This window comes from Sorex araneus, chromosome 11 (genome assembly GCF_027595985.1).
Source record: "Sorex araneus isolate mSorAra2 chromosome 11, mSorAra2.pri, whole genome shotgun sequence".
Classification (NCBI taxonomy): domain Eukaryota; kingdom Metazoa; phylum Chordata; class Mammalia; order Eulipotyphla; family Soricidae; genus Sorex; species Sorex araneus.
In genome coordinates this window covers 40,913,720-41,057,898 of record NC_073312.1, presented here as the reverse complement: position 1 = coordinate 41,057,898, position 144,179 = coordinate 40,913,720, and the positions used below count along the sequence as shown (strand labels likewise).

The following is a 144,179-nucleotide window of genomic DNA, read 5'->3' as shown; positions in this document are numbered from 1 at the left end:
GCGGCCAGACCCACCCAACATTCCACCTGTCCATCACTAGTGGCTGGCGTTGATTCGTTGATTTGGTGCTTGACTGGTCTCGGAGGCCTATTAGCATCACCCAGGAAGCTCTGAAAGAATACCAGGATCGTCCCTCATCCCTCACTAGGTTTGGGACGGCAGCTCTCTGCAGGGAAGCCCAGCACTGACACTTGCAGGGGTCCCTGGGTGAGAGGGCTCGGTCACTGTGCTTCCATAAACCTAGCTCCAGCTCTGGCCAAGTCGGCTCCTGGTGGACAACAAGTCAACAGGCAATGAGTGGCTACCGCATATATGCCCTATGTATGCAGCAGTCCTTCCCACTGCCAAAGTTATCAAGATGGAGACCAGTGCCAAGATGTGATCCCATGTGTGCGGCCTCGCCGCAGCTGCACAAGCGTGACTCCAGAAGCCAGCTAAATTTTTCGGCATGGGCAGCTCCTCGCAGAATGTCGCCAGACTGAGAACTAAGCCGCGGCCCCATGCCCCCCAGGAGGGGAAAGGTATTTCTCTCTCTTGCCTCTTCCTTGCCGGAGGTGAAGTGCGTGGTGACCGCCATATTATGACGACCACAGATGGGGTTTACAAGCTTGCAATGATCCAATATCTGGAAGAAATCCCCTTGGACTTAGTTGCTAAGGTACAGAAATCCAAAACCTCATATCTCTTCACAACAGGTCTGACACTAGTGGGGTACTCCTAACAATAATAGTGAAGTTTGTGTTGAAATATTGAACGTAATCAAAGTAAATAGAAAGTAAAGTGAAATTTATCAGTTACAAGGTGGGGGGGGCGGGGGGGGCGGGATGGGAGGTGTACTGTGTTTTTTTTTTGTGGTGGGATATGGGCACTGGTGAAGAGATGGTTGTTTCAGCATTGTATAACTGAGACTTAAGCTTGAAAGCATTGTAATTTTATATATGGTTATTCAATAAAATAAAATTCTTTAAAAAAAAAAAAAAAAGATGGAGATGGAGACCAGTATTCCCATTTTACAGATGAGAAACAGGCTCAGAACTAGGAGAAATGCAGGCCCTCTGCCTGCACCCCACAGTCAAACAAGGAAAAGACAGGATTCGAATCCAGTCAGGTATTGTGCTCTGCCAGAAGGCAGCCAAGACCTTCACACTACCCCATTCTATCTTTGCCAACCACAAGTGGCGAAGGGCAACATGGACCCCCACACTGGGCCAAAGGCTGGGGAGAAATAAGGACAAACAAGAATCAACTGCCATGCTTCTCGATACAAAGCGGAGAGCAGGGGCCAGCCAACCTTTTTGGAAAGCCAGTCATCAGAGCAGGACGTGCATCCCAGACCTGAGAACGTCTTGTACGGATGCTTGGATTTGCATCGTTCCGCCGTTCTATTGAGTCTGGTAGAGTTGCTGATTTCTTAGCTGGCCCACATCACAGCCTCCCAATCACCTCTAAGCTTGTTGCTATAGTGACCAGCTGCACGCAGGTGTGATGGAACAACACTGCTGAGCACTGCACCCCCGCCCCAGCTGGCATCACATACTAAACCCACTGCAGACAGCCAGCTGCTGTGCCAGCCCAGATGTGCTATGGTGGGAGCACCCTCACGATGGAGCACGGAGGGATGGGCTTGGTGGCCAAGTGGCCTCTCCTTACACTTAGAGATAATCTACATGGCTTCTTGAAGACCCCCGGAGACGGGCTCCAGATGTACAGCAGTGGCCAGCTCGGATCGGCTTTCCTTCCTTTTCTCTTTCATGCAGGCTCTTTATCCCTTTAGAGCATGTCCGTATCCACCCTTGCCTCGGGCTCTGGTGTGGGTTTAGGCAATGAGCCTCAGGCTTAGGGATCCTGTGCAAAGCCATTGGCAGAGTAAGTCATCAGAAGAGTCCAGGAATAGGCCAACTGGGCTGGTGAGATAGTACAGGGCTTAAGGCGTCTGCATTGCATGTAGTCAAACCTGGTTCAATCCCTGGCATTGCATAATGTACCCAGAGCACTGCCAGGAATACTCCCTGCAGAGCCAGAGTAAACCCTGTGCATTGCTGGGAGTGGCTGAAAAATCCTCCACAAACAAAGAGAAAAGAAAAGAATGGCTCAACAGGGGGACGACACGAGAGCTAGGGTCCTGACACCCACTGACAGGAATAGGGGCTCCGTGACCTGCTCCCCCGACACAATCCAGTGCAGGCACGAGCAGTATCCCCAGGGAAGCCTGGGAGCCCACCATTCCTCGCCCCTCGCCATGGGCAGCAGGAGCCGAGGACAGGAGGGACCATGTCCTGAAACCCTGCAAGAAGAGTTCACCCAGCACCCAGCACCCTCAAGGACAAGCCTGCCACTGAGTGCAGAGGCCTGCGGGGGCCAGCGGGGCTGGAGGGGCTGCCTCTTGAGTGCCCCTGTCCCCTAGGTCTCTCCGTGGCCTCGAGGGGGTAGACCATATAGTCAAATGCACCACCTGCCTGACCCCTTGCTCTGTCCTGAGAATCCAGGCACTTTTTTTTTTTTAACAAATTTTTAATTGAATCAAGGTGAGGTACACAGTTACAAAGTTGTTCTTGGTCGGGTTTCAGTCATACAATGTTCCAACATACAATGTTCCGATACCCTCCCTCCACCAGTGCACGTTCCCCACCACCAATGTCCTCAGTTTCCCTCCCACCACCTGCCTCTACAGCAGACACTTTTCTTCTCTCTCATCTCTCCCTTTCTCCCTCCCTTCCTTCTCCCCTCTCCCCCGCCCTTCTCTCCCTCCCTCTCCCCCCGCGCACTTCGGACAGGACCACTGAGACAGATGCTAGGACCCCTGCACTCCTTATCAACACTCCCCTTTCCAGCACCTCAGGCAGCTCCCGGGCCCTGTCACTCAGATCTCTGGGCCTTTGCTCAAATTCCTGTACCACCCGGGGTGCCAGAGTCAGTCAGTCAGTCAGTGACTCTCTCTCTCTCTCTCTCTCTCTCTCTCTCTCTCTCTCTCTCTCTCTCTCTCTCTCTCTCCACACACACACACACACACACACACACACACACCCCTTCCTGGCTCATCCCCACCCCCCACCCCCCCAGTAAAGATTTAGCACAAGAGTGACTTCTGCCAGGCAGCCTCCCCTGGCTGCTCCCAAGCCCGGGCTAGGCTAGACGCTACCTCTAGACTCCCAGACTCTATGGGTTTTGTTTTCTTGTAACATGAATCACACTCCCAGCCCCCTGGCCTGTGTCCCTGGAACACCTTTGTCTGGGGCCACAGGATGGAGGGTCAATCCTCTGCAGCTGGACACAGCCTCACGAGGCTCACCCCAAGAGTGGTCTTGGTCGGGCTGGAAGCCACCCTTTCAGTCCCAGCAGCCTCCTGCCCCCTAAGGAAACCCCCCTTTCTTGCCCAAACCCCACCACCTGTCTTCTCCAGCTGAAGTTAATAACTTTAAGGTAATTAAGTCCAGCAAACCATAACCGATTAAGAAAGGGTGGTGCTGGCCGCTGGGAGAGCTGCGTGCCTCGCTTCCGGCCGGCCTCTCTGGGAGGGCAGCTGGGCGGGGCACATCCCAGGTCCAGCCTCAGGGGAGGCCGGCGCCCCTGGCAGAGATAAACCTCTCCAAGCAGCCAGCCGCCTAATGAGACTGTCAGGGGGCTTCTTAATGAGATTAGGCAGGGCTGGGCTCTGCCTCACTGTACGTGGCCGACTGCTATTCAATTAGTTGTTCAGTTGTTCTGGCCAGACGCTGCCCAGAAGGCTCGGGGAGCTGATGCCTATAAAACTGCCCTCCTGGCACCCCGCATCCTGCCCGCAGCATCCAGCACAGCCTGAGCCCGTCCCCACAGGGCCAGCCTGCACGTGAGGTGATGCCAGACCTCTGGGTGCCAGCCCAGGACTCCTCCCAGTGCCCTGGAACCTAGGGGAGCTCTCAGAGGTGACACAAATGGGCCATCTGAAGGGTGTACACACACACACACACACACACACACACACACACACACACTCAGAAGAGGCACCCCGAGACAGGTGTGCAGACCAGGTGTGCAAGATCAGACCCAAGGCCCTGCCTGTAGGGTACCCTACACATTTGGGGGATGGACTTCAGTCACCCCAGAACTTCAGGATCCAGGCAGCGAGGGTTTCCTCCAAAGGGAGGCTTAAGTCACCCACGGGGACCCCCACAGCCAGTGGGAGGAATTAGGCTCAAAGGAGCCCCTCTGCTCCTCCCACGCTCCAGCCCCACCAGCTGCGCCCCATCTCTTTTCTCATCCCCCCCTCACCGCCCCACCCACCACAACTCAGCTCAATCTGCATGCTTGCCTCAACTGCCTGGCCCCCACCTGTCCACCCTCCTCGCCCCTCCTAACCGCTCCTGCCTCGCAAAGAAATGTGAAAAGGGCCTGGTCTGGGGCCCGCTGCAGCCCGGCGTGCAGAGCACCCCAGGGGCTGGTGGGCCGTGAAGCCCGCACTGAGGGCAGCCGAGTGAATGCTGTGTGGGCCGCTGAATCTGCCCTCTCCTCATGGAGGACCACTTGGTCGGCTCTGCCCCTCACCCCCAAGGTGGCCAAGAGAACGGCCACCCCCAAGGCACATGGCATGATTCTAGGAAGCCTCTGTCTCCAGTTCCAGTCCCGGGACCCTTTGGGGCACTTGTGAGAGCCGCCCTCAGCCCACAGAGAGAGGTCAATCAGGCACCAGTCTGCCACACAGTCAGGGCACCCTAAGATGATGGGGGTCCATTCAGGGAAGAAGAGGGACAGGGGCAGAATCCTGGGGCCACCCCCTGAACGCCTGGATCCAGACACGCCTGGACTCCACGATCCCCGGCCTTTCCCAGGACGTGTCCTAGTAAATATCCTTAGATGTTTCTTGGCCTAGTCCGGCATGAGGGTTCCTGACACCCACACGATTTGCTAACGCAAACCAGGGAGCACTGCAGACCCTCAGCAGGTCTCCCTGAGCTGAGCAAGAGGGCGGCACTCTCCAGTGGCCCGGCTCAGCACTCCCACCACTGCACACGGGCAACGACTGTCTCCCGGGCCCGGAGAGGCAGACTCGCTCCACGCCCCAGGGCGCTGTAGCTCACCACCTTCCGGAAACCCCAGCAGACCCTCCAGACCAGCCCCTGAGAGAGGGGCGATTTGGGGAAAAGACCCCCTGGCCCATCCAACACGGGGGTCACAGCTCGTGTGTGACCTTGCCAGGACACACAGACAGAGGCCCCGTGTGTGTTCGCTAAGACCCACAGGATACAGTCAGACAGCCACTCAACAAACACCAGTGAAGCCCGGGTTGCCCAAGCCCCTGCCGGAAGCTGTGCTCACAGATCTACAACTCGAGGGAGACAGGCATGACAGCCCGGCTACGAACAGAGGGCCTGGCAGGGCCTGGCTAACGGGAGCAGAGAGGCCAGAAACGGCCTTCTGGAGAGCAAGACTGAGGCATCAGGAGTCATCCGGCTGAGCGGGTGGGTGGCTGTCACTGCGCTGTTCTGGTTTGGGTTTTCTTGCCCTTTAGCCACCCTGCTGGCCAGCCAGGATGCCAGGGCGCTCGATAGAACCAGCGCTGGTCAGCCGGCCATGCGCCAAGCCTGAGGAGGCCAGTGCCGGCCACTGACAGCCTTCTACAGGCAGAGCCCAGGGCCCTGGCTGCACCAGGCTGTCTGTCTGTCTGTCTGTCTGTCTGTCTGTAAGAGGCCTTGGTGGGCGCTGAGGGGCCAGGCTCACACACCCTCCATGCCTGCACCCACATGGTGTCCCAGAGACGTGTCCAGCTCGAGGCTGGCCACACCCCAACATCCCAGGGGTCCCCTGGAGCTCTCGGCGGCACTGGCCCGCACGTGCCGATACCCATCACAGACCTGCTGTCCTGCCTTTAATGAAGTTAATTTTCCTGGCGGGAGCTAAGTCGTCTGACACAGCCACGCCGCCAAGCTGCGCTCAAGGGGTTTCTCCTGATGGAATTTTGATCATTAACACAACAGAGCTTCAAAGCACCTCCAGTCCCTGCTCACCAGGAAGGTTCTGGCAACTGCTTCGCAGGGATCAATGTGCAGGGGGGAGCAGCCTCATCCTTGTGCAGGTACCGCTGATCAGGTACCGGGAGTACCACTGGGGTCCCAAGCCTGGAGCTCCCCCCAGCCACTCATCCTCTGCCCTCGCTGGGAGAGGCCAGCGTGGTACCAACACACTCCACGAGACTGGGGGCTGAGGCTTGCCCCCAAGCCTGGCAGAGGATGCCCAGGTGGAAATCCAGGGGCGAAGCTAACGGGGGCCTCCATGGGCTGGACCCAGATTCACCCCGACACCACGAGAGCTGATCCCCCAAGCACAAAGTCCCCTGCTGGGCCTGGTCCCAAAACCAAAAGAAATAAAACATGGACATTCAGATCTTGGCTCACCCTGTACCCAGACAACGGGGGTGAGCTGCCGCTGCCCCCTGGAGAGCCCCCACTTCTGCCAATACTCCCCGCGAGTCACACTATGGGCCTCAGAGGGAGTGGGCATCATCCAGGTGGCCCCAAGCCCCTGACAGAGGAACCATCAAGAGAATCCCATCCTGAAGCTGGGGGGGTCTCTAAGGCTGCTTCCCAGCTCTTCCCTGCCACCAAGGCTCTGCTCTTTGAGAGCCCTTGGAATAACACACACACACACACACACACACACACACACACACACACGAAGTGCCACTGAGCAGGAGTCTCTGCAGGAGAAAGACAGAACCCAGAACTAGAGGGGAGGGAAGGCCCAGTACAAGGGGCCCCAGAGGGCGGGCGGGGCTGCTGGATATGCTAGGAGCCTCTAATCCCCCACGCCACAGGACCAAAGTCTGCAGGTGGGGTGCTGAGCTTTCGAAGGGTGTCTCAGAGAGCAGAAACCATGGGGGTCCATCTATCCTGTCATCAGTTGGGGACTTGGACTCAGTGGCCATGAGGAGGTGCGTGCCAGGCTTCGGTTCTGGAAGCTCAGGCAGACCAGCACGCACAGGCCACTGCCCTCCGCGACCTGAGGTTCCTCACAAACAGCCTTAACACAACTGCATGCAGAGAAGCGAGCGGGAAGCCGGGATAGAGAATGAGCAGGGCGCCATGTGGGGCCCAGGCAGGGCCTGCAGGAGGCGAGCTGTGAGGCAGAGCACAGTGGGAGGAGGAGAGGGAGGAGGAAAGGGAGGGAAGAGGAGAGAGGGAGAGAGGGAGGGAGGGGACAGGGAGAGAGGGAAGAGCAGAAAGGGAGAGAGGGAGGGAGAGGACAAGGAAAGAGGGAGGGAGAGGACAAGGAGAGAGGGAGAGAGGGAAGGGAGAGAGGGAGGGCAGGCAGGCAGGCAGGCAGGCTGGCCCAGGGGCAAGACCATGAGAGACAAAGCCGGGAAGCAAAGCATCATGCGGGCTGCAGCACCCTGCGGACGGTCAGCCCCGCTCAGAGTCCCTGCAGCCATGCAGGCTCTGACCAGGACTGGCTTGTATCGGTCCAGACACTGAAAGGTTCCAGCAGGAAACTAGATGGATTTTTTTCAGGTAACTCTGGCTGCCGCATGCATGATGGCGGGAAGGAGGCAAGGAGCAGTTAGCAAGTGCCCCAGGGGACAGCATGGCTGGGGGGGGATAGCAGTGGAGGTGGAGAGGAAAAAAAATAGGGCCTGGGGAGATAGCTTCCAGGGCTGGAGCACACGCTGTGCATGCAGGCGGCCCGGCCTGGACCCCTGGTACCACAGGTCCACGGGATGCCACCAGGTGAGGCCCCCGAACCACAAAGGACTGAAAACAGAACCGTGGGATCCAGCAATTTCTCTCCTTAAATCCCCAAATACCCAAGAACATAATCGGAAAGGATCTCTGCAAGTCCAGGGCAGCAGTGTTTACAATCGCCAAGATCCGGACACACAGCGGAGGAGTAGGGAAAAGGGCAGAGCAGCCGCGCGAGGGACGCCACTCGGACAGAAGAAAAGGACGCTGGCCTTTTGCTACAACATGGACAGAACTACGGGAGCTCGTGCTAAGTGACACCAGGCGGAGGGGGAGACAGATCCCAGGTAATCGCACTCGAGACTGTTCTACAGAGAAACCAGACAAGACTGTGGTGGCCGCAAACAAACCCTGAGACTCGGACAACAGAACAGAGCTCCCCAAGGCTGAGAGGGGAGGACAAGAAAGGACGTTGGGACAGCCGTGGGGACATGGGCACCTGGTGGTGGGTGTGCTGCCGTCACCCTCTCCCCCTGAAGCATAAATATAAATGTTGTAGATCATGTTATTTCAATGCTGTAGCACTGCAGCACTGTCGTCCCATTGTTCATCGATTTGCTCGAGCGGGCACCAGTAATGGCTCCATGTGAGACTTGTTGTTACTGTTTTTGGCATATCGAATACGCCACGGGGAGCTTGCCAGGTTCTGCTGTGCAGGCGGGATACTCTCGGTAGCTGGCTGGGCTGTCCAAGAAGGACGAGAGAGGGACGGAGGAATCGAACCCAGGATGGGTCGCATGCAAGGCAACCACCCTACCCACTGTGCTATTGCTCCAGTTCATTTCAATGCTAATCAAAGGAAAAAATGTAAAGACCAGCGACAATGTGGGGAGCTTGTGCGTGGGGGGTGGCTGGAGGGAGCAGCAGGAACTGGCAGGGAGTGTGGCTCCCACTGCTGCTACTATCCTTCATGTTTGTTCCCAAGTAAGTCCTGCTCCCCTTGAGCCCGCCTGACCCTGAGGATCCCCAGCACACTAGGTCTGGCACTAACCCAGCAGGACCACATCTGGGCCAAGTGTCTCTGGGCCCCAGCAAGGGAGGAGGAGTGGGGGAGGAGGAGGAGGAGGAGATGGAGAGGAAGAGGAGGAAAAGGGGGAAGATGAGGAGGAGGAGGAAGAGAAGGGCAGGAGGAGGAAAGGGAGGAGGGGGAGAAGGAGAAAGAGGGGAGGAAGAGAAAGAGAGAGGAGGAAGAGGAGGAAGAGGAGCAGAGGAGGAAGGGAAGGAGATGGAAGGGGAGGAGGAAGAGGAGGAGCAGAGGAGAAAGGGGAGGAGGAAGGGGAGGAGGTGGAAGGGGAGGAGGAAGAGGATTGGAGGAGGACGGGGAGGAGGAAAGGGAGGAGGAAGAGGAGAAGGTGCTGTAGGGGGAGGAAGAAGAGGAGCAGATGAGGAACGGGAAGAGGAAGGGGAGAAGGTGGAGGGGGGGGAGGAGGAGGAGGAGAAGCAGCGAGACTACCATGGGTAGGGCCTCTGCCTTGTATGCTGCCAACTCCATTTCAGCCTGGCACCCCATATGGTTCCCTGAGCACCCCCAGGAGTAACCCCTGAGCACAGAGCCAGTAATAAGACCTGGGCATCACTGAATGTGGCCCAAAACACAAAACCAAACTAACAAGGAATGTACTGAGGTAAAACCTGGGTGACAGATCTGCACAGTGGCACAAACTTCTAGTCTGGCTATTCAAACCTCAGATTCCAGAGGAATTTCCTTTGCACAGACGGCCCGCAGGCATAGGAAAGTCTCACGGGAGAGCAAGGTGCATCCTGGGGTGTTATCTCGAGAATGGGCCTAGTCAGATGCCCCAAGACGCTCAAGCAGATCTGGCTCTGACATGGGGTTGCCAGTAGTAACCGAGAGGACATTGGCCACACCTAGAAAAGGAAGGGGGCACTACTCCCAGGGCATAACAAGTGTGCCAGTGGGCGAACAGAGGAACAGCAGGAACTGCCTGCGGAGACACCCTAATCCCCAGAACCATGGCGATGCTGGGCTCCAGGGCAGAGAGAGCAGTAAGGCTGCAGATGGAATTAAGGTTGCTAATCAGCTAACTTGAAGATAGGAGGATTATCCAGGATTATCCAGGAGGGTCCTGAAGAATCACAGGAGTCCTGGGAAGGGGGAGAGAGAAGAGACAAAGGCAGGGAAGGCGACGTTAAGGAGAGAAGCAAGGTCACAACTGCATACAGGGAGAGGGTCCCACCCGGCATTGCTGGATTTGAAGAGGGAGAAGGGGCAGAAATTGATTCTCGACAGAGCCTCCAGAGACGCTGTTGCTTCGGACACCTGCTTCGAACCTGTGGGGTTTCTGGTCCCCGCACAACTGTACAATCATAAAATCATGTGTGTCTAATAACCAACTGTGTGGGAGCATTTGCTTCAGCACCAAGAGACAGCAAATCCAGCCACAAGGATAGGGCTGACTGCAGTGAGCTCCCTAGAGCCTTGGGGGAGTCTGTCACTAAAAACACACTTAAGAGACACTGATTACGGGACTATGGGGCGAGAGTCATAGCGCAGCAGGTAGAGCATCTGCCTTGCATGCAGCTGACTCCAGTTCGATCCCTGGCCACCCCTATGGTCCCCTGAGCCCACCAGGAGTGATCTCAGATTGCAGAGCCAGAAGTAGGCTTGGAATACAGTCAGGTGTGGTCCAAAAGAAGGAGAGAGAAAGTGTGTGTCCCTGACTTGTCTCCAGAGCAAGTGCCACTTCAGCTGCTCCCAGAGAGAATGGTGGGCATTCCCATGGGGGCTGCAAGACTGCAGCCTCATGTGACCTGTAATTCCAGAAGGAAGTCAAGGAAGGTGACAAGGCTTCACAGGTGAAAGAGGAAAACCAGCCAGTGGAATTCACAGATACCACCATGCGTGATGAGGGCGGGGTCACGGCCCAGGGGAGCCAGGAAATGAAAACACCCTCCCGGTGGGCATCACCAGGCTCACCTTTCACTTTATTCCACTGTTTCATCATCACATTCTGTGGACATCAAGCTGTCACTGTCACTATCATCCCGTTGCTCATCGATTTGCTCGAGCGGGCACCAGTAACATTTCCATGTGAGACTTGTTGTTACTGTTGTTGGCATATCGAATACGCCATGGGTAGCTTGCCAGGTTCTGCCGTGCAGGCGAGATACTCTCGGTAGCTTGCCGGGCTCTCCAAGAGGGGCGGAGGAATCGAACCCAGGTTGGCCGTGTGCAAGGGGAATGCCCTACCCCCTGTGCTATCACTCCAGCTCAACATCAAGCTACATTTGGGAAATTCTTAGCTTGTCTTCTGAAGACACTTTTGTGCTTCCTGTAACTAAAAGGAATATTGTCTCACAGATATCCCTTTTTTCATCCTCTCCCAAGTTGTTATCTTTCCACTCTATGACAGATCGTCTGCAGCACAGCCAATAACTCAAGCCTTTGACTTACCGTAAAAGGGAGCGCTGAGAATGGAAGAAACCTGTATTCACCCATTCTCTCCTGCATGTGCGCATTTATGTCATGTACTCAAGCAGGCACTTTAAAACAACATGAAATTCTTTATTTAACAAATCAGTAGCTCTTCAAGTATCTAGCAGACAGATTTTCACACTTACTTTAATATATATTTTGCCAACTAAACATTAGATACAACATTTCAGAAATCGAACTATTCCCATATGATTATTTGCTCCATTCAAATCCTCATCAGATGCCTCTGTCACTGAAAGTGAGCCATTCTCTCACATAAAGTACCGACTGCCTAAAAAGGTAGTTTGTAAGAAGCAGGTACGAATGAGTCGAAGACACGGTAGTTAAAAATCTTCGGGCTTGAGGCTGGAGCAATAGCACAGCAGGTAGAGAATTTGCTTTGCATGCGGCCGACCCAGGTTCGATTCCCAGCATCCCATCTGGTCCCCTGAGCACTGCCAGGAGTAATTCCTGAGTGCAGAGCCAGGAGTAACCCCTGTGCATTGCCAGGTGTGACTCAAAAAAGAAAAATAAATCTTTGGGCCTACAAACCAGACTGTCTCCTTATCTTCCGTAATCCTTCTGCATATCTCAGCATAAACACTTCCATATTTTAAGTTGTTTTGAATAATTTGAAAAGAATATATGCAGTCACTAAAAGTAATGTTTACAAATAGTTTGTAGTTATTTCCAAAAAAGCCAATATGTCAAGTGAAAACAGTGGAGTACCCAACAGAACAGAACGGCAGCTCTTGGTACTTCCAAACAGAGTGGGGGCGAGAGGAGGAGCCCCGCCTGGGCCCCGCAAGGATCTCTTCCTGTCTCGTGCTGCGTTCCCACACCTTCTGCATCTTCGCTAATGAGCACGGGTACCCTTCTTCTCTTGCACATTTCTAAATCGAAACATGCGCATTGTGGTCACGCACTTCTGTGATAATGGGCAACGGGAATTAAGTAAAACACTGCAAATACAGAGGTCAGCCTGGGCTCCTACTCAAGGAATAAAACCACTTATGAAAGAAGGCAGCTGAAAATACCAGCAGCTTCAAAAGAAGCTGAGACAGCTTCACAGCAGAAACAATGAACCGAGAAGGCCCTCCTGTTGGTAAGCACCAACCAAAGGCCTTCTACAAACCATTCCCGTGCGTCCCATCACATGTAATCCTCCGGTAACCCCGTAGGTAACACTCTGACTATCCCCTTTCAACAGCTATGAAAACAGCAACTCTGTGCAGGGCCGAGAACACTCATCCAGGCACCCAGCTGCCCAGAGGCACAGGACAAGTGGGGCACATCAAATCTGAACTCCGTCTCTTAGGTTCCCACTCAAGCCAGCTCCTATCCAACCCAGCTCCTATCAGGCCAAAATGGGGGCAGCGCAACTCAATCCAAACCCATTTGGGATCATTAGGAGTTTTTCCAGCCCATGATGAGGGACCACTGAAATCTGCCCCTCACCCTTGGCCACCACCACCCCCCCTCCCACCCAACTGTATCTACCGCCTATGTCCTGCTACAATGACACCCTGGCCAGGACAGAAATAAGGTATCTGATGGGGCCCGAGAGATAGTACAGTGGGTAGGGCACCTGCCTTCCCACCCAGGTTCAATCCCTGGCATCACATACGGTTCCCCCAGGCACTGTCAGGAGTGATCCTGAGTACAGAGCCAGGAGTAAGCCCTGAGAGCCAGGTGTGGCTCATAAACTAGAAGGAAGGAGATAGCAAGAAGGAAGGGACAGAAGGAGAGAGGATGGATGGAGGGAGGAGGGAGGGCAGGACTCCACTGAGCACAGCCACGGAACAGATAGCACCCAGAGATGCAGCCTTGAAGTGGATCACCTGCCCAACAGAGCCTGATGCTAGGAAGAAGGAGCCTCTGAGAACCTTAAGGAGTTGGTTCCTCCCCGCGCTTAAGGACACCCCAGGGATGTCCATCAACAAGACCATGGGATAGTGATGTGCATTTCCCCACATGGGGTGTGAACCTGAAAGCACTGACCAGCTTTAACCAGCACATCCTTAGCTGCAACACCTATTCCTCCACCTGGACAAGTGGAATCTGAGGGCCAGAGGCCTGAGTCTTCCTCCCACCTTCTGCGTAAGCACACAGCCTGCAACGGTCAGCCAGGCAACTGACAAGCCAGAAACGCTTCTCCAGTTACACAGAGAAAGCGAAAAGCCAAGGAGCCCTGTGTCTCCAGAACAAAGCTGCAAGGGAGTTGAAAACTGAGTGTCCCAGGGCTACCTTTTATGTGGCTTGTACTGTGTTAAGTTGCTTGATTTAAAAAAAAAAAAAAAAAATACAGGGTCAGAGAGATGGTAAAGTGGGGAAGGTGCTTATCTAGCATACAGACAACCTAGGTTTGATCCCTAACTCCACATGTGGTCCACTGAGCCCCACCAGGAGTAATCACTGAGCACAGAGCCAGGAGTAAGCCCTGAGCACCACTGGGTGTGGACAAATACCAAAAACAAAAACAAAAAGCAGATTTTACATTAAAGTCCAGATTTTAAGGGTCCTCTTTTAACAAAAAGTCAGCCCATCTCCACCCCTAAGCATTTCATGCCCAAACGGTGGTGTTGGCTACACTCTACTACATATGTTCCTCCAACAGATGGAATCTCTGGACACAACTCACCCTCATGTCACCTCCCTGAGATTTTCACCCTGGGCAAAAAGGCATTGTCCTTAGTCCCAGAGCCCCTGCCATGGGGTCCACAGCATCATTCAGGGAACAAAACGACCAGCAAGGGGGCATTCCCTGCTGCGGGGGAGCATCACAGAAGCACGGTTACATCACTGGGGAGAGCACAGCGGTGTGGAGGAGGCAGGGTCCCCTCGACACACCATGAGCTGTGGGTCCAGAAGACATATACCTCTGGACGTGTTCCTGGGCACCAAGAAGAGACGGCCACAGAGACACAGGTGTGAAGGCCACGTCAAGAGAATGGAGACACTGGGGAAACCGACATGTGACTGGGAAACCTGGGTCCCTACATTCCCACACCACTGAGGGTCGAAGGAGGCCCCTCCCCTGACCAGAACCAAGCGCCAGGAAGGAGTCGGGATGAGGGCGCAGAGGAAAGCAGTCCAGTCCCAGGCAGAGTCGGGGACTGTGACGGGACATGGCCGGAGAGCCAAGACAAACGAAAACGCCTCCTCCCCTTATGCCTCGAGCACCTGCAGGCTGCTGTCTCCTGACAGACAACGCCAGCCTCACCCCCACTCACCACCCCCCCCAAAAACACACTCGGTCTCCAGGTCTGGAACTCTACCTTGTACCTTCAGCCTCTGAACCTACTCTCTTCTCTGCTGCAAACCACAACCACACACACACACACACACACATGAACTCACACAGACACACAGGTGCATGCACACACAAAGTGCTCCTGAGCACCAGCACGGCGCGAAAGTCCACCTCCTCCCTACCCTGTTGTCCTTACTATGCACCAGCTGTGCCCCTTTCACCCCCAGCACTCCATCCCCCAGACTTCAGAGTGCAACCTGAAGTCGGGTGGGGGGGCGGGCGGCGCGGGCAGGTAGTAGAGGCAGGGAAAGAAGAGTAAGGCTGGGCAGGTGTCAGGGGGAGAGGGGGAGAGAGACTCAGTCCTGGGCTGGAGGCAGTAGATTGCAGACGGGAAGAAGCCCTTTTTTCCAGGACTGAGCTTGGAAACAGGTGGAAGAGAAGGGGATGCAAGAGCAGGGGGAGCAGAGCCCCTGCCCTTCACTGCTGCTAACGCCCCCAGTCATGCACCTGTTGCCTTTGCAGTTATGCCTCTGGAGGGCACGGGCTGCGTTTTCCCCCCTCCCCGCCTCTGGGCCTGGCCCAACTCCGCTCCTTTCCTGGTCAAACAGCGCCCACCTCTGGCCCAGACGGCAGCGGCGCCCGCGCCGGGGACAGCCAGAGAGAAACCGGCTCCTCCAAACCCGGAGGAGGAAACGCGGCAGAGAAACGCCCCAGCCAGCGGACCCGAGCACTTGGGGGCGGGGGGTGCCGGAGCAGAGGTGCGGGGGGGGGGGGGGTGCTGCGGGGAGCGAGAGGCGGCGGCCAGAAGCCAGTGGTGCTCGGGAGAGCAGAGGAAGCGGGCTCCCACGCCACGCGCTCCTCCGTTCGCCGCGAGAAAGAGACTGCAGCCCATCGAGGTCAGGGGAGGTGCAGCCAACCACAGGTACCCGGCACCCAGACACGCCCACCGCAAACACTCGGGAAACAAAGACGGGCCCGAACCACACACGCCTGCGCAACCTGCTCGGGGAGCACCCACGCGCCCACCCAGCTCGAGAGGCGCGGCGCGCAGCCCCGCGACACACCCCGCACGGAGCCCAGCCCGCCGCGTCCACGAGCTCTCCGCTCCAGCCGCGCCGCGCGGGACACTCCACCGCTCGCCGGTGACCTCGGGGTCAGGGGGCACGCGAACAGTGCGAGGCACCCGGGCTCCGCACACTGCCGCCAAGCCCATCGCAGCCACCCCGCCGCGGGGGTGGCGGAGAAGGGGGGTGGGGGTTGCGGTTCTCCAAGGCTGCTGGATCCAACCTGGGCGCTGCGGCCACTCACCTTCCTGAACCGCCTGGAACGGATTGTTAGCCTCGATGACCTTGATGGAGTAGGTGATCTTCTCGCTCTGCAGGATGTCATCATTGAGGCTCAGGTCGGAAACGGCCAGTTGGAACACCCTGTCGTCCTTGGCTGCGTTCTCCTCGAAGATGGCACCTGGAGAAGAGGTGCCTCGGTCAACACCCGGAGTGGAAAGGGGACGCTCCCTCCCCACCCTCACCTCCGGCCTCCCTCGTATGGGGGCCCCTGATGATGGCCAAGCAGGGGAAATTCTGGGCAAAGGTTCCAACGTGACAGCCAACCAACAGGCACAGAGCACATGTGCACATGGTTGACATGAGTCACACATGCTGCTGCCTGATCGTGCATGTGTCTCACCAAGCCACCCCTCTGCCAGGCCATGTTTCCTCCCATGCAAGAGACTGAGCCACCATGGAATGACCTCAGGCAGCACCCAGATGCACAGAGGGAGGTAACCCCCAAGTCCCATCCCAAGCACCAGAAAGTTCCCCAGGACTTCTCCAAGGGCAGCGACCCCTCAACTCCAGTCCCAGATGAAATGGTGACTTGCTCCTGACCTTCGCATCCCCCCAAGCAGGTCCAGGGTGGGTTTCCTGCTCCAAAAGCTTCGTGGATGACCAAGAGCTCAGCCTCCCGCCCTCCATCCCTGCCTGACCCCAGCACGATTGGCATGCTCAGAAAAAGTCACTCAGAAGGGCCTGCCAGAGCCGGGCGGACAGCTCCTCCACCCTTTGCAGGCCCTTTGCGCTCTGCACAGCCGGGCCGAGTCTGCACTTCCAGGCGAGACCTGTCCAACGCCTGGCCATGCAGCCGGGGACACCAGGGAGTCCTCCCGCACAGACCAGGCCCCAGGGTCCACACATTCCAGGGCTGCTCCCATTGATCCCCCAGAACAGACAACCAGATGGGGAGAGGAGGGAGGCCCAGTCTACATACACTCAGAGCCGCAATGCTGACCGAGAGATCCAAGCGCCATCGTGGGAAGCGGGTTGGGCCCCGGGGTCCCTGAGGAGGGGGAGTGTTGCAGCTCACCACGCCCAGGTCTCGCCTCACGCCCCCATCCTCCGCTCCAGCGCCCGCCTGCGCGGGTCCCACCTTCCCAGTCTTCTCACACCTCCCAACCCCCCAGTTTCTCGGTGTTTTCTGGTCTTGCCCAACTTGCGGAAAAGCCACCGCAGAGGGTCTTCGAGGGCTACCGCTGACAGTCCCCCAGTCTAGCCCAACTTCCCGGGATTCCTCGCATGCCGCTTCCAACTCCCACACACTCCCCCTCGGTCCGCCCCCTGCTCTTCGGCTCTATTCGTCTTCTCTCGCGGTTCTGTGCTTTCATCCATCGCTTCCCGCCCAGCGCTCGCACTCTCCACCCCACCACCACCACCGGTGCCCACGCTTCTTCTCCACAGTCCCTTTCCCGCCCCAGACCGGGACCCCGGGAAACTCTGGGGCTGCCCCTCTCCAGGATCGGGTTGCCGTCGCAGAGACGCGCTCCCGCGCGCACGCGGAGACCCGTTGTCACACACCGGGAAACGGGCCGACAGTGTCCACTCTCCCAGGCCGACCGTCGTGCACGCAGTGACACAGGCTCACATGGCCCCACACACCCCAACGCCCTCTCGCAGAGACACCAACACGGTGCCAGGCGCGCGCACAGCGACACACGCTGACAACACCCACCCACATCCACAGAGGCTCCTACCGGGCCTCTCTGATCTTGCCCTGCCAACTTGGCGAGACTCGGGGCCATGCCCGCCCCCTGCCCACCCCGCCTGTCCCCCACCCCACCCCACCCCCAAGCTGCGCCGAATAGCCGGTCGCAAGCAGCCGACGGTCCTGCAGCGAGCGCAGCTCCAGACGCGCGAGTCCAGCCCCGGGGTCCACTGTCGGCAGAGGCCGCGGGGCCCCGAGCGGGGACCGGAGCCCGAGGAGCCGCGAGGAAAGCCGCGGGAGCGCGGCGCGGCCCGTGCATCGCTCCTCCGCGGGGAGGCGCGGCGCGGCCCTTCGGGGAAGCTCCGCACGCTGAGCCCCTCGGCCCCGGGAGCCGCCAAGTTTGGACGCCGCGCACCCTTCGTGCCGCGGGGGCCCCCCGCCCCCGCCCCGCCTCGGCCCGGCCGCCCGCCGCGCTCACCGATGTGGATGATGGAGTCGGCCCGCACCGACACGCACTGGCATATCCAGGGGAGAAGCCACAGCGTCAGCGTTTCCATGTCCCCCGGGCGCGCGGCTCATCCGCCCGGGCCCGGGGCGAGGCCGAGGGCAGCGCGGAGCGGGGAGGCGCCGGTCCCGGTGCAGTCCCGGGCCGCTCCCCGGGAGAGCCGAGCCCGCCCGTGCGTCTTCCCCCGCGCGCCCGCCCCTGCGCCCTGCGCCCGCTCCAGCCCAGCCCCAGCCCGCGCTCTCCGGCTCCCGCTCCGGCTCCGCTGGCGGCTGCGGCGGCCGCTGCTGGCAGCCCCGACCCAGGCCGGCGCGGCGGGGGCGGCCCGCGGCGGTGCTGCCCGAGGCGCGGGCGGCGGGGCGGGGGGGGGCGGTGGCGGGGGGCGGCCCAGGCGGTGGCGACGGCGGCCGGGCCGGCGCGGCGGCTCCGGGCTCGCGGTGTGTCTGCGCCCCGGCGAGGAGCGAACTGCGGAGGACGCCCCCTCCCCTCCCCCTCCCCCTCGCGCTCCCCCTCCCCGCCCGCCCGCTCCCCTCCGCCTCCCCGCGCCCACGTGACTGCGGAGCCTCAGCCTCGCCGCGCGGCGCTCGCCGGCTCGCGGCTCGGAGAGGGGGCGCCGGGGGTGCCGGCTGCTCCGGGCCCGGGGCGGGGACGCACAGGGACCCGCACGGCGCGGCGGGGACCGACCCGGGCTCCCGCACGGTGGCCCCCGGACCTGGGGTCTCGCATTCTCCGCGGGGGGAGGGGGGCTGGTTGGCAGGAGAGTAGGGGGGAGGGACGGCCACGCACTGCCCTCGGGGGTGTCCCCGTGCGCCCCGGCGCCGGCCGATCTGAGACGCCCGCAGACAGCCCCGGGCCAAGCTAGACTAGGGTTCGCCCCGATGGAGACGGGGCGGGGAGCGGAGCACTGGGATGCAAAAGGGACGCCTACAGGGACCGCCGCGGCGAAGCGCAGACGGGCAGAAGGCGGGCGGCGGGCTCGAACCCCGGGCCGGCAGTGCGGATCTCGGCGGGCGCCCCTCCCCCGCCCCCGTGGGCGGCGCTCTCCGCCCCGTGCGGCCGGGCGAGGCTGTAGGCTCGGGACTCTGAAGCCCAATTCATGGCCGGAAACCAACGCAGCCGTGACCGCGGCGCCTGGACGTGAGGAGCCTTCCAAGCGGCCGCCGGCTCCGTCTCACCCGGCACGGAGCCCCGGAGCGCGAGCCCGGGCGCAGAGCCCGTGCCGCCCGGCCAGCGCGGCGCGGGGTTCCCTCCGGCCCGCCACCAGCGGGTGTCGGGGCTCGCGCGGAGCCTCGCGCCCTTGCAGGCTGGAGCCTGGACTCCTTGTGCTCCTGGACGCACAAGCAGGCACCCACCACCCGCAAAGTCCTAACCCGACTGGGCACACCCAAGACGTAGGGGAGACCGTGGAGCCTTCCCGGAGCCGGATTCCACCAACACTGGGCGCTCCTGGCAGAGCCTGGTGTTTAGGGCCCAGCAGCTGCCTGCGGGGTAGCGTCCCTGCGCAAGGGGAGAGGCAGACACCTAAGCAGAGCGAGAGGGTGGCGGCGAGGACCATGAATGAACTTTGGAGGCCCATATGGGTGTCCTGAGCTCTGTCTCAGCCTGTGAGGAAAAGTCAGCCTGGGGTGGCTTCCTGGAGGAGGGGGCAGTTTCAAAGTTCGGAGGAGCTTTTCAAGGCAAGGAAGCTTCCAGGCACTGGATGCTGGTTCTATGGAGCCAGAAAGAAAAAGAAGTGAAGTGTGTGTGTGTGTGTGTGTGTGTGTGTGTGTGTGTGTGTGTGTGTGCGCGTGCATGTCCCAGGCTGCCATCGGTAGGCAGAGTCATTGGCAAAATTTTACTATTTCACTAGGAAAGGTGGTGAGGAGAGGCTGTGCAGGCCTGAGAACAGGAAGGGGGTCCCTGCCATGGTGATGGGGCTTACAGACCAGGGCCCAGAGAAAGGAGGTTGCAAGAAATAATAGCAGGAAATCACAGAAGCAGAGGGAACTAAATTCCAGGAGAGGGGCAGCTGGCAAGGTGAGAGGGATGAAACATTGTCTGGCTAAAACCCGATCATGAACAGCTTTGGAACTGTGTATCTCACGGCAACTCAATTGGGAAAAAATATATATATATATATGTATGTATATATATATATAAGCCAAATGACGGTGCCTGCAGGGGGCTGTGTAAACAAAAGAAACCCATCTTGGGGTCAAGAATTGCAAAGCGCACCCCATTCCTCCTTTACAAATACCCCATGATTCCATTGTCATTGTCACAGAACCTGCCATTGGTGGGCTGAAACCTAAGGAGAGGGATGACAGGTCCTAATGAATGACAAATTTGTTTCCTGAGAGATGGGTTTTTATCCTAGAACAATGTGGTTCCTTGGTGGGGACTGTCTCCACCTTGAAGAGCGGGTGGATGTGATCACTGCTTAAAACTTCAAACCTGAGCCCTGGAGAGCTAGTACAGCAGGTAGGGCACTTACCTTGCTCTTAGCAGACCCTGGTTTGATACCCAGCATCCTATATTGTCCGTCAGGCACTGCCAAAAATGATCCCTGAGCACAGAACCAGGAGTCAGCCCCGAGCACCGCCATTGATGGCCAAAGAAATAAAAATTTTTAAAAAGTTAAACCCTGAGGTGTGAGAGCTATCGGGTTAGGGATCCTAGAGAGGTCGGGACCCTGCAGAGGGTCCGTAGTAAAGGAGGCATGGAGGCATGTAAGTCTTGGACCCAGTTGGGAGTTTTTTCCCTAGTGTATGTTTTGCTAGGCAGAGATATCATGAAGGCAGGGAGACAAACCTTATGAACTGCCCCCTAGATATTCAGGAGACACACACACACACACACACACACACACACACACACACAAAACCCTTTAAGCCCTGATAACCTCTGGGACCTCGGAGGAAACTTCTAATTGCATCACAGTCCCTCTGGTTTGGACACTCAGGTTGAATCCCCCAACTGTTGGGTAGTGATCTCTCCTTTTCCTGGGTACTCCCTACCCCTTCAACTTTCAAAGTTCAGGGTGCTTCACCTCCCTCGAGTGCACATCTTCCCACAAGCCAGCTTCCCCTGCTAGAGCAGAATGTCCTGCACCTGACCTGACCACAAGGAGGGAACTACACAGGCCCCCATTCTCCAAGTGCTAACAGCCAACCCCATGGTAGTCAGAGCTGGGCAGCAACTTCTTCTAGACCAGACTTCACCAATCCTCTCAAAGACCTGAAACTGAGGTTGCCTGGCTCGCCAGACACTGAGGACAACTGGGGACTTTGCTGTGTTCATCAAGCCCTTAATTACTTATTGATCCTAAACAGCCCAACCCTTTAAGCCCTGATAACCTCTGGGACAGCAGAAGCTGTCTTCCCCAAATGAGTCTCTAGCAAAAACTCTACCTGAAGATCAAGTTTGTCCCACCTGTAATAAATCTCACTGGAAGCATAGATCAGCCATGTCAGGATGATACAATCCATACATATGGCTCTCTAGTGGGAAAACCGAAGCTCCAGGAAAGAGTGACCCCAGGCACTGGTTGAGTTCCTAGCCAAGCCAGGAGGTCATTCCCTTGGTGAAGGCACTACCCAAAGGTGTGTTCACAGGAGTGGAAACTGAGTCAATCCATTCTTTTACAGAATGGAGCTGACATGCATGATGGCTTTTGCTTTTGCTTTTTGGGTCACACCTGGCGATGCACAGGGGTTACTCCTGGCTCTGCACTCAGGAATCACTCCTGGTGATGCTCAGGGAGCCGTATGGGATGCTGGGAATCGAACCCGGGTCAGCCACATACAAGGCAAATGCCCTACCCGCTGTGCTATTGCTCCAGCTCCTGTGACGGCTTTTTCTACTGCAATTTTCCAACAGACGATCCTAATGACATTTGGTTAGCACTAACCACAGGACTTACCACTGTGCTCAGCACCCTACATCTCATGCATGAGACCCAGGCTCTATGAAGGAAACTGGAGATGAAACCTGGAGTGGCCCCACACGAACGAATGGCTCCTCCGCTCCTGAACGGCCATGATCCCAGAGGCCCACTAACTAATTTCGGAACCCAGCGGCTTCTTGCAGAAATGGCCCTAGACTGTGAACTAAGCTATGGCCCCTTGCCGCCCCAGAAGGGGAAAGATTTTTGTCCCTCAACCTTTCCTTTTGCGGCGGTGGCAGCGGTGTGGCAACCGCCATCTTTTAGAGTCCACTAAACAGAGGTACGAGCTTGCAGTGACGTGACTTCTGGCAGAAATTTCCCTGGACTTAATTACTAAAATACCAGAGGGGAGAGGGGCTGGAGTGATAGCACAGCGGGTAGGGCGTTTGCCTTGGAAGCGGCCAACCCGGGTTCAATTCCCAGCATCCCGTATGGTCCCCTGAGCACCGCCAGGGGTAATTCCTGGGTGCAGAGCCAGGAGTAACCCCTGTGCATCGCCAGGTGTGATCCAAAAAGCAAAAAAAATAAAAATAAAATAAAATAAAATACCAGAAACCCATGAAGGAAACTGCAGGAGGATGCAGAGAAGACAGGCTGGGGTGGTCCATCACAAGTCTCAGTTGGAATACAACTGGAAGCCACCGAACTGAAGAGGAGAACACACTATCAAGGGTGGGGGGAACAACAGGGGGTCCACTTTACTGTAACTTAAGACTTTGTCATTCCAGAAACACAGGCTAGGCCTCTCTCTGGCATCTTCTTTCTCACCCTACCCCTCAAACTGGACCAAGGAAACACCAGCTGAGCCCCAAGCTCCCAGGCCACACTGCCACGCCCTGAGCTGCTGCCTGTTCCAGGTAGAACCATCACTACCCAACCCCTGCAGGGCATCCTCCCTCCCCCAGCCACCCTCCTCCCGGAGGCACAGCACTGGGCTGTGAGAGATTCACTTTCTAGGGTACCCCTTCTTGCTAGGCCCCCTGCCTGGTTAGAACTTCCTCGGTTTCTTTTCCTTTTCCTTTGGGCGCGGGGCCCAGGGGACAGCATGAAGTTTCTAAGACAGTTCAGCCCCTGTCCTGTGTGAAAGTTGCTATGGGCCAGACTGCACGGGAATAAGTCTTAGGCACTGGAGATCAGCTCTCAGGAGTATACAAGGAGGTCAACTCAAGTCCTGGGGTCCAGCTAGAGGTCGGTCAGCATCTTAAAAGGAGTGAAGAAGAGAACTGGGAAGCCTAAATTCCAGCTCACCCCTGCCCATGCACCAAGCTGTGCCAGTCTGTGGCATTTGTGCCCATCCCATGCCACCTGTGTTACTCCATGCCAGCATAGCCACCAGTGCCAACGGGTGCCACTTGGTACCCAACTGTATCCATCTATGCCAAGCCCAGGCGTGGACACTCTGCTCTGACCGTGCTGCGGAGAGGGTAACTGTAAAAGGTGCAAAGGCTGGGTGTGGGCTGGGGCTATGCGAACATCAGTGAGTCTGGTCTGGCCACCCTGGCAAGGAAAGTGTAGTAAGGGTAACTTCAGGCTCACTCCTTCCACCCACATTCAGAAAATGCCACAGCTAGGAGACTCCTGTAAGAGTGTGAATGAGGCAAAAGCTTGCTGGCCTGGGAAACCAGGGGAAGAAAAAAAACCCCATGAGGCTAAGTAAAAAAGAGTAAAAAAAATTAATGCAGTAATATAAAAGATCAAATGTAATAAATATGAGCTAAGGAAAGTAAAAATGAGATGAAAGAGGCTGGCAAGAAAGGGTAAGGAAGACAATGTAGAGATGGGCAATTAACAAGCAACGGGAGAGCCAAGGGCAGCTGCTGAGGGAAAGGATGAAAAAAAGCAAAAGATGGGATGGTTTCTGTTCTCCAAAAGCAAACCCCGGGGCTGGGGGAGGGAGAGCAGTGAGGCTCTCTGAGTGCAGATCTTCACACAGCGGTTCCTGGAGCCCAGGGGCCGGGGAGGGCTGGGATTTAGGCTTCTCTTCTTTTTGGCTTCTTATTTTGGGGGGAATGGGAGTTGTGAACACCACACCTGGTGGTACTCAGGGCTTACTCTCTCTGAACTCAGGGACCACTCTTAGCAGATAGGGCTCAGGGGGCCGTATGGGGTACTGGGGCTCAGTCTGGGGTCAGCTCTATACAAGGCAAGTACCCTACACACTGCACTATCCCTCCAGTCCCTCTTCTTGGATCCTTCCAAGATGCTGACTGACCCCCTAGCTGGGCTATTGACCCAGGACTTAAGTTCACCTCAGAACAGGGCACTTGGGGCCAGAGCAATAGTACAGTAGGTAGAGTGCCTGCCTTGCATACGGCCAACCCAGATTTAATCCCCGGCATCCCATATGGTCCAAGCACCACCAGGAGTGATCCCTGTGCACAGAGCCAGGAGGAACCCCCTGAACACTGTCGTCTGTGACCCAAAAAGCCAAAAAGAAAGAGAGAAGATGAGCAGGGCACTTTGCCTGTTAAGATCACAGGAGTGCCCCAAGGGACCTCACAACCACAGAAGCCCCAGGCTGGCCTCTCTGCAGGGGACCAGACGTGCAAGAGCGAAGGAGGTAGAGACAGGGACGTGGGTCTGCAGGTCTCTGGCCCTCCAGGTACACGCTTCCCAGATCCTCTTTAACTGTCCCCAGGAGAAACAATAAGGCAGCCAGGGTGGAAAGCCAAGCAGGTCCAGCATGGCTCCCAGGGCCTGCGCACGGAGACCAGCTCCAGGTCACTTGAGAAACATGGTCCAGGAAGCCCGGCCCAGAGCAGCCCCAGCTGCAGCCCTGCAGACCAGCGAAGGGGGAGGGGAGAGAGCAAGGGCAGGGCAGGAGGCCGCCAATTATTGGAAGCATCCAGGGACACGCTTGTGCGATGACCTCACGCACTGTGCCCCGCTCCTAAGGAGAGCGGGGGGGAAGGGGGGGCACAAAAAAATACAAGCAAGTCAGGGACCCCCGAGGAGTCAGAGGCTCCAGGTGTGACGGGATCTACCTGCAGCTGCCGGCACTGTTCTTCTGCCTCCGACTGAACAATCCGCCCTCCCCTCCCCGTGGCTAAGACATGAAAAGCCCGTGGTATCTTCTACCATAGCCTGATGTCTGGTTTGGTTTGGGAAATGTGGAGGGAAGATGACTATTACTCAAGGTGCCTCCTCCATGCTTTTTCCAACCTTCCTTCATCTGGAGTGCCTGGGTGGACCTTTGTGACTAAACATTGAAGCGCCACCCAGAATGATAAAAAGGCAATGGAGACAGGAGAGACGGTCCACCAAGTGTCTGCATGTGTGCATCAGTTCAGGCTCAATCCCTAGCACTGCCTCATTCGGCCCCTGAGCACCATGGAGAGCGACCACCAGCACCAGCAGATGTGGCCAAAAGACAAAATAGAAAGGCAGGGACCAAAGAGAGAGTACAGTGGTTAAGGATCTTGCCTTGTATGCGGCTAACCCTGGTTCCATCCCCGGCACCCCATATGGTCCGAGTAATCCCTGAGATCACTAGCAGTGAACCTAAAACAAAACAAAAATAGAAAGGCAGTTCCTCAGAGGAGAAAAATTTTACTCTTCCTCCTTCCCCTTGCTTTCACTGCACCCAAAAGCTGTTTCTGTAAAACTGATTTGCATCTCCACGAATAATTCATAAAAGTGCTTCTTTCTCCTACCTCCAGTAACACTAAGCATTACTAATTTCTAATGGTTTCCCTTTTCACTTTGTTTTTTTTTTTAATGAATCACCGTAAGGTACAGTTACAGACTTACAAACTTTGTGCTTACGTTTCAGTCTTACAATGATCAAATACCCATCCCCCCATCAGTGCCCATTCTTCACCACTAATGTTCCCAATATCCCTCACCCCACCCCCACCCCAGCCCCATCCCCGCCTCTGTGGCAGGCACGTTCCCTTTCACTCTCTCTCCTTTAGGGTGTTGTGGTTTGCAAAGCAGGTATTTAAGTGGCCATCATGTTCCATCTATAGTCTACTTTCAGCACGCATCTCCCATCCCTTTTCACTTTGATAGGTGGAATGTTGTATCTTAAAGTTGTTCTGGTGTGTGATTCTTTTTTTTTTTCTTTTTGGGTCACACCTGGCGATACACAGGAGTCACTCCTGGCTCTGCACTCAGGAATTATCCCTGGTGGTGCTCAGGGGACCATATGGGATGCTGGGAATCGAACCTGGGTCGGGCCGCATGCAAGGCAAACGCCCTACCCGCTGTGCTATCTCTCCAGCCCCTGGTGTGTGATTCTTGACCTCAGCATGTTCTTTTCATAGTTTGTGACTCTCGGGCACATCCTTTTCTGCCCCAGGCTCCTAAAGGGAGTGTCCTGTGCTCCATCATCTGCTGGAGGGGTGTTACCGTGGAGAGTGAAGCGGAGAACCCCCCAGGCCAGCATTTGAATCTCTGGGTCCCTGGAGTGCATGATATTCTCGAACTAAGATCAAGGAGCTAGAACCTTCCTTTACATGAACTCTATTGATTTAAGAAAGAGCCCCCAGCACTGAGAATTATTGGAGCCTCCCCGGAGAAGGTGATAGAACACCCCATCTCAAGAGAAGCCCCGGCCTATTACAAACCTTAGTCTCCTTGCTCCTGTGTCCACCTAGTACTCCCGGAGGGGAACCCCGCTGGAGTCTGGACCAGGGAAGACTCCAGCCAGGAGCTGTTCCCACGCAGGACCTACTGAGCTTCCCCCGGGCAGTCTGCGTTGCAATGCTGCCCCCTGCCGGCAATTTTGGGACAAGTCCGTGAGCGCCGAGGTCCAGCCGGCCAGATTCAGGGATGCAGGCTGAGCTAGGGAGAAAGCCAGCGCAGATAGATGTACATCCACATCTCGCCTGCTTTGTTGCGTACACTTCCCGACGCTCTTCTCAATAGTGAGACAAATGTGTTTCCCTGAGCTTCTCCAAGCCCTTGCTTCAGGAGCAGACAGCGAGGTGCTGTCAAGTGTAAAGAAAAAATTCTCAGGCTCTGCAGATCACACAGAGGTTACCTGCTCTCCAAACCTGTGAACAAGCAAATCCTTTACATCCTAGATAAGGTTCAAGCAGAACAAAAAGGATAATGAGATGATTTTTTTAAGTTGTCTAAGAACCGTTTGAAAACAGGCATGCCTCAGTTCCTGCTTTGGTGCCTTTGACCAAAAGAAGTGAAATTAACCTCCGAGACAGCTGGCTGGTTCCGAAGCAAATTTGGGGACATGTTTTAAATTGCTCTTGAGAGGAAAGGTAACATTTCAAGGAGCACATTGATCAATCCGTGTAATTTTCAGATTTGAACATACTTCAGGTGAAAGTATTTATATAATCTTTCATTTTTTTTTTCCGTTTTGGGGCCACACCCCTTGGTGCTCAAGGATTGCTCCTGGTTCTGCACTCGGGAATCGCTCCTGGCAGGTTGGGGAGACCGTATGGGATGCTGGGGATCGAACCAGGGTTGACCGAGTGCAAGGCAAATGCCCTACCTACTATACTATCTCTCCAGCCCTTCTTATAATCTTAAAGCCTGTCCTTTCAGAAAAGCATGGATTCCTCTGGACAATCTCTGGTTACCTAATGGATGTGGAGATTTATGGGTCATTCCCTATTTACTTGCTCAGAGCCTGGCCAAGCTCATGGCAAGCTGTCACCATTTCTGCATCTTGTAGAATAATGTTGGCCGGTAGCAAAATTCAATTTCTTTTCTCCTTTTCTTCCACTTGAAATGCAATTGAAATGGAGACCCGAGAGTCAAAGTCGCAATATTAAACTTACCTTTCCAATGATCTTTTCTCAGGCAGGGGAGAAAGCTCAAAGGGCTGCAGCACATGACTTGCATGCAGCTGACCCTGGTTCAATCCCTGGCACCCACATATTGGTCCCCCGAGCACCACCAGGAGTGATTCCTGAGCACAGAGGCAAGAGCACTAAGCACTGTCTAATAAGACCCATCTTCACCCCTCCACACACACACAGATAGAATAAGCCTTCCTCAAACTAGGAACATATGCAGAGTTACCTGAAATAAATATGATCTTGGGGCTATTTTCTGTTGCTCAGTGATAAGTGAAGCAAGTATATCCATTATAGAAAGTCTCCAGTTTCTAGGACTGGGTGATAGCTCAAAGCTGGAGCAAGCACCACCTGCTCCCTGCACTACTAAGTCAAGAGTTATTTGTATGTTCTCACATGAGGCTGACACCCAAGGACAGTAGATACAAAGGCCAGGAAGATTGGCCCATAGCTGGAAGCCTGCTTCATGAGCAGAGGGGAGAAGGCAGATGGAATAGAGAAGGGATCACTAAGAAAGTGATGGCTGGAGGAATCAGTCGGGATGAGAGATGTGTGCTGAAAGTAGATAACGGACCAAACATGATGACCTCTCAGTGTCTGTGTTGCAAGCCATAATGCCCAAAAGTAGAGAGAGAATATGGGTAATATTGTCTGCCAAGGAGGCAGGGGGAGGGTGGGAAAGGGGGGGGGGGGGGTAATACCAGAGATATTGGTGGTGGGGAATGTGCACTGGTAGAGGGATGGGTGTTTGATCATTGTGTGATTGTAACCCAAATATGAAAGCTTGTCAATATCTCATGGTGATTCAATAAAATAAAAATATTTTTAAAAGAGTTATTTGTATGTTTATCATCCTGTATATAAAGAAGTGTCTACTTAAGACTTTTGCCCATTTTATATTTTGAGTTGTACTATTAGAGCCCCAGCACTGACTGGCGTGGCCCCAAAACCAGAACAACATGAAAACTAAAAGAGTCTCAAGTTTTAAGAAATTGAAATATCTTCAAGATTTTTCTCCAGATCACCTATTTTTGGTTGTAGATAACTTTAATAAAGATTTATTTTTGTTTTTGTAAGACACATTTTCAGCTCAGAGGGCTAGAGTACGTGTTTTGTGTGAAGTACTTACCCCACAGACTGCATAATCCAGGGTGCTCCCACCCCTCCCAAAAATAGAGCATCATTTTCTAAGCAATCCCTTAAAACAAACATTTAGAAATACAGTTCTAGTGGGTCTTTCTTTGTGGGCCCCTCAGAGTGCACCATTACCAGAGAAGCATTGTGTACCCCCCACCTATGGGTTGTAAGCAGAAAGGGGGCTATGAAGTGGTGGGGAAAACCATTTTTGGAATTATAAATTGCAAATAACAGTTTACTGTTTTGTGCTCTTGTAGTGTTTCAGGAAAATGAAAAATCAGATTACTCTTCAGCATAAAAAAGCCTTACTTTATTCAAGCAAAAATAATATAAATCAAAACAATAAAAATGGGCAAAGGGCTTAAATATACATTTCTTTATATACAAGATGATATCCATACAAATAACAGTCAATATGACAACAAAGACAGGAAAATAACAATGGTCACAGATTTTAAAAATGCAGTCTTAAAACCACAACACACCACTCACACTCATTAGGGGTAATATTATTTTACAAATTAATAGTGTTGGCATGGTTGTGGGAAAACTTGAACCTTGTATACAAAGGTGTAGTCCCACTGGAAAATAGCATGGCAGTTTCTAAAAAAATTAAAAATAGAATGCCATATGACCCAGCAATTCCACTGTTAAATGTACACTGGAAAGAATTGAAAGCAGGTTGTCAAAGATATTTATATACACATGTTCATAGAATTCAGAATTGCTTAACAGTGGATAGAACCCAAGTGTCTATCAACAAATGATTAGATAAACACAATGTGATATGTCTGTATCTATACCAGGGGGTATTATTCAGGCTTAAAAAAAGAAAGAAATTCTGACACGTTGGTACAATATGAATGAATCCAGAGGACATAATGCTGGGCGAATAAGCTAGTCACAAAAAAAGACACTGCATGAGGTCCGGAGTGGTAGTATAGCAGGCAAGGCACTTGCCTCAGATGCAGCTAAACCAGGATCGATTCCTGGAACTGCTTATGACTACCTGAGCATCCTTAGGAGTGATCACTGAGCACAGAGCAAGGGGTAAGTTCTGGGCACTGCTGGATTTGGCCCCCAAATCCTCACTGCATCACTGTATCACTGTTATCCCGTTGATCATCGATTTGCTCAAGCGGGCACCAGTAACATCTCCGTTTGTCCTGGTCCTGAGATTTTAGCAGCCTCTCTTTACTCGTTCTTCCTAGTGGTGCCGGTGCCACATTGGAGGCTCTTTCAGGGTCAGTGGAATGAGACCCATCATTGTTACTGTATTTGGCATATCGAATGTGCCACGGAGAGCTTGCTAGGCTCTGCCAAAGTGGGCAGGATGCTCTCGGAAACCTTGCCAGGTTCTCTGAGAGGGAGAAGTAGGCTATAAAAGGTCAGCCTCGCACTTCCGGGAGCATTGTTTTATAGTCTCTGGATCTTGACCATTGATGGGATTACACAGCAGCGGGGGCAGTTTGTGGGTGTGGCTGCCAAGCTACTGGAAAATGGGGAGTCTGGGTGGAGGAGGCCCCATCCTGATCCGAGGAGGCTTGAAGATCTCAGCCCCACGTCCCGCACATTTGGGTTCCTCTGCTGGTTCCTTCATGTGTGAGGCTCTTCCGAATGTGTGCAGAGGGCTGTGGCTGGGTTCCAGAGGTCTTCTGATGCCCTGCTCCACTTGGGATGGGGAGGGAAACTCAACCCGCCCCTCTCCGAGGGGCCCCAAAGAAGACAACCAGGCGTGAGAGCAAGAGACACTGCCCTCAAAATCCTCATAACAAATAAATGAATAAAATAATTTTAAGGAACTGGAGTGATGGTACAGGTGTAAGGCGCTTGCACTGCATGCAGCCAATCTGGATCCAATCCCTGGGCATCTCATATGGTCCCCTGATCCCCATCAAGAGTGATCCCTGAGGGGCTGGAGCAATAGCACAGCGGGAAGGGCATTTGCCTTGCACGCGGCCGATCCGGGTTCGATTCCCAGCATCCCATATGGTCCCCTGAGCAGTGCCAGGGGTAATTCCTGAGTGCAGAGCCAGGAGTAACCCCTGTGCATTGCCGGGTGTGACCTAAAAAGCAAAAAAAAAAAAAGAGTGATCCCTGAGCACAAAGCCAGAAGTAATTTGAGCACTGCCAGATGTGGCCAAAAAAAAATGGAAAATAAAAAGATCTTTAAAAAAAAAAAGACACTGCATGATTCTACTCACATGAAGTTCCTAGAAGCTTCGAATGCATGAGGATAGAAAGTAGGATGGGGGTTGGTAGGGCTGGGGGGGGGGGACAGGGAGAATGGGGGGGTTGAGGGAGTTACTGTTTCTGGGTTACTGAAAAAATATTTCAAATACTTTAGGTAAATAGCCAATTCAGCACTCCTGTGATGTTTGTTTTACTCAAAATTTATTTGAAAATTAATTTTGTGGGTTTTATATTTGATGACAGAAAATGCTGTATAATGCGTGCAAATATGAAACCTATAATGTAATTATCTAAGGAGTATTTCAGTCTAGTGTACCCAGGCAATGTGGACGCTATGAATCATGCTGAAATAAGTCACGTCCTTCACCGTGAACAAGTACAGCAGCATGAAAGACACAGACCCGGAAATGTTGATAGTGGAACAACGGTGCAGGGTACTTCTGCCACGGGCTTAATGGTCCACTAAAAAACTTGTTAAAATGGTGAGTACTGTCAAGTGTTATTTTATCATCAAGATAAAGCTTTATTTTCAATTTGACTTTTTGGGGGAAACAGTCACATCGGGAGGGGCTCAGCACTTACTCCTGACTCTGCACTCAGCGATCACCCTGGCAGGGTTCAAGGACTGTTATGAGATGCTGGGGATAGAACTCAGGTCAGCCGCATGCATGGAAAGTGTCTTACCCACTGTACATTTTCCCCAGCCTTTTAATTTGACTTTTATTTAAAAAAAAAAAAAAAAAAAAAAAACACCTTCCCCAGCCTCTCTTCTGGCAGAGCAATGGTGCACAATTAATAGTGAAGAGAAAGAGCGCCCAGGACCTTCTCCTGGGGAACTGGACCTAGAAGGGTTATCAAATTTTTACAAGACCTCACCCAGCTTCCTGGTGCAAACTAGGCGAATCAGCTCCAAAGCCCAGGGCGTTAGCAGGAAACAAAGATCAACAGTCTTGGTGCGGAGTCAGGTAAAATAGGTTCTCAGGGAAGTGGGCCAGAGGGAGGCAGAGAAGCAGAGATAAGAGGGGGGGAGTAGGGTGTTTCCTGCCATTCTCAAGCTGCCTTGATTTTTTTCCCACTCACTAGCAATCAAAGCCTAATGCCGGGAAACAGCATCCCTGCAGAGGGCGATCAACGCGAAACAATTAGTAACACTAATTGTTACTAACTGTTTAATAGAAGTCTCGTTTCCTGCCTCCCAGCTCCAACGCCAGCTGCTCCCTCTGCTCTGGATGTCTTCTCAGCCTTCACGACATGGTCATGTTCACCCGCCAAGTCTTTGTGACCCACCAAATCCCAACTCCTTACAAAGCTCATCATCCTCCTTGAACTGTCTCTGGCTGTTGCACCCTCCCCTCTTCACACTCATGTCTGCATCCCAATTCACGGGAAGCCTTAAACACCTTAAAAGGCTTCTGTTTGTGTGCCCCCTACCCGGCTCAGGGTCTGGAACCTGAGGGTGCTAAATAAATGATTACTGATGAATACATATAGTTAACAAAAAAAAATTTTTTTATCAACTCCCTTTGATAGGACCATTCACCGAGGCTCAAAGATGTGAAAGCTTGAGGATAGTTGCCTACAGACACTACACATCTCCTATTAGATCCTAACTCCTAAAATTCATTCTCTGCCCTGGGAATTCTGGGGCAAATTTACATAAGAAATCAACAAATCTACATAAGAAATCACCATCTATATGCAGCATAGCCAAACATCAGAAAGCCAAAAACACAGAAAAATCTTAGAAGCAAACTGATTCCTTAGACTGACAGTTGATCACTCAATAGTGTTCACGGGCATGAGCACACACACACACACACACACACACACAGAAAAATAGTGGAAACACACACAGACACGCACATGCACATGCACACGTACAGAGAAAATAGTGGAAAGATAATTTCGATGAGCTGAAATTATTTATTATTATATTTTGTTTCGTCTTATTTATTGTTTGTTTGGGGGCCACACCCTGCCATGCTCAGGGATTACTCTTGGCTCTGCATCCTGGAATCACTTCTGATCAGGGGACCTTGTGGGGTGCCAGGGACCTAACCAAGGTTGGCTTCATGAAAGACAAGCGCCTTACCTGCTGTACCGTCACCCTGGCCCTAAAAGAATATTTATCACCTAGATTACCAGACTGAAGGAAAGGTAGCTTAGAGTGGCAATAAAATAAAAATTTTTTCAGACAAACACTTAGAGTTCATTTAGAAGCAGATATTCACTAATAGAAACACTAAAAGAGGTATTTCAGCCAGAAGGAAAATGATGGCAGGTGGAAGGACTATACAGAAGGAAGAGTGAAAAGCAAGGAGCATTTTCATGTGCAGGTAAATAGAAATGGATACTACTTTAATCATAGCGATGGGATTTTTTAAGTCTATTTTTTAATTTAGATTTTTTTAATCTAAAATACATGTGTTGTGTAGAAATATGGTAAAAAATATTAAGTAAATGCAGACTTTGGTAAGGTAAGAATGCTGAATTTCAGAAGACAGAAATGATCATTTCTGGGGCAAATATAATGATAAAATATCAAAACCCAATAAAATATCAAAACAATGAAAACCCAAGAAAGGAGAAAAGAAAAGAAATATAAACAAGATAACAAAAGCACAAATAAAATCGTGTTTTAAAACACAGTTGAATTAAATGTATGATAATTAAATATGTAGTTAAAAAATTAATGGTAGCAAACTAAGCTTTGTAGCATCACCATATAGTATTAACCAAAAAAAATCACATCTGAAATATAAAAGATACAGAAAGATTGAAGGCAAAAGGAATAATAATAGTGCACTATGTGAACACTAAATGAAGGAGCTAATGTGGCTATGCTAGTATCAGAAAAAAAAAAGATTTTAAAGCAAAAAAAGAATTATTAGGATAAAGAGGTTTACCGAGTACACATAAACATAAACTTTTTTTTTTTTTTTTGGTTTTTGGCTGTGCTATTGCTCCAGCCCTGGACATATAAACATTTTATTTTTATTTTTATTTGCTTTTTGGGTCACACCTGGCGATGCACAGGGGTTACTCCTGGCTCTGCACTCAGGAATTATTCCTGGCGGTTCTTAGGGGACCATATGGAATGCTGGGAATTGAACCTGGGTCGGCCGTGTGCAAGGCAAACGCCCTACCTGCTGTGCTATCGCTCCAGCCCCCACATAAACATTTTAAACTTGCATGTTCTTTGGGCTGGAGCAATAGTACAGCCGTCAGGGTACATGTCTTACATGCAGCTGATTCATGGTTCAATCCCCAGCAACCTATATGGTCCCCTGAACCAGCCAGGAGTGATCCCTAAGCATAGAGCCATGAGTAAACCCTGAGTACTGCCAAGGGTAGCCCAATAAAAAGAGAAAAAAAATGTATGCACTGATAGCATTCTCAAAATCCATAAGCGCCAGAGAGATAGTCCAAGGGTTAATGCTCGCCTTGCAACCCACCAACCCTGGTCTGACTCCTCAGCACCACGTAAAGTCCATTGCTGAGCATCCAGGTGTGGCCCCAAAACAAAACAAACAAAAACCCATAAACAAAAATAAAAATCAAAGCATGTAAGACCCAAAATTACATATCACTAAAAGAAACAGACAAATCCAAAATAGCAAGTGCTCGAGAACTGAATACAGGTCCCTTAGTAATGAAAAATACAGCTAAGATTCAGTCAGGATTCTTGTGTACATATAAATATAATACATATAAATAATAATAAATATTGCTCTTGTAAAGCAATATAGGTATTCACATATCTAACCCAGTGGGCACAGATAGAACGCTGCACCCCATGAGGGAGGATTATACTTTCTTTTCAGACCCAGATGAAACACTTCTGAGAGGATCATGCCCAGTTGAAACAGCATGAAATATGATTTCCAAAAACATAATTCAGTGACTGACAGTAATTCCTGCAGATAAAATGTTCCATTGTATATACAGCAAAGTGCAGGTGTATGTGATAAAAACAATTTTAATGCAGGAGTGAAATTTATAATTAACTGTACCACTGTAGTAGCACTGTCATCCCGTTCAACGATTTGCTCGAGTGGGCACCAGTAAGATCTCCATTGTGAGACTTGTTGTTACTGTTTTTGGCATATCGAATACGCCACAGGTAGCTTGCCAGGCTCTGCTGTGTGGGCGGGATACTCTCGGTAGCTTGCCGGGCTCTCTGAGAGGGACGGAGGAATCAAACCTTGGTTAGCCGCATGTAAGGCAAACGCCCTACCCACTGTACAATTGCTCCAATCCACATAATTATAATCAACTAAGGGGAAATATTGATATCATCTCTAGCCAAACTGAAGATACACATTCCCCTTGGCCCAGCGATATTCCACCATGGAAAAGTTCTTTACAAGACCATCTGTGGTAGCCAACACTTGCAGTCAATAAATTTTTCTATTCTTTATTTATTACCTATTCCTACAGTGAAATACTATGCAGTTATGAAAATGAAACAAGCTAAGACTACAGACAGCATAAATGGTGCTCACAAGCAAAATATGTTACCAAATAAATCAAACCAAAAAAAATGACTATAGACATTAGGGTTCAATTCAAATGCTAGACTAAGAAAGATAAATGCTACATAGTACTGCATATGTATGGAATCTCGAAAAGCAAAGTTAAAATTAAGATGTCTGTGGGGCTAGCGAGATAGTAGGGGCTGAAAGGGTGCTTGACTAGCACACGGCCCATCTGGATTCCATCCCCAAACCTCATATGGTCCTCCAAGCCCCACCAAGAGTGATTGCTGAGCACAGAGCCCAGGGACCACCCAAAATTTTGTGGCCCCAAATTTTGTTTTGCCTCTTTACTTAAACTCCGTGGTTTTCAAAGTGGTTCACTGTGATTTGTTACAGGCATTCAATATTCCAATACCAATCCCGCCACCACTGTCACCTTCCCTCCACCACTGACTCCCTTTCCTCAACCATCCCTCAAGCCTGACCACAGTAATTTAGTTTATATTGCTTGTGACCACTCAATGGTTAATGGAATGATTAAAAAAAAAATACTTCAGTAAGAGAAAATTTGTGAACATTGTTGTAACTCATCATGGGACCATTAAACCCATGTCTGAGGTTTGCTGAGCCGCTGTTGCTCCATAAGCCTTCTGGGTTAAGAGTTTTGTTAGTGGAGACTGGTTGGCTCCCGTGCCACACTCCCATACACCATGTGGTGTGCTTCTCCTGGGAGGTTAGTATAGTAGACTTTGGAGATGTCAAGCACTCCAGAAAATCCAGACATTTTAAAAATTTTTTTATTTAATTTTTTAATTGAATCACAGTGAGATGAACAGTTAGAAAGTCATTCATGATTGGGTTTCAGTCATATAATGTTCCAATATCTATCCTTTCACCAGTGTACCTTTCCCACCACCAAAGCCCCAGTTTCCCTCCCTCCCCCACCCCCTCTATCCCTCCTTCTCTCTCTCTCTCTCTCTCTCTCTCTCTCTCTCTCTCTCTCTCTCTTTGTGTACTGGGCAGTCTGGCCAGAGGCATGGTGTGGATGCAGTTGTTGGGACTTTGGTAGGGCAGGAACTTGTCCCACCCGCCTCCTGAAGCCTCCCCAGAGGACTCAGCCAGAACTAGGTATCTGAGAAATTTTTGCTGCTAGTTGATCTCTTTTGATACTTAATTATGAGTCTCTGGGATGGAGCCAATAGGTGGGCTTACAGGGTGGCAGTGAGACGTGGGTGTGGCTGCTGTGGCTGTGGCCTACATTTTTTTTTAATTAAGATAGCTTGGGGGGGTGTAAAATTCTGTGTGGGTAGCGGGGAGGAGGAGGGATACTGGAGATTGGTGGTGAAAAATGTACACCAGTGGAGGGATGGGTGTTCAATCATTGTATGACTGAAACTCAGACATGAAATTTTTGTAAATGTAGCTCATGGTGATTCGATTAAAAAAAAAACACAGCAAAATTAAGACAGCTGATGGACCAGAGCAGTAGCACAGCAGGTAGGGAGCTAGCTTTGCACGGAACCTGGGTTTGATCCTTGGCATCTCATATGATCCCCCAAGCACCTCCAAGAGTAATGAGCCAGGAAAAACCCCTGAGCCATACCAGCTGTGGTCCAAAAATAAACAAACAAAAATTAAGATGACTGAAAATAGAAGGCAGAGGGTGCTCCTGGAGCATCACCACGATGAGCACAAAAAGCCTCAATTAGACAGAAAATCCCTCATAAGGCCTCACTAAGGAAATGCACCAGAGAACCCAGCCACCCCCTCTGAGAGCTCTGTCACTATGGAGCAGAGCTATGGCAGGGGGAGTACAAGGAAGGGGGAGTAGTGAGGCAGGAACTGACAGCTCAGACTTTGGCACTGAGGAAAGAGGCAGACAAGTCAAAAATTGGCACCCGAACCTAAATCTCCAGTCTAATAGAAGCTGAGCTGGTGGCAAGGTATACATGGCCCTCAGCAGCCCAGACCCCTACGAACTAGCTCTGAACCCTTTTGGATGTCAAACTGATGGTGGGACCACAGAATTTCATATTTCTCTAGAGCAGCTTGAGCTTGGTAATACAGACTGCCAGCCACCAGCAAATACAAAATCCCTAAGAGAGAGCAGAGCTGCTTGGGGTTACAGATGCTGTCATACCGGCCTGCCCATCTTAGAGTACAGCTGATGAAGTCAGCTTGTGAGTGTGGATTCATAGCAGCAGCTGTAACTGCTATAGGTCACGCATGATCAGAGATCCCAGTGGGCACCCAGGACTACACACTCTCAAAACCACTGCATGGACTCAATTTGGCAAGTGTGAACCCTTGACCATGGCTCAGGCTACCCCAGGCTTGGATCTCTATCCCACGCCTTCACGAAGTGCAGGCACAATGAAGAAATGGAGAAGTTCACCATCACCAATGGGCAAGGGCAAAGGCCTGAATGGCCCCCAAATTCTTCAGAACTTTCTAAACTACCCAGGGAAGGCTTCCAGTCAATGTTCAATGAAATGAAGACATTGAAAGAAGAGATCATCATTAAGCTTAGTTAAAGAAACTATGGAAAAAAAAAAAACTCCAAAGAGAAATGAGTGAGCTAAAGTAGATGAGTTTTTAAAATGCAATAAAGGGGTTCGAGAGCTAGTACAGCGAGTTGAGCGCTTATCTTTTTTTTTTTTTTTTGGTTTTTGGGTCACACCCGGCGATGCACAGGGGTTACTCCTGGCTCTGCACTCAGGAATCACCCCTGGCGGTGCTCAGGGGACCATATGGGATGCTGGGATTAGAACCCGGGTCGGCCTCGTGCAAGGCAAACGCCCTACCCGCTGTGCTATCGCTCCAGCCCCGAGCGCTTATCTTATATGCAGCTGACCCAGGTTTGATCCTCAGCATCCCAAACGGTCCCCCCAAGTATTGTCAGGAGTGATTCCTGAGTGCTGAGCCAGGAGCAACATCTGAGCATTGTCAGGTGTGGCCCCAGACAAAAATAAGGGAAATGCAATCAAAATAATGAATGGATAAATAAATAAATATAAGAATGCAATCTCTCCTGCACGGCAGAGCCTGGCAAGCTACCCGTGGTGCATTCGATATGCCAAAAACAGTTACAAGTCTCACAATGGAGACGTTACTGGTGCCCGATCGAGCAAATCAATGAGTAACGGGATGACAATGACAGTGTTAGTGACAGAAGAATGCAATCGCTGAACTGGGGGAATCAGAGAGCCAGTGCTTATGTCTTGCTTACAGGAATCACTGATTCAATCCCTGATACTGCGTGGTTCTCCCCAAGCCCCGTGAGAAGCAATCCCTAAACCAATGCACTGGGTACTGTGTGTGTGGCACCCCCCAAAAAATCAGCAGCAAGACTTGAAAACAGAATGGAAAATGCCAACATTTTAATTGGTGATTTTAAGAATTATGACTTCAAGGTAGAGGTAAAGGAAAAAGGAAATGAGTTTGAACAATGAAAACAAGAGATTTACGGGACTGCATTAAGAGAAAGAACATTCTCATTCTAAGAATTTCAGATGAGAGAAAAGGGAAGGAATACTGGTGCAAGACACAAATAAGAACTTGCCCAATCCAAAAAGGGAGACAGCGCGCAGAAACCTGGAAGCCCACAGAAACCCAAACACAAAAGCCTAGACTAAAGAACACTGAGACGCATGGTGATCAAAATGACATGAACCAGAGTTGGGGGTGGCGGTGGGAGGGTGGGTATTGGGATCCTTGGGAGAGGGAGGAGTACACTGGTGGTGATTATGTGCATGAGAAACCATTATTAAAAGCATTGTAAACAAGATAATCTCAATAAAAAATTAAAAATTTTAAAAATGGCAAAAACCAAAGGGGGAGATGCCTAAAAGCGGCAAGAGAGAAGCAAAGACTAACATCACTGTCACTGTCACTGTCATTATCATCCCGTTGCTCATCGATTTGCTCGAGCGGGCACTAGTAACATCTCCATATGAGACTTGTTACTGTTTTTGGCATATCGAATACGCCACGGGTAGCTTGCCAGGCTCTGCCGTGCGGGCGAGATACTCTCGGTAGCTTGTCGGGCTCTCTAAGAGGGGCAGAAGAAGCGAACACCCTACTGCTGTGCTATTGCTCCAGCCCATAAGACTAAGATATAAAAAATAATCATGAAATGCACCTCAAATTCCTCAGAAGAAACTCTACAAGCAAGAAGGGAATAGTATAATGTACCCAATGTCTTGAATTAAAGAACTTCTGGTTAATAATTTTTTGTTCTGCCTGGCTATTATTACTCAAAAATGAGTGATAAAAAGTATTTGAACAAGGGTTTGGAGTGATAGTACAGTGAGTAGGGCATTTGCTTTGCATGAAGCCTACCATGGTTCAATCCCCAGCATCCCATATGGTCCCCTGAGCACCGCCAGGAATAATTCCTGAGTGTGGAGCCAGAAATAACTTCTGAGAATTTCCAGGTGTGACCCCGCCCGCTGCAAAAAAAAAAAACAGTATTTTAAAGGCTATGTCGTGTAACTCAATGGTAGAACACTTAGCTTGTTGTATAATATCCTTGATTTGATTTCTTGCACTGCAAAAAAAAAATGGCTTAGATGTTTAGACTGATGTTTTAGACCGATGGCTCAAAGTACTAGGATCACTGTATCACTGTATCACTGTCATCCCGTCGTTCATCGATTTGCTCAAGTGGGTGCCAATAACGTCTCCGTTCATCCCTGTCGAGTGCTAGTGTAGCCCCATGGTGTATTAGGGGCTCTTTCAGGATCAGGTGAATGAGGACCGTCATGGTTACTGTTTTTGGCATATCGAGCACACTACAGGTAGCTTGCCTGGCTCTGCTGGAAGTACTAGGATGCATGCTTTAAATGTGGGATCCCCAATTACCTAGACTACACAGTCCCCTGAACGTGGCCAGAAGTGACTCCTGATTACCATATGCTATTGGATATGGCCCACAGATAAATAAATTTTAGGTTGTTCCCCCCAAAAGCCACATATTGCATCATTTCATCTATACGAAGTGTCCAGATTAGGCAAACAGAAAGCAGATCTATTTAGAGGCAGTATTTATTTTAGGGAGTGGTGAAAATGTTCTAAAATAAAATGAAGCTGTGGTTATATAAAACTGTAAATATATTTTTTAAAAAGCAGCATTGACTTTCACCCCCATTTCTTGACGGGGGCTGGAATCAAACTCAGGATCTCTCACATGCAGGGCTCTACAATGGAGCTTCATCCCCATCCTTCACCCAGGTCTCCATCAGATGAAATTTACAGTATATTAGTTATGTCTCAATAAGGACACTCAAATTAAAATAAATGGCGTCACTGTATCACTGTTATCCCATTGTTCATCAATTTACTCGAGCGGGCACCAGTAACGTCCCCACTTGTCCCAGCCCTGAGATTAGCAGCCTCTCCTTACTCATCTCTCCCAACAATTGGAGGCTCTTTCAGGGTCTGGGGAATGAGACCTGTTATTGTTACTGTTTTGGGATATCAAATACGCCACGGGAAGCTTGCCAGGCTCTGCCGATAAATGTCATGTCCATGTTAAAAACATGTTGAAATTGGGGCTGGAGCAATAGCATAGTGGGTAGGCCATCTGCCTTGCACACAGCCAACCCGGGTTCGATTCTCAGCATCCCATATGGCCCCCTGAGCACCACCAGGAGTAATTCCTGAGTGCATGAGCCAGAAGTAACCCCTGTGCATCGCCAGGTGTGACCCAAAAAGAAAAAGGAAAAAAAAAGTTGAAATTATTGAAACAGATTAGAAAAGTGATTTATAGGAAGTAGGTAGGAGTTGACATAAACAGAAGTTGGTTAAAAAAAATAACTTTCCAAATAGAGTGAAGGGGAAGGGGAGAAGAGATAGATGAGACGCAACGGGGGCAAGGGGCAAGGGGACTCAGGTACAAAGGTGGTGTTAAGGAATGACAGAGCTAAATATCTGACCCGCAGAGTCAACAATCCTGAAATCACAAGACTCAACCTTCAATAACCAAACTTAAAAGGTGCTCTCAAGGAAGACGTTATGTTAAATGAAGTAAGCCAGAAGAAGAAGGATAAACACAGGATGAGTGGCCGGAGTGACAGCACAGTGGGTAGGGCATTTGCCTTGTACACACTCAACCTGGGTAGAATCTCTGGCATCCCATGTGGTCCCCTGAGCTCTGCCAGGAGTAATTTCTACATGCAGAGCCAGGAGTAACCTCTGAGCATCGCTGGGTATGACCCAAAGAGGAAAAAAAAATTAAATTAAAACGCAGGATGATATGACTCACATGGGGTATTTATAGTTACTGGATAAAGGAACGTGATGTTTGAAAGGGGAGACATCCAGATCACCTCTGGTCCCAGAGAATAGGAGGCAGAGGAAAGCAAGAGTGAAGGGGAGGCGGATAAGAGACAGATGAGAAGCAACAGGGACCAGGCCAGGGGATTCAAGTACATGGTGGTGTTAAGGATAGAGCCAAATATCCAAACCACACAGTCTACAACACTGAAATCAAGAGACCCAAACTGAACAATTGAACTTAGAAAGGTGCCTGTCGAGAAGGCAGGTTTGGGGGGGGGGGGCGGCGAGGGGGTGTAGGGCGTGCACAGAGATGGGAGGGAACCTGGGAACATTGGTGGAAGCAAACTGACACTAGTGGTGGGATTGGTGCTGCAGTATTGTGTGTTGAAAACTCAACTATGACTGCTTTGTAAATCACAATGCTTTAAAAAAAATTAAAATAATAAGGTCTATGTCAAAATGGTAGGGTGGGGATGGGGCGTGTGGGGTTGGAGAGGGAGCCTGGGAATATTGATGGAGGGAAATTGACACTGGAGGTGGGATCACTGATGGAACACTTTGTCAAAAACCCAATTATGAATAACTTTGTAATTCATGGTGCTTTAACAAAATAAAATGGGGAAGGGGAAGCAAACTTTCCATTATGAGATGGGTAACATCAATATATAACATGGTTATGAGAGTTGGTGGCACTGTTCTGCATAATTGAAATTTGCCAAGTTGAACTTAAATATTCTCATCAGAAGAGTAAATATGAGAGAGTATGAAGTCAGTGAATTCATAGGATGAAATCCTTTCACAGTGCATATGTTTATCACACCATTTCACTCTATAGTAGAAATATCTTATGGTTTTAATTTTTCAATTAGTCCTCAATAAAAATGGGAAAGTGTTTGGATTCAATTTTCAAAAAATTAAGTTAAATAACAGTCAAAATGGCTTCTGATTTTGCTCATTGGTATGCTGCTTTTTTTTTTAAATGTTGCTGCTATTTTTTTAATATTGGTGAGGGGCTGGAGTAATAATACAGTGGGTGGTATGTTTGCCTTGCACGGGGCCAATCCAGGTTCAATTCCTGGCACCCCAAATGGTCTCCCAAGCCGCACCAGGAGTGATCTCTGACAACAGAGCCAGGATAACCCCTAGCACCACCCGGTGTACCCAAAGCAAAGTGAATAGGGTGTTTGTCTTGCACGCGGCCAACCCAGGTTTGATACCTCCACCCCTCTTGGAGAGCCCAGCAAGCTACCGAGAGTATCCTGCCCACACGCAGAGCCTGGCAAGCTACCCGTGGCATATTGGATATGCCAAAAACAGCAACAAGTCTCACAATGGAAATGTTACTGGTGCCCGCTCGAGCAAATTGATGAACAACGGGACAACAGTGCTACAGTGCTACTGGTGAAATTACAACAGTGGTTGGCTAATTCCAAGGCAGAAGGAAACCATTCTGATTGGAGAAGGAGCACTGGGAAGAGTTTACCTTGTCACTAACATCCTCTTTTCCCTTTTCTGCTAGGTGAGGTTTACTCAGGTTCCTATGCTATCCATGATGCGGTACATGTGTTTCGTATGCGCCTTTCTATAAGTATATTATAACTCACAAGTTTCTGTGAGAGGTGAACTGCATGAGTGCCTCCAAGCTCCATCTGCACACACAGTCTGTCCTTTCTCTTGCTGGGTTAGCCCTTCCTCTCCTGCCTCTCCTTCTGAACCCCTCCTTCTCTTTCCGGCCGCTCTCCCACCATGCTCCTTCCCTTTAAAGCAAACTCGGAAGTTTATGGAATCCCCCGCCCTCTCCTCTCATCTGGAACCCTCTCCCACCTCCCTCAGGGTCACTAACGTTGCCAAACCTTGTTGCTAAAAGTGGCCTCCGTGCTGTTAAATCCAGCGGACACCTCATCTCCCACCACTCTCTTCACCTGGACTTACCACCCCACCCCCACTGTTTGGTGGCCCTGCCTTGCCCTACACCCTCCTACATTTTTCTTTCTATATTATTTGCTCACTGAGTGATGGTACCCAGTACCAAGGCTTTAAATACCCACCTCCATGCTCCTGTTCACCAGATTCTGATTTCCAGCCTCATTTGTCTCTTGTCACTTGTCATTCCATTGATCTTTGATTTGCTTGAGCGGGCACCAGTAACATCTCCATTCGTCCCTGACACGTGTTAGTGTGGCCCAATGATATCTGCTCACTCCAGGAACACAAAAAGCCTCAAACCATTCATTCAGGGTTTTGACAAAGTCTGACCTCTTCGTCAAACTTGTAGGTGGGCGGCCACACAGTCTTTTGACATCCTGTAGAATCCAGTCGGTAACAGCTCTAGTCCAGCGGTTGTCTCTGAATCGCATTATGTGTCCAGCCCATCTGATTTTTGACACCTTGACAAACAAGACAGCACCCCTGATTCTTGACCATCAACAGAGGTCAGAACTCCGGTTTCCTTCTCTCACTTGAGTGAGAGGTGATACTCCACGCATAGCTCTTTTGATTCCTCTTTGGGATACACAAATAGCATTTTCATCCTGTTTCAATAGGGCCCAGGTCTCTGAGACCTGCGTTAGTGCAGCCTCATTTGGCTCCACTTTCGGCCTCTTTATCCAATCAGCTTCTAACCAGGATCTCCCCTTGGAACAGAAAATGTAGCTCTAACTAAACATGCCCAAAGCCGAGCTCTAAGGCCCCTCACCAGCACAGCCTGCTTCTTTCCCCCTTTCCGGATAATGAATCCTTTCAAATATTCAGTACCCTTTGTGTGGTCCTCAGAAACACCACACCCGATTCCGTGGACATTCCTGTGGCTTTGGGCAGATTCCAAAGTCATCTGCATCTTACCCTTGGCCCCTGCCACCATCACCACAGTCTCCTGCCTCTGCGGGGGGGGGGGGGGCGGCAACACCTGTAATGTGGTCCGAGAATGTCTCCAGGTCACCTGAATTTGTTCTCAACAGAGCTAGCAGGGAGACTTAGTTACTGTGTTCATCAATCACCCATTCACCCCTGTGGACCAGAGAAAACCAGAGAAAAAGCCCACGTCTTCGCCAGGTCTCCTTCTGCCCCTCTCCAGCTCCCTTCTGGACTAACTGAAACACCTTTTGGGGGCACTGGGGAAGTAAGAGTGCTTCCAATCTCCAGGGCATCCCTGCTCCAGACGCCATGCCCGTCAGTCTTTTCGGGAGCACGTAGTGCTGAGTACCAAAACAGGTCTCCCATGCGGAAGCATTTTCTCCCGCCCTTCAAGCCTGCTCCACCTGGCACCCCGCAACCCTTCTGACGCTGCTGCTTGCAGCTCCCAGAAAGCCCTTTCTCGCAGATGCAGCGTGCATCTTCAAGATTTTACTCACAGGCCCTCTCTCCACAAAGGCCACCCTGCTTAAAATTGCAACCCTCTGTCCCGATTTTACTTCCGCCCCTAAGGAACTATCACCAACATCTTGCACTTCCTTGGACCCATTTTATTTCATTTGTCATCAGTCTCCCCACACTAGACAATTAAGTTCCTAGCGGGTTGTGTTTTTGTTGACTTTATTCAACAAATATACTAATATATATATATATATATATATATATATATATATATATATATATATATATATATATACCGCCAGGATGGGGATTGGTGCCTGATGCCTAGAAGCGGGCGTCACTGATCATAAGAAGAATTAACGTGACTTGCACAGAGGCCCGGCAGAGGTGCTGATCTGCACCCAGGAATCGCAGACCGCTTGCTCCCGCAGACACACGTCTAGGAGAGGATGAGGACCAGAGTAGAATGTAGTACAGGGGCAGGGAGCTTGCCTTGCGATGCAGCCAACCAGGGTTCTAGTCCCTGGCACCCCTTATGGTCCCCCAAGCCCCGCCAGAGGAAGGGATCCCTGAGCACTGAGCCAGGAGTAAGCACTGAGCACTGCCCGGTATGCCCAAAAACAAAATCAAAAAAGAAAAAATATATATGCGAACAGCCATGGAGGAGGTGGGTACCAGGAAGCCCTACCCCAAGTTCCGGGCTAGCGGTCTCAGCGGCTCCTGGGCTGTGGGAGTCTCTTCATTCCACATGCCACGCAAGCCTAGCAAACCGAGAACTCGACCCCCGGCTTATCCCCCGCCCCCCACTCCCCGGGTTTATCCATCCCCCACCTCCGCTCATCTAGCGGCCCCTGCCTGTTCCCCTCCGTCTCAGAGTCAGACCCGCAGCAGACGCCAGGGGGCGACAGAGCCCGCTGCGCGCACCTGGGCGGGCGGCGGGCGGAGCTGCGTGCTCGACGCCTGAGTTCGTCTCCAGCTCCTGCCTCCTGCGCCTTCTTCCTCCCTCTGCTGCAACTGTGCCCGCCCACCTCCACAGAGCCCGCGACCCTGGGTGGAGGTAAGGGAGATGAACGCCGATTCGAGCAAAGGACCTCTGACATTCAAGGGAAAAACCTGAAAATGAGTCCTAATCCAGATAAAACGGATAAGAATGCGTCCACCGGCCCTGGTGCTGGGAAATGTACACTGGTGGAGGGATGGGTGTTGGAATACTGAATGACTGAAATCTAATCATGAACGGCTTTGTAAGGGTCTAGCTCACAGTGATTCCATTTTTTTAAAAAAGTTTTAAAAATTTAAATAAAAAAAGACTAGTAATAAAACGAATGCGTCCATCCAGGAGCGTTTGAAGACTGGGGTCGGTGAAAACGCTGTGATGATCTTAGAGAAAGGGGACGGGGGAGAGGCAATGAACAGGTAGGGGTCCTTTTGGTAGTGAGCTGGCACAACCTTGGGGTAAAATATACCCCTGAATTCTTCTGGTACTGAATAATAAAACCAGTGATTGATTGTATAGTATTGGAAATCAGTGATAAACTCCTGGAAGTGCCTTGGGGACTCTAGGAGGTTCTGGGGATTCAAACTGGGCGAGCAAGTGCCTTACCTCCCACACTTGAAAACAGTGTGGCCGGACTACAGGAGCGAGGATCTCTGGGAGGAAGAGGACTTGAGGTCTGAGTTCTGAAACTTCTCCAAAGTGCCTATTAGCAGACAGGGTCAGATTTGTCTGTTAAGCAAAGCTTGCAGTTTGCTTTGGACCGGTTTGCTCCGTTCACTCTGCTTTGAATTGAATTGAATTGGTTTGAATTGGTTTGGATTGGATTAGACTGATTTGGTTTTGTTTGGATCGGATTGACTTAGTTTGGATTGGATTGGTTTGGATTGGATTGTTTTGATTTCTTTGGGCCATACCCAGTAGTGCTCAGGGGATGGTCCTGGGTGCTGAGGCTAAATCCCAGTCTGTGAAGCTTGGGGTTTTATGAGGACAGAATGAGAAACGGAAGCAAAGAGCTTGACTCAAAGGCAGCACCCAGGATCACCTGGAGCAAGCGAGTGTGGACAGAGACTAGAAGGGACCCGAGTGCCCTGGAGTGGGAATGAAGGCAGAGGAGAATGAGGTCATTGTCCGAGAGCCTTCGGGAGCAGAAAGACCGAGACAGACACTCTTGTTTGAGCAGCTGAGGCACAGGGGCTGCTGTGGCAGGGATATGGGGACAGGGAGATGGGTCCAGTTCCAGTTTGGGAACCAGTCGGCTCTCTGCAATTCTGAGGCTGGGTCCACGTGATCCACTTTCCTAACAACATCAGCAGGAGAAGCTGCTCGGCCGATCTGCAGTGAAGCCAAGGATCTCTTTCCTCCGTCCGTGTCCTTGCATCTAGCGAAGTTAGTTACGCCTCTACTCCTCACACCACATGTGCTGAATAAAGCCAACAAAAACATTTACACACATTTCACTAGGTCCTTGTACCTAGTGAAGTCCTACTCCCTCTCCTGGGCTCGGGCTTGGGTAAAATGTGCAAAACAGTCTCTGTCTTGAAGCTAGGTATGTAAGGACAGGACCAGAAGGGCAATAGCAAATGAAGCTGTCCAGTGTGACATCTTCCTGTTGCTGTGCCATCGCGTGCTGATCCTGCCAGACCCTGTCCCCAACTGCCACACTAGCGCCTTGTGGCGATGAGCCCGTGACAATCATGTCAGACCCAGTTAGTAATTCCAGCTTCTGCCTCCTGTATGACCTTGGGCAAGTTTTAGTGTCTCTGTTTTCTCATCTGTTTTCAGTTTTGTTTTGTTCTTGGTTGTTTTTGTCTTTTGTTTGTTTGTTTTTTGCTTTTTGCTTTTTGGGTCACACCCGGTGATGCACAGGGGTTTACTCCTGGCTCTGCACTCAGGAATTACTTCTGGTGGTGCTCAGGGGACCATATTGGATGCTGGGATTCGAACCTGAGTCAGCCAGCCGCATGCAAGGCAAATGCCCTACCTGCTGTGCTATCGCTCCAGCCCCTCAGTTTTGTTTTTGTTTTGGAGCCACACCTGGCTAAATGCCTTACCCACTGCCTGGCCCTATTTTCTCACCTGTCAAATGAAAAGGATCACATCTAGGTGTACAGTTGTGACAAGTCTCTGACATCTCCAGGTATACCTGAAAGAGTTTGCCATTTGGAGCCAGACAAGTGGCTCTAAGGTTGGGGCGTGTGCTTTGCATGTGGGAACCCCAGGTTCAAGTCCTAGCACCTGTGTGTGGCCCCTTGACACCACTGAGTGTAGCCCTAGACTCCTTGGAGTATTGCTGAATGGCCCTGGTGATCCCCAGCGCCACCGTCCCTTGGCCCAACTCAAACTACAGTGACAAAGTTCATCCGTCCATTTAGCAGATTTCACTACAGGAAGCATCATTTCTCTTCCACCAGTTTAGGTCCAGAGAGAGCCACCAGGGGGAGCTATCACACTTGCCGCACCGGGGTGTGTGTGTGTGTGTGTGTGTGTGTGTGTGTGTGTGTGTGTGTGTGTGTGTGTGTGTGTGTTTTACTGTCCATGATACTGTCCGGGGTGTGTGTGTGTGTGTGTGTGTGTGTGTGTGTGTGTGTGTGTGTGTGTGTGTGTGTGTGTGTGTGTGTGTGTGTGTGTGTGTGTGTGTGTGTGTTTTACTGTCCATGATACTGTCCGTGTGTGTATGTGTGTGTTTTACTGTCCATGATAGTGTTTCATGCATGCAACATTCCAGCCACACCCCAACACATTATTTCTTTTTGGCAATACCCACTCTAATATGTAAGAGAAGATAGCCCACTGTGATTTCGATTTGCATTTCCCTCGTGATAAGGGATAATAACTTTTTCTCTTGAATTATATAAGTACTTTACATATTTTGTGTATAAACCTCTTGTCAGATATATGATTTACAAACATTTTCTCATATTCCATAGTTTGTCTTTTCATTTTGGTTTTGGTTTTCACACGTGTAGAAACTCTTTTTATTAAATAAAGGCTAAGTATATGGGGCTGGAGTGATAGCATAGAGAGTAGGGTGTTTGCCTTGCACTCGGCCGACCCAGACTCGATCCCCAGCATCCCATATGGTCCCCTGAGCACCGCCAGGAGTAATTCCTGAGTGCAAAGCCAGGAGTAACCCCTGTGCATCGCCAGGTGAGATCCAAAAAGAAAAAAAAAAAAAGACCAAGTATGTAAATATATACAGTGCCGGGGTACCACAGGGGTAAGCCCGCACTCAGCAGCAGTCACAGAAGTCAGAGCTCTGGGGCCAGGAATATGGCTCACGGGAGAGAGTGTATAGAGGAGCCCTGGGTTCCATCCCTGGAACCAAGTGATCCCACCGCACTGATGCAAGAGGCCAGTAAAATAGAATTAAAGTCCTGGAGAATGTATTCCGAGCCTTTCTGGAACAAAAGTATAAAGTATGCTGATGGTGGCGCAGATCTCAGTAGCTTTAGTTTGCTCCTGTGAGATGCTAAAGAAACATCAGCAGACTGGGCAAGACTTCAGCTTATTTCTTGGAGGTTTTAGAAACCAAATTTTGGTGGGGTTTTGTTCGTTTGGGGCCACACCCAGAAGTGCTCAGGGCTTCCTCCTGGCTCTGTGCTCAGGGATCACTGCTGGTGGGGCCCAGGGACTATATGGGGTGCTGGGGATCAAACCCAGTCGGCCATGTGCGAGGCATTACCCACTGTACTATCTCTCCAGCCCAGGAGCCAAATTTTGTTGCTTGACCCTCTTGAATCTAATTGTCTCAGACCGTTTGGGTTGCCCGGCGACAGCAGCAGAGGCAGGGCAGCATGTCAAAACAGGAACTGATGTCTCACATTTCCAGATGCCAGGGACGCCCAAGCTCGGGTGCTGCAGAATCGGTGTCTGGTGACAACTCTCACTTTCCGGTCCGCCCGCAGCACCTCTCACTGTGTCCTCACAGGTAAAAGGGGGCCAGAGCGTTCTGGGCCGCGTCTGCAAGGGTGTTAATCCCATTCTTGAGCTCTGGGCTCCTGGCCTGCACAGCTCCCGTGGGCTCACTGCCACGTCCCCTCACACAGGGTGTCCCAAGTTTATATATAAGACTGGAGAGGACATAAATATTCAGCCCATAGCGCAGGCCTCAGAATTTTCTCCCTCGAGTGGGACTTTCCTCACCCCAAACCCATAAATAAAACCTCTGTGAGTAGAATATTTTCTAGCTGTCCTGTGAGGTAGGGGCCCCCTGCACCCAGAAACTGACTGGACCGTAATCCCAGCCTCTGTGAACCAGTCACCGCTCTGGTGAAGTCTCGGGCGCCAAGCTGGCAGCCTGCTCCTCCCCTCCCTCTCAGCTCACGGGGCCTTTCTCTCCCCTGAGTCTACCGGCCTGCCTTCCCTGGATGCTGAGCACCAAGGCGGGCAGACAGGCCAGCTTTCTTGCCTGAGCCGGGAGCTGGACATCCCTGGAAACAGTGAGAGTCAGCCCAGGCCTTGAGCAGACAGCTGTATCGGGGTTTCTGTTTGAACACAGAGACATTTGAGCCTGATCTCTGGCTGTTGTCCTGACAGGGATCACACACACCAATGCTGTGATTATGCCCCTGGCCTAGCTGTGTCCTAGGGTATACATTGACGTGTGGCACTGGCACACACCTGACTATTGTGTACCTGAGATCACACACACAATTGTGATTGTGATTGTGCTGGACTTGAGCACCCAGACTCAGACCTGCAAGGCAGATGCTCTATCCACTGAACTACTCCCAGGCCTCTTTGTTACTATTTTTTTTTCCTGTTTTCTGTCCATAAAAAAAATAATTCAGGGGCTGGAGCAGTAGCACAGCAGGTGGGGCATTTGCCTTGCATGCCTCTGACCTGGGTTCAATTTCCAGCATCCCATATGGTCCCCCGAGCACTGCCAGGAGTAATCTGAGTGCATCACCAGGTGTGACCTAAAAAGCAAAAAAAAAAAAAAAAAAAAAAAAGCTTATAAATAAATAAATAATTCCGGGAACCCAGGAGACAAAAGGGCAGAGCACAGGCCTTGCATGTGGGAGGCCCCAGTTTGAGCCTAGCACCATAAGGGTTCTCAGTTCCACTGGGTGTGGCCCCACTGGGCCCCAGCGCTACCAGGTCTGAGCACTAGTCAAGTATCACTGAAAGTGACCCCAAGTTCCCTGAGCACTGCTTGAGAGGTCCCCTCTCAATAATTCTGGTTTTCCAGTTACTTTCTTTGAAATTATTCTAAAAATTAATTTTTCTGGAAAGATGAAAATGGTGGCAGTATGTGTTGTTTATCTTCCATTACTCTCCAAACACGATGCAACGGGATATTAAAGCCAAACTCCCAGGGGACTATTTACCAGGCCACACAGAATGCAAGTGGGTGGTCAATGCCACAGTACCTGCTGCGAATCATGGGGAGAGAGAGCAGGTGCCCTGGCATGGCCCAGGAGAGCCCGGGCACACCTCAGAAGAGCCCCAAGCGGTGTGGGCCCAGGGCCTGCAAGAACTGCAGCTGGGACTGGCAGGGGCTGGGCTCCATGCACTGTGAGGTGACAGGAGTCTGCCGAAGGTCTCAAAGCCTGTGAGTGGGGACACTGGTGGGGGCAAGGGGCACTGGTGAAGGGATCGGTGCTCCATCATTGTATGCCTGGAGCTCACTCATGAATAACTTCATAACTTTGTCATTTATGGTGATTCAATCGATTAAAAGTAAGTAACAGTCAGGGAATCCTCAGACTGCGCTCTCCCCAGAACAGACCCCGACATAAGCAGACCAGATGGAAGTGCAAACAAAACTAAGCTGCACGGGAGCAATAAAAGTTCAGAGGAGCTCGAGCTCAGGGACAGCACCTGGGTGAGGAGCGAAAGGCTGGCCTTGGACGCCGGACTGCGGGGCCACCTGGGAATAGAGCCTGAAAGGCCGGTGTGCAAGGCCTGCAGGAGCCCCAGGTTTGATCCTGGGCACCACGTGGCCCCTCAGACAGCGGGTGGCCAAAGCGAGAGCACAGCAGGTAGGGCACTTACCGTGCACCTGGCGGACCCAAGGTGCACCCCATATGGTGATCGGAGCCAGGAGTGATCCCTGAGCACAGAGCTAGGAGTAAGCCCCGAGCACAACCTGCTGTGGCAAAACAAAATAACCAAAACACTGCAAGAGAACGGAGAGATAATGCAACAGGCAGAGCCAGTGCTTTGCACACAGTTGGCCCTGTTCCATCCCTGACACCGCCAGGAGTAACCCCTGAGCACTCTAGGTATGACCCAAAACAAACAACAGAAGTTGGCATGGGCTGTGTGGTCCCCGATGGGGCCCATGGGAAGCCCCCGACTCCCACATCCTCTTTGGGGGGTGGGAGCCCGAGACTGGAGAAGTATCTGGGCCTAAGGCGCCTCCCAAGCCCCCAGGTGAAGCCTCAGGCGGAGGGAGCATTGGGGACCAGGACCTTTGCCACGTTACTCTGCCCTCCCCGTGCGCCGTCAGCCCAGCCTTGCACTGTGCACCCAGGGAAGCGCTGGGAGGACAGTAGGGCCCGAGGTGCCAGCTGTCTCTCCCCCACCCCCGCTGCTTACTAACTGGTTCGGGCGAGGGCAGAAGGGAGAGTTGGCTGGCTCAGGCCTGGGAGGAGGTGGCCGCGCTGGGGCCGCAGGAAGCCCTAGGAAGGAGCGGGCCTCCCGGCCCACCCACTCAGCGCCCTCTGGTGGGCACGCGGCTCCACGGCCGGGCTCGGGCCATTGCGTGCTGGAGCCCCAGGTTGGACCCCAGGCACCTCCTGGCCTCCCCTCATCCCAGCACAGCCCGCCCCCACCGACCCTATTGCATACTCTCCTCCCGCCCCTGCCCCGGCCCCATTAAAGCCGCATCTCCTCCTCAACCTCTGTCCTCAACGTTTTCCTTCAAGCTCATCCCTCGGCTGCCAACACCCCAGCCGCCTCCCGGTTCTTGCAGAACTCTCCTTCCACCTCCTCTTTGAGCATGCAGCTGCTGCTCCTCCTCCCGCAGGGGTGCTCCCGGGAGCTCGGAACCGGGGAGGCTGGGGCGGAGGAGGGGAGGAAGGAGGGGAGGAGACAGGAGGGCTTGCAGACGACTCCCAGCATCTGCACTGATGCGTGCGGCAGCCCCAAGCCCAGCGGAGAGGACAGGTTCGCCCCCAGAGGGGCTGCGGGGCGGAGTCTGAACCCTCCCCTGGCCCCTAGAGTTTTCCCCATGGTTTCCCCACTTGTCACTCGTGAAAGTGCTGCTGCGCGCTGCTCTTTCTGTTCCTCCTTGGAACCGAAAATCTTCCCAAATCTTCCCAGTTTATAAAATAGGACGTGAGTTAAGGGCTGGAGTGATAGTACAGCGGGTAGGGCATTTGCCTTGCACGCAGCTGACCCGGGTTCAGTGCCCGGCATCCCATATGGTGCTACCCAACATCACCAGGAGTGATTCCTGAGTGTGAGCCAGGAGTAACCCCTGAGTGTTGCCAGGTGTGACCCAAAAAGCCAAAAAAATAAAGTTAATAATCATAGGGGAAGAAGAAGCAGCTCCAGCTTTGTTACTGTGGTTTTTATTTTGCTAGTCAAAATATTTAAAGTGGGGCCGTAGCAATAGTACAGAGGGTGAGTTGCTAGCCTTGCAGGCGACCCACCTGGATTCCATCTCCAGCATCCCAGATGGTCCCGCAAGCACCGCATGGAATGATTCCCAAGTGCAGAGCCAGAAATAACTAACCCCTGAGATTCCTGGGTTGTGACCCAACCCCCACCCCCCAAAAAAAACCCACATAAGATTTAAATGTGTGGAGAGAGAGAGACAGAGAGGTGCGCGGGCGCACACACACACACACACACACACACACAGAAAGAGAGAGAAAGAGAGAGAGAGTACAAGGGGGAAGACGCCGGCTTGCGTGCAGCAGACCCTACTTTGATTTCCGGCACTGCATTTAGACCTCAGATATTGCCAGAAGTAACCCCTCAGTGCACAGAGCCAGGAGTAAGCAATGAGTACTATTGGGACTGGCCCAAGTCCCTCCCTCAAAAAAAAAATATCCCAAGTAGATCAAATATATAAAAGCAAAATTTAATTTAATCTTTTTAATCTGATTCACTTGCTCAGTAAGAATAAATGCGTTGTCACCCATTCTTTGGAATGTTTGAGAGTTACTTCATGACTCAGAGGAGGTCATTGTTTTATTTATATTTGTTTATTATAACAAACATATAACAAACAAATATCGTATGAATGCAGTGAGCTACGAGATTGCACCTTTTCTTGTAGCTGTGTAGTATTCCACTGTGTGGATATGCTGACATTTGGATTATGTGGGAAGGAATTATCTTTTTTTCTTTTTTCTCTTTTGGCTTTTTTTTTTTTTTTTTTTGGTCATATCCAGTGATGCTCAGGCATTACTCTTGGCTCTGCACTCAGAAATTACTCCTGGCGGTGCTTGTGGAACCATAGGGGATGCTATAAGATCCAACCTGGGTTGGCTGTGTGCAAGGCAAAAATGCCCTCTCACTGTACTGTCACTAGAGCCCCAGTATTTATCTTAAGAAGAAGACATGCTTTCAAGGTGGAGATCACATTTGAGATCTACTGAAGTTTGGGGTGGATTTACAGGTATTCATTTTATTATCATTACAACTTGCATAGATTTTATTTTATTTTTTTAAGGTAAGTCCTTGAAATATTTAATTTTTTGAAATTAAGTGTAGGGACCAGAGAGATGTCTCAGCAGACTGAGCACGTGCTTTGCGCAGATTGGATTCTCGGCACTGCATGGTCCCCCGAGCCCTACTGGGGTGACCCCTCACCAGAGCACCAAGCCAGAATTAGTCCCTGAGCACTGCCAGGTGCAGTCTCTCTCCCCACCCAAAAGCAATAAATAAATAAAACGAAGTACTTATTTTTAGCGAAATGTGTCAAATAGGCAAACTAGCAGCTGGGAGAATCAATTCACTCTATATCTGACAAAAGAACACTTATGCCAATGAGAAAAGGGAAAACAACCCAGAAAACAGGCACAAACCCTGCATAGTTACTTTATAGCAAGGAGGAAGTCAATAAGCATGTGAAAAAGTCTTCGGTCCTATTACCCACAGGGAAAATGCAAGTTAAAAGCTCATTATAGGGTCGCAGAGGTAGTACAGCAGGGACGGTGCTTGCCTTGAGAGAAGTCAATCTGGATTTGAGCCCCAGGACTGCATAGGGTTCCCCGGCACCTCCAGCAGTGACCCCCGAGCACAGTTCCAGGAGTAAGCCCTGAGAACTGCTGGGTGTGGCCCCAAAACAAAAGGAAACCAACAACAAAGTACACATTGCTGATGACAACACAGATGGAGATTTGATGTTAGGTAATAAAGGAACATTCGCATACATTCTGTGAAATTTTGTTTATGTGAAGTTATGATGTTCAAAGTCAGGTTAATTAATCTATGCTGATAGAAGTCAAAATAGTGGGGCCAGAGTGATAGTACAGTACAGCAGTGGGTAGAGCATTTGCCTTGCACACCACCAAACCAGGTTTGAGCCCTAGAACCCCGTATGGTTCCCTGAGACCCCCTGAAGTGATTCCTGAGTGCAGAGTCAGGAGTAACCCCTGAGCACTGCCGGGTGTGGCAAAAAAAAAAAAAGCTTAGAAGGCAGAAAGTGAGGAAAGATTGCCTAGGAAGATATATACGATAATGGAATGATTAAAAAAAAAAGTTCCAGATCTTCATCTGAGTAGTGACTGCATGGCTTATACATATGAAAATTTTATAGGTATCAACTATAAACTACGTGCAAAGTTTATAGTTACAGTTATGCAATTAAGATTTGTGGTTTCTTCTCTATATAAATCATACATTTTTTTTTCTTTTTGGGTCACACCTAGCGATGCACAGAGGTTACTCCTGGCTCTGCACTCAGGAATTACTCCTGGAGGTGTTCAGGGGACCATATGGGATGCTGGGAATTGAACCCAGGTTGGCCGCGTGCAAGGCAAATGCTCCATCCACTGTGCTATCACTTCAGCCCCAAGTCATACCTTTTTTAAAAAAAGTTTTCTGGTATCTGTCCCCTTTCAACCAGATCTCTCTTCTCCAGCATACCTAGTACAAGAATTCTGGAACCCTTGACATTTTGTTTGAGGAAAGCCACTTGAATCACAGTTAGCAAATACAGCACAGAAATCACATATTAATGCATAATAGTTCACCAGGTAAACAAGAAACCAGCTGACACAGTTAAGAGGAATGTATTTTGCTGATGGAATGGAGATAAGTTTAATAGTAGAGGTAGCTGTCTTATGGATTCATTTGTTTATTCAACAAATGTATTTTTTTTTTCTTTTTGGGTCACACCCAGCAATGCTCAGGGGTAACTCCTGGCTTTGCACTCAGGAATTACTCCTGGCGGTGCTTGGGGGACCATATGGGATGCTGGGGATCGAACCCAGGTCGGCCGCATGCAAGGCAAACGCCCTACCCCCTGTACTATCGCTCCGGCCTCAACAAATATATTTTTCAACTTCTGCCCTGAGCAGATATCTTGCAAATTCCCCTCGAAGGATCGGCTCATTGATTTAAACCCTCAACAACAGAACTAGCTTGATCTTTCTCTCCCCAGAGTTCTGCTTCTCTCTGTGCCTGCCTTACCCCCTAAACTGTGGACATTGTTTCCCTAGTCTTATTCTCTTGGATATTATTATTATTATTATTATTATTATTATTATTATTATTATTATTATTACTAGTTTGTTTTTGGCATGGCTAGGGATTAAACCCAGGGTTTCACACTGGCAAGACCCATCCTCTCAGTGAGCTGCCTCTCGAGCCTCCCCTTAGCTTACTTGGATTCAACATGGATTCTAGTATTGACTGTTCCTAATAAGTGTTTGTATCAGTCAGCTATAGCTGCGTAACAAAGTGTACCAAAGTGGAATAGATTCAAGCTAGTCATTGTGTGGCTCACCATTCAGGGTTTAGGAATTTGAGCATGGTTTCCTGGGTCCAGTTTCTCCTCTCTACCACCTCAGGGAAACTCAACTCACTCTTCTTTTTTTTTATATATATATAATTTTTATTAGTAAATCACCATGAGGTACAGTTACAAACTTATGAACTTTCATGTTTGTATTTGGTTTACATCCCTCCACCAGTGCCCATTCTCCTCCACCAATGTTCCCATTATCCCTCCCACCACCCCCACCTCAACCCCCACCACCCCACCCTGCCTCTGAGGCAGGGCATTCCCTTTAGTTCTCTCTCCTGTTGGATGTTGTAGTTTGCAATAGAAGTATTGAGTGGCCATCATGTTCGGTCTATAGTCCACTTTTGGTACGCGGCTTTCAACCTGAGTGGGTCCTCCCAACATTCTCTACTAGATGTTCCCTTCTCTGTCTCTGCTGCCTTTTACCCCAACATGGGAGGCCAGTTTCCAAGCTGTGGGGCAGACCTCCTGGTTCTTATCTCTACCACTCTTGGGTGTTAGTGTCTCATTCTGCTACTTTATATTCACATATGAGTGCAATCTTTCTATGTCTCTCTCTTTCTTTCTGACTCATTTCACTCAACATGACACTCTCCATGTTGATCCACTTATAGGCAAATTTCATGACTTCATCTTTTCTAACAGCTGCATAGTATTCCATTGTGTAGATGTACTAAAGTTTCTTTAACCAGTCATCTGGTTTTGGGCACTCCGGTTTTTTCCAGATTTTGGCTATTGTAAATAGTGCTGCAATGAACATACAAATGCAGGTGTCATTTCTACTATACCTTTTTGCCTCGCTGGGGTATATTCCCAAGAGTGGTATTGCTGGGTCAAATGGGAGCTCAATTTCTAGTTTTTTGAGAATCGTCTATATTGTTTTCCGAAAGGGCTGAACCAGTCAGGATTCCCACCAGCAGTGAAGGAGAGTCCCTTTCTCCCCACATCCACACCAACACCAGCTGTTTTTGTTTTTTTGGATGTGGGCCAGTCTCTGTGGTGTGAGATGATATCTCATTGTTGTTTTGATCTGCATCTCCCTAATGATTAGTGATGTAGAGCGTTTTCTCATGTGCCTCTCAGCCATTCAGATTTTTTCTTTGGGAAAATTTCTGTTCATTTCATTACCCCATTTATTGATCAGGTTGGCAGTTCAACTCACTCTTCTTAACGGAGTAAACCCATTGGAAATTACCGTTCCCACTGAGCTCTCGTCGAACTTTCAGATGACTGCCAGAATCCTAAAGCAACAAATATGCAACCCAGGCCTTGGGCTTTGTCAAGAGTCCCCTGTGGTTCTTTGAAATAAGGTTTAGAAAAATGCATGAAGATATTGTCCCGTGTAGAGTCAGGAGACTGAGACAGTCTGAACATCTTTATTTTCTTTTAAAAATGGAAGGAAGCATCCAAAGCCCTAGGACGGTAGGTTAGGCTCTTGCCTTGCATGCAGTCAATCTGGGTTCAGTCCCCAGCACCTCATATAGTCCCCTGAGCCCAGCCAGGGGTGATCCCTGAATTTGGAGCCAGAAGTGAGCCCTAAGTACAGCTGGGTGTGGCCCCAAAGCAAACAAAACAAATCAAGGAAGGAGGACTTTAGCCTGGGCCAACTCTAGATTCAACAGGTACCCTCCTCTTGATGCTATTACTCACTATACTTCTGGCTTTCTCATTCAGGCAACATCTTCATTGGTGCAAATGGAGGTGGGCGAAACAAATGCAAAGTCCGAAACCACTCCTATAAAAAACAACCATCAGCCCTCTGATCCAGCAGATTATTCCAGGAAACACCCCACAGAGCTCAGACAGGAAGTTCCTGTTCGCTGCACAGCTTGCAGCCCAGGCAGGGCTACTGTTTACAGGACGAACTTGGAACACTGCCTAACAGCCTTGACTGGTCCTCAGCTGCTGGGTCCGTCACATCCTCAGCCGTGGTTCCCACATCTGTAGGTGTGACAGTCAATGAAACCCAGCCTGAAAAACACAGACACAGCGCCTAGTATGTGTCTCAGCTGTGCTGGCTTCAGCCGGGACAGGCTTGGCCTAAGAGACTGGCTTTGTCCGCCGATCAGCTGTCCAGGGGCCAGGCTCTGGGAGCTGTCCTCCCTTGGCTCTTCATTCTTTGACCACACTAGGCGTCACATACTAAGTATGCCTTCGTATGTACCTCACAGCCAAGTCAGTTTACCAGGTAGAAGGTCTGACTGAGGGACTGGAGTGATAGCACAGTGAGTCGGGCGTTTGCCTTGCAGACCCAGGTTCAATTCCCAGCATCCCATATGGTCCCCAGAGCACCACCAAGAGTAATTCCTGAGTGCAGAGCCAGGACTAACCCCTGAGCATCACTGGGTGTGACCCAAAAAGAAAAAAAATCTGGCAAAAAAAAAATAATAACCTGCTATGTAGAAGAGATCTATACTTCATCCTAGATGAAGGGGCAGATTTACTCAGGCAACGTTCTATGTAAATCCATAAATCTAAATTTCTTTAACTTCACACTGCCTTGAAAGTTAAGAGTCAATAGGTTCACACTCCATGAATTCTTCAAGCTTCGCCCTGGAACTCTAGAACTGAAACATCAGCTCTTCTGAAAGTATCTAACAATTAAAGGTTTGTGTCACATACATCTTGGTGTTCAGTATATGTCAGTGGTTTACGTTTAAAAAAAAAATCAAAATGTCAAGCTAGGTTTAGAGAGGTAGGATGAGATATTAGAGGGGGTGCTGGTGAAAGTTTAGGTGTTAGCCTTGCACAGGACTAACCCAGTTCGAGCCCCGAAACCACATATGGTCCTCCAAGCACTGCCAGAAATGATCCCTGAGCACAGAGCAAGGAGTAAGCCCTGAGCACCACTAGATGTGCTCAAACAACCCTCCGACCCCATTAAGAAATAGTAGTAAAAACCAAAAAGGGCTGGAGCGATAGCACAGCAGGTAGGGTGTTTGCTTTACACGTGACTGACCTGGATTACCAGCATCCCATATGGTCCCCTGAGCACCGCCAGGAGTAATTCCTGAGTGCAGAGCCAGGAGTAACCCCTGTGCATTGACGGGTCCTGACCCAAAAAGCCAAAAAAAAGTTAAAAGCATTTTTTTTTTGGCTTTTTGGGTCACACCCAACGATCCTCAGGGGTTACTCCTGGTTCTACACTCAGGAATTACCCCTGGCAGTGTTCAGGGGACCATATGGGATGCTGGGAATCGAACTTGGGTCGACCACGTGCAAGGCAAACGCCCTACCTGCTGTGCTATCGCTCCAGCCCCTAAAAGCATTTTCCTTAAAAAAAAATTTTTTAATGAGAGCTGAGGGGGAAAAATAACAGGTGTTTACCGAATGCTTTGCTTTATTCCATTTTAGTTTCTCTTGCCTGTGATTTTGCTATGTCACTTCTAAAGCCCTAAAAATAAATGTTTTTTGTTTTGTTGTTTGTTTGTTTGTTTGTTTTTGCTTTTTGGGTCACACCAGCAGTGCACAGGGGTTACTCCTGGCTCTGCACTCAGGAATTACTCCTGGCAGTGCTGGGGGACCTATGGGATGCTGGGAATCAAACCTGGGTCGGCCGCGTGCAAGGCAAACGCCCTACCCGCTGTGCTATCGCTCCAGTCCCAAAAATAAGTGTATTTAATATTAGTCCACTTAACTATTCCTGACTGGACACTGTAGGCTGTGCAGTAATTTATGTTTACCATTTCAGAGTCTGTTCCATGATCCAAAGGTTAAAGGCAGGATGTGGTTTGTAAAGGGTCCGGCATGTACGTCGTGAAGCTGCAGTAGAGAAGAGCTATTTTTATGAAAGCTGTGCTGATGTTTCCACCTTGGATGACAGCAACAGAAAACAGAAAAAGCTGCCACATGTGTTTAAGGAATATTTGGTTTTCACTCTTGTATTTTCCATGATGTATAGTTAGAACACTGACATCCTGGTCCCGAAACCCCGGAAGACTATTTTTATTTCGGTTTAGTCACCAAAAGTTATTTGATGCTTCACATAGCCAATCAAGCAAGAATTCATGCTCAAGTGCTTCGGAAACTGTTCCATGGTCTGAAGGTTCAACCAGGATGTGGTTTTACCCTGAAACCAGTTCCTGCTGCCAATCACTTTACTTTTATAATTGAATGTAAGAGTCTAGATTTGGAGCAGCGAGGGGTGGAGTCACACTGAGCCATGCTCAGGGCCATGGTGCTCACGAGTGACCCACCTGGCACTCAGCAGATTGTATGTGGTAGCAGGTCTCGAGCCAAGTGCGTGGCCTCTGCAGTTCACAGGCAAGACGAGCTTCTTGACCTCCCCCTTTGCTATTCCTCCAGTCCCTAAAAAGTCTAAATTTCACAAGAAAGACAAATGGTTCCCAAGGTCCTCTCAAGGCACCCCGTTCCCAATCCCCCCAGAGCACCCACTTCCGGCTCTTTCTTCTCAAAACAGAGGCTTCCCGCTGCTACTTCTTTGTGATTTTTCTCATTGGAGACTAGGATTTTCCTCTTCCTATGTTACCGCAATGCACATACTTCTTTCCCCAATATAGCAGCATTACAAGTGTGGGTGAGCTCAGTATTTAATATTCATTATTATAACTATGTAAATATTACTCCCAGATGGGTGATATATTCTATACCATGATTACATTTCCTATGCAACTTCTTATTACCTCTCAGTTAATAATTTGCTTCATTTTCTAAGTCCCTATCTCTAATTCATTCCAAATTGCCAGCTGACATATAAATTACTTCTCCAAACAGTCGAACCAATGAGGTCTCCTATCAGCTTAATTTCTTTAACTGTGTCCCTCCTGGAGTCCTCCTGCTTCTAATTGCTTTCGTCCTTAGAATTTTAAATGGTGTCTTGCTGTTAGAAGTCGGAACCTATTTTAGAAATTGGTCACGATTAAAAATAAGAAGTTATTTTTAAGCTAGCTTAATCAGGACCCTGAGCATTCGAACGTGAATAAGTCCTGCTTCCTGCCCTCTGCACACCCTCCGCACACCAGACAGTCTCGGGCACCAGACAGTCCGTGAAGCAGAAAGAGGCGCTGATCCTCCTGGGGAATGTGACCATCCCACTAGAGCTCACACCAGGGTGGACTCCTGGCACTCCTCTTACCTTGAAAATCTGATTTTCGAACCTGAGGCTGCCCTCAGTGGGATCACAAGTCAAAAAGGACCGCAAGGAACCTCCTGAATCTTCTCACACAAATCCCTCCCGAGAGGCTGCTGGCATCCTTTCGAGAAGGGGCATGACAAGGGACACCCTGCATCATGCTGGGCCCATGGGCCCAGCCTGGGTTTGATCCCAGAAACTCTCCCAGGAAACCCTCTGGGCTCATACCTTGGGAACTGTGCCTTTTTTGTCTCATACTTCCATCTGTCTCCCCCTCCACCCCGCATCACCATAAAAACATTTATACTTTGACAGCATTTTTTTCTAACTAGGAGGTTTTTTTAAAAAGCTCAATTTTACTTGACAAGTTAAGTCAGTGGCTTGACTTTATAGTTCATGCCCTTTTCGGAGCTTGAATTTTGCAGGTCAGAAATTCCTTGTGGGAATTCCCAGAAGCACTTCCACTGTCTCCTGTTAGAATAGGAGAAGCCTTGGCCTCCCATTTGGGGGCAGTGTGGCAGATGCAGTGGTCGGCTCTGCTCTCCAGCTTGTGTCCCTCACAGTCTCGGTGGCTGACCGGCACACACCAGCCAAGCCTGTCTTGATGGCATTCTCCATGCCTGCTTCTGATGTTTTTTTGGATGCCCTAGGTAAGAACTGCAGTGATAGCACAGCGGGTAGGGCGTTTGCCTTACACGTGGCCGATCCTGGTTCTATTCCTTCATCCCTCTCGGAAGCCAGGGCAAGCTACCGAGAGTATCCCACCCACACGGCAGAGCCTGGCAAGCTCCCCGTGGCGTATTCGATATCCCCAAAACAGTAACAAGTCTCACAATGGAGACATTACTGGTGCCCGCTTGAGCAAATCGATGAACAGGACGACAGTGCCCTAGATAAACTCTGGAAATCAACTCTAGAAGTTGTACTTCCCTTACCTGTGGCTGTCGCTCTGAGGGGATGGGGTACGATCAGTGCTCAGACTCAGGGTGGTGGGGACACTGCTAGAGACTGCACACTTTTTAGCTGTGGCTCTTATGTAGGTTCCCAATGTAGCACTCACCTGGGTTTGCTCCACATTCTCGGAAGGGGCTGATTGTGGTGCTCTCACATCTATTTTGGTTTGGGGGCCACACCTGGCTTGCTCAGGGCTTACTCCCTGTTCTGCACTCAGGGATCACAGCCAGTGGTGTTTGGGGGACCATACAGAATGCTGGGGATCGAACCCTGGGCAGCCACATGCAAGGCAGACACCCTCCCTGCTGCACTATCGCTCTAACATATAGTTGCACTCACTTGGTGTCAGTGCACCCAGGATGCTTACTATGCTACAGGGTGGAGAGGAGGGTCGCCCCAGTCAGAACCAGAGACCTTGCTCGATGCAAGGAGGAAGCAGTAAGGACCAAGCTGGGGGCCTCACACTTTCAAAGCAGTTGGAGCCTCTGAGCCATCCCCTCAATGCACCCCCACCCCCAGCTGTTGTCCTAGGGTGGTTGTAAAGTCTGGAAACTTGAAAGACTTCAGACTGTAAGCAAAGCCTTAAGACTCATTTTCAGTTTTGCATGGGACTATTCAGTTGCACAGGACATCACACAGTGCTGGAGGTCAAACCCAGGTATGCCTGTGAAGCAAATGTGAGCTAACCCTTTGAGCCATCTCCTCAACCACTAAAGACTTAAATTTTGCTCCCAGCAACCTTCAAATACACCTTACACATTTCTAACTCTAGTCTTTGTGCTACATTGTGTTCCCATGATTTCCAGTTGGGCAGCTGTATTTTTTTTTTGTTTTTTGGGTCACACCCAGCAATGCACAGGGGTTACTCCTGGCTGTAAACTCAGGAATTACTCCTGGCAGTGCTCAGGGGACCTTATGGGATGCTGGGAATTGAACCCAGGTTGACCTCGTGCAAGGCAAACGTCCTACCCGCTGTGCCATTGCTCCAGCCCCTGGGCAGTTGTATTTTTAACGTTTCACATCCTTGCACATAGCCATCCTGGATTTGATCCCCAGCACCCAATATGGTGTCCAGAGTCCACCAGGAGTTATTGCCGAGCATAAAGCCTGGAATAAATCCTGACTACCACGGGGTGAGGCCCCAAAACAAAAAATGTGGGTATCATCTCAATCTTAGCTTTCTGCATTTCACCAGTGAGTATAATGTACGTTGTGGACTTGTCATACATGACAAGCACTTGAGATACATTGCCTCTGTACAAACTTGGGAGATTTTGTGTCAGTAGGTAATGAAATTCCAATGCTTTTTAGCATCCATTGTAGATATGGGTTTTCTGCTTTTAAGGGGCCATACCTGGCTGTGGTCAGGATTTACTCCTCATCCTGTGCCCAGGAATTATCCATAGGAGTGCATAAAGCACCATATGTGGAACCCGGGACTTGAAGTAGTCTGTTTCTTGCCTTAATCCAGGTGTTATCTTCAGCCTGACCATATGGGTTTTTATCTATTACTACGTATCAAACTGCTTATGATCTACAGATGCTGAGGGACACCTCAGCATTCAATCACTGGGGTAAACCCCACCTGCTCATCATGTAGATGATTTCCATGTACTGTTCAATCCCTGGCTTTCCATATGGTTCCCAAGCACCACGAGGAGTGATTCTTGAGTGCAGATATTCCTGAGCGTCACTAAGTGTAGCCCCCAAAACAAACCAACCAAAAAATTAAAAATAAGTAAAAGAACCCAATCCTTGGGGCCAGAGATAGTACAGCAGGTAGGGCACTTGTTTAGCAGGTAGCCAACTGGGTTCAATCCCCAGCACCCCTAAAGGTCCCCTAGACTGCCACAAGTGATCTTATATAGAGTAAATCCAGGAATAAGCTCTATGAGCCTCCAGGTATGGCCCAAACAACAAATTATTTTAAAACACAACCATCCCAATGACCTTAGTGATGCAAAGAGACATTATTCCAGGCAATCCCAAATCAGTGTTCTATTCTGTGGTAAAACACTTAAAATTCCCTGGTCTACGGAAAGTCGATCGTTTATCAATACAAATTTGGAACACTGCTAATAGCTTTACATCCGATCTTAATCCATCCTCCCCATTCCAAGTTAGTATCAGCCCCATTTTTGAGGTGGGGGATGCGGGGACACGTATGGTGGTAGTGGTGTCACACTGTTCTCCGGCTGTGCTCCTGGTGCATTCAGGAGACCTTATGAGGTGCCAGGGACCAAACCCAGGTCTGATACATGCAAGATCCGTGCTTTATCCATTGTATAATCTCTCTGGCCTCATAGCTCCATTTTCTAAGTGTTCTTAAACAATAAATTTTAATTCAGGAGTTTGTTCTAATAAATGTTATCAGTTTTAGAAAATTTACACATGTACCGTAGGTTTTCCTGCCTGCGCCCTAAGCTACTCCCAGTCTAGTGCCAGGGGACCGTGCTGTGCTGGACAGCAAACCCAGAGTGCCCACATTTCCCCAGCCCCGTGAGCCATCCCTCCAATCTAGTTCTAGGATTAGATTTAAGACAGGAAGTTTAAAGGCTGAGAACTAGGAAGGAAAAAACTAAGGAAGCTCAAAAGCAAAGAAATCTTGGGTCATAATCATAATCAGAGGGGCAAAAAAACTAAAGTAACTTAAACATACCTACACAACCCCCAAACAACCATCCATTCATTAATGAACCTAAGCTGCCGGTAATTGACATTATATTCAGATGAGTGTTATTAAATATATAGTGTGCAAAAACATTATATTTTTCTATGTCGAAAGTGTAAAGTTCACTTAAGTAACACATCATTTCCCATTAGTCAGCTTTTATCAAATTAATGAGACTACTTCCTCTAAAATAGTTCAATAGATTTATGTTAAAGACAACGTATGTATTGAAAGTAGCAATTTTATTTGAGTTAAAATTATTTACAAAAACCCAAAGACATACTTCATGAAACTGGTACAAACTATTTTTTTCCTGCCGTTGGCTTTTGCTCCAAAGATCACAGCTGAGAAATACTGTATAAAATAAAAATAGGATTGGATTCAGAAAAGTACTCTACGGTTCTAATTTCCAATTGGTAGTATTTACATAATTATTTACAATGAAAAAAAGGTTATTTTAAAACTTTAGTTAATTTGCAAGTCAGCCTCAAGTACCCTAAAATGCAGAGTTCTCTGAGGGTAAAAACACACAAATGCACTGCAGTTGGTGAGGTGGTCTCTCCCCACCCCACCCCCCACCATAAGCTGCATCTCTTATCAGTGCTTGACAATTAGCTATTATTTAAAAACAAAACAAAAACTGTTAAACACTGAGGTAAATCAATTCTCAAATGATTACCAGTGTAACAGAAAAATGTAGTTCGCCCTGATTGTTCTCATCCAAATGTCTGTATTTACCATCTGCCACGTCAGTTTTACAAAAGAAAAAAAAAAAAAACACCTGCTCCATTTCCTAAACCCAATGATTAATAAATATCAAAATATTGTAAAACACAATATATCTAATTCAATTTTATGGATATTATTTACCGATATTTTAAAATAGGTTGCTAAGCTAGTTTTATACTCAGGGCAAATACAATCTCAGTCTTTCCCAAGTTACACTGGCACACTATGCTCTTAAAAGTTGATGGGGAGAAGGGTAAGGAGGAATCAACAATTTGCCTGGAACCAGTTACTTCCTTATAGATTTCCCAACAATCTGCATTATCAAAAATAGGAAGACAATAGAAGGCAGCCACTGCATTAAAAACATTACAGCTGGCACTGAACAAGAGCCCCGATTTGTCAGTTTATACAAGGAAATAACAAAGTCTAAGTGGGTAAAAATTAGACTTCTAGCTATTTTCCCAATACACACCAAACTAATATTTTTATGGCTTCAAGTTTTACAAATCCAATGAAGAAACACGGTAAGATTACCGTAAAGGTACTTAAAAATATTAATGAAATAGTTTCTGAAAAGCCTATATTCAGGCCTGATCAATAAAAATTTTTTTAATGTATAACCAGTGGTTTGAAATAAAAAAACAAAAAGTTGCAATGCTGTGAAATTAATAAAATGTGTTTGTGGTCCATGACTGTTCTTCCAAACAACACACTGCTTTATGAACTAAGAATCTGAATTAAAAAAGGATCTTCTCTAAACCAGCAATTTAAGGCTTTGCGCTTATGCATTTGATCCTGTCACTCTATAGAAGAATATACACGTTATCTGGAAACATGAATTCTACATTGGTGTTTTAGCTTCCTTATATTTATTGTACTGAGCATTAGAAAATATATCTAGAGTTGCCCCACAAAACTTAACTGTTTTAAGAGCCTCCCTAGCATTAAGTGTAAACTACCCTGGGTTTCTCTATTTTGCGCTTTATGCTTAAACAGGGCACATCTTATATAATATCCCCTCCAATGGTTACTTGTTTGCTTGTGTCTATAGCTATGACTCATTATGGTATGATAATGGAGATGGTCATGGTCTCAACAGTGAAAATAATTCGACAACCCAAACCAAATCAAGAATAAAAAAATATACTATTAATCCCTTGTGTCTTTGGATTCCATCTAATTTTAAATAGACAGTAGTAGTTCAGGGAACAACAACAAAAAAATTTCACAAAATTATTAAAAGCTTTATTTACGATTGGAATCATTCAACAAAAAAGCAAAAGCAAATGAGCCTGAAAAAGGAACTAAGCTGTTGTCTAGAATGTCCTCAGAACATCCGATACCTCAGTAGCTAAGCTGCCTTTGCACCTGGCTGGCATGACAACAGTGGCTCAACATACACAGCAGTTGCACTAACAGCAGCACAAATTTTCCCCTTAGAACTTGCCCAGAATACAGCAAGAAAATAAGGGGAGAGTATAAACTCTGCCAAAGTTAAGTGTACTTAAATACTGCATGGAATTGTTAACAGCCTGAACCTTTTCCCTCATTTTTGATAGTTGCAGATTGATGTAGTAACTGTCATTAGCAAATGCAGAATGCATGACGAAGAAATCAGGTGGCCTTAAAAATCCAAACATGTACGATACTGATGAATGTTCTTGGTATATCTTCAAGGACTTCTTTCATGACTTTTCTTTGTCTAAGAATAGCTCCAGCAACATTGAGCACCTGAAGCAAAGGTAAAGCAGCTAGCAATGTTCCAAGTATTCAATCACTCTAGAGATAGATTTCTGGCCTGTGGTTCCAACAGCACACTGAAAGGAGAGAAGGTGAAATAAGTTAACATGCTACACATTTCTTGAAGTACTAAATAACCAAAACTTAACTACTTTAGCCCAAACTGAAATCAACCAAACATGACACTAAACTGGTCTTATGTTTATTTAATAATAAAACAATTATTAAAAATAAATAAATAAAACAATTATTAAAAGAATCCCTTTTTGCTTCCACTTAATACAGCCATAGTATCTTTTCTTTTACTTTAACATACAGCACTGTATTTCGAAGTAACAGAAAGTTCAACAGAAGTTACTTACAGTAAGATTCATGAAGCTCAAGAACTTTTTGAGCATCTCTGTCATTATTGAAAAGTCCCCTTCTGGCAGATACTCCCGTACAGTGGTCACATTGATCTGAGGAAACAAATCATATATTGTTAAAGCAGCTGTCTTTAACACACATCCTTTTCCAAACCTTTGCACAACCATTAAACTTCGTTAATCTGTCTTCTCTATCTATCCCTACATCACATCCTTAGAAATGTAAAGCTGGCAAAGGTTACAAACATGCATATTTATTACACACACACACACACACACACACACACACACACACACACACACACAGCCCCACACCAACCCCCCCACCTGAAATGATGAAGCTCATTGTGGAGTAAGTTTGAGTTGGTTAGGGGGGAGGGGGGCACGAGAGATCAAAATAAGAGAATTTACAGACTTAAGTACTTAAGAAACAGCGCATGTCTTTCATGTATGAGGTGCTGGGTTCAATTCCTTTCTCTGCGTTGCCCCTGAACACTGACATAATAACTGCACCTCCCCAAAAAGAATATGCCCAAACAATTGTTCATGGAACCAGGAAAGGCAGGGGAGGAAGAGGCTCATTCTACAGATGACCTCAACCAATTACGTAGATGAGGAATTAACATCTTCCCAACGGTAATTTATTATCAGCTGTAAGAAGTAGAATGTCAGTAATGCCCGGAGAAATAATTAAGCTGTTTTTCTTCATTGACGACAAGCAGTAGCCAAATCTGTTACAAGGAAACTGTATGACCTGTCGTCAGGACTTTCTAATTGGGGGCTGAAGAAACAGGACACCAGTTAAAGTGCTGGGTACTTACAAAGGCCACTAATGTAGTAAAGGTGGGAGCTAGAGTAATAGTACATTGGGTAAGACACTTGCCTTGCATGTGGCTGACCTAGGTTAAACTCAGGTTCGATCCCCTGCATCCCATATGGTCCCCAAGCAACACCAGGAATAATTCCTGAGTGCAAAGCAAAAATAACCCCTGAGCATCATTGGGTGTGACCCAAAAACCAAAAAATAAATAAATACAGCCCCCTGCCATACCCCAAGAACTTTCCAATTAAATACTTTTAAAAATGTATTTAAGGGAACAAATCTTACACCTCAGAGGCTTTACAAAGCATAGTGAAAGTAAACTGAAGTAGGACATAAGAGTAATAGTTTTTGGTTTTTTTTTTTTTGCTTTTTGCTTTTTGGGTCACACCCAGCGATGCTCAGGGGTTACTCCTGGCGGTGCTTGGGGGACCATATGGGATGCCAGGGATTGATCCCGGGTCGGCCGCGTGCAAGGCAAAAGCCCTACCTGCTGTGCTATCGCTCCAGCCCCATAAGAGTAATAGTTAAGGAATTACTACGTTAAGGGAATACTGGATATAAGAATGCCTTGAACCATTTCTAGGAGATACACGAGAGTAGTGTTGAGAAGTCTATTTAGCAGATATACAAGGAACATGGGACACATGACAGGTTTAGAAGAAAGAATATCAAATTTTAAGTTTGGGGTCTTGTAAAGCCATCACTCGGAATGATGGGAGTCCATTTTTACGAGAGTTGTGATATAAGACGTTACTTACAGAAGTTGACAATATATAGCAGCAGTGTACAAGATTTTAGGAATGGAGAGTTGAGAGGGTGTAGGAAAAAGATACCATTTACTCAATCAGATCACAGCTGACAGTGAATGTAAGATCAGAATCTCTTAGCCCAGATGCTAAACATGCAGCCACCTGCCTTTGCATTTCTCTTGCATGTACACATTGGGCGAATCAATTCCCTTTGTTTTACGATTATCAGCAAGCTTTCTGGGGAGCAGTCATAATGATCCCCAAGAAAACAATACTAATCTGGTACTCTGAATTAAAAACATCCCCCACCACTTAAGAATGTTAGTATCTAAAGAGACAAGTGAAATGCAGACAAATATAAATTTTTAATGTAGTAAAGATGGGAGCTAGAGTAATAGTACATTGGGTAAGGCACTTGCCTTGCATGTGGCTGACCTAGGTTAAATTCTCAGCATCACATATGGAGTCCCAGAGCCCATCACAAATGATCCCTGAGCTCAGAGCCAGGAGTAAGCTTTGAGAACACTGCCAGGTGTGACCACCTGCTATGCACCCTCCCCCCCCGCCCAAAAAAAACCCCAGATGTTAAAAGTAGTCAAGATAATATTGGTAATAACACAAGTCAATTAAAAAAAAGAAACTAAAGAATATGACTAAACATAGGGTACATATACCTGAAACTTAAAATATTATTGTGCCCACTGCCTTCTTGAGACGAGCCTCTCCCTTCTACTCTTTGAAAAAAAATGTTTGTTCTATTTATTATTTTGCTTTTTGGGTCACACCCAGCGATGCCCAGGGGTTACTCCTGGCTCTGCACACAGGAATTACTCCTGGCCATACTTGGGGTACCATACGGGATGCCGAGAATTGAACTCGGGTCAGCCTCATGCAAGGCAAATGCCCTACCCGTTGTACTATCGCTCCAGCCCTCCCTTCTTCTCTTGGATGTTTCTCATTTGCCCTTAAAACTCTCTGGACCTGGGCCAAAGAGACAGCTCCATCACTGGTGCCACATGTCCCCTCAGCACCACCAAGAGCGACTCCCCCACTCCAACCCCTAACGAAGGGTCAGGAGTAGTGGCTGAGCATGCCAGGTGTACCCACCACCACTGACCTCAATCCCCAATCTATGGATTGATTTCTTTTTGGCTTTTGAGCTGGCTTCTGGCTTCTGAGTACCTGACTGTACTCAGATCTTACTCCCAACTCTGAGCTCAGTAATCACTCCAGGAGGTGCTCAGGGAACCAAATGGGACACTGGGCATCAAACCCAGGTCAGCCATATGCAAAATATATGCCCTACCTACTCCACTATTACTCCGGTTCCTCGATTTCTGATTTCTAGAAAATAGAAAAAGCAATAAAGATGTCCTATGACACCTTCAGAGCCAATGTTAACTATAAATTTTCTTGAATATTTAAATTTCATGCAATTAATGACAATTAATAATACTTATAGTGTAATTCTCCTGGCCCATGAGCATTTCAAATAAAGTGTATGAGCCAATGAGTCTCCTCAATGGAGTATAGGCAGCAGGATCAGAGGGGAATGAAAAAAATCCACCAATGTTCCTCCCTATAAATGCTCTTTACAGCAATCTTTATCTGAAGATTATTTATAGTACAATACCTAACTATAGCCATCATAAGGCCATAAGGAAAGCTAATCTAGGGCAAGATTTCAGGGCAAGAGAGGAGCAAAATTTTATGTTTTGTTTTTGGGTCACATCCAACAGTGGACAGTGCTCAAGGCGTACTTCCTACTCTGCACTCAGGGATTACTCCTGGGCAGAGCTCGGAGCATCATATAGGGTACTAGGGATTGAAACTGTTCATTTGTATACAAGGTACGCACCCTACCCACTGTACTATCTTTCCGGTCCCTTGGCAGCAGAACCTTAAAAAGAAAAATGATCAGAGTACTTGATGTTTCATCACTTAAGAACTTAACCCAATCTAGATTTTTCTCATCTTTTTACAACTTTTCCTTTTCCCATCTTTATATTATGCTTATGTGACAAACTGAGAAGTTCTCAGAAGTTGCTTGCTCCCAGGGGTGCTGGCGGGGTGGCATAGAGGACCATGTAGTACTGAGGACCAACCTGTGCCTCCCAGCATGCACACTGGTCTATTAAACTTTTCATCTTAAGTTAGATGAATACAGATTTTACATTATGCTTACTTCAACCAAAGAATGTGAACGGAGTCATCCATCAATCCAAAACTTTCTCTTTAACCCAATGTATCATTATGACAACAGAAGGTATGTTAAAAAGCTCAAATATTTTAAAACTTTTATCTTCAGAGAGCAAATAGAGTAATAAATACATTAACTAAATAATTTGATATACTGAGTTTGAACGCCCTATTTGGCCAGGGCTTCGATAACCGCCTCAGTCTCAACAGAATCGAAGGCCTTCTTTAAGTCGATGAATGTTAGAGCGGCATCTTGAACTCTCGCGAAACTTCAATGAATTTGGTCACTGTGTGGATATGGTCTATTGTGCTGAATCCCCTTCAGATCCCGGCTTTCTCGCATGGTTGTCCTTCGTCTAGTGTTCTGCCTATTCTATTCAGGATGACACGAGTGAACGACTTGTAGACGACAGACAGCAGGCAGATTGGGCGACAGTTGCCGATGTCGTGGATGTCTCCCTTCTTGTACAACAGAAGGGTCCTACTGGTTTTCCACTGAGACAGAACCTTGCATTCAGACAGGTAGCATGTGACGAGTTGAGCCAGTGTATTGATGAGTACTGGTGGCAGATTTTTCAGGTGTTCGAGTCTGACCTTGTCCGGACCAGGTGCTGTTCGAGTCTTTACCAGCAAAATGGCGTGTCGGATTTCAGAAGGGAGAACGTTGGGAATGACATATCCATCCTTCGGAATTTGGTATGCGGGCAGGTGGACATGGCTGTCAAAGAGATCCAAGTAGAAGTCGTAAATAATCCTCTTCACTGCCTTTCTGGAAGATGTGATAGATCCATCGGGATGTCGGAGAGCAGTCATCTTGGTCTTGTAGTTGGCGAAAGACAGGCGAGCATTGTGAATACTTTTCCTGGCTTCTGCTGCACTGGCCACCACTGCTGCTCTTCTCTCTTTGAGGTCTTCTTTTATCGCATATCTGCACAGCTTTGTGAGCTCGGACGTTAGCTTGTGGTTGCCTGAGGCTCACGCCAAACCATGTTGACGAATGAGCTCAAGAGTTTCCGAAGACAGGCATCTGTGGCTTTCTCACTCTTGGCATTCTTCGCAGTCATGGAGGTGCTGAACCAGTCGATCGTATTCATCGTCGATGTTGTCGAGGACGGCATCTTCCCACGTTGCTGCAATAGTGCCAAAGAGCTCCCAGTTGGTGGTCATTCTGGGAGTTGCCTTTTTTTTTGCTTTTTGCTTTTTGGGTCACACCCAGCGATGCTCAGGGGTTACTCCTGGCTTTGCACTCAGGAATTACTCCTGGCGGTGCTTGGGGGACCATATGGGATGCCAGGGATCGATCCCGGGTCGGCCACATGCAAGGTGAAAGCCCTACCTGCTGTGCTATCGCTCCGGCCCCCTGGGAGTTGCCTCCTTAGACTTAAATTTTGCAGACTTTTCTCCCCGCTCTGTAAAGTAGAATTCTACTGTATTGTGAGCTGTATTATGGATTCACCACCAGAATCTCACCATTTTACAAGGAAGTGATCATTGATGTAAAGAGAGGGGTGTGGCAGGGTGATACCATTTCACCGAAACTCTTCAGTGCCACCCTCGAGAACATCATGCGACAACTGGAATGGGAAGGAATGGGAGTGAAGATAGACGGTCGGCAATTATACCGACTCCGCTTTGCTGATGACATCGTTCTCATAACACGAAACATTAGCCAAGCGGCACAAATGCTGGCCGACTTCGACCACGAGTGTGGAAAAGTCGGATTGCAGCTGAATCTCAACAAGATGTTCATGAAAAACAAACTGGTCCCTGAAGCTCCATTTGCTCTCAATGGAACGAACATCTCTGAATGCAGCAGCTATACACATAGCTGGGATGCCTGGGTCGAGAAATCAACATGAGGAATGACTTGGTGCCAGAACTGCGCAGGAGGAAGAGAGCAGCGCAGAATGCCTTCAAGAGCGTCAAAGAAGTGGTTAAGAGAATGAAGAACCTCCGACTCTGGGCACATCTTTTCAATTCCACCGTTCTTCCTGCACTAACAAATGCCTCAGAGACCTGGGCCCTACGCAAACAGGATGAGAATGCTATTAGGGTATCCCAAAAGAGTAATCGAAAGAGCTATGCTAGGAGTTACCACATCTCACTCAAGTGAGAGAAGGAATCCGGAGGTCTGACCTCCGTCGATGGTCAAGAATCAGGGACGCTGTCTCGTTTGCCAAGGCATCAAAAATCAGATGGGCCAGTCATGTAATGCGATTCAGAGACGACAGCTGGACTAGAGCTGTTACCGACTGGATTCCACGGGACGTCAGAAGACCTTGTGGCCGCCCACCAACTAGATGGTCAGATTTCCTCGTCAAATCCCTGAATGAACGATTTGAGGCTCTTCATGTGCCTACTAGAGCAAGCAGGTATCATTAGGCTGCACTAGCACGGGACAGGGACAAATGGAGACGTTACTTGCGCCTGCTTGAGCAAATCGAAGCTCAATGGGATGACAAGTGATATAAGTGAACAATAATCAAGCTGTCAAGATTTCAATGCCACAGTAATGAACAATGAACTTACTGGACTCTCCTGGCAAAGGCACCCAAGAAGTAGTGCTGTGTATGAGGCCACAATGCAATCTTCCATGTGTTTGCCAGCATGCTGAAGGGCTGACAAGGGAAAAAAAAAACCTGTAAGTCTGATTAATGAACATTACCAATGATGTTTTTTCGTGCTCTCTTCACCACCTGCTCTCATCAGTTAAGAGAATCACTAATATAATTATGACAACCAAACTAAGTTTATAAAGCTATAAAGTAAGGCTATTTATAAAACTGAACTCGAATTTTAAAAACTGAGAAAATCTTTAGATTTGTTTTTGTTTTGACCAGTGTTTCTCAAGCATTTCTGTCCGTGATCCCCCATTCTCAAGGCATGGGGCCCCAGGCGGATTTTCACGTGTGACTCCTTTGGAATATCCTGGAGGAATCTGTATGGCTCTTGGTTTACACATTTCTCTTTAGGGCTGAGAGACTTCAATAGGGAGACCTTACCCCACACTATTCATACCTGCGACCTCCTCACTGCTCCAAAGTAATCCTATGAGCACTGAAATATCAGAACTTGTCTTTGCTAATAAAATTATGACAAACAAATGAAAGTATGTTTTGAAGGGGAAAATAACATCAAATCACTGTTTTCAAGTTGAATACATCATTTAAAACAAATATACCTTTATTGAGGTCAAGTTCTTCATCATCCTCCTCCTTTTTTTGTTTCTCTTCTGTACCATCAGTCTTTTCAGTTGATACCCACTGTATCTCTCCACTTGTTTCCTGCCACTCTCCACTCTTATCATGCTGAGTGGTGGGAGCATCTTTGATCAACTCATCTGTTTTACTCTCTGCCAACTGTGCTGCTCGTTCTCGCTCAAGGAATAGCTGACAAAAATTATTTTTGAAGATCATTAATAAAATCAGCAAGCAACATGCATACACTCAAATATAAGGTTCTATTTGCTTTTAAGATCTCAAGAAAAGTAGCCTGTCTGGTAAAAGTGGTATCAGTAAAACACCTTGTTCTACAGCCAACTGAAGTTTAAAACAAAAGTACAAATGCTACTGGGATTCAATCTAGTAAACTGAATAAATCTAGTCCTGATGCAAAGGCCATGTTTGTGAAAAGTGAAAACCTTAGGGCCAGAGAGAACTCAAAGGGCTGGAAGACAAGAGCCCGGGGTTTAATCCTGGCACTGCAGAGTCCTCAAAAGCACCACTAGGAGCAATCTTCAAACACTGGGTGAGTGGAGGCGGTGGTGGTGGTGGTGGTGTGTGTGTGTATGGGGGGGGGGGGGTGTTGCACGCGCAACATATGGCGGGGTACCCCCCAAAAAAGACAGAATAAAGTCCAGAAAATTATATAGCACTTTCCTTTAATCTGAGTATGATAGGACATTTAAGCAAATTGGGGACAAGAATATGGCTCAGTAGTAAAGCACATGCTCTGAGCTTGATTCCTGATACAGGCACAAAAACAACAAAACAAACAAAAAATTTTAATCAGGAGGTGCTAGGGGTTACCTCTGGTGCAGTTTTCAGAAACACAAAGTGTCAGGAATCAAGCCCAAGGTGCAAAAGAATGCACTCCTGGTTCTTGAGTGATCCCCTGGGTAGCTGAGGCTACTCCTCAAGCCCTGCCCAGTGTGGCCCAAAATCCAAGAGAGAAAAGAAAAAAGTCTCAGAGAAAAGAACCAGAACTTAATTTCAACTCTATTATGAACATTAGCAAAATTGTCACTGGAAGAATATGGTAAACGCTCTAAATTACAAGCAAACACACAAACTTTCTTGCCTTTATTTTCCCTGCATTACTATAAAGCTGGATACACAGAAAGCATTTAACATACGTACTGACATGATTTGGGAAAAAATTCCAAATTATTAAAAGCTACAAAAAAAAAAAACAGGATAAGCAGATTCTTAAAAATATGCTGAGTAGGGGGCTGGAGCGATAGCATAACGGGTAGGGCATTTGCCTTGCACGCGGCCGACCCGGGTTCAATTCCCAGCATCCCATATGGTCCCCTGAGCACCGCCAGGAGTAATTCCTGAGTGCATGAGCCAGGAGTAACCCCTGTGCATTGCCAGGTGTGACCCCAAAACAAAACAAAAATATGCTGAGTAAATAAGGAGAGTGTATAACTATATATAAAAAATAAATTTAAGAAAATTTGTTTGTATTTAATACAGAGTATCTTGAAACTGATTCAAGATGTGCAAAAGAGGCTTGAGTACGTTATTTTGCCATGTGGGAGGATGAGCTTAATCCCCAACACTGCATGGTACCCCCGAGTACCACCAGAAGCATATAGCTAGGAATAGCTCTGAGCACCTCAGGGTATGGCCCAAAACAAAAATACTGCTTCAAGGATCCTTAGGATAACCAGAGATCCTTCTGCAGACCCTATGAAGTCAAAACTGTATTCATAACACATTAAAGAAACAACTGACTTCTCTCATGATTATAAAATGCCATCTCCCAAAAGCTGTATCATGCAATAATGCCATTATTCTAATGGTTAATAAATTAAGCACCTGTATTTTACAATTTTGTTAAGATTTCTAATTCAGTAAATATTAGTAGATGATATTAACAAAAATTCTTTGGAATCCCCACTCACTTTTTAAGAATGGGAGGATTGGAAATAAAGTAGAACAGGCAGGGTGGTCAACTTGTAAGCAGCCAAACTGGGTTCAATTCCCAGTCCCCCATATGGTCCCCTGAGCACTGCTCGGTATAGCCCCCAAACAAAAAATAATTGGATGGCAGAGAAATAGTATATTGGGTAAGGTGCTGCCTACCAGGTTCAATTTCTGGCACCCTGTATGGTTCCCCAAGCCCACCAGGAAAAATTCCTGAGCATGAGCCACAAAAACTCCTGAGTACAGCTAGGTAGGGTCTAAAACCAAAATTTTAAGTGTTTGGGGTCATGTGGTACCAGGACGTATAGCCAGAACCCTCATGCATGAAAGGATCCCATAATCCCCATACACCATCAATGATTATTCAATGTACAGAAGTTCCAAGATCAAAATGCTTGAAACAAAACAACTGACTCCTAATTACAACTCATTCCTACCAAGTTATTGTAAGCTACTTTGCTTGGGGTGGGGGCACAGCTGGGGCCACATCCAGTAGTGCTCAGGGCTTATCCTGGTTCTGGGGACAGGGATCGCTCCTAGCAATGCTCAGGGAATCTTATGACAAAAAATTAAACCAGAGCTGCCTACTCTGCAAGCACCTCAAGCTCTGTACTACCTCTATGGCCCTGGGCATAGTTAAAGCACTGCTCGGCAGGGGGTGTATTATATAAAGTGTTTATTCCCCCCAAATGGGCTTGATTGCCCCCCCAAAGTCCCCACCTCCCCACCAGAAGGATAAATGTATATGGTCTGAAGGGAAATGTAAATGGATAGGAAACATGTTTTATTTTGGTGGGTAGAAGAGTTGGGGACCATCCATTTTAAATACATTTTGACACAATTTTGAAGTCAGAAAATCAGTCCAGATAAACTTTGAAAGATGATGGCCCAATATTTCAGTATACAGAGCAATCACTAAGTTAAAGCTTGAGAATCTGAAATGGATGAACAGAGCAACCAGTTCTGTTCTGGAGATTAATTATTAACATATTAACATCCACTTATGCTAATAAATATGCCCCTGGTTTTACTAACAATACCTAAGGAAGATCACAGAGTCAAGCAGGGCAAAGGCCATCATAAACCACTGAATTCTTTCTCAATGTGAGAATACAGAAAAGGGTGAAGGTAAAATCAGTAAAACAACCATTTTTAAGCTGATGAAGCTATTTAAGTTGATGCTTACCTGCACTAAAGCCTGAACAGCATGAACCTGTCCAACTATCCTTAAACTGTCATCTCCTTCTCCACTACATATGGAAGAATCAAAAGAACATGATGTTTCCATATTGACGAGACAGTGTCGATTACGAGCACTATACTCCACAAGATTTATCAGTAGACCTAAGCCCTGTAAAAATTAAAACATACCACAGGTGAGAATTAAAAAGTAAACAAATACAATATATATGACATTTATTTTCAGACTTTGTAGCCAGACCCAGGTGTTCTTAGGGCTTACTCCTGCCTCTGTGCTCAGGCACTCCTGACGTGCTCAGAACATATATATGGTAGCAGTGTTGAAAACTGAACTCATGCAATGCAAGTGTTTTATCTGCTGTACTATATAGACTCCTTTTTCACTTTTTATTTTGGGGAGCCACTCAGGCTCTTTTTGGGAGAGATAAGACACCATGGAATGCCTCCAGGCCCTGCACCTAGCTCCAGCATGTAAATCAATGGCCCTTTGAGCTATCTCCCCAGCTCCTTCATATCACTGACAGCAAGAAACGGGTAACTATTCTACAATCTACACAGTGACGTGAAACTAGTAAGATTATGAAGTCTTCCCAAGGAATCATTTCATTTTTATCACTTCCAGTTCTCATTTATTTTCACATAGGATCATTCATGGCTTTCTTTTATACAGTAAGAGCAAGTTCATAAGAAATCTACAGAAACCAGAATTGGTTAAGCCCAAAATTAAGATGACATTCTCATCACTTTTAATAGATTCAAATACTCATTTCTGAAAGTCACTTCAACTCACCAGCACTCGAATATCAAATCTCTGCTCCTGAGGTAGGTACTTGGGAACCTGAAGCACACAGTTCATTGCTGTGCCAATCAAGCCATCCTGTTCTCCTGTTTTGGTGCTGCCCCACTCTGAAACAATGAGAATTGTTTTGACTCTTCTTTATGATGCTGACAATCATTTAATATGATTAGTGAAAATAAAAAATTTATAGCAATTTAAAAAATATATACGTGTCTATTTCCAAGGACTGGAGCGATAGCACAGTGGGTAAGGCATTTGCCTTGCATGCGGCCGACCCTGGTTCAATTCCTCTGTCCATCTGGAAGAGCCTGGCAAGCTACCCGTGGTGTATTCGATATACCAAAAACAGTAACAAGTCTCACAATGGAGACATTACTGATGCCCTCTCGAGCATATCGATGAACAACAGGATGACAGTGCTACAGTGCTATTTCCAAATCAAGCTACTATACTGGTTCCAAAAGTATCAAATACTAAGAATGGTTTAATCTTCATACAAATAATTATGAGATGGAAATGAAGGTCACTACATCCATTGAAGAAACAAGATTAATTTGCTTTTACATGTATATAACTTAGAGTCAGTAGGTATTAAGTGTTACTTACCATTATCATTAGTTAAATTGAGCAACACTCCAATGATGGCTCTCATGCAGTCTTCAACTGCTTTGCCCACATGGTTAGTTACATTCTGGTGAGGCAGAGACTTACTATCAAGTAAGCATATACTATTCTCAGCACGGTTATACTGCTGAATCAATTCTTCACAATGTTGTAATGCTCTTAAGGAAGAAGAAACACAATTACACTACAGAAAAACAGCTGTTCTAATAAATTCTACCAATTAGGAGCATAATGTAATTTTAAATCTGTAGCCAATGTTACAAAAATATTTTATTTCAAAAGTACTATACTAACGACAGAGAGTCTCTTGCCCGCATGCCTGGCTGTCTTCCCCGGGGCCCTCGGAGGGGATGGGCTCCAGCTTCCCTCCCCACCCCGAGCAGAGCTCCTGGCTGCTGAAGACCACAGGAACCTAGCCACAGCCATGCTGGAGGCCCCTCTCCACACGTTCAGGACAGGCCTCATGCATGAAGGTACCGGCAGAAGAACCCAGGTGTGTGTAATCGCATCAACGACCAACATCCAGAGAGAGACTTAAAAGCAAGCTCTCAGAAGCAATATCTTTAGCCTACTTCTCCCTCTGGGAGAAAGTGGCAATCTTCTGAGAGTTTCCTGCCCACATGGGACAGCCTTGCAAGCTTCCCATGGTGTATTCATATGCAAAATCCAGTAACAAGCTGGATCTCATTACCCTGACCCTGAAGAGCCCCCAGTGCAACATCCTTAGGAGGGCCAAGTCGAGATAGACTTGTAGGATCTCAGGGAAAGGACGAAATGAGATGTTACTGAGCCCGCCTGAGAAATCAGTGATTAACGGGATTTCATGATTTTGTGACTATACTAACAAATCATGTACAAGTGTACATGTGGTCTTACACTAAATGCTAAATTTTGCTATATTTTTAAAAAGTTGATAATTTACATTTTCCTAAATAGCTGAAGTTATTATTCTGGTTTTGGGGTCACATCTGGCAGTGCTCAGGGCTGACTCCTGGTTCTGTGCTCTGTGATCACTCCTGGAGGCACTGGCAACCACATGGGACACCGGGGATTGAATCCAGGTCAACCACATACAAGGCAAGTGCCCTACCCACTGTACTACAGCTCAGACCCCTCCCACCTTCTTGGAACTAGGTAACATTTTCCAAAGCTACTCTTGCACACTCCTGAGTTTCATTTACATGTTTCTCATTTAAAACAATTCTTAGAGGCCATAACAGTAGAGAAAACTATGTAAAGACTGACGGGAACATAAAAGAGAAAAAGAAGACTAGTGATGTTTATAATTAAAAATAAGGACTAGGGGCTGGAGCGACAGCATAGCGGGTAGGGCGTTTGCCTTGCATGCGGCCAACCCGGGTTCGATTCCCAGCATCCCATATGGTCCCCTGAGCACAGCCAGGGGTAATTCCTGAGTGCAGAGCCAGGAGTAACCCCTGTGCATTGCTGGGTGTGACCCAAAAAGAAAAAAAAAAAAAGGACTAATATATTTAAATTCTAGGTTTTATATAAACTCTTTAATATATTTAATATATTACAAACATCCAAGAAGTATTTAAGTCACTTACAATATTTTTAAAACTGTTAATTTAAAATTATCAATAATTTAACAACCTTACTAATTCCTTTTAACAACCTCCAGTTGGCAGACAAAATCATCTCCCTTTAAACAACTTGTACCAAGAAAGTGCTGAAGATTATGGGGCTCAAGTTAATAAACTGGGATCCACACTAAGTCATTCTGACTCATGATCAATTTATTTTACATCAACTTCTATTTATTTTGCTTACTCATAGCACCTGGGGGCCTGAGACCACTCCTGGTTATTCTCCACCCAGGGGCACAGGAATCAAAGGCTACATTCCTGGTCGAACTCAAGGGGGCCCATGCAGTCCTAGGGATCAAACCTGCACCTTGATGCACACTTCCAACCTTTTGAACTCCTTAGCTCTCAGAATCGCACTGCTTCTAATTCACAGAACTAAAGGCAAGTATTTTATGGAGGAAGTGATTACAGAATTTCCTTTATGGTCAACCCAATGTTTTATATAATGTGTTATTTCACAAAAACTTACTTAGCTGATGAGACAATGAGTTGTGAATCTTTATATGCTATTAAATAGCTTTGATTTTCTGGATTATGCACTGTTACCTAAAAGAGAAAAATTTTAAATTATTTTGGCACTCCATATTCATTACACAGAGCCTACTACGCTGGTACTCTTCACCAGGGCTTCTTTAACTTTTTATTCTGATCACCCCTTTTCTCTTGAGAAATTTCTACACACCCACAGATATACAGGCATACAAAACAAACATTAACTGTCAATAAATTGTAAAGAAATACTTTAAGGCGCATATGCTGCCTGAGTGCATGTGCTGCTTGTGCCCACATGGCCGAGCACATGTGGTGCCCGAGCACATGTGTCGCCCGCATCTCCCCCCTTGAGATGTGTACTTTCATGCTTTCGTGTCCAGTGCTAGGATGTGTGTAGAGCTTCCTCCACCCCTGGAGAAGCCCGAGTTCTCTCTTGAGCACGTTTACTCCTACTGTTCTTCTTTTCCATTTGTCCTTTCCTCCTTCCCTCAAAATAAAATCTGTTACTTCAAAAAAAAAAAAAGAAATACTTTAAAGCAAATAGGTCTGAGAGTTACCACACCATGCAGTGCTCAGGGGTTACTCCAGGCACTACATACAGTGTTAGGGATCAGACCTGGTCATCGAGGTGCAAATGAAGTCCTTCACTCTCATACTTTCTCTCTCCCCTACAACAAATTTTAATTGTCTTTCAGAATCCCCGCATTCAATTATTCAACCCATAGTTTAGGAAACTAGGCTTTAAAAGACAAGAATGAGGAAGATCAGTTGTTTTCATCTAAAGCAGATGTTCCCAAACTTCTCTGTCCTACCACTTCCACTTCAGGGGGGTTGGAGGGGGGAATTCTCTGACACTGGTGTAGTGTGATATTGGAACACCATGAGCATAAAATAAAACCCTCTCATCAACTGTACTGTAAATCATGATGCCTAAAATATTTTTGGAAAAACAATAAAAACTGATTACATTTAACTACTGCTTTCCACAAATTTATGAACTAAAGCAAACTCCACCTTAAATAAATAGCATTAACATTTGATGATATACATAAATGACATAGAAGATTTTACTTATAACAATATACATATTCTTTAAAAACTAAGTTGCTCCAGCTAGGCACATGGTTCAATGGTAAAGTGCCTGGCCTGCATGCACATGACCTGGGAACAAATTAAAGGCATCACAGGGGGGAAAACTAAGTTGCTCATTTTTCTTGTGGTACAAAGAAGGCATTATAACTCTGATTTAGACTAACAGATGTGAAATTCAGGATATATTTGGCAGTCTCAGATACACAGTCATAAGAATAATTTCCCCAAATAGTTGTCCACACTCACACTTTCTAAAACTCGTAAACATCTCTCTGCTCCCCACAACGAGGCTACTAGTTTCTCTTCATCCTCATCTCTACTTAAATGATCCACACATTCTTTCACTAGGAAAAAAGAAATAGTTATGTTAGTGTCTCATTGTCTCAATATTTACCCCCAAACTTCTGTGAAAGATTGTCTATAAACATGCTATACATATTCTGGAACATCTTCAAGACATTACTTCCTCTTCCCCCCACCCCCAGCAGTACAAGAGGATTAAGCCAGGACCATGACGCACTGTATGTGATCTACTACTGAGCCACACAACTGGCCCCAATGGTACTCATTCTACATTTATATACTGTGAAATATTCATTTTCTATTTTTGTTTTTGGGTTATACCCAGTAGTGCTCAGGGCTTATTCATGGCAGGCTAGGGTGACCAAAGGGGATGCTGGGAATTGAACCCCTGTTGGCAGGAGTCAAATCAAGTGCCCTGTGAGACGTTAAAATATATGAAACTATTTTATAATTACTTCATTTCTATAACTTTGCAGATTCAAACTGTCAATGGCCTTTCGTCTTAAAGGCAAATACATGCATTATACTACTGAAAGTCTAGATCTTTTCCAACTGACACAATTGTTTTTAAAGCATTTATGTAGTACTTTCCTTAACCATTTTAATAATATATATCATACCTTTATCAACAATATGATCCAGACCACCTAGAAGCCGTAGTTCTTCTTTAAACCAGTCTCCTGCTCGTTTAGAAGTAAGGGATAGCAGTGTCTCCATAGCTAAATGCCCAGTCTACAAATCAGAAGCACCACTATGAACATGAGCATTTAGCAGTAATTCTGAGACAACAGTACCAAACATAGTTTTTCATTAGAGAAGTTCACTGCAAGCTACCAAACCATTTTTCTACTAGCACCATAGTGCTTTTACAAATAAACTAAATTATCTCAGAATGGTATGAACAAACCTTTTCAACCACCAGCTCATTCTCAGTGAAAACCCATTGTAACTAGCAGTCTATGATTTGGCTGTTCAATAAAACATGCTTCTACAGTATTGAGAGGCTAAATGGGGGAATTGTGGAATCTAAGTTATATGTATAGTTTAATTGTAAACCAATCTATTTAGGCTGTAACAAAAAGGAGTCGAGTATGGATGTGCAGTAGCCCAGAACCCTCAAAAGCATATCATCATTTAAATTTTTACCTGAGGCTAAGAAATTGTTTATCTTATAATGTTGGTTTGTAGTCTTCTGACCACAATGTACTTGGATTAGGATTGCTCCACATATTATTATTAGTAGTAGTAAACTCTATGTCTTCTACCATAAACAATGACAATTATACTTTTCCTATTTTCCTACAGTGTTTCCCTGCTTGTGTTTTTCTTATTCTGTATATTTTTCTATTTATTCTGAATAAATATACTGATTACTTTTAGAGCTTCAAATTTACCAGTCTTAAACTTAATAATTAAAGAGTTAGTCACTTGTTACATGGCCACCACAACAAATTATACACAATGATCCCAGATAACTAGGAGAAAGCACTGAAGTATAAGAATAAGTGTAAGTATAAGAATCTTGTACAACCAAACAAAGTTTTTCTAGGTTTAGTTCTTTGTGAAAAATAGCCAGCCCCTGGCCAGAGATGATGCAGGTTAAGGCCTGGCTTTGCATGCATCTGTGACCACGAACTTGGTTTGAATCCACCAAAATAAAGCCACAATTTGCCTCTGAGCACCAGTGAGTTCGTGGCCATTCCCCTCAATAAAGCCAGGTCCCAAGAAAGAGCAATCTAGTTCCTACTGTAATAAAGGAACCTTAGCATAAAATACTTCAACTAATAAAGCTGAAATTATCTGGATTCCCCCCACAAAAGCGTCTTTCATTTGAAATAAGCAAGTTTATCTAAAGTCTTCCTGGCCCACTTAGAACTGAATTTAAACTTGGTATTTGAAATGCAAAATAGACATTATCAGCAAAAATCTTAATGTTACAGAATGAGAACTTTAAATTCTAAATAAAAAAGTTGGTTTACAAAGTGTTAAGTACAGAACTAGAATAGATTACTATAAAAAACAGACTCAGTGGCCCGAGTGATATTCAGCCAGTTGGGTGCTTGTCTTGCATGGAGCTACTTCAGGTTTGATCCCCAGCACCCATTAGAGTTCTCAAGTCCCAACAGGAGCAAGCCCTGAGTGCAGACTCAGGAGTGAGCCCTAAATACTGCCAGGTCTGGCCCCAAATCCCAAAATAAACAAAACAAGAGATTAAACTTTGCCCAATTCTCATTTTAAGTTCCTAAAAGAGTGAAAGATTAAACCCATAGCAGTAAAAATGAAGCCCTTTTTTACTTAAAATAAGAAAGCATAGCTAGTAATTGGATATTGATATAAAAATGTTCATGTGTTTATGATACAAGGAAACTTTTATTATGTTTTTATTGGCATAAAAAGGATTTAATATTTTAGGTTGTATTTTGGTTTAAATTGGAATTTTAAAAGTCTATTCAAAGCGAGGGCTGGAGCGATAGCATAGCGGGGAAGGCATCTGCCTTACATGTGGCAGACCCGGGTTTGATTCCCAGCATCCCATCATCCCATATGGCTCCCCGAGCTACTCCCTGACTACCAGGATTTTGATGACATGAAAGATGTCTTCCTTAAGGTGCTCTTATGCAGACAGTTGGAAATGTTCTACAATAATCTGTATGAGCTATTATATATTTATCAAATTATTTTGAGGAAATTTGAGGCTCTCAAATCAGTTTTCACTCCATTGTTTTAAACATGTTTTGAGTCTATCAAAATTATTTTAAGATGAAAATGAAAATCTATTCCAAGATTTTATTTGAAAACTGATCCTCAAAGATTTAAAGCACAGCCAAATCATTAACTAGACAAGATTCAGCAATTTGTTCTCCTTATATGAATCATACATGAAAACATTTTGTTATTAATTGATTAGATTATCTGTCCATTGCACATCAGGAACAGCAATGTATACCAAGGAAGAAGTTAAGCAATCAATAAAAAAACTAACGTGCAGAGGCAAGTGGCAGAGTCACTATATAAAACAATGTCTACAGTTTAAAGTTTTCAAACAAACACAACAGGATTAGGGAGATGGCTAAAGTAGTGGAGCACATGCCATAGCCCTGTGCTGAATCCCAGGAATCAAAAGGCCCCCTGAAAATTCATGGAACCAAGCACCCCTGAGAAAAGCCCCCATACTAGAAACTATGTTTAGTTCTATTAAATCTTTTTGGTCTTGGGATTACACCAAGCCAAATTTCTAGAATGTTGCTTGGGAGTGACTCCTAACAGTGCATGGAAGACACTATGGATCAGTTTTGAGGATCCAGTCCTGAAGATAAGAACTGGAGCTCTGGCATGCAAAGAATGTGCTTTAGCCCTTTAAGCTATCTTCCCTGCTCCTCAATGGATAAAACATACTTGGTTTTAATCCTGCAAGTAAATTTTAATCCACTTTTGGAGAGTTATTATACTGGTAATTATAAGTCTACATAAACTCAATAAACCAAGGGGGGAAAACTCAACAAACAAGCATATTATCATGTTATTTAATAGCAAATTCCTAGAAAGAATCTAAATCATGTTTTCTAGAGAGATAGTTCAAAAATCTAGAGCACATGGCTTGGATGCAAGAGACTCAGGTTGGATTCCCCAGGAATGACCAACAAGCACCAAGTCAGAGGAGCTCGTGAGCAAAGCCCAATATGGTTTAAAAAATTAAAGAGAAAAAAAAAAAACCTCCAAAATATGGGGCCAGGGAGATAGCACTGTGGATAAGGCCGACCTAAATTCAATCCCAGCACCACATATGGTACCCTGAGTGCCTCCCAGGTATGATCCATCCCTTGGTAGAGTCAAGAATAAGCCCTGAGCATGGCCAGATGTGACACAAAAATAAAAATAAAAAACAGAAAGCCCAAAATCATGAACTACATGGAAAATTACAATTTAAAGCCACTTCTACTCAACTATGCAAGTGAGAATTACAAGATTTGACAGCTCTAGTGCCTGTGATCTTCGCTGCAACAAAAGCAATTTCTCGTCACATCAGTCAGGAATGTGTAAGCAGTATGGCCAGTGGGTGCACCCTCCTGCAAGCACCTGGGAATCCAACTGCAGAAAGCATCATCATAATTGTATCTTGTATGATTCAACTGAGTATAAGCCCTAGCAAGTATGAGGAGTGCAAACCATAGTGAGCTCCGCAGCCAAGTGTATGAATGCCACAGCTGAAAATGCACAAGCACCACAGCCAGGTGTGCATGAGTTCCCAGTCATCACAACACCATCATCAGTAACAACAAAAAAGAGGACTGGCGCAAAACCACTCTTGAAGTCATAAATAGGATCACATGTAAAATTTTTTAAGTAAATAAAAAATAAGAAAAAGTTTTGTGGTGCCTTGACTTAAACCCCAGCCTTATGAAGCCGAAGCAATTGTTCTACTACTTAACCACAACCCTAGCCAAAAATTATGCTTTAAAGGCAATGTTATCTGGTAGAGGGATAGGTGTTGGAACACTATGACTGAAACCCTATCACAAACAGCTTTGTAATGCTGTCTCGCAGTGATTCAATTTAAAAAATAATAGAAATAAAGGCAGTGTCAAATAGCAATTTATTAGCAATCAAGTGAGGATAGAGAGAGAGACTATTACCATCAGACCATAGCAGCTGCTTTTCCGATTTTATTAATTTTCTTATTTTTAGCCCTCCTGTCCCTTTGTTGCTGTGCTGACTGGGATGTTTTCCTCTTTGCCTGTGGTGCTTGAACAGTTGTTTTCAGTGGGATCAAACTAAGTGGCCTCAGGCAAGCACTTAACCAACGAGCTAGACCCTTATTTCCTCAATTTTAGTATGAGAGTTACATGTCAATTACGTTGCTATTTAATTTGCTTCTCCCTCTCAATCTCATTTTAACCCAATCTATTTCCCCTCTCGATCTCAACTTAACAATGAGCAATGTCTCTGAATCCTATATAGCTAGCACAAAGTATCTTTAACATTTTTTTAATAGGGGCCACCCTCAGCAACATTGAAGGTTCACCAAGAGCCACTCTCAGCAATGCTCAGCCATCATGAGAGTCCCAGGTTTGATGCACTGCATGCCACGAGGGCCATATTTGCTTAAGTTTGTGGGTCCTGTGATAACAGGGATTGAACTCAGTACTACCAAATCAACTAACTTCCTAGTCCACAACCTGCAATTTCTAAGGCAAATGCTCTAATTTATGTAGTTTTATCATATTATGTAGTTTACTGGTCTAATAATCTTTGACAAGTGAAAAGGCCAAAAGAAAGAACTAAATCAACCAAAAGTGACAGTCACTACTAAACATTGAAAATAGAGTTAAGGATAGCTACTAGTCATGACCTCAATTATAAACCACAATGCTGGGGCTCGTACCTAGAATCTTCCAAGTCTTAGTGCTTTATTAGCAAGTAATCTAGACGCATCCTAGGACATTCTGAAGCAGGTAAATAATATAGAAAAATATTATAAATATATAATGTAGGAAATAACCTTCACAAATTCCTTCCGTTTTTACTACTGAAACGTAAAGAGTCTACATGTAGCACCTTTTTTTTTTAAAGGTACAAGGGAGATTTACAAGAAATATGAATACAGATGAGCTAATTTAGGAATCTCAGACACAGCAATTATGACTATAGGTATTTTAAAACTTGCCGAGTTGGGTATTAAATGATTTGTCCAAAATCACACAGACATTCTGACTGAAAATTTTCTGGGTCTTAAACTGGATGGCTCAATAAACTCAAGTGCCCACGGGGAGCATGAGCTCTTTCGAAACCACAATGCCCAGACAATTTGGAATACCTCACTGATGCCAGGTGAGAAAGTAAACCAAGCACTTTTTTACAGAAGGGAAGGAACTCACCGTTATATTTTCTAGATCAAGATGTTTGTTGTGCACTGTTTCACAAAGCCTTCGAATTTTTTCTTTAATTTTATTCATGTCTTTTTCGTTCAGTAGCTTAGCTGAAGAAGCATCTTGTTCCAGTTCTAGAAGTCGAATCATTAGATCTAGACTAGCTCTATCAAGATCCATGTTCAATCGATCTCTACTTAGTATATACATGAGGGCAGCTGTACAAAGGGACAGATTCTTCAGCAAACCAAAGAAAAATATTAAAGTTAGTGTAAGCAACTAGTGACAATTTAGTAACATCATTTTGACACTTATCTACATATTAAAAATACTGAGAAAGTTTTATTCATTAAAATCCCTCCTCTTAAAATATTCCAATGCAATAAATCAGTTACTCAAACGAACACTGATACTTAAATTTTTTTTCTATAGACCTTCCCGAATGGAAACGGAAAAAATGTGAGTCAATTACATATTGCGTTTGGTCATTTTTGAGCGAATATACAATTTACTGTGTAGGTGTTTGTGTGTGTGTGTATATATATATATACACATACATATATATATATATATACACATATATATATTAGAATACACTTTTGGGGCTGGAGTGATAGCACAGTGGCTGGGCGTTTGCCTTACACGCAGGTGACCCGGGTTCGAGTCCCAGCATCCCATATGGTCCCCCGACACCGCCAGGAGTAATTTCTGAGTGCAGAGCCAGGAGTAACCCCTGTGCATTGCCGGGTGTGACCCAAAAAAGAAAAAAAAAAAAAAGAAAGAAAGAATGCACTTTACTCTTTATGATATGGCAAACCTAAATGTAGCTTAAGGTTTAAACAAACATTTCAAAAACCTATGACAGAAACAAAAAAAAAGTACATACTTTTCCTACAAGATAAATAAAACTGAGTTCGTGTCTGAGATGGCCAAATTAACATATTTGGAGTCACTCCCTTAAAATCAGCTAAATAGAAAATTACACAAACACATACAGATGAAGGCACATTTTTTTTCTACGTGACAACCTTGGGAGGTCTCCGGAGCATCAGTGGAGTGACCCATGTAATCCCTGGCACTGCAGGGCCCTCAAATGGAACTACCAGTCCCTTCGCTCCACAGTTGCCCAAGCACCACTGTGTAAGGCCCCTAGGCCTACTGATTAGTGCGACCTCCATATTCCCCCACAAAAAGTACACCCAAAATCATTCAGGTAATTAGAACATTCTGCTTATAATGTGTATTATGATCTATAAATCTGCAAGTTCTGAATACAGTCTACTTTAAGTAACCAAATATACAAAAAGTTGTATGTTGGGAAATTCAATCATTTGGGATAGTCTGTAATTATATTTATTTCAAAGCACAGAAAATCAATCATCTAAGACTTAAATTCCTCAAAGGCAAATACAGTTCTAAGTGATTAGATTCTTAGAGCAAATTAGTGGAAACCAGATGTCATAGGAACAACTGTCCCAAAGAAAACACATTAGTGGGCAGTGGCAGGAGGGAAACTGGTGGTGGGAAATGTGCACTGGTGGAGGGATGAGTGCTGGAATATTGTGTGACTGAAACCCAACCATGAACAGCTTTGTAACTGTGCATCTCACAGTGATTCAATAAAGAAAAATAAAACAAAACAAACTACATTAGTAACTTGGTCCGGTGATGACTCCATGAAAAATAAAGTTCATATTTTTCTCTCATTGCATTTTTTGTTTTAGGTTTTGGGCAGCCACACCCAGCAGTGTCAGGTATGGAAGCCAGGCCCACCTATATACAAAGCATGAGTTCAGCTTTTTCAACTACTTGCTAACCCAAATCAAATTCAATCTTAGCTCTTACATTTTCTTCCTAATGATTCCTTATATGCTACAATCTGGTAATTCTCTATACGCTCCAACTCCTGGTAACAGAGTTATGCTCACTCAGAATAAAATTTATTACTTTCAATTTCCTAAGATTCCGTATTAGAATGTGTCATCTAACCTGTGTTTGGAACATAGTCTCCTTTAACAAAATATAATAAAGTTTTATCAAGATATCACAATATAAAATTAGTGATGACTTTTTTCAATTTCAAAACTTTAAACCTTTTTGAAATGCATGACTTCTTTTCAGAAGAAAGCATCAAAGTCATAACAAAAATGAGGAATGTATTCCTTTTAGACATTTATAGATGTCAGATACAAGTAGTAAATAAAGCACTGTCGCACTGTCATCCTGTTGTTCATCGATTTGCTTGAGCGGGCACCAGTAATGTCTCCATTGTGAGACTTCTTACTGTTTTTGGCATATAAAAATACACCACGGGTAACTTGCCAGGCTCTGCCATGCCGGTTCTCCGAGAGACGAAGGAACTGAACCCAGGTCAGCCGAGTGCAAGGCAAACACCCTACCCACTGTGCTATCGCTCCAGTCCTCTCAGGAGTAACTGATTGATGACTGCAGAGCCAGTAGTAACCAGAGCATAGCCAGGTGTGGCCCCCAAACAAAAACAAAGCCCAAAACCTAACTCAATTCATATTAGGAAATATATAAGCATCCAAGAAGATACTTTCTAAAAAACTAAATAAGCTTAAATTCAGAAATGAGAAAAAACTTTAAAATACCTGATGATGCTGGGAATCATCCAGGGTTTTAAAGACCATTGCTACCATTCCATGTGCTCTCAGATGCATCCGAAAACTAGGCATGGCACATTTAGTAGCCAAGCTAATAACACTAGAAGAAAACAGACCGATTAGAGGAAAATAAGCTAGTGCATTAGTTTTTGTTTACCTATAAGAAATGTAAGCAAATGGAGTGTCAAATGTCTTTAAGAAGTACAAAATTAAAATAATGGGCAGAAGAAATCACAAAAATTCATTTATGTGAGTCAGAGAGATAGTTCAACAGGTTGATGAGCACCTGTTGAGCTATCTCTAGAGGCCAAGGTTAGATCCCTGGCACATGATCCCCCCGAAACCTTCACCCCAAGTACTACAGAAAGCAACGCCCAAGCACCACGTCAGAGTAGCCCACAAACTCCACCAAGAGTGGTCTGGTAAACAAACCAAAATCAAAACATAAACATTACTGATATATACAGTATGCTACTAGGCATACTATGGTATACAAGTACAGGAGGTAGGGTGCTTGCCATGACCCAAGTTCATTCCCCTGCACCCCATATGGTACCCCGAGCCTGCCAGGAGTGATGCTAAGCACTGTCCACAGCTATGTGTGGTCCCCAAACCAAATACCCTCCCCCAACAGATATACTCAGAGAAGATAGGACATAGGCGGTGCGATTCCACCCCACACACACACCACCACCACCACCAGGGATATAGTCTAATAGTAGAGTATACATACACCTTGCAGAGGTGAGCCCCTTGGGTTCAATCCCTGGCACTAAAATTTATATAAACATGTATCATCACCTTTAGTATCTTCATTACAAAGCTTCTACCATTAAAAAATACTATAGAGGGGGCTAGAGCAATAGCACAGTGGGTAGGGCTTTGCCTTGCACGTGGCCGACCCGGGTTCGATTCCCAGCATCCCATATGGTCCCCTGAGCACCGCCAGGAGTAATTCCTGAGTGCATGAGCCAGGAGTAACCCCTGTGCATTGCCGGGTGTGACCCAAAAAGAAACAAAACAAAACAAAACAAAAAAACACTATAGAGCATGGGGATCTAGTTCAGCAGTAAAGTAATTCTATTGTATGAGGGAAGCCCTATATTTAATATTCAATTCTAGCACCACCAAAAAATTTTTCATAATCATTCATCATCACCTTTCCATAAGGCTTCTGACACATGAAAATCAGAAATATCTGATTGGGCAATTCAACCAAATCAAGACTGTCAACCCATTTGGCATATAAAACATGATCCAAGTCAAAACATGCTTAAATTAATCTAATTTATCATCACAAGACTAAACATTTTGGGCTAAAAGAGAACATAAAATATTCTTTAAGACACTTCTTTGGCGGGCCACACCCAGCAATGCTCAGAGATTACTCCTGTCTCAACACTTAGGATCACTTCTGGCAGTGCTCAAGGGGACCATATGGAAAGCCAGGGTCAAACCTAGGTCAGTTCGCATGCAAGGAAAGCTCCCCATCTGCTGGATTATGACTCCAGCCCCGATGACATTTTTTTTAAAGCATGTAAAAAACTAAAACCTGCATTATTTCAAAAGATTTTACTTATCAACCTTCCCTTTATCTATATAGAATAATATTCCTTAAAGGAAAGAAACCATGTTTTGGATCCAGGAAGACAGCACAAAAGCTGGAGCACACACTCATCAGGGAGACCTAAATTCAATCCCTGGCCCGGCAAGGTCCCCTAGCAATTCCAGAAGTGACCCCAGAGTGCTACCTTGTATGGCTTGAGAACAATACAAAGAAATAAAGAAAATAAATCACATTTTAACTTATTACTGACTAAAACTATATCTATAAAAAATTGGGTTTTCCCAGATGGAAAATTTTAAATGACCTATAGTATAAACACAAATATCAAATACAGGCTGAGGATCTTACCTAAGGCAACGTGTGTTTAGAGGCTGAGTGCTCTTTAAGCCACTTAACAAGTATTCAATGTCATCAGTGAACTCTTGATTTTCACCAAATTCCACCACGTCATTGAAGTGCTTCACATGCTGAACAACTGTATATAACTGCCAAGAAAAATTAAATCCACCTCTTTATAACTGTTAACTAGCTTATTTAAAATGACACACTAGCTGTTCTTGAGAAAACATAAAATAATTCATGTTAGGGCAACCAAATGAAGTCTCTGGGGACCATCTGTAGTGGTCCGGTAAAATAAAGTTACGATCTTAAATTGTGATTATCACTATACTGATAATTGTTCAAGGCATTTAAAAAGTTAAATGTTACACGCAAAAATCTATCCACATGCAATAAAACTGTACATGGCTGCTTACTTCTTTATCTTCTTTTCTGCATTTCAGTGCAGTAACTATATCTTGATAGGGTTGGGTAGGTATTGTCACAGTTTTTATCACTTTGGGTGGTGGTGCAGGAGCCTTAAAAACTCCATCATCTTTTTGATTTGGTTCCTTTGAAGATAGCCTCACCTATTAATAAAGGTATCAAATTAGTAACTCTAAAGAAATATATTTTTAAAGTAACATCTACCTAGAAAAACTAGCTTAAATAATAATGAAGTGACAGCTTTTTTTAATGGCAGTAGGGTAGGCCTCTGAAAATTCATAAGGAATACTTTACATTTCTCTGCACTACTAAGAGAGTATGTTTTATGAACAGAACCATTCAGGAATTGCTTCTGGTCATTTTTAACCTTACATGAATTATCATTTGTTATCTGTCTTAAGGGTCACTAGAAAAAAATTCTGAAAATTTCCTTTCTTACACAAATAGCACTGATGAGCAGATAGGACTGAGATATGAAAACAATAGGTAAGACAAATTTTAAAAGCAAATCAAACTATATAACATTGGGTAGAAACAGAATGCCACAGACCAACATAGTTAAGTAGTCACTATATGGTGATTCTGGATTAGCAAAAGGAGTGTGATCAACTTGAGACAAGGAAATTTTTTGAGGTTTTGCTCTGTACTCAGAAATCACTGGGGAGAGGGGGCAATATGGGATACTGGGACTCACACCCAGGCACACTACAGCTATATTTATAAAATGATTAATCTTTTTATCCAATATTGTTTTTTGGTCATACCTGACCGTGCTCAGAGGTTACTCCTGCTCTGCGCTCAGGAATTACTCCCAGTGGGCTCAGGGACCATATGGAACATGAGAGATCACACCTAAAACGGCCATGTGAAAGGCAAGCGCTCTATCCAATGTACAACCACTTGGGCCTCTCTTTTTTTCTTGGCTTTTTGGATGACACCTCAGCAATACTCAGGTGTGACACTCTAGTTCTGCACTCAGTAACTACTCCTGGTGGCCCTACATACAGTATCACTCTGGCCCCTTCAATGTGTTTTAAAACCATTTTTTTTCCAACTGTGTTTTGAACTGAAAGTTATTATTACGATGCATGTAAAGTTCTCTAAAGAGCAAATTTTCACTGACCTAAGGACATTGGTGGAGGGACATGGGCACTGTGGTGGTGGTGGTGGTGGTAAGGGTATAATAACTTAGTACATGAACACAAAAAACATAAACTATTGTAACCGTATCACCTACACTATAAAATTTTTTAAAAGCCAACAGTAAATCTTTAAGTTCTCCACTCAAAAGACACTTTTAGACCTACATAGGTTATAACTACAATACAGTTTAAAAGTACAAAAAGAGGGGCCAGAGTGATAGCACAGGGGATAGGGCGTCTGCCTTGCATGCAGTCGACCTGGGTTTAATCCCTGGCATCCCATATGGTCACCTAAGCACCACCAGGAATAATTCCTTAGTGCAGAGCCAGGAGTAATCCCCAAGCAACACTGGGTGTGACGCAAAAAGCAAAAAAAAAAAAAAATAAAAAGTACAGAAAGAGTAGTATCAAATAACTCCAAAAAACTATGGAGTACTTAAATGCTAATTACTATAAAATTCCATAAAATGTGGGTCAAGAATAAGAAGCCACCAAGGGCTTTCTTCCTAGGGTTTTTATTGATAATCAAGTAATAATTTAATAATTTCTGCTATCCTACCAACAAGCCTCAAAATTTCCAATGAATTAAAACCACAGCCACAAAATTTGGGTAAGAAAGGTTAAAGTAAACGCTAAACAGAAGAAACAGAGGGGTTCAAATTATAAACGAAGGCTGGAGCAATAGCACAGCAGGTAGGGCGTTTGCCTCGCACGCGGCCGGCCCGGGTTCAATTCCCAGCATCCCATATGGTTCCCTGAGCACTGCCAAGGGTCATTCCTGAGTGCAGAGCCAGGAGTAACCCCTGTGTTTCACCAGGTGTGACCCAAAAAGAAAAACAAAAACAAATTATAAACAAAGACAGTTACTATTTTTAATTACTTAATTAAATAGGAAATTTTAAAAGTACAGTTCACTTACTGTGACACTCTGAGGTTTTACTATTGGTGGTGCAGGTAGTTCTTCTGAGTCTGGATGGTTCCAATGTCTGGCATTATATACAGCTTTTGTGGGAGACTAAAAAAAATAGGGAAAAAATAACTATCTTTGCATTCTTCTTAAAATACTTAAACACATAAATATACATTCTAGACAGAGCAGGAACGACATCATCTGCCTCATATTCCTACCATGTTTCCAAGGCAAGGGCAGACATGAAGTTACACTATGTATGGCATTTCTTAAAAAAAAAAAAAAAAAAATTGGTAATCATGCTCTTGGCAGGTAGTTTTCAACCTTTTTATGCCTGCCCACAAGCAATTGAAAACCACTGGTCATAGCAGCTACAACCAACCAAGAGAAGAAACTAACCTTTTACCAGAGTTGTGTTTTGTTTGTGGGGCCACACCCACCTGTGCTCAGGGCTTACTCCTGGCTCTGTGCTCAGAGATTATTCCTGGCAACTAAGGGTCGACCACGTGGAGGTCAAACCAGGGTGGTCATGTGCAAGGCAAGTACCCCACCCAATGTACTACCTCTCTGGCCACCCTTGGGGTTTGTACTAATTTAACTGCTAATCCAATATGATCCTTATTTTTTGTATTGTTTCATTCCCCCCCCCACCCCATTTCCCTAGCAATCAAATCAGGTATCTAATGACAATTGCCACAGGTCCATCCATATTGGTTTAAATGAAATTATTTCAACCAGGTATTACTATCACTGTCAAGTTTTCAAAGACTCGTAGAAACAGCTCAAAGAGCTAGCGCATTCTGAGCATGAAAGAGGCCTGGGTTCAATCCCAGCACCACATTTTCTCTTAAGCATTATGATCCCTGAATATCACAAAGTTGATAAGGTAGAGCCTTAATACTCAAGGCATGAAGATAACTGACTTAGAAAGAATACAGATTACTCACTACTTCCTATCCAGAAGTTCTTGGTTTTTAAAGTCTTGATTAGTACAGGACATAAGGAACTTGCTATGCACTTGGCTGCAGTAGCCTCAACCCTGTTTCAATCAATCCCCAGCACCACATATGGCCTCAGGAGCACCACAGGGATCCTGAAAGGAGCAGCCTCTGAGCACTACTGGTGTGCCCCCCCAAAACAACTATAATTTGGGGGTTGAAGCAATAGAACAGCGGGTAGAGAGTACTTGCTTTGCACATAGTCCACATCCCATATGGTCCCCAAGCCCCCCAGCAGTGAGTCTTGAGTGCAGAGTCAGGAATAACCCCTGAGCACCACCAGATGTGGCCCCAAAACAAAAACAAAGCAAAAATAAGTGAGGGCACAGCGGGTAAGGCGTTTGCCTTGCATGCAGTCGATCTGGGTTCAATCCCCGGCATCCCATATGGTTCCCCAGCACCGTCAGGAGTAATTCCTGAGTGCATGAGCCAGGAGTAACCCCTTTGCATCGCCCAGTGTGACCCAAAAAGAAAAAAAAAGTGAATATAATTTAAAATTAAAAAGTCTTGATTATAGGTAACTATCCTCAAGAGGATTATTTTTTACACAGGTAACAAAACAGCAAGTCAAACTCTAATTAAACAGACCACCTTCTAGTCAGTTCTGAAGAGTAATCTAATAAAATTTAAAACACACAGCAAACTGGGCTGGAGTGATAGTACAGTGGGTAGGGCACTTGCCTTGCACACAACCGACCCAGGTTCGATTCCCAGCATCCCATATGGTCCCCCGAGCAATGCCAGGAGTAATTCCTGAGTGCATGAGCCAGGAGTAAACCCTGTGCATCGCCAGGTGTAACCCAGAAAGAAAAAAAAATACAGCTACTAAGAATACTCTAATAAAACTAAACACTTGGAACTGCTTAACATTTCAGATTTAGTATACTCGTATTTTCCTATTAAATTCCCCAGAGACAGATGAACAAGAACTTCAAATATAATCTAGTCCAGCTAAGAAAAAATATGCACCAGGGCCAGAGAGATAGTACAGTGCGCAGAGCGCTTGCCTTGCACACAGCCAACCAGGGTCCAATCTGACACCCCAGTACAGTTCTCCACTGAGTCCCACCAGGAATACACCCTGAGTGCTACAGGGTGTTGCCCAAACCACACTCTCACACAAAAAAGGAAGAAAAAAACATACCAGCAATAGACATATGGAACATTTATAAGAATCTAGTTTCTGTGAAAATAAGATTAAAACTGGCTCAACTATCATCTGTTGTGCCAAAGCTATGGTTATCAGAGTGATTTAAACCACAATCATCAAGCAAAGAATTTATTCATGACAGGTCAGAGATATACTACAGGAGGTAAGGCCCTTGCCCTGCATGTGACTGAACCCAGTTTGAAATCCCAGCACCATATATGGTCCCTCAAGCACCATTACCACTGAGTGAGTTGTCACCACCAGCCCCGCACAGAATTTCTTCAAGAAAATAAATGACATTATGGTATTTTTTACTAAGCTGACTCCCAAGAGAAAACAAGTGAAATGACTACTTTTAAGCCATATGAATATTTAAAAAAACAAAAAACAATGCCAATTTTGAGTTTTTAAAGAAGCTGATGTACTAAATGAAGACAAAAATAGTAAGCTGATTAGAATTCATCTAGCCATACCCACACAAGATCATGAGAACAGAATCACACTCTCACCAGTATTTTAATCAGCGTGCTCTATAAAAGAGTTCTGAAAAAGCTCTGTAATGAACAACGGTGGGTGTCTTAGAGGGGCAATGGGAAGTTGAAACCTAATCTACAAAAGTGGGGGAAACTGTTGTGCTGTGCTGGGGATCAAACTCACCAGAACTTTACAAAAAGAAAAACCCCAACACAGTCCTGAGGAGGCCCCCAAGGGGCTCATGCCCTAAGTCTGACTGCCCAACAACCGTTCACTTCTGAGGCCTGTCAATCTAGTGTTGCTCAGGGCCAACTGTGCTTGGAGCAACCATGAGCTACTGGGAACTGAACTCAAGGGCCTCTACATTGATTCTGTATCTTTAGACCCAAGAATTTTCTATCTTATTCTTTGAAAAATATTTTTATTGGTCCAGACAGCACAGTGGTTAAGACACTTGCCTTGCACCCAGGCTTGATTCCCAGCATCCCAGAGGGTCCAAGCACTGCCAGGAGTAATTCCTGAGTGAAGAACCACAAGTAACCCCTGAGCATTGCTGGGTGGGGCCCCCAAACAAAAGCAAATAAATAAAACAACAGAAAGTTGGGGGTTTTGGGTTTTTTTTTTAATGGGGGGCTTCCATGCAGTGCTTGAAGGACACCAGTGGCTATCTACTATGGTTATCAGTCAACAGGGCAGGCAATTCAAAGAGGGTCCAAGGACGAGAGCTGCTGTGGTGCCAGGAATCACCAGTCACCACCCAGCAGTGTTCAGGTCTTCAGAGCAGTCACAGTAAAGCTTGGTAGAGCAAATGGTGCCAGAGATCTAACCTGGGTTGTCTACATGCAAAGCACATACCACACTAATCCCTGAACTATCTCTCTGGCTCCAAGAAATTTTTTAAATAAATGGTCGAAAAACAATGATACAGCCATATGGCAACTAAAAGTATGGATATCACACTTGTAGTCAATGTTCAACTCTAAGAATGTAGTAAGAAATAGGGTAGTATTATCTATTGACTAAAGGATCAACACATAAAGAAAACTTAACTGTTTAATGTATGAAGGAGCAGCAAAGTTCTTAAAAACAACTACTACCTGGGGCTGGAGAGATAGCACAGCGGGTAGGGCGTTTGCCTTGCACGCGGCCGACCCGGGTTCAACTCCCAGCATCCCATATGGTCCCCTGAGCATGGCCAGGGGTAATTCCTGAGTGCAGAGCCAGGAGTAACCCCTGTGCATCGCCGGGTGTGACCCCCCCCAAAAAAAAGCAAAAAAAAAAAAAAAACAACAACAACAACTACTACCAAAAGACCTGAGGATACATATCAGAACAGCAACACAATAGCAGTAGAAGACTGAAACATCCGACTTTGATCACTGGACATCAATTTTCTAACAATCAGGTAGAAAATCAATAAGGAAACAAGAAACAAGAGCCCCAAATTAACCTAAGAGGCCAAAGAGAAATTTTTTCACCAGCACACATGAAACATTTTCCAGGAGAGACAACACTCTGTGACACAGAATATGGTCACAAATCAGGAAAAGAGAAATCATACCAAGCCTCTTTGTAAACCACAATGCCATAAAGGTGGAAATTAACCACCAAAAAAGGAAGTCAGGAAAAGCTCATTCAGAAACTGAACAACAAACAACTAAACATCGGATCAAAGAAGAATTCAAGAAATAAAAGACTCTTTAAAGTGAGAAAGAGTTAAGGCAGGAACTACCAAAAGCTATAGGACACAGCAAAAGCATTATTAAGAGGGAAATTCACAGGAATCAAGTTTACATCAGAAAAAAAAAAAAAACACTCAAATAAACTAACCTACTTTCGGGAGCTGGAGATATAGTACAGTGTAGTAAGGTGCTCGTCTTATTCACAATAACCCTTAAGCATCACCGATACGACCCCTAAAACAAAAAACAAAACCACCTACTATCCTGGGGGGAGGGGGGATTCTTTTTTAACTAGAAAAAGAACAAATGAAACCCAAAGGAAAGAGTAAGAATGAAAATAATAAAAATTGGAGAGGAGCTAGAGAAAAGCACAGGAGGCAAAATGCTTCTGTGCCAACCCAGTTGGAATCCCTACCACCACATAAGGTTCCCAAGCACCACCACCAGGATTAGCTCAAGCACTGATGGATGGTGTGGCCCCAAACACTCCTTCACTCCTGCAACCCCCAAAAAATATTAAAGCAGAAACCAGTATTAGAAATACTGAAATACAAAAGGCCATGAAGCTTAGTTTCATGTTCTTTTATTTCTTCAAAAGAACAAATAAAACTAGAGTTGGAGATGAAGTTTAACAATAAACACTTGGCTTTGCATGTGAAAGTGCTCTGGGTTCAATCCCTGGAACAACAAAAAAGAAATAAACACCTAGCGAAAATTAGCCAGACTCATGACATTTTAATAAAGGGCAGGGGAGGGTAGTAGTGTCACAGTGTCTTCAAGCAGTGCTCAAGGGGATTCAGAAGGGACCCTCTTCCATTATTCAGGTGTGGTCAAAACATACTCAATTTCAACAACTCTTTTGGATCACAAAGATGACAGCTTTTACTTCTACACTTTGACCAATAATCTTGATCAGCAAACCAGCTGGCTAGCCTTTGGTGCACAGACATCCTAACTCCGAAGTCTCTAATGGATATATCAGAATATAAGGAATCATATACTGTCCAACTGATGCTGGATCCCAGCATGGACAGTGAATCTTCAGAAACAGAACAAAGTTAACCATAGGTAAAACAATTTGACACAGTAAGTTGCCTTGGGGCTGAAGCAACTGTATAGCAGGTAGGGGGCTGCCCTGCACGTGGCCAACCTGAGTTCCATTACCAGTACCCTCTATGGTCCCATGAACATCACCAGGAATGATCCCTGAATGCAGAGCCAGCAGGAAGCTCTGAACACATTGAGTATGGCCTCAAAACAACAAACAAATAAAAAAGCTGCTTTATGTTTGTAAGAGTAGGATTCTGTAGAACAAACGCTTGTTCTTGGGTGGAAGATGGGGCTATTTGTCCTTTAAAACCTTTTCAATATTTAGGATTGTGATTTTAAGTTGACAAACAAAAAGCTCACTTTATGAAACCAAAGTCTATATAAAACTACATATTACTCAACTATAAAACAGTAGTTCTAAATAACATTATCTAATATAATAATTAGACTAATAAATACAGTTGCCAAAAGCACACTATTCAGTGTCATATTGAAAGACAGAAGGGAAGAAAAAAATTAAGTCCAGGGTGTTCCTTTGAGAAACAGCAAAAGATTCTAGCAGATGGACCCAGCATTAGACCATGTGAAGTTTAAATATTTGAGAACTGAAATTAAACTAACAGTATGGTTAGTTTAATCCATGACCCAAAGACTTAACTGGGAAAATTAAGAGAGCCAGATAAATTACTACCTTCCAAGCACTGAAGGTTAGTTGGTAATATAAAGCTAGTTATCAAATTAAAAACAATGCAGACAGATGAAATAAATAAGTAAATAAGTATATTTAAATAATTAGTAACTAAATATTAATACACAAAGTTTTAGCAACAGAGCTAAGATTTGATCCAAGAATAAGTCTAAAAATACATACCGGGGCTGGAGAGATAGCACAGCGAGTAGGGCGTTTGCCTTGCATGCGGCCGACCCGGGTTCAAATCCCAGCATCCCATATGGTCCCCTGAGCACTGCCAGGGGTAATTCCTGAGTGCAGAGCCAGGAGTAACCCCTGTGCATCGCCAGGTGTGACCCAAAAAGCAAAAAAAATAAAAAATAAATAAAAATACATAACACAGGGGCTGGAGTGATAGCACAGCATGTAGGGCGTTTGCCTTGCACGCGGCCAACCCGGGTTCGAATCCCAGCATCCCATACGGCCCCTGAGCACCGCCAGGAATAATTCCTGAGTGCAGAGTCAGGAGTAACCCCTGTGCATCATCAGGTGTGACCCCAAAACAGAACAAAACAAAAAATATACACCACATAAATGACAACTACAAAAAGAAACTGCAGAAAAAACAGTACGCAATGATCAAAAATAGGATAATGGTCTCTAAGACCTCAATAAGCTGAAGCACATGGTTTGCATGATGGAGCTGAACAACCACTGGAGCATATCCAGGAGTAAGCCCTAGACACTGCCAGGTATGGCCTCAAAACAATACAATGGCATTATAAAAACAAACACATTGTAACTGCCACATAGCAAGGAAAAAAGTATTTAAATCCAGATAAATTCAAAACTAATCCCTATATTTAACCTTGCAGAGTAAACATTCCAACTATGGTCTTACCTAGTTTCTTTCATTTTCATCTTTTACATGTTCCCCCAGTCTGTCCTCAATGCTCTCTCTCTCTCTATATATATATCCCTGGTGAGTTATTAGGTAAAATACTCAGTTGATATGCTTTAAAAGTTTGTATTTTCTAAGATGTTTAAGATGGAGAAAGAAAAACCTCTTAGCTAAGATGGTCTTTGTAGTCTAGAAACTGATTCCGAACATGAAAATTAAGCAAATATGCAAATACATTGAAGATAATGAGAATCAGACTGCACATTCTGTCAGTAAGTGATGTAAACCACGGATAGTGGGAAGAATAAAACACTTGGTACTAACTTATATTAGGACCTATCAATACAAATTTACAGCTCTAAAAATACATACACTGGGACTGGAGAGATAGTACAGGAGGTGAGGCATTTGCCTTCCACATTAAGACTCAGGTTCAATCCCTGCCATCTCATGTGGTCTTCTTGAACCCACCAGGAGTAGTCCCCTGAGTGCAGAGCCAAAGGAACTCCTGAACCTCTCCAGGTGTGAGAAAGAAACAAACATTATTAAGTGTACTCTGTGAATTTAATATTTGTAATGTCTGACTGCTAGTTCCATCTACTCAAAGCAGGTCTTAGAAGAATGACAACCCGTAAGATTTACTAAACTTATTGACTAGACCTTTATTTCTAAATATCATTATCATCTAATTAAAAAGGGGTCATGAGGCTACTGGAGAAATACCCGAGTGCAGGTCTAGAAATACATAGACAGTTTATCAGTGTATCACTAAATAAAGAAATGTAAAATGATGGTATTGCTTGAGAAATAGACAGACCAAATCTAAGAAAAGATAGTATTAAAATAATGACAATACTATTATTTGTAACAATAAATGGGGCTGAGAGACACAGCTCAAGGGTACAGCTTGAACGGACAGGGACCTGTGTGATCCCTAACACCATATCCCCACCAAGCATGACCCTGATAGCCCCTGGCACTGCTGGGCCCAAGCAGCCCCGTCTCATCAGGCCCTAACATTGAATCATCCGGGACTGGATGATCGAGTACTGCTGGAAAAGGCCCTTTAGTCACTTGAAAAGCAGTATGGGAAAGTTAGCTAGCACTATGACACCTGGAAAGCAGCATAACCTGAAACGAAGCACAGTCCCATCACTGTGAACATAAACAAATGGATAAGCATTTGGGAGAATTGCTTATCTCCCAAATAAGCATTGACCCTCCCTCCCCCAGCATCGTAACATCGAAGCACAGGGAAGGGAAGGGATAAAGAAGGAAAAACACAAATATTTAAACCAACATAAAGGAATGAATACACAACAGAGACAAGAAAAAGATCTACCCTATACTGAAAAGCCAACTACCAACTAGAAGAGGCAAGAGAGGGAAAGGCATGGTAAGGTAAAGAAAAAACATTCAGAAACAATTATCATAGTAAAAGAAAATTTAGGCAAAAAAAAATGTTAAGACTAGTGAGTTAATGGGGTTGGAGAGAGCTCAATAGGCTGAGTGTCTGATTTGTATGCTAAGGGTTCTGGGTTTTACCCCAAGAAGCTGGGATCTAGTAGCTCTCAGGATGGCTGGGTGTAGACCAAACAAACAAGCAAATAAATTTTTTTAAATGGATTAAAATTTAACGAAAGAGGCTGGATACTACAGGAGTTAAGGAACTTGACTTGTACACTGCAGACCTCCCCATTTGATTCCTGGAACCATTTATGACACCCAGGATCACCAACAGTGATGCATGAAGGTCTCTATCTATTAGGCCATGCGCTAGACTGCATGACCTAATTTTTTTTTAAATGTTTAAAAAGTATTGATTTAATATGTTTTTTACTCTTTTTGAAATTTAGTTTGCTAGGGGACAGAACTATGTCCCTTAGTTTTAGTATGATTTTGTAGTTCACCTCTTTTTCTGTGTTCTTGAAGAATTCTTAAAAAAATAAACATAAGCAAAAAGAAAGTCTGGGTCAGATCTTAAGGACACTTGTTTTTCTCCCAAGACATTTTGATTGATCACTCTTGGGATAAAATCTATTCTGGGAACATGGAAAGCATACATTTGAATCTTTTTGTTTTGTTTTTAAATTTATTTATTTTTAATTAGTGAATCACCGTGAGGGTACAGTTACAGATTTATACACTTTTGTGCTTATGCTTCCCTCATACAAAGTTCGGGAACCCATCTCTTCACCAGTGCCCATTCTCCACCACCAGTAAACCCAGCATCCCTCCCACCCTCCCCAATCCCATCTCCCCCCACCCCACCCTGCCACTGTGGCAGGGCATCCCCTTCTGTTCTCTCTCTCTAATTAGCTGTTGAGGTTTGCAATAAAGGTGTTGAGTGGCCACTGTGCTCAGTCTCTAGCCCTCATTCAGCCCGAAACTCCCTTCCCCCGCATGGCCTTCAACTACATTATAGTTGGTGATCCCTTCTCTGAGTTGCCCTTTCCCCAGAATGTGAGGCCAGCCTCCAAGCCATGGAGTCAACCTCCTGGTACTTATTTCTACGATTCTTGGGTGTTAGTCTCCCACTCTGTTATTCTATATGCCATAGATGAGTGCAATCTTTCTATGTGCATGACCTAATTTTAAACCAAGTAGGTCTCTTCATTATCTGAGTAGAGACATGTTCACCTCTATCTCCTAATCAATATTAGTATTTAAAAAAAAATGACTCCAGTATCCAGTTTAAATGGCCTAGAGCTACAGTACATGCCTGCCTTGCATGTGACTGACCCAGATTATCCCTGGCACCCCTTAAGATCCCCAACCCTCACTTGGGAGTGATCTCTGAGTTCTGAGCCAGTAGTAAGCCCTGGACACTGCTAGGGGTGACCTCCAAACACTGACCACCATATAAGAAGAGAGAGAACTCAACAGCTCATGAGGTTCAATCCCAGCACCCATAATCCTCCCAGCACAGCAGGAAACAACTTCCAGCCCAGAAGTAGGGAGCAGCCCCAGAGCACTGCTAGGTGTGGTCTAAAACCAAACAAAAACATTGTATAAATCAACTCAAACTACATATGGAAACAAGATAAAAATTAGTATGAAACTCTTTTTGGGACGGGCATCCCTGGCAATACTCAGGGGTTACTCCTGGCTTTTACTCAGAAGTTATTCCTGGCAGTGCTCGGAAGACATATGGGATGCTGAGGATAGAACCCGGATTGGTAGAGTGCAAGACAAACATACTACACATTGAAACACCCTACCCATTATCTCTAGTCCCTAGTATGAAACGTCTGAAGACAACACTGAAACTTCATCTTTAGTAACGACAAAAACCTAGGCTTTCTTTAAAAAGTAGCAATTTCATGTAAGATAAAATCTTTGATGGGGTAAACATTAATTCTGTCAAATCAAGACACTGAATATACTAATATTATATATAACAAGGACTGGAGCGATAGCGCAGTGGGGTAGGGCATCTGCCTTGCACGCAGTTGATAGGTTCGATTCCTCCGTCACTCAAGGAGAGCCCGGCAAGCTACCGAGAATTTCCCACCTGCACGGCAGAGCATGGCAAGCTACCTGTGGTGTATTCGATATGCCAAAAAAGTAACAAGTCTCACAATGGAGACATTACTGGTGCCCACTCGGGAGGACACTGTGACAGTGCTACAGTGCTATATGTAACAAAACAAGTATGCAGAGCTGGAGAGGTAGCTCAGGGGTCAGCAGTGTGCATATGCCTTACAGGTTTCCACCTTTTCCCCAGTACCACCAAGTGTAGACCTGGAAGACCATGACACTTTAAGTGGTGCCCTGCAATACCAGACCACAACACTGACCAGTTTAGTCACCAGGAGCAGTCCCCAGAACCCCTGAGCACTGCCGTAAAGTCCTCCCAATTTATCAGTTTTAAGTTAAAAAACATAAGTACGATAAAATACTTCTGCTGCATAGAAAGCGCTGTGGTTGTTCAAAGAAAAATACATTTGCTGTGCTGTGAGCTGCACAAGCAACTTTTTTTCTGGAACACTTAAAAGTAACATACTATTTTTCTTCTTTTTTGTTTTGGTGCCACACCTGACAATGCTCATTTTTTTTTCTTCTTCTTTTTTTATTTTTTTGCTTTTTGGAGACACATCCAGCTATGCCCAGGGGTTACTCCTAGCTCTGCACTTAGGAATTATTCCTGTTAGTGCTTGGAAGACCATATGGGATGCCGGGAATGAACCCAGGTCTGCCGTGTGCAAGGCAAACACCCTACCTGCTGACTATCGCTCCAGCCCCTGCTCAGGTCTTATTACTGGCCTGTGCTCAAGAATCATTCCTGGCAGTGCTTGATGGACCACACAATGATAACCAGGGTCAGTTGCTTGCAAGACAAGTGCCTACCCCGCTTACTTCCTGTATTATTCTTTATATATGGGTACATTCAAATGTGAATTTACAGGGCTGGAGAGAAAGAAAAGGCAGGCAGGGTGCTAATTTTGCAAACAGCTGATACAGGTTTGGTCCCCAGCACCCCATAGGGTTCCCCTTACAAGCCCAGCCAGGAGTAATTAATGAGTGCAAAGCCAGGAATAACCCCAGAGCACCACCAGGTGGGTGCTCTCCCTCCCCGAAAAACAAACAGAAAGAACTCAATGGGCGGGTGCTGCAGTCTTCCTTTAAGTGCTTCTTACCAATAAAAAATTTCAACTTTGGGGCCAGAGTGGGCTGGAGCGATAGCACAGCGGTTGGGTTTTCGCCTTTCACACGGCCAACCCGTGTTCGATTCCTCCGCCCCTCTCAGAAAGCTCGGCAAGCTACTGAGAGTATGGAGCCCGCACGGCAGAGCCTGGCAAGCTACCCGTGCGTACTGGATATGCAAAAAAAAAAAAACAGTTAACATGAGAGATGTTAGTGGTGCCCGCTCGAACAAATCGATGAGCAACGGGATGACAGTGACAGAGACAGGGCCAGAGTACAGTGGCTGGGGTGCTTGCCTTGCATGCATCCGACCCGAATTCCCAGCACCCCAGATGACTAAGTATTACCAAGATGGCCCCAGATGATCCCCTCAAAGCACTTCTTAGGAGGCCTTTCAAAACACCAAAATAACAAAAATACTTAAGAAGGAGAAGGAGAAGGCAGCACATACCAGGCTATACTCAGGGGCTTACTCCTTGCTCTGTGCTCAGGGATCATTCCTGGTGGACTCGGGGGACCATATACAGTGCTGGATCAAACCCAGGTTAGTTACATCCAAGACAAGGGCCCTACCCACAATACTATCTCTCTGGTTCTGAAATTATAAAACTCTTACAAACAAGCACAGGGGAAAGGGAGAGTGTGGAGTTATAGTGCAGAGGGTAGGGCACTTGCCTTGCTGCAGCCAATCTGGGTTCGATCCCCAGCATCCCATGTGGTCCCCCAAGCCCACCACAAGTGATCCCTGGGTGCAGAACCAGGAGTAAATCCTGAGCATCACCAGGTGTGACCCAGAAACAAAACAAACAGGGGAAAGCAAAATGACAATATGATAATTTATTTTTTGGATGACACTAAATGCAGACAACAAAAGAAAATAGATTCCAACAAAATAAAAACATGTATCAAAGAACACAATGAAATAAAGAGACAACCCATAGAATAGAGAAATATATGTGCAAATTATATATCTAATAAGGGATGATACTTAAATCAACATTTTAAGATGAATGATTGATAAAATCAAGAAAAAAGCTCAGCATCACTAGAATTAAGAGACTGTAAATAAAAGTGAGACTATTTCACATCTATTAATTAGAACAGTTTTTATTTTTTTAATTCAGTAAATAATGGTAAGGATGTAGAGAAAGGAACCCTTAGTACTTCGCTAGTGAAATGTATGAAAGTGCAGCCACTTAAATTACATTTAAATGAACTTTGGCAATTTCCGGGAGGCAGTGCTGGCAATCGAACCTCGAATTCGTGAAAATATAAATTACTCTACCACTGAGCAGCATTCCTGACCCAAGTTCAGCAATTTAACACAGACCTAATATATACTCCCAAAATCACATTTCCACACACAAAACAATCAAAAAACTTCCAATGGACACCTGAACACAAATGTTCCTATAATTATTTTTGAAAAATCAATATGCCCACTAAAAAAATGAACAGGTATGTGTGATGTACATATTCAATGAAATAATCTTTGAACAGGAAAAAAAGAAATCAACTTTGTATGCTGGTAACATAGACCTCAATATGATGTTACACTAAGTGAAATAGACCAGACAGATACACAAGTGTTGTTTGATTCACTTACATGATATAGTTAGAACAGACAAACTTGCAGAGATTTATGTAGAATAGAATTTAATAAGGGCTGGGGACAATGAGGGAAAATTACTCAATGAGCAGAAGTTCTGTCCCAGATAAAGTTTTGGGTGCACATAACAGTAGTAGGTTAAGTCCCTGAAATGCATATTGCAAATAGAAAGTATGTATTACCACAATTCAAACTGATGGTTACAATATTTTTAAAATGATAAACATAGGGACCAGAGCAGAGAAGCAGGACATATCTTAGGGTGTTTGCCTCAAACGCAGTCAACTCTAGTCAGGATCTCCCAAACTGCATATGGGTCCCGTGACGCCAGGAGTAAATCCTGAGCACTGCTGGGGTAAGTCCTAAGAACTACCAGATAAATCCCCTTTCCTCCTCCAGTGAAAAAGACAATTTTTAATTGTTACGTGGTTTGCTAGTAAGTCAGTGACTTTTCAAAAGGAAAAAAAGAGTTGAAGGCTTGGGACACAGCCTAAGTGTTGAGTAAGTGGATTGTATGTGTGAGGTCTTGAGTTCAATCCCCAGTGGCCCTGGCCCTGAATTGGATGTGGTCCTGGGAGCTGAAATAACAAGGAAGGATCAGGGAAGAGTTGAGCCCACAAATAAATAAATAAAATAAATCACCAACAGTGATTTACTTACCCGTTTGGGGCCACTAAAAATCTTTCTGGTATTTTCCTTCGATTTATCTCCTTGTTTATTTGTGGGCTTCTTCACACTTTCAGGCACACCAGGCAAGTCCTCTGTAAAATCCAAGTTTTCTGAAATGGTAATCAAAACTAGCTAGCTTTTTAATATTTTAAGTTACTAACAACCCATGACTTATTAAGGGGAGAAAAGAGCAAAACTAAATGAAACTGCTCACTCTAACATATTCTCCTATTCTCACGTTGTTTTCCCCACATCAGGAGAATTAGGGAGCCAAAGAGACAATACAGGGGTTAATAGGTGCTTCCTTGCAATCTGATGCATGGTACCACCCGGAGTGACCCCAAAGACAGAGGCCCTGACCACCATTGGGTATGGCCCCACCCCAACCTCCCCACAGAAATAAATGCTGAATTGTTATCAAATAATCTGTTCTTCGACATTTATGTAACTGCTAGATATGTTTTGTCCTTTTTTGGGGGGCTAGGGGGGTTGGTTTGGGGGCATTTGGGGCAACACCCAGCAGTGCTCAGGGCTTATTCCTGGCTCTACACTCAAGGATCACTCCTGGTAGAGCTCAGAGGAGCAACCCAGATCAGCTACATGCAAGGCCTTATCCACTGTACTATCCCTACTGCCCCTACATATTATATACACATATATGGATACTTAAACAGATATGGTCTAGTTTAAACACACACAATATATCTAAATCTAATATTTTTCCAGAATTGAAGCACACTAAATAATGCTGGCCCATTATATTGAAGTAGCCCATAATAAAGGCCCAAATAACATCCTGTACACAAAGTTAAAAATAAAAAGCAGGGGCTAGAGCAATCAGACAGCAGTTAGAAGTTTGCCTTGCAGGTAGCCACCCAGGTTTGATCCCCAGCATCCCATATGGTTCACCAGCACTGGTAGGAGTAATTCCTGTGTGCAAAAGCAGGAGTAACACCAGGGCATCACCAGGTATGGACCAAAATCAAAAGAAAAAAATTAAAAATAAAAAGCAAAGAGCATCACTTATTCTTGGCAGAAGACATTTATCACTTAGTTCAACGTGACTTCAGTGTCTTAGAAGTCTTAACACAAAATCGAGGATTAGAATTAACAAAGAGCTACAGTTTTTCCTAGCCCAAAACAAAAAAACAGTACACCTCTATTCCAAACTCTTTAAGTGTTTGCTGTTTCAGATATGATACTGAGTCAAATTCCAACTTACACATTGATAAAATGTTTTCTAAGTTTTTACTACTCTGAGGGGCTGTAGAGATGGTTCCAGGGGCTGTAGAGTGTGGGCCAAATACCAAACCATACTTAAGCTTGGTACTAGCTTGAAGCATTAGGAAGGAATAAAATAATTAACATTTCTGTATTTTTACTGTGGGACGCACAACCTGGCAGTGATGGGTGACCACCAGGAAACTGAACCCAGGTAGGCCGCATGTGTTACCATTTGAGATACCCACTTCTTTCCTAGTACTACTTCACATTTAGAATTTACAAGTCATATTTCTCACAAGATCAACTTTAGTCACAAGTTTTCAATTGTAGAGCAGCTTAACTGCTATCAAGGTTGGCATTAAGAGCCAAGTGTCACACCGATGGACTTGAGCACAAATTTTACATAGTTACCTGAGAAGGCAATAAAATTTGGCTGCCTAGTCAGATCCCAAATGACTAGCAAGGAAAACTATAAATTTCAGTCTTCAAAAAAGATTTAAAACACTAATTTTGATAATATCTTTACATAATTTATAGTGAGGAACCCCTGAGGCTACCACTGTACCGTTTTAGTCTTAACTGTTAAGAGTGATTCAATCAAGCAAAACTTTTTGGGAGTTAAAAAAAGACAGGTAGTCTTGTTTAATTTATGAGAAAAATCAATGTGTAAGAGTAAGTTCATTATAAACGTTTGGGATGGGGGGAAGGAGAGAACTTTGCCTAACAACGAATCCACACAGAAAACCTATGAATGATTAAATACAAATAAAGCCCCGCATTCCAGAGACTTTGATAAATTCTTCCTCACTCAACACATCACTATTTCAAAGCCCATGTCAGTAATGGCTTCTTATAGCAAATTCCACTATCAAAGACTACTCCTGCTTCAGTAGTATTCAGAGGATTATGCAGCACGAGGGACTGAACATGGGCTTCAGAATACAAAACATCTCCTTTGAGCCCTCCCAGAGCCTGAATTTAAGATTCTTTAAGATCTTTTTACATTGGGGCCTAAGAGATAGCACGACAGGTAGAACACTTGCCTTGCACACAGCAGACCTGGTTTGATGCCTCAAACTATGTATGTGGAGCCCCACCCACTTGCCACCAGCCCTCCTGCCAGGAGTAAACCCTAAAAACAAAGCCAGGAGTAAGCCCTGAGCACCACAGGGATGGGATTGGGGGCAATGGTACATAAAGCAAAATATGTTTTTAACTATAGTTAATTCATTTTGGGCCAGCTACAAAGTCTGTATTAATCTTAATTTTCCAGTATTTCCTATCATCAACGTAGTTTTAAATGTCCAAAATCTTGAGGCCAGCAAGTTGGTTGCTTGCTTTAAACCTGAGTTGGATCCCTGGACATGCTATATGGTTCCCCAACACTACCAGGAGTAACTCCTGAGTGCAGTGCCAGGATTAAGCCCTAAGCATCACTGGGTGTGGCCCCAAAAAAGCAACAACAACAACAACAAAAAAAAAAGTTCAAAATCTATCCTATATTACCACTACATATCAACTTGCTTGGTGTAATCCCTGTACACACACAGATAACAGAATCAACACACATATCCAAAAACAACCTGTACATTGGTTCCTTACAATGTGGGATTTGATTACTACCATTTAAAATATTGTACCTTTGAGGGCAAGGTAGATGTCTCAAAAAGTTGAAGCACAAGCTTTACATGTGCAAATCCCGGGTTTGATCCTTGGCACCACATGGTTCCTCCCCCAGTATCACTGGGTATGCCCAATGGATGGAGGGGAGCAAAAGAAGGAAAGGGAGGGAATACATAAGAGTGCCATTCAAAGAGGTCCTGTGTGGCTCTAGAACACAATACTGAACCCAATCAGTATCTATTTCCTTGATTTCTTTTCTCAGGATTCTCACCTTTTCCTATCAGTGTTGTTTTTCCTACATGTATCTCACATTCCTGGTTTCAACTATACTAAGACAGCTAAGCCTACTATCCCACATAAAATTAGTAAATAAAAAAATCAGGTTTTTTCTTCTCCAAAAAAAAAAAAAAAAAATAGAACTACTTCTAATAAAATTGAACAAGCTCAAAGAGGAAACCAAGAAGATGTGATTTATTCCTGAAAATAAATTCAAGAAGTTTCTTACCTGCATTATTAGCACTAGATTGGCTATCCTGGGAATTATCATTGCTTTCTGGAGGAGGCTGCGAGGAGGGTGATGGAGTCGTTTTAGTTCTTTTTTTGCTTGTCTTTCTTTCCACTTGACAATCATCTTCATCATCATCTTCACTTTCACTGAGATCATCAAAGCCAAAATACTTAATTTTGTAGTTAGAACTCCCAGAGCCTCCTTCATCACCTCCTGTTTCATCATGATCTTCAAAACCGAAAAATTCAAGTTTAACATCCTTTTTGGATTTAGTATTACTAGGCCGAAATCTAGTAGTGGTCTTAGAAGTTGCAATATCTGCCTTTTTTCTTAGACGGCCAGCTTCTCCCAAATCTGCAGGAGTTGATGCAGTGAACTCATCCATGCTGCGCTCCATAGTATCCTGTATGGTAACATTACAAACTGACAAGCAAGATGGATGTAAAACAGTGTAATCTCTAGTCCGTCCAACCGTCCCTCTGAAACTGGTCCCACAACTTACACTGCCTTTCTTTGCCTGATTCAGGCCATCTTTACTTGACTCCGTGTTTGCTTTGGCTAAGGCCTGACTGGTTCCGTCCATTAGCTTATCAAAATTGGATGCTCCTTGTGAGGGTTTTGCTTTATTGGCTCTACAATACGTCCTACAGTTGCTTGGCCTAAGAACACTTTGCACAATAATGTCTTCCTCGATGGCTTCCAACCGATTTTTTAAATCCTCATCCTTCATCTCCGAAAGAGGATCACTATCCAATCTTAAAATACAATCTTCTGATCTTACATCTTCAAAATCATTATCCCATTCATACAAACCAGTTCTTACAGATCCCTTAACCGAAGATACTTCTGATGGAGAATCTGACCTTTTTCCAAGTTGGGAATTCCATGTATCATTTATTTCCTTGATTTCATCAGATTTATACCCAGAAACCACTGTACTTGCTGCATTCGGTTTCTTAGTACTGTCTTCAGCATTTTTGTAAGTATGGTGACTATTCTTTTCATGCTCCTCACTAAAATTCTCCACTTTATCTGTACAAAGGAAAAATAAGTTAAAGAATAAAAACACAAGAAAAATGTGAAAATTAATATAGCACAAAAAGGTAACACACAAGGTTAAGGCAGCTGCCTTACATATATCAATCCTGGTTCAAATTCCCGGCACTGCATTTGGCCCCCACCAGGAGTAATCATCAGAGGCAGAAGTAGCCCGTAAGCACCATAGGATGTGGTCCCCAAACAAACAAAACACCCACAGGAGTATATTTGACAAAGAGTGGAGAATAAAAAAGAATTCCACTTTGGGAAAGTGATTTATTTCATTCCTATATACATCCAGAAGTGGAATAACCGGATAATAATGTAGCTTTAATTTTTTGAGCAACTAGAATAATCTTTTTTTTAAAAAAATTACATTACTGTACTTTTTTATTTTTGGGGTCAAACCATTGATGCTCAGGGGTTATTTCCGATTCTGCACCAAGAATCACTCCTGACAATGCTCAGAGGACCATATGGGATGCTGGGGATTGACGCCAGGTCAGTCACATGCAAGGAAAGCACCTTACCCACTGTACTAACTTTCCAGCCCCAAATGCAATAATTTTAAACTATAAAGAAATTGTTTCAATCTGACATTCCCCATTCCACTTTTTCAGTACGTAGCTCTCTTATCTTTCAGTCTGACCTCTCCCAACATTAAGTGCCTTAAATATGACTGCCACCCTAAATTCAATGATTTCAGCAGTGTTAAAAGCAACTGGATCAATTCAGAAAGACATAAAAATGTATCAGTCAAACGTTCTCAGAAGTACTATGGTTTTTTTTATTTTGTTTTTTTTTGTGTTTTTGTTTTTGTTTTCAAATAAAATCACTTAAAAGTTGGGGCTTTTATCCAGCAGGCATTTGTCTGCTTACAGGCAGCAAACCCAGGTTCAATCCCCTGGAACCCATATTGTCCCGAGAGCCCACCAGGAGTAACCCTTGAGCACAGAATCAAGAGTAAGCTTAGAACACTGCCAGGTGTGGCCCAAAACAAAACAAAAAACAAACAAAAAGAGCTTAATATAAAATAAATTACTGTGAGGGGCTGGAGCTATAGTACAGCAGGTAGGGCATTTGCCTTGCACGCGGCCAACCTGGATTGGATTCCCAGCATCCCATATGGTCCTCTGAGCACTGCCAGGGGTGATTCCTGAGTGCAGAGCCAGGAGTAACCCCTGTGCATTGCCAGGTGTGACCCAAAAAAGAAAAAAATTAAAAGTAAATAAAAACAAATAAATAAATTACTATGAGCCTGCTATTGGGGCAGGCTTGAGGGGTTGGGAAAACTGGAGAGAATGGTGGAGGGAAAGATAATGGCAGCGGCAATGGTGTTGGAATCTGGAATACTGATTCCAGACCAAATCAATATTAACAAGTTTGTAAACCAGTGTTTATATAAAAGTGTAAAGGAAAAAATGTGCATAAGTAGGCCTTACCTATTTCACATAAACTCCAAAATATATTGGCACAGAACTCCTTATCGTTTTTATTAATGACAAGATATGATTACCATAATGAGATCCAAATATGAAACAAAATTTAATATACTTTAGATTCCAGAGTTGAAAACTTACTTATGTAAATGAGAATAAGCATTTTATTATACTGTACTAAGGGTTTTATTTTCCTTATTTATATCACTGTCATCCCGTTGCTCATCCATTGCTTGAGTGGGCGCCAGTAATGTCTCCATTCGTCCCTGTCACGTGCTAGCATAGCCCAATGGTATCTGCTTGCTCCAGGAACATGAAGAGCTCGTTGTTATTACTGTTCTTGGCATATCAAAAACATTACAGGTAGCTTGCCAGGCTCTGCTCTACGGGCAGGATATCCTCGGTAGCTTGCCAGGCTCTCCAAGAGGGGCAGATGCTTTGAGCTTATATAGCTGAGCCAAAGGTGGTTTGTGGGTGTCTCCCACTTTGGCCGTTTAATTTCTTGGTAAACTTGGCCCCAAGTTGTTGGGGTCTGGCGAAGGCACAGCAGCAATTTGGGGGTATCTGGAAGTCTGAAGGCACCATCAGGCTGTTGATGCACTTGCCCCACAGGTACAGGTTGGCCTGCTGGGATTAAAATTATCCAGCAGTCGCAAACTGGCTCTTACTGATTTATTTTCTAGTCAGTCTCTTTGCCATTTCTTAAAAATTCTGTTGGGGGGGCTGGAGCGATAGCACAGCAGGTAGGGCATTTGCCAACCCAAGTTCGATTCCCAGCATTCCATATGGTCCCCTGAGCACCGCCAGAAGTAATTCCTGAGTGCAGAGCCAGGAGTAACCCCTGTGCATTGCCAGGTGTGACCCAAAAAAGAAAAAAAAAAACGTTTTGTTTGAATGAGTAATATAAAGTAAATGTGTATACACAGAGGCAGGTTGGAGATGGGAGGGAAAATAGGGACATTGATAGACAGAAGGTCATACTGGTGATGTTGGAACCCCTAATGCCTGAAAAACCATAAAATGAACAACTTTGTAAATCACGTTTTTAAATTTAAAAAAAAAAAAGATTTTAAGCCTAAAACTTACTTAGTAGAGGGGCTAAGATAAGAGTTCTATGATTAGAGTGCACATAAAGCATGTCAGGGGTCAAGTCTGAACTCTGAACCAGATGGCACCCAAGCACCATAGGGCATGGCCCCAGAGGCCTCCAGAGGACAGCTGAGTTGACCCTAATGAAATCTGACACTAAGCAGCTCTACATTAACTGCCTGGTCTGGATGACAGAATCACTGGAAGTGAACCCTGGCCCTCTGAGCACTGGTTGTGAGACACCCCCAGGGGTGCTCAGGGCTTATAACTGGCTCTATATTCAAGGGATTACTCCTGGAAGCAAGGAAACGGCCCCACCCACTGTACTACCTCTCCTTCCATATTTTTAATTCTGTCATACAAATAAAAACATTTTAGCAACATTTGTATTTTTCTAGGCTGGAGGTTTTCTGGCCCACAAGACATGCCATCTCTATCTAGAAACCTGTCCTATGTCATTTTTCTTTAGCTACTCCTCCTTTCAATTCTTTCCCTTACCACTTGAGAAATATCCCCAGCTGAGATTAACTTTTTTTTTTTCAGATAAACTACCCCACTTACAGTTACCCCACTTACACTACCCTCCCTTACAGTTACTGCAGTGACTGAGAGTCAGACAGTCTTGGTTGCAGTCCTTGAAGATCGTAATGGCCATGTCACTGCAACTGCACTTGGTACGTTAGGCACCTGTTGGGAGGTACTAGGGAGCACATTATGGTTTCATGCCTGCCCGGCTCAGGTGGAGCTGGGGGCGACCAGAGCCACCATTAGGCTTTGCTCGGAGGATTATATGGCGCCAGGGTTGAACTCAGGACCTATGCATGCAAGGGATGCACTCCAGTCCTTCAAGCTCTGGTACTCAAAATTAAGAATTGTTACGGGGGGCTGGAGTGATAGCACAGCGGGTAGGGCGTTTGCCTTGCACGCGGCCGACCCGGGTTCGATTCCCAGCATCCCATATGGTCCCCTGAGCACCGCCAGGGGTAATTCCTGAGTGCAGAGCCAGGAGTGACCCTTGTGCATCGCCAGGTGTGACCCAAAAAGCAAAAAAAAAAAAAAAAAAAAAAAAAAAAAAAAGAATTGTTACGGCCCTGGGTTTAATCACTGGCATTGTATGGCTCCCCACTACGCTCCAGCTCTACCGGGAATGGATTTGTCCCTCCAGCAGTGCTAGGTGTGGCCCCACAATAATCTATGTTTACATATGTATATGTGTATATATACATATATACATACCTACACATACATATATGTAAATATAATTTCTTCTTAAATGTGAACACTTAAAGTTTCTCTTTAGTCACACCTGAGGTATTCAGGAAGGGCTATACTCCTAGCTCAATGTTCAGAGATCACTCCTAGAGGTGCCCAGGGGACACCTGGGTATGTAGCACTAAGGATCGTACTAAGGTTGGCTACATGCAAGGCAAGCAACTTAAACCCTCTGGCCATGGGCATTTAATTTTAAGTGAGATTTTGTTTATTGTTTAGATACACAAAATTAGATTTTAAAAATTAAGTGACAATCTTTTTGACACATCTCTATTGCAGAGGTTCTCAAACTTGGCCCACTGCACTTTTCGGGGGCAAGGGGTGGGGGGTGAAGGAATCACAAAGCACTCTCCTGGAAATCGATCTTCTTTAAGTACACAAGCTAAAAGCCATCCTACAACTGTACCTGAGGTTTCTACCCATCATTCTAGCAGCCCCAGAGGGCAGCATCACCCACTCTAAGAAAAGAGTTCAACCCCACACTTGTCAAAACTTTTTGGATGAATTTCAATTCATCCAAATTCCAATTATTCTCCATTATGCTAAATTCCCTCTTGTTATGAAAAATACAAAATATAAATACCAATAATGCATTGTTAAAATCCACCTATATTAACAGGCATTATCATCTGACTACAACTCTCATACTAAGAACCTTCCACACACCCAGTCTTTGTCCTCTCACTTGAGGAACTCAAATGGGGCCTTTTTTGTCTTGTTTTAGTTTTTGACCTACACCCCGAAGAGCTCAGAGCACCATGTTTGGTGCTGGGTTGTAGGATAACAGCGGGTTTGTCCTTTTAGCCTTGCTGCAAAATATCAAACTGAAGTTGTGCACATGTAAAGCAAGCACCATACCCATAGTACTGTCTCTCTAGCACTCAGATGCAGTGGTTTTTTTGATGATTTTTTTTTTTTTTTGGTTTGGGGGGGTCATCCTTGATGGTGCTTAGGGTTCACTCCTGGCTCTGCACTCAGGGATCACTCCCCACAGGTTCACGGGATCAAACGGGGTACTGGGGATAAAATCCAAGTCAGTGGAGTGCAAGTCAAGTGCCTTAACTAACATACTCACCACCCCCACAGCAAATAATTGTATGTTCCTTTTATGAAAGAATCTAAGGAAATATTGATAAAGTTAAAAGTATAAATTTTCCTAAGGAAAGTTCTACTGGGTTTGAAAAGATAGCTCAGTTAGCTGGAACTGACTTTGCCAACAAGAGCCCCAGGTACTACATCATCACTCAAACACTGCCTGGAGTGACCTCTGAACACCAAGCTGGAAATAGGCTCTGAGCACTGTTTGGTATAGTATGGCCCTAAACAAAGTCTTACTTTAAAAGATTAAAAGCTTAGCTTAGCCTGAATTGTTGCAGTTGTGGTAGCTCTCTGGTAATTTTCAGCTGTGTCATATTCTATAACCTGTGAACTACCTTTAAAGATGTTCTTTTATCTGTTCAATCTGCCCATTAGTCACAGTTTATTATCACTATTTTTTGCCACTCTCAGAAGTTCGTGGGGGATCAAACCAGGGTTTCTACAAACAAAGCATTCATTCCAACCATATGGGCTTATCTATCTGGACGTTCCTTTTTTCTTGGGGGGACGGTGGGAAGAGTGGGGACTTGGAATTACACCAGGAAGTGTGCTCAGACCACATATAATTCCCTGAACCCCACCAGGAGTAAACCCTGAGCACAAGGCCAGTTAAACCGGAGTACAGCAGCCAAGTGTGGCCCAAAACTACAAGAATTTTAAGTATTTTGCTAAATGAAATAAATCAGGGTGGAAAGGATCACATGCTGTATAGGCTCAAGTATACGATATTTTGGAAAAGATAAAAAGTATGGGAAGAGAGGCCACAGAGCTTAAAGGACTGAGGATACACAGCTTGCAGGAGACTTATGTTCAATTCCCAACACCGCACAATCCCATGTTGTCTCCTCACACCCACCCCAACAGTCAAGAATGGCCCAAAAAGCAAAATCAAAAAAGAGCAGAAAACAGTTCTGAGTGTGCCAAGGGTTGGAAGAAGAAAAGACTGAAGACAAATAAGCTTGGAAGACCTACTGAGGTAATGGAAATATTCTACTGTCATAATAAAGTGTATGTAATTATAAAAATTTTCACAGAACTTTACAATTAAGACTTTTTGGCTTTTATTGTATCAGATACCTAACCACTTGCTCTACCAAATCTACTCTTCACTTGGATCTCAGTATCAAGATTCTGTTAAACATCGCTACCTTACACTGATGGGAAAAAGAAAAAGAGTTTGATCCAGGTATTTTATTCCTCCAGCATTTTCCTTCTAAGGTCCCTGGACCATACTATTTTGGGGCCAGAGAAGTTAGCTTAACAGGCTAGAGCATACTGTTCAATCCCTAGGAAGACATGATCTGAGCACAAAACCAGGAAAAGTTCCTGAGAAATCCAGGGTCTGGTGGGCCCCTTCTTTTCCATCCATACTCCCCACCAAAAATGCCTGAAACAATAGTACTGGTCATTTTATAAAGTGACTGGGTTCAAATAACTGAGTGATCCTAGCTTCTCTGCAACCAAAGGTTAGGGCACCATATTCTGTACTTTTTCCAAACATTCCTTCTGCACAAACAAGCAAAAAAATCGAATTTAAAAAAACATTAAGGGGCCGGAGCGATAGCACAGCGGGTAGGGCGTTTGCCTTGCACGCGGCCGACCCAGGTTCGATCCCCGGCATCCCATATGGTCCCCCAAGCACTGCCAGGAGTAATTCCTGAGTGCAGAGCCAGGAGTAACCCCTGAGCATCGCTGGGTGTGACCCAAAAAAAAAAAAAAAAAAAAGGTAAAAAAACATTAAAAGGTAGGGGCTGAAGAGAGCATACTGAGTAGGGCACTTGCCTTGCATACAGTAGACCAAGGTTGTTCCCTGGATTGAACACTGCCAGGTATGGCCAAAAAGAAAATAATTCAGAGACAATTAGTTCTTCCTTAACAACAGTTTGTTGCCCGTCCAAGTTATTTCTAAGAAGTCTGTTGTTTTGTTGTTGGCGGGGAGGAGAAACAAAGCAGTGCTCAGGGTTTACTCCTGGCTCTGCACTCAAGGAACCACTCCTGGTTGGGCTCCAGGGAACATACAGGTGCTTCGAACTGAGCCCAGGTTGGTAGCCTGGTAGTCAAGAGCCCTACCCATACCCTATCACTCTGGCCCTTGAATGTATTACTATTACAAACAGAACTATGTTCATTCACACTCTACAGCAGTCATGTATAAAATGAACACTCTGGATCTTTCTCCCAAATCTCCCACTAACAATTCAAGTTATTCAACTTCTCTGAATTGTTTTATCTTTTATATGATGCGAAAAAGAGCCTCCTTACACTGCTGTTAGGCATCAATTGACAGACTTAAGGATGTGGTTCAAAGGTAAAGCACATGCCATTTAAAGCATGCTTAAGCCGCAAACCTCCAGAACCCAATGAAAAACCCAAGTATGTGGGACCAGTTACTGCAAACTCCAGGCTTCAAGGGATGGGACAGGCCATCTCCTTCCCCTTCCCTCGTGGGGTCTGTATGTCAGGTCCATGAACTGACTCCCGGTGCCACTTAAGCGCACTAACGGCCAGGATCCAGAGACTCACAAATGAATCTCAGAACCAAGCAGCTCACTGCAGAGATTTCTCCAGACCCTAATTAATTAAAATTTTAGAACTCTAGAAGCATGTAGCCACTTTTTTTGAAAAAAAAAAAATTTATTAGTAAATCACCAGGAGGTACAGTTACAGACTAATTTTCGTACTTGTGTTTCAGTCATACAATAGTCGAATGCATTTGGCCACTTTTGCAGCCGTGCGGCAACTCATGCTATTCATAACAAGCAATACATAATAAATTATTTAGCATCTGCCTGTAGGGCAGGCTTCAGTGGTGGTAAGAAAATTCAAACTAGGGGCTGGAGTGATAGCACAGTGGGTAGGGCGTTTGCCTTGCACGTGGTCGACCCGGGTTCGATTCCCAGCATCCCATATGGTCCCCTGAGCAACGCCAGGGGTGATTCCTGAGTGCAAAGCCAGGAGTAACCTCGTGCATTGCCGGGTGTGACCCAAAAAAGAAAAAGAAAAAAAGAAAATTCAAAATAAGTGGTGGGAAGGTGTAATGGTGGTGGGATAGGTGTTGAAATATTCAATCTAATCAATCATTGTGAACAACTTTATGAAGAAAATATTTTAAAAGCACATACTTAAGGATTCATTCTTGTGCATGAAAAAAGTATTTTTTAAAAAATAAAACCCTAGTGAAAAGGGGGCTCAATCAAAGAACTTAAAAGAGTTTATAAAAAAAAAAATCCAGTTTATCTATTTCTCTCAAGAAATTTTTAGGAGCTAGAAGGATAGCGCAAAGGTCTGGAGCACGTGCTTTGCGAACTGGAGGCCAGGGTTGAAATCTGAGCACCATACACTGCCAGGAATGATACCAAAGCACCACGCTAGGAGTAGCACTTAAGCAACAAGAGGTGTTGCTGCACCATCATTCCCCACCCCCCAAAAATAAAACCTTATTGTAGGCATGACAAGTATGCTCAAACATAAAACACACACATGCACTGGCAAGTGATTTTTGTTGACACTACACTTTCAAAATTCATTAAAAATCCTCATTCTGGGGTTGGAGAAATACTGAGTAGTAGGGAGCTTGCCTGTCACATGGCCGCCTGGGTTCGATCTCTGGCACTCAGTATGCACCCCAGAGCCCACTAGGTGTGGCCCAAAAACCTAAAAAAAAAAATACCCTCAATTCATCACCTGTATTTGGTCAAGGAGGAGATGACAATTTCAATTTATCCTAATACTACTATCCCTTTAAGTTACACATATATTCCCCAGACCCCGGAAGAGCCTCCAATGGGGCACCGTTGGGAAGGACGAGTAACAAGAGGCTTCTAAAATCTCAGGGCTAGGAGGAATGGAGACATTACTGAGACTGCTCGAGAAAACTGACGATCAACAGGATGATGATGATGATGATGATGATGATGATGATGATGATGATATATTCAGTATAGCTTTAAACAAATGGGAAAATTTTATTGGCTACAAAATCAGTCATGCAAATTAAGAGCCTATGCTGTAGATATCTCAATATTTGGCAGGATGTGTAGACTGAATCCCAGCTGGCTGGCAAGCAAAGTGTGCCAAATGGAAATATAAGTCTTTGCACATTTTAGAGTCCAGATAAAAAACCTGTACCAGAAGCACAAAGATAAAATATAGAAGCATCTCCACATAAAAGGTAAGAGAAACCTTTTAACACATTGTCCTAGATTCCACACTCTAAATACTCTCAAAAGAGCAAATTTTTATGTCCTGCTAACCAGCACAAGAGAGGGGAAAAGGAGGAGATTCAATAATAAAACATTTGCCTTCCATGTGTGATGTCTTGGGGGTGGTTGGGAGGAAGAAGGGAGTATAAGAACGGTGGGCACAACTAAGAACCCACTGCCTTTTACAGCAACTGTAACTAAAGTATTTGCAGATAAATTCTCAACTTGGTTTAAAATAAGCCAAGCAGGGGTGATGGGAGCAACAATACAGCAGGTAGGATGCTTGCCTTGCACATGGTCAACCTAGATTCAATCCCCAGCACCCAGATAGTCCCCTGAGCCCCACCATGGCTCCCTGAGCACAGAGTACAGGACCGTAAGTCAGCCCTGAGCACCACTAGGTATGACCCCCAAAACATAAAACTTAAAAAAAAAAAAAAAGCCTCAGGCTTGATCCCTGGCATCACATATGGTTCCCAGAGTCCTCCGTGATTTCAGAGGGGCTGGAGCAATAGTACAGCGGGTAGGGCGTTTGCCTTGCATGAGGCCGACCCAGGTTCAATTCCCAGTATCCCATATGGTCCTCTGACCACCGCCAGGCGTGATTCCTGAGTGCAGAACCAGGAGTAACCCCTGTGCACTGCCAGGTGTGACCCATAAAGCAAAAAAAAAAAAAAAAAAAAAAGTGATTTCAGAGTGCAGAACCAGGGGCTCGAGTGATAGCACAGCGGGTAGGGCGTCTGCCTTGCATGCAGCCAACCCAGGTTCGAATCCCAGCATCCCATACGGTCCCCTGAGCACCGCCAGGAGTGATTCCTGAGTGCAGAGCCAGGAGTGACCCAAAAAGCAACATACATACATACATACATAAATAAATAAACAAACCAGAGTGCAGAACCAGGATAAACTGTGAATATAGCCCAGTGTGGCCCAAAATCCAAATAATAAAAGGATTAGAAAAATGCAAAGTTGAAGGAGCACATAAATAGATGGACTAATAATGCACTAACAACTACTGAAACTGGAAAATGGGTATGTAGGTTTCTTTAAACATTTGTTTTTGTGTCTGAAAGTTTCATAGTAAAACAATATTTTTCTTAAATAGAATTAGATATTTTTGCAACTCAAGCCTTTCCTACAGTTTTCATAGCTTGTAAATTTGTTTCTGGCTCCCTTACCCAGTAAGCATCTACTTGGAAAACATCTATCACTGCATGATATCACATGAAGCCTGCGGACCTGCAGACTGTAGTATGTACAAACAAAACAAAACAAAAAGACAGTTCTTGGGTGTGAAGAGAGAATACAAATGTTAAGGTACTTGTCTTGCATCTTGTGAACCCTGGTTCAAACAAATCTTGGCACCACATATGCACCACCCCAAAACATCACCAGGAGTCACTCCTGAGCAAAGAGCCAGGAACAGACTTGAATACTGCCAGAAGAGGCTCAAAAACGAAAATATTTGAGGGAAAATAGGTATTACTAAGTATAAAATATTTTAATGATATCTAAAAACTGATCTCCTACTGTAAAAATGCACTTAAAACAATGTTAGATGGTCAAAGAGAGGATACAGTGGTTACGTAGGGCCCATGCCTTACAGAACACCGGGGTTTAATTCCCCGGCACCTGGTCATTAACAGGTCCCCCAACCCTGCTGCCAGGAATAAACCCTGAACAGAGCCAGAAGTAAGCCCTGAGCACCACCAGGTACAGGCCCCCCCACCCACCCATGTTAGGGGTCCTGGGAAATGGCTCAAAGAGCGAGTGAGCATGCTTTACATCCTGGATTCATTTCATGGCACACACATACACAATAAACAAGTGAGGGGAAATGGTAAAGCTGAGTTTGAACAAACTTCAGATGTAGAAAATACAGAAGAAAACATGGTCTGAATAAGCAGATGATTCCCTCAAAAGGTTTTATTTGGTTTTGGGACCACACATGGTGGTGCTCAGGAATCACTCCTGGCAGGTTCAAGGAACCACATGGGGTACTGGGGGTCAGACCTGGGTCAGCCACATGCAAGGCAAGCTCCCTCCCCACTGTAATATCACTCCAGCCCTCAAAAGTTGTTATGAAATTTAACTTGTACTTGGTAACAAACTTAATTATCGATTTCTTTTTTCTTGGGCCTCACCCAGCTGTGCTCAGGGTGACTCCTGGCAAGACTCAGGAGACCTATGGGATGCTAGGAATTGATCCCAGGTCGGCGGTATGCAAGCAAGATTCCTACCCACTGGATTATGGCTCTAGACGCATTCTTAAAGGGTCTTAAATGCCTGAACATAACCTGCAATCAACTTGAGAACTAAGTAAATGTACAAACACTATCTGAAATACAAATTTTTGTCATTCTGAAAAGGCTAATTTCAAAGAAGGTTAACAACCACTTCAGATTTAGAAAAACCCTTAATCAAAACCTTAAATTTGGGTTTCTAAGCTTCAACTGAAATTATGTTTTCTAGGCCAGGTAGTGAGGCGTTTGCTTTGTACAAAGCCAAGTGGCTTTCAATCCCCAGCACCATATATGGTCCCCCAAGCTAAACCAGGAAATGACCCCTAAGCACAAAGCCAGGAGTAAAGGCACTGACAATTTGACAGCCACAATGCAAAAGAAAAATCTAGTCACAAGAAAATGTTCGGATTGTTAAAGGGGAGAGATACAAAGGTATTCCCAGAACTATATCCAACTTACTATATCCAATAAACTATAAGATATGGATTAACTATCAGGGAGAGACTCTAAATAGTACCCATACCATGGATACTAGAACTGGGGCTGAGGAGTCAATATAGTGGATAAGGTGCTTGCCTTGCCATTTGGCTGACCTGGATTTGATCCCCAGCACTCCATATGGTCCTGAGCCCTGCCAGAAGACCTGATTAATGCTGGGTATGGCCCACGGCACCAAAAAATTGGGGGTGGGGGGGACACTAGAGAGATAGTACAGAAGGTAGGGCACTTCTCAGGCATGTGGTCAACCCAGGTTTAATCAGCACCTCATATGGTTCCCTGAGCATTATATTCCTGAGCACAGGGGCCAGGAGGAAGTCCTAAGCACTGGAGGGTGTGCCCCAACTCCCTCCCTCAGCAAAAAAAAAGACTGAAGAGGAAAAAAATTAAAAAGAACATCTAAATTGAACTTTTTAGCACAATAAAAAGTACTGATTTTCCTTATCCTGAAGGGTACTACCAGGACTGCTGCAGCTCGTTGGCAAGGGAAAGGAGGAAAATAATAGTTGGATCATAAACCTTCCTACTAAGAGAACCTTGTGAAGGAACAAGAGGGACAGGACATTGATTGTTGAACATGTATTTTTCTGAGTTTAATATATATTTTCTCTTCACAGAACCTTGATAATGAAGTTAGAGTCCCTATTCATGGCACCTTAGCTTCTTTTGAGTGGGAAGCTAGTTATCTCTCTTCTACAGAAAATTGTTTCCAGTTCCCATCAAACTTCAACTGGCCTCTGGAAAAATAGATGGGGCCATAGGAGCCATTGCTGCCTAGGAGTATTTGAAGTACAAGTTACTGTTCCCCCTCTTCATAAATAATCATTCTATTTATATCTTCTCCTTGACAATGATGCATTAAGTCTCCAAATGATAGCCTATGTCTATTTCTTTGACCAGTTTTACCACCTCTGCGGTCTCATCACCCCCCCATCCAAAACCTCTTTCCCACATTATGGATTAACTATCAGAGATAAACTATAAGATATGGATTAATATGAGGGAGACACTCTAAGATATGGGTACTAAATAACTAAAATGAATTGATCTGATGCCAGAGTCTAAGAATAGGAAACACAAAACAGGCACTCAAATGTTAAAAATAAACAAATAGGGGGCTGGAGAAATAGCACAGCGGGTAGGGCGTTTGCCTTGCACGCGGCCGACCCGGGTTCAATTCCCAGCATCCCATATGGTCCCCTGAGCACCACCAGGAGTAATTCCTGAGTGCAGAGCCAGGAGTGGCCCCTGTGCATTGCCAGATGTGACCCAAAAAAAGCCAAAAATAAAAAATAAAATAAACAAATAAACATATATCAAATTTGGGGGCTGGAGAGATAGTACAGCGGATAGGGTGTTTGCCTTGCACGCGGCCGACCCGGGTTCGATTCCCAGTATCCCATATGGTCCCCTGAGCACCGCCAGGGGTAATTCCTTAGTGCAGAGCCAGGAGTAACCCCTGTGTATCGCCAGGTGTGACCCCCCCCAAAAAAAATCAAATTTCAATTCACACACTAGATAAATTGGGGCAATAGTGGTAGTGCTGGGAGGGCACACCAAGTGGTGGTATCTGGCAAACCATGCAAGAATTTAAACCACTGGCACACTGCTATTTCATGTACAGCAAGTGCCCTAATCTCTGTATTATCTCTTTGACCTTAGGTAAGTTACTTTGACCGTCGTAACTTCACCTTCACAGATCTATAAAATAAGAACAGAATTAAAATTTATGTTGGCTAAAAAAGTTCTGTAATTATATTTTTTAGGAACAGATCTGGTAAAGTTTTTAATAGTGTGTTTTAATTACTTTTGAGGGGCCATACCTGGTGGTGCTCAGCGGCTATTCCCGGGAGTGCTCAGGAACCATGAAGAGCCAGGTCAGTCTGTTCAGCTCTCTCCAGCCTTATATTCTGCTTTTTAATAAAAATTTAACCTAGCCTTAAGTCATGAACCTTCATGACTTAGGAAAAATGTGGGCAAAGCATTATGGACAGCCAAATCAGAATTTACCAGAAGGATTAAGGGAATGACAATAACAGCTGGCTCATTCTCTCAGCCAAAGTAAAAATTATCCAGTCTGTTTAATAAAACCATGCAAGACAAAATCTTGTATCAAACTGTTTCAGGCAACTCCTATTAAGTCTCCAAAGGACAAATTTCTCTTAAGAATGCAGTACTAAGAAAATTCTGCTCCTCTCAAAATGAGATCAAGGGCAGAGGAGATAGCTCAAGTAAAGTATGTACTGGGCTAGAGAGCTAGTGGAGGGGTTAAGACTCTTGTCTAACATGTGACCAACCCCATGTTTAGACTCCTGACATATGGACACCAATGCCACCTGCCCAGACACTGGTGGGAACAATACCTTAGAGTACCGCAGGTTGTAGTCTCATACCAACCCCCCAAAAAATAACATGCCTACTTAGGGTCTTATTAAGTAGGCATGACCTGAAGTTCATGCCCTGCCACCACGTGTGCCCTCCTGCCTACAGCCTGACACTGGCACCACAAAGCATTACCAGAGTGGGCCCTTTGCCACATTTTCAGCACTGCTGGGGGCAGTTCCTATGAAAAAACGAAACAGGAGGCTGGAGATATAGTACTGTGGATAGGGCACTTGCCTTGGATGTAGCCCAACCTAGCATCCCATACAGTCGCCTGAGCCTTCCCAGAACTCCTGAGCCAAAAGTTCTGAGCACCATGTAGTGTGGCACCAAACCAAAACAAACATACAAAAATCAGGGATGGGAAGAAACCTCAAAGGGCTGAAAAACACATATACTGCATGTGTGAGACCCAATTTCAACACCTGCCATCACATGGTCTCCCAAATACCACAAGGAGCAATCCTCAAGAACTGAGCCAGTAGTAACTACTGGGCACTGGGAGTGTTTGCCTCTCACCACTCGCCTCCCCCCCCAGCCAAATGAGATCAATATAGCTTTTCATACCCCTACACTATGCCAATAAATCAAGAATTAAGGCTTTTCAACTACAGCAGCATCCTTGCTCCATTGCTAATAAGGCACTCCTCTCCACAGCAACCTCCAATCAATCTTAGCCTCTCAGTTTCTTAACTGCACTTTTATCATTTACTACAAATCTCAAATGCCTTATAAAAATTGAGTATGATGCACCTAGTAAAATATATTGTTCCAGGAACAATACTAGATGCCAGATTTACAAATTTAAATTTTAAATATACAGCTGGGTTTAGTGCTATGAAGAAGGCTCAAAGGGTTATTAAAGCCCCAGGGTTTGATCCCTGGTACTCAGAGAATGACAGATGTGCCCCACCAAGTAAGTGTAAAACAAAAGTTAAAAACAGCAGATGGTTTTACAGACTGAAATCTTTTAACGGAGTAGACAGTACAGTGGGCAGGGAGGGCACTTCCCTTCTACATGGCCAACCAGGGGTTCAATTCTCAGCATTCCCATATGGTTCCCCAAGCACCATCAGGAGGATTCCTGAGTGCAGAGCTAGGAATAAGGCCTGAGCACTGTTGGGTGTGGCCCAAAAACCAAAAAAAAAAATAAAACATAAAATCTTTCAACAGCCCTAATTGGCTAGCACCTCACTCCAAACTAATCCCAATTTGAAATGAAATTCAATTTTTCAGTATGTCTGCCTGCTGGGGCAACATCCTAACATTTTTAACCTTCACCATAAATTTTCATTATCATTAATGATCCAAATGTCACTCTAACAATCTCTCTTTTGTAACAAAATGTTACAGCAACACTTTGTGCTGTCTGTTGGCCTACCACAACAGAAAGATACTTTTTGAGGGTGGAGAGATAATACAGTGGGTACTGGCCTTGCCATACATGCAGCTGATCCAAGTTCCATCCCTGCCACCCCATATGATCCCCTGAGCACCGCCAGGAGTGATCCCTGAGTACAGAGCCAAGAATAAGCCCTGAACATCACCAGGTGAGGTCTTAAAATAAAAATTATGCATTTTAGGGGTGAGAGCGATAGTACAGTAGATTGGGCACTTGTCTTGCACACAGCCAACTCGGGTTAGATCTCCAGCATCCTATAGGGCCCCCTGAGCCTAGCTAGGAGTGAGTCCTGAGCACAGTGTCAGGAGTTAAGTCTTTTTTTTTTCTTTTTGGGTCACACCCGGCAATGCACAGGGGTTACACCTGGCTCTGCACTCAGGAATTACTCCTGGCGGTGCTCAGGGGACCATATGGGATGCTGGGAATAGAACCCAGGTCGGCCGCATGCAAGGCAAACGCCCTACCTGCTGTGCTATTGCTCCAGCCCCAGAAGTTAAGTCTTAAGCACTGCTGATGTGTGACATCTTCACACACTTTCCCGCTCCAAAAAATAACTTCCAAAATAAAATATTTTAAAGTTGTTTCTTATTGAAGAACTTGAGATTTATCAGAAACTATGTCCCAAAAGTATCATAATATTCTGGGAACATCAATTTCTGAGTTGTTGAAATAAAAATTCAGTCCCCAATGGTCATCTTCAATTTCCTGTAATGTTTTACAAAATTATCTACAATCTCCATGCATCATAAATTCAGAAAGAATACCCAAGAAGTACAACATTTTAAGAGTATACGTAAGTGGCTGACACAAAACTCTCAGCTCAGAATAAAGAAATTAAAAACTTACCCAGAATCACTAATTTAGCACAGCTACCTTTGCTTGCATCATCTTCTAAGATACGGTTTGTGCTCTTTTCTTTGCCAAGCAAAGTATCCTCGAAATGTAAGCACTTATCAGCTACAACACTGTCTTCACCCACATGACTAATTTTGCTATTAGCTTCAAGTACAGAAGTGACATCTTCCAGCTGAGCAGCTTCATTAGATTCTGTATAAGAGGAACCCTTACCCTGGGCTAAATTCTTTGAAGAAACTGGCAGAGACTCATCATCACTATCAAATCCAAAAGGATCTCCAGTATTTTCTTCTTCCACCTTCGGTTTCTTCGGGATTTCTTGGATATCTGGTTTGAAATTGGGCCTCTTCTGCCCTAATTTAGCCATAAATGTGGTCTCTCCCCACTTTGTACTAAGGGTGGTCCGTTTGTTGGAAAAGACTTCATCAAATTTTGAACTGCCATTTCCTCCTTTCCTACTGTATGTTTTCCCAAATCTGGATGTCATTTTGACACCTGTTTCATATTCTCTGTGGGAAACAAAAGAGATAAAATATGTAATGACCAAATATTAATGCTGAATATAAAAGAACCCAGAATTCTCCCCATATGGCTTTTCAACTTTCAAAATATAAATCTATAGTAACACTTAAAAAAATATGAGAGATAGGCATAAAAGAGGCTCTCTTTTTACTCTATTCTTCTATGTCAACATTTTCTAATTTTCATATACTAGTTACAAAGTAAAAAAGCATGACTAGCCAACCTATAATACAGCACCCACAAAATCAATTTATAATGGAACAGATTTTTAATTTCAAATGAGTCTTACTATTGTCATAAGCATCACCTATACCTCTTAATAATAGGAATAATCATCTAAATATAAAATCATAAGCACAGAAAGTTCATATTTTTCTGGACCTCAAAAATTTTTTTCAAATAATTGACTGAAATTTCGGAGCACTTACATGAGAAGAAGAGAAATCGTTAAGTGTGGTGCTCTTTTCTCATGTATTAGAATCTGTTATTAATACAACTTTAAAAATGATTCTTGGTCTAATATAATCTGAACTGTGACTTCAAAAATATTCCTTAGTTGGTCATCTCCCTGAACGCAGGAAGCCACATTTATTCTACGCCCTTGTCCCTACAGAGCTGTGCTCATTTACTGAGTTAGTTTTCTAGAGTCATGGATTATTAAATGAAGCAATATAAACATTTAACTATTTCCCTCTTTTGCTTATAAGGAATGTTTTATCTGGCATAGCTACATAATTAAAATAAAATTTTTCAGTAGTCAAACTTTTTTTTGTTTTCTGGGCCACACTTGGCAGTGTGTGCTTTAGGACTTAATTTCTGGCTCTGTGTTCAGAGGACCATATGGGGTGCAGGGTATTGAACTTGCCTGCAAGGCAAGCACCCTACCCCAAGTACTATTTATCTAACCCCACGAATCAAATATTTCTTAAAACAAGTTACAGTACTTTTTAAGTACTAATGATTCTTATCCATTTCTCACATTATTACTTTCTAAAGTTTAAATATCAATATACTGATAGGATGCAAAAAGTGTAGATGAAGAACAAGGAAAACAACTGTTTAGGGAGGGGGGTAGGGAAATCTCTATTTTGAAATTTACAACACAATTGAAATAATTGACCTACAATTCAATTTGACAAAACACTAAATTGGCCACACATCTGCATAAAGAGAAAAAAGAAAATGCCGTAATTTGTTTCAAGATCTAAAACATGAGTGAGGGAGGAAAAAAAAATTTTTTAAAAGATTTTAACTATGTCACAAAACTTTCTCCCAAGGGAGCTCTATAGCCACTGTTACTGCAGCTTTTCACTACAGGCAGAATCTTATTGTCTAAGTAAAGACTGAACAAAACTAAGGGTATTTGACAGCTCCCAAAAAAAGTCGCTTTTTCTTATTCCTGCAAGACAGCAAAACCCTGAACTATAGGCCTGTACTTACATACACACCAACCAAGCCTGTCTGTTTTGGATACACTTACACCGTAATCACCTAAAAAACGCTGACTAAAGGCCAAACCAAAAATCTAGACGTGGGCTCCTCTGAGGCTCACACCAGAAAAACTCATTGGAAAAATGATCCCTGAAGTTATTCACCGTTGCAAGTTTCAAGTCCGTAGATAAATATTTAATACCGAGTTCATTATTTTAATTGGTAAGAAAATCGTTCTTCTAAACCTCCACGAACCGCACTGAAAACCCCGATGAAATGTCAGCGAACCCAACTTCGCGGGGTACAGAAAGTGTGTCGACGAATCCGACCCTTACGTACACGGGAACTCATTATATAATAGCCCCTTACTTTTGATCTCCTCTGTAGTTTTCCATAATGCTTTTTTTTTTTAAGTCCCCAGACAAGACTGTTGCAACGGCATTACCTAAGCCTAAAGCGTCAAGTACATTAATTCAAAAGTGGGCAGACATAGCTGACATCACATTTCAAGCCTATTTCAACGACATTAGGATCTTCATGCTCAGTCTCCAAACTATTCCAACTGGGGAGGGGAAATGATTGAAAAAAAAAAAAAAAACCAGGAGGAGGAAGAAGAAGGGAAAAAAGGGGGGGGGGGGGAACCAGAATCACTGCTAGTCCTTTTAGTCTTCGGGCCTGTGCTTCAAGTCCCCCCCAGCCCCCACCGCCCCCAAAAAAAACAGGTCGAAGGTGCAAGGAAGTGCTTGGGTAAATAAAATAAAACTTATCTTAAAAAAAAAAGACAGAGAAAAGTCCTCGCACTTAACCCCTCTCCGAGTCCGGAGTCCCGCGGCTCCCCCCGGGTTTCGGGGCTTGCATGGACGAGGTGGGGGGGAGCGGATGGGGGAGAGCGATGAGAAGTCCGAGAGGGCAAACCCGGGGCACCCAGGGGCGCCCGCGGTAGCTACACGAGGGGCGCCCCCGACCCCCGCCCGCGGGAGGCTCACGCAACTTTTCTCCCCACCCCCAGTAAAGGGATGTCGCTTTCCGACGCCCCGGAAACCTGCCACCCAATCCCCTTGGGTCGGCCCGAAGGCCTCGGGGAGGCGGCCGGGGCCCGAGGAAGTAGGCGAAGGATCCGGGGCACCGACGGACCCGACACACTTGACCCGAGCCGGGGAAGGAAAGAAAAACCCAACAGTCTGCCCGGCAAGAAGCCGTCGTCGTCGTCGTCCCCGCAAAAAAATAAAATAAAAAGGAGAGAGGAGGCGGGGGTGGGGGGCAAGCAAAGAGAGTTCTCTGGGGGTCATTTCCCTGCCCAACTTCCTCCGCGGACGGGCGGGGGGGGGAGGCGGCCGAGAGCCGCCCCGGGCTCCCCCCCGGCACCCGCCGCGGCCGCCCGCCCCAGCGCTCACTTACCCCGGGCGCCGGGCGGGTGCTCTGGCCGCGGGCCGCCTCCGCCGCTCCTCCGGCTCCCAACGGCCCCCGGGCGGGCGCGGGCGCCCCGCGCGGGACGACGCGGGGGCCGGCTGGTGCGCCAAGAGAGGCCCGGGGGGCTCCCCGCCACCGGCCGGACCCCGCGGCTCGGCTCTCGGTAAATAGGAAACCCGGCGGAGCTGGGGGGGAGGGGGGAGGAGCGGCGGCACCGCAACTTCCCTCCCCACCTCGAGCTGGAGCCGCCGCCGCCGCCGCCGCCGGCCGAGCCCAGGCCTCAGGCGTCCCCGGCCGCCGCCGCCGCCGCCGCCAGAGCCGGCCCGGGAAGCCCGCTGGGCCGCCGCCGCCGCCGCCTGCGCCGCCGCTTCCGCCGGTGAATGGTCAGCGCTGGAGTTTGAACAGGGCCCTGAACCATCTCAACGCCATTTGCGCTCCCGGCCCCCCACCTCCTTCCTCCAACAGCCGCTCGCTCCGTCACTCCGCTTCCCACAGGCCCCGCGCGGCCGCCCGACCCCCGCAGCCAATGGCGCGGCCGTTTACTCAAACCGCCGCGCAGGCGCCGCGCCCCGCACGCGCCGGCGCCCGCCATTGGCCCGGCCGCGGGGCCCGACGGGAGTTGTAGTCTTGGGGACGCGGGTTTCCGCGGGGGGCCGCCGAGGCGGCTGCGGGAGCGGTGCGGCGGACGCCCGGGGCTAGGGTCGGCGGGCAGGTCCCCGCCCGCCCCGGCTCGGGAACCGAGTCGCAGCTCCGGGAAACGCAGGTGCCCCGCGGGAGGGCTGGAGGGAGGGGAGGGGGGCGCAGTGCAAGCAGCTGTGTCAATCGTTTCCCCTCCTGGGACCTGCCGGTGTCTGGGGACGGTGGGTCGCGCAGCTGCGCCCGGCCTGCTGGGGCCGCCGCCCCGGAGCCGAGAGGCGAGGAGCACGCGGCTCGGAGCCGCCCGTGACCCAGCCTAGTGGGTGCTGGCCCGGCGGCAGGTAACGACGGCGGGGACTGGGAGGCCCGAGTCTCCTCCGGGCACTGGACGGACAGCGCGCGGTGTCCACCGAGGCCCTGTAACGCACGCCCTGTAATGCACGCCCTCCCCGCTCCTCCTCCTCCTCGGCTCTTAAGCCTTCCAGTTCTTCCTACGTCCGCCCTTCCCCTGTGAAAATTGACCCTCTGAGTTGGTCTAGGGTTAAGGAATTTGGGCAAGGGTTGTGGTCTAGTGCAATGCCACCCGGGTGTAAAGCCTTGGGTTCCATCCCCCGCACCGCAGAAATAAATAATTATCGATAACCTTGTTAATTGTGGTTATGTTGCGGGGGAATGGGGGTAGGGCGTGGGGGAGAGATATAATGAAGTCTCGAAGGGTAAGAGTCAAGTTTTGAAAGGTGAGATAATCTCTGGTGTTGAGGATTTGTCTTCGAAAAATTCCTGCAAAAATGAAAGAATAAAACCAGAAGGGAGGTTTGGTGTTAGTTTTATTTTTCCCTTTATTGTTTTCCTTTTTTTTTTTTTTTGAGTTGCTGTCGTGTGATTAATAAAAATACCTGAAACTTTCCATTATAAAAATGTTTACAGAAATGAGGCGGGCATCGTCCTGGGGGAAGATAAAGAGAGAGAGATGGTGGAAGGAAATATTTTTCGCTACCCGTGCTTTGGTGGTGTTGCAGGGTGTTCTCCCCCGACCTCATCAGTGTATTACCTACTCAGAAAGCTGGGGAGCTTTTATTTTGGTTGTTTTTGTTTTTTAAGGCAGCTGTGGGAAAGTGCTCACAAAGAAGCACAGTCAGCCCAGACGCCTGATTCATAGTGCGGGGATGGCCCTGCTGTTTGGTGGGAGGCTGATAGAGATCCACCTGGGAAATTAGAAAATTGCTTTCAGTGAAAAGTCCGCCCCTAAGACCACAAATGAATAATTTTTATTTAAATGCACCCAGAAGTTAGCTTCAAGGTAGTCTGGAAACTGATAACAAACTAGAAATGGTGGAGATCCTGCAGCCCTTCTCAATAGAAAAATGGGTTGTTAGGGTTATTTTTTTTTACATGGTTGAACTATTTTGCTTTTGGTGCTGGTTTATATTTTGATTTATAATTTATATATACCTTATAAATATTTCGATATTTATTATATGAACTTCCCAAATATCTCTTCAGCACTTATTGTTTCTAAATAAATCAACTCTTTGGTAATTTATGTGAATGAAAGTCATAACCAATCTGTTTTCCACCGTAGGCGGGATGCACAGGACTTTTATTTGTGTGTTTTGAGTTTGGTTTTTCCATGTGGGGGACCAAACTCAGGGCCTCACAGGAGAGACATGTGCTCTACCACCTAACTACAAATAAGCACAGGGTCCTTTGAAGAAAGTCGGCAGAGGTGTAAGCTGCACTTACTATAATTATTTAGATGACACTGTGGTGGGTGCTAATTAAGGGGTAATTATCATCAGAGGCAAAGGCTAAGATCAAAAAAGTCCAAAGCAGTAGAGGGAATTGCAAGATTTTCCTGTAGAAGATCATGAACCCTCTAGAATCAAAAGATGGTGCCTCATTATGCCCCAGCCTTGCTGCTACTGGACAGTTGGCAGAGTCAGTGACTTTGCCTAAAGTTGAGATGGAAATCTTCAGTTTTGGTTTCTAAAGAAATGGGTGATCTGGGGGGCCTTTGGAGGGCCTTTTGTACGGTAGCCTTCGTAGGACTGTTGCCATGCTCCTGGTCATCAGGATGCCCTATCAACTGAGAGCTTCCTGGGAGTACACTGTGCCCACTTCAGTTCCACTGAGTCAGAAGCAGCGTTTGAGCAGAATTCCTCCCCAGGTGACCAGATTCAAGGACCAGCACAGAGCTGGAGAGACAGTACAGGGCGGAAGGCAGTTGCTTGCCTTGCGTGCAACAGACCCCAAGTACATCTCTGATTTGAACCCGGGCATCATATTTGGTCCTCTGAGCAACAGCAGGGAATCCCTCCTGAGCAAAAAAATAGTCCAATACAGCTGGGTTTAGCCCAATGCCGCCACCATCACCACCCAAAAAAGGACAAGCACTGATTTAAAGCCATCATTGGGGCTGGGGAGATGTCTCAAAATGCTGGGCACATTCTTTGCACACAGGAAGCCTGGGTTTGATCCCCAGCTCATGTGGTCCCCTGAATTCCACAAGGTATGATCCCTGGGCTCAGAGCCAGGAATAGTCCCCTGGGCACTGCCCATTATAGCTCAAACTCTCTCTTCTTCCCCCTCCTCCCCCCTCCCCAATAATAAATCAGAGCCAGAGAGATTGTGCAGCAGGTGTTTGCACTTGCTCAACCCGAGTTGAGTCCCCAGCACCATATGTGGTCCCCTATCCCCTTCTTTCTCTTCCTCTTCACAAGTAAGCCAAGAACACAGCCAGGTGTGACCCAGCACCCCCCAAAGGAACAAAACTTAACCAATAGCATTTGAGAACAACCATATTTGTTGGTTGTTGGAGGGGAGGAATACTAAGAATCTCCCAGGTACAGACATGATACCTCTACCATCTGCATCCCTGGTTTTGAGTAAGAGGAAATGAAGAGGTTGACATATGCTCGAGGTATTACTAGTACTGAGGAAATAAAACGTTTTTGTTTCTCCCCACCACCAACACCTCACTTCCTGGCTGCCAAGATCAAACCCTGGGTGTTGCACATGTGGAACACATACTGTACCCAGTGGTAGCCACTGGAATCCAGTAGAAAATGGCACAGAAAAGGGAAAATTGGGGGGCTAGACCAATAGCGCAGTGGGTAGGGCACTTGCCTTGCACGTGGCCAACCCGGGTTTGATTCCCAGCATCCCATATAGTCCCCTAAGCACTGCCAGGGGTAATTCCTGAGTGCAGAGCCAGGAGTAACCCCTGTGTAACACCGGGTGTCAGTGACCCCCCAAAAAAAATTTTTAAGTGAAAATTGGGGCCTGTGTGTATTTATTATTTGGAATTTATATATGTGTGTGTGTGTATATATATATATATTTGAATAGTGCTGTGCTGAAGCTGTTTAGCCTTATCAACCCCACACTAATTGAGATCTTACCCCTTCCATAGCCCTTCCTGGAGGAAGTTCAGACTATGGGTCTGTAAGTTCTCCACCTTTACCTTTTATTTCCTTGGCTCCACTGAGGCAAGCGATGCCCAAGAAGCCTCAGCTCATTTCCATGCTATGGCTGTGAATTCCCCAGTAGAGAGAGCAAAAATGGACCCCAATGTGGATAACACATGGACAAGAAACTTGATGCTTTTTTTCATTTCATTGCTTCTGATTGCTGGAGTCCTTCAGTCTACATGCTGCCACCTGCCCATTCCCCTAGATTAATTACATTCATTGTACTCCAAACTGCTTCATAAACACCGATACTAGTGGCCGGTGGAGCTCAGAGCAGAGTACGTGTCTTCCAGTGTGTGAGGTCTTGGGTTTCATTCCTAGCACACATGAGCCTTACACATGCACCAGGCTGGCTCTAAGTGCTTTTCTTTTTTTCATTGTAATGCCTCTGCAAACTCAGAGATACGATATTCTCCCCATTAAATGTCATAGTTCTGCCAAAAGCAAATCATGAGTGTGAGCCAAGCTTGTACCCTTTGATGTACAGGCTGCCCTTCAGTCTGCTACCTGGAAGATGTAATCCCACCACCTGATTTCCACTCAAGTGAACTCTTATGGGGGAAAACCTACCCAGAAAACTAATAGAAGAATCTGGCCGTTGCTGTGGCCTTATTCTATCCCTGGCATGTATGGTCATAGAACTGGAGTTGCTAAATAGAGCTGTTTTGTTGAAGTTTTTACTGAAATTTAGAAAGATGTGAGGGGAGAGGAGAGAAGTACATGTGGGAGAGAGAACACTGTCTTCTCCCAGTGGAAATAAGGAAACAAAGAGGCATTGAGACAGGCAAGCATGATACTTCTTTCTGGAAGAGCAAGCTGACGTGTTACAACTTTTCAGAAATCAGGGAATTAGAAGTCTGAAACTACTAAGTTGTCTAGAAGAATTTGTTTTCCTTGTCACTTACCGTGGAATAAAATTATAAATCATAAGCGGTAGTAGTTGTGTTGCAACGCCCTGCTAGGTGTGGGCCAGGCCCTGCCCTCACCACTGATACTCCCCCACCCTTTCTCTATGCCCTGCCCATACTGGGCACCTCGAACTTTCTCATTAATCTCCCCCTGACCAGCCTTTTTTATAACACTTCTTCCAAATGCTTGCTATTCTTACTTTATTTTTCTCCCAGATTTTTTTGTCCAGTAAATCACATACTTGGTGTCTTGGTATCACATACTTGGTGTTTTCTCTTTCCTCTTGGACAGGGATCTTTGTTTTTCTGCTTTTTTCCCTAGCAACTAGATACATATGTAGCACATAGTAGGAGCTCAATAAATATCTCCTGATTAAACACTCATTAATTTTTTTCTTTCTTGTAAGATTATATCTTGAAAGGGACTAGGGACTAACAATAGTTTAACATATCCTTTGCTCCATAAATCATTCCCTGGGCTTTTCCCAGTGAGGAAGGGGGTAATTTCTGGAGTTAGCTTTTGTTCCTGTTTCAGATAGGTTTTCATTCTGAGACTGGAGATGAATGCTACTACAATCCCAATTACCTTGTTTTCCAGGATAATTGGAATCTGTTCTCTGGAGATGGTGACATCCTTGGGGGAGATCAGCTGCCGTGTAGGAAGTTGAGAGACAAAGCGAGGGAAATTCTCTGGAGACACGGTATCAACAGGGATGGGTACTCAGCAGCCTCCGAGAGATTTAGCCACCCAACCCTTGTCTTCAAACAGCTCTCTTCTCCCCAGAGGCCTCGCATCTAATGCTTGATGATAGTCCTCCTGCCCCGGACCAAGTCTCTCTGGAGCCTCCTACCACCTAGACTAAATTCCAAATTTCTTATCATGGCCTCCAGTGCCAACAACTCCTAGCCCTTCCCACCTTGCCAAACCTGCCTTCTATCTACCACTAGAACCTGCCCAACCAGCTCCTGCCTCCAGGCCTCTGTGCTTGCTGTTCCCTCCACTCACACTGATGGTGTGCACGTGACCGAGTGCTCCCTTCCAGGCCTTCCCTTCAGCGATCTCAAATGCCTCCCCTAACCACACTTTGGAAGTTCAACTCATCCAACCCTCCCAGTGCTCTGGGATCGCCGTCTTTTCCCACGGTGGTGGTTTTTCTGTGATAGACATCTAGTTTTTCACATACCAACTTTTTTTTTTTTGGTGGGGGAGGGCACACCCCAAAAGGTTGAGGGCTCCAGAATGGCTCCCATGGGTTTCTGCAGGGACCGTGTAGAGGAGAGAACACTATCTTCTCCGGAGTAGAAATAAGCAAAGCAACATTGAGACAAGCAAGCAAGATAGATATGTTCTCCCTGGGCCTCTTCTATGCCAAAGTATGCACTGCAGCCCTTGGAACATTTATCGCTCTGGCCCCTTTTAATTAACTTATTATGTTTCCTTCCCCTAGAATCCAAACTCTGAGAATAGTTATTCACTGCTGTATACCTTTTAGAAGAGTAGGTCGTACTCAGAAAGTAAACTGAGAAATAGGCCAGGAGGACTGGGTCAGTGGATGGGAATTACCAAAAGGATGTGGAGAGTAGAGGGTAAATAAGATAGAGGAGGGTTCATTATGACAATACTAATTGGAAATGATCACTCTGGACAAGACTGAGTGTTGGGGCTGGAGCAATGGTACAACGGGTAGGGCGCTTGCCTTGCACGCAGCCGACCCGGGCTAGATCCCCAGCATCCCATATGGTCCCCCGAGCACTACCAGGAGTAATTCCTGAGTGCAGAGCCAGGTGTATTCCCTATGCATCGCTGGGTGTGACCCAAAAAGCAAAATGAGAAAAAAAAAAAAAAAGAACTGAGTGTTGAAAGTAGATAAACGGATATGCACGGTAACCTTTCAGCATCTGCATTGCAAACCATAATGCCTAAAATGATAGAGAGAAAGAGAGAGAGGGAGGGAGAGGGAGGGGGGTGCCTGCCATAGAGGCAGGAGCGGGTGGCAGGTGGCTTGAAGGGGTGGGAGGGAAAAGGGGGACAATGGTGTTGGGAAATTGGTGGAGGAATGGGTGTTGGAACATTGTATGACTGAAACGCTTTGTAATGCTCTATTTCACGATGATTCAATTTTTAAAAAAGAAAGATAAAGTAAACTTTAGTTTTCTTTACTTATAGATCTTTTCTCTCTCTAAAGATTTTATTTATTGGGGCTGGAGTGATAGCACAGCAGGTAGGGAGTTTGCCTTGCACGCAGCCGACCCGGGTTCTATTCCCAGCATCCCATATGGTCCCCTGAGCACCGCCAGGAGTAATTCCTGAGTGCAAGAGCCAGGAGTAACCCCTGTACATTGCTGGGTGTCATCCAAATAGAAAAAAAAAGATTTTATTTATTTGTTGGCTTTGGGGATCATACCTGGTGATGCTCAGGGGTTACTCCTGGTTCTGCACTCAGGAATTACTCCTGGCAGTACTTAGGGGACCATATGGGATGCTGGGAATTGAACCCAGGTCAGCCACAAGGCAAACACCCTGCCCGCTGCTATAGCTCTGCCCCCCATCTTTTCTCTTTTGCATGCTTCATCTATCAGTAACTATAAAAGGCATGTTATTGAAACCTATTTAGAACAACTTTGTTAATTTCTCCCTGTGATATCCTACATGTTCTTGGGTTTTTTTCTTTTTAATATAATTGAGGATTTTTTTTTGTTTTATATTGTAGCCCCCCCAGAGATACTTAGGGTCTACTCCTGCCTGGCTCTGAGCTCAGGGTTCACTCACAGCACAGGGGCATGCTGTGTTAGGAAGAGAACCCAGACCTCCTGCATGCAAAACATGTGCTCAGCCTTTTGAACTGCCTCTCCACCCACGAGTGCTTTTTTTTAATGTTCATATTTGTTTATATACATTTGTTTATGATATACTGCCATGATATTCTTTTTTTCCTCCCAAGATTTTTTTTATTGAATCATTGTGAGATAGACCCTTAAAAAGCTATTCATGATAACGTTTCAGTCATACAGTGTTCCAACACCCATCCTTCCACCAGTGTACATTTCCTAATGTTTTATTGAGCACATACAAATTTAGAGTTGTGATCACTTCCTGGTAGAATTTTTTTTTTTTTTTTGGTTTTTTGGGTCACTCCCGGCGATGCACAGGCGTTACTCTTGGCTCTGCACTCAGGAATTACCCCTGGCGGTGCTCAGGGGACCATATGGGATGCTGGGATTAGAACCCGGGTCGGCCGCGTGCAAGGCAAACGCCCTACCCGCTGTGCTATCGCTCCAGCCCCTTCACGGTAGAATATTGACAGCTTGCTAAGTGGTACAGGAGGTTAATTACAAACACCACCTGCATTTTCCATCCCTTCTTGTATGTTCTTTTGCAGTGTCTTCTTGGGTGCTCCCAAAATCTGGGCTGGCCTTGTAAACTTGCCTTGGCAAAAAAAAAAAAAATAATAAGTGTGGCAGAAATGATACTGTTTTACGCCTGAGCCATAAGAAACCTTGAATGCTTCCACGTTCTCTCTTGGGTCCTTGCCTCCACCTGAGAGCAGGCCTGGGCTGGCCCACTGGAGGATGAGAAATCTGGAGGATGAGAAAGAGTTGAAGTCATCCCACACCAGTCAACATCTAGTAGACCCCAAAGATAGAAGCCAGCTAGAATAAGCAGAGCCACCTGCCTGGCTCCTAGGTGCCCACAATTGCATATGTGAGCCTACCCGGAACCAGAAGAACTGCCCAACTGACTCAGACTAATGAACAAGAACTAATTATTATGTGAAGCCTCTGAATTTTGGAGTGGTTTGTTATACAGCATTATTATGGCAATAAATAATCAGTGGTTAATGCCTCCTCATTTGGTTCTCCGCCTCAATCTAAATCAGTTTTTCAGCCTCAAAATAATACTGGTATTTTTTTTTTTCAGTAACACTTAACCATTCTCCTCAGTTATTGTCTGTCTCCCACGCTGGACTATCAACCATGTAATGGCAGAGACCTTGTCACTGTATGCCCTACTCTGTCCTTACCCCTAAGCTGCATTGTCCAGCCAGCATGGTAGCTCAAGTTAAGATGTGCCAGGGCTGGAGTGTGTGGCCGACCCGGGTTCGATTCCCAGTATCCCACCTAGTCCCCCGAGCACCACCAGGAGTTATTCATGAGTGCAGAACTAGGAGTTAATCCCTGTGCTGGGTGTGACCTAAAAAGAAAAAAAAAAAGTTAAAGAAGATGTGCCAAAAATACAAAACATAATCCAGATTTCAAAACCTAAATACAAAGAAGATGAATATAATGTATCTCAATCTTATTTTTAAAAAGAGCACGTGCGCGCGCGCGCGCGCGCGCGCGCGCACACACACACACACACACACACACACACACACACACACACAATCCCCTTATCTTTTGGATCACGGTAAACTGTGCTCAGAATCAGTCCTGGCTCAGAGGACCATTTGTGGTTCTGGGTCTCCAACCTGGGTTGTTACTAGCAAGCAAGCATCCAACCCGCCATACCATTTCTCTAACCCCACACCTCAATCATTTTTATACTTATTAAATGTTGAAATAGGGCGGGGGAGTTGGCGCAAGGAGCTGGAGAGCATGCTATTATATGGGAGGCCCAGTTCAACCCTTGCATTGTACTGTCCCCCCAGTATCACTGTGAGAAGTCCCTAAGTATCACACCAAGAATGTCCCCCAAGCACTGCAAGGGGTGACCCCACAAATAACTGTT

At 45.8% G+C, this 144,179-nt stretch overlaps 2 protein-coding genes across 5 annotated transcripts in view; both read right to left on the bottom strand.

The window, feature by feature from the left end:
• GRID1 (glutamate ionotropic receptor delta type subunit 1) overlaps window positions 1-18,172 on the bottom strand; it is a 755,119-nt gene extending 736,947 nt beyond the window's left edge. Inside the window, exons 1-2 of one of the 2 annotated variants that reach the window (XM_055118918.1) lie at window positions 17,853-18,172; window positions 15,707-15,862 (exon numbers count right to left, since the gene is read on the bottom strand). In XM_055118918.1, the coding sequence (XP_054974893.1) occupies window positions 15,707-15,862; window positions 17,853-17,931 (235 nt within the window). In that variant the 5' untranslated portion in view covers window positions 17,932-18,172. The remainder of the gene's footprint in view (window positions 1-15,706; window positions 15,863-17,852) is intronic. The other variant, XM_004607420.2, reaches the window with a different exon arrangement.
• Window positions 18,173-65,826: 47,654 nt separating this feature from the next.
• Window positions 65,827-134,834, bottom strand: WAPL (WAPL cohesin release factor). 3 transcript variants are annotated; one of them, XM_055118863.1, is made up of 19 exons: window positions 134,425-134,834; window positions 131,065-131,582; window positions 113,553-114,587; window positions 110,192-110,310; window positions 96,360-96,455; window positions 94,289-94,441; window positions 93,882-94,018; window positions 91,955-92,066; window positions 89,352-89,579; window positions 84,096-84,207; window positions 83,419-83,516; window positions 82,058-82,134; window positions 79,964-80,139; window positions 79,349-79,464; window positions 78,545-78,709; window positions 75,390-75,597; window positions 74,738-74,826; window positions 68,435-68,530; window positions 65,827-68,149 (listed from the first exon to the last, which is right to left on the bottom strand). In XM_055118863.1, exons 2-19 carry the CDS (start codon window positions 131,558-131,560, stop codon window positions 68,084-68,086), a joined length of 3,579 nt encoding a protein of 1,192 aa, XP_054974838.1. In that variant the 5' UTR covers window positions 131,561-131,582; window positions 134,425-134,834; the 3' UTR covers window positions 65,827-68,083. The 3 variants fall into 3 exon arrangements, with proteins under 3 accessions (XP_054974838.1, XP_054974837.1, XP_054974841.1); XM_055118862.1 differs by having other exon boundaries at window positions 110,192-110,292; window positions 134,425-134,556; XM_055118866.1 differs by having other exon boundaries at window positions 131,287-131,582; window positions 134,425-134,556.
• Window positions 134,835-144,179: the final 9,345 nt, after the last annotated feature.

Coding starts and splice junctions, on each gene's coding strand:
- WAPL (XM_055118863.1), bottom strand. CDS start 131,560: ATGACATCCAGATTTGGGAAAACATACAGTAGGAAAGGAGGAAATGGC. Junction 84,208..89,351: donor TTGATCTAGAAAATATAACG/GTGAGTTCCTTC, acceptor TCTGATTTGTAG/ACTGGGCATTTAGCTATGGA. Junction 75,598..78,544: donor CTGTTCAGGCTTTAGTGCAG/GTAAGCATCAAC, acceptor AATTTTTGTCAG/CTATTCCTTGAGCGAGAACG.